This window comes from Phocoena phocoena, chromosome 6 (assembly GCF_963924675.1).
Source record: "Phocoena phocoena chromosome 6, mPhoPho1.1, whole genome shotgun sequence".
Taxonomy (NCBI): Eukaryota; Metazoa; Chordata; class Mammalia; order Artiodactyla; family Phocoenidae; genus Phocoena; species Phocoena phocoena.
The window spans coordinates 32858169-33002347 of record NC_089224.1 but is presented as its reverse complement, the minus strand read 5'-3'; the positions used below and the strand labels follow the sequence as shown (position 1 = coordinate 33002347).

The 144179-nt window shown below is 42.6% G+C and overlaps 1 protein-coding gene across 1 annotated transcript; it reads right to left on the bottom strand.

The window, feature by feature from the left end:
* Positions 1–23849: 23849 nt before the first annotated feature.
* On the bottom strand, positions 23850–81646 carry SLC28A3 (solute carrier family 28 member 3). Its single transcript, XM_065879137.1, has 18 exons — positions 81444–81646; positions 53859–53957; positions 50562–50641; positions 47250–47341; positions 45650–45839; positions 44465–44609; positions 43098–43211; positions 42410–42487; positions 39488–39568; positions 38013–38093; positions 35695–35820; positions 33969–34099; positions 32238–32406; positions 31640–31837; positions 25926–26007; positions 25174–25272; positions 24843–24963; positions 23850–23993 (listed from the first exon to the last, which is right to left on the bottom strand). Exons 1-18 carry the CDS (start codon positions 81519–81521, stop codon positions 23873–23875), a joined length of 2085 nt encoding a protein of 694 aa, XP_065735209.1. The 5' UTR covers positions 81522–81646; the 3' UTR covers positions 23850–23872.
* Between the last annotated feature and the right edge of the window lie 62533 nt (positions 81647–144179).

Here is a 144179-nt window from a genome sequence, read left to right as displayed (position 1 = left end):
TAGGTTCAATGGTGGTAAAATCCACAGCTGAAAGCTCTAGTCCTTTTCTAACATTAGTGGGTTGCTGCAAGGCAAGGTATGAGCTGACACTGGATGTCGTATTCTGAGGTATAGTGTATGAGGCTCCTGGCTGAACTGCAGGGCTGAGGGATCCTTGCAGAGAAGAGCTTAGTAGACTTTCTTCCCACCTCCTTGGGCAAATGCCCAGGGCCACCATGTTACTACATGCTTGGGGCAGCTTGGGACTACTTGCAAATCTGCTCGCAGTTCACTCCTTTGCCAGGGATACCTCAAGATCTTACTTGTAACCAAGTCATTGTACTTGGCATTCAAAGCCCTTCAGGATTGGCCACAACTCTCTTCTATAAGCTCGACTGGATTGCTTCTATGCCCCTTCCTGCACCCTGTGCTCCAAGCCCGTTAAATGACTCCTTCTTCCCCACACAGGTCCTCACACTTCCCCACACAGTGCTGTTGCTTCCGCCTATTGTGTTTCAGAATGCCTCCTCTTTTTTACCTCCATGTGCCCAAATACTACACATTCTTTCAGACTTAATGCCTATGTCACCTCTCCATAAAGCCATGCCCCATCCCTCTCCAGCTCAAAGTTACTCTTCCTCTTCTGAACTCTGTTCCTTTTTCATGACAAATCTCTCACTCCCTTTGAGTAGATACTTATGTTCATGTCTCAGTTTTTCCTGCTAGACTGTAAGTTTCTTGAGGGTAGGGCCCAAGTGAAATTTATCTGCCCCTGAATGACAGCCTACACATAGCAGGTCACTGTTTGCTGGGTAAATGAATGAACACAGCATTGATCAAAAGCCATTGAGATGAGCTCTCTTGGAGCAGTGTTTGTCAAAGTAAGTTCCAAGGACCATTTACTTGAGGTGGCGACAGGAGTTTGTTGAAAAATGCAGATTCATGGACCCCACTAAGACCTACTGAATCAGAGTCTGTGGGAGGTGATGCCTGGGAATCTGAGTTTTAAGTAAGATCTTTGAGAAGTCTGATCTTTGAGAGCCTCTAGGGAGTTACAAGGTATGTTCAGCCTGGTTGGGTCTAGGTTCCCTAAAATAAGGACCTAGAGAGTGAGGACTGGGGAGCTAGTAAAGTTCTATTCCACTCATGTGCCAGAGAGGGCATTTGTATTGGCTTTAAAGCTGGGAAAGGCAAGCTGCAGTGACTTGGTTATGATTTGTAGGGAGCCCAGCATCTAAAGCAGGGAATCCTTCTAAGTTGGGGAGAAAAATATATCTCAGGGCAGACAGTTTAATCTTTGTGTGCCTATCAACCAAAGCGTTGTCAACAGTTGGCTCCAGCTTTGGAGAACTGTGTTAGAAAACTCAAAGGTCACTGGTTTAATGAACAGAATTGGTGTTTACTTATTGGGAAAAAAATTATTTTAAGTGAGTAAAGCCACTGAGGAAAATCAGCCAGACTTTAGACCTCAGGCTGGAAAAGAAACTCAGTTGGGATGCAAAAGAAAACACGATGCACCCAAGTGAATATCTTAAATGCTTATAAAATTTTAATAGGAAATGGGAAATGGATTTCTGTGGACTTCAGTAACTACGGCCAATGGGTAACTAAGGAAATACTCTCCTCTTCCCTACTGATTTTTTCCAGGTGATTTTAACCAAGTATAAAAGCCATCAAGAAAAAATGTAGCACGCCTAGCTACATAGGGAGAAAAGCAAATAAAAAGGCAATTCACTCTTTACATAAAAAGCTTTTTCCTGAAGAAAAGTAGTGTGGTGGTTGATGTGGTCAAAGAAGGCAAAAAAGGGACAAGTACTTTTAAAACTATGGCATAACGGGGCTGCTGCTAATATTTAGAAAGAGAATTATCGGAGTTGAGCTGCAGAGAGAATGGCTCAAGGTTGTATTTTCAGCTTTTCAACAGGTCAGAGGTAGCTAACGAGGGGCTGCTGGCAGGACGGATGGCACGCTTCCAGCTGAACTGGTTGTCCAAGCTTCTTGTACTAAAAGAAGAGACCAGAGGTGCCTTCTTGGAGTTGAAGCAGCAGGTAGAACAGCCTCTAGGACCCATTTTTCTAAATACTGTGTTCTTCTTTTTCCTTTTAATTTTCAACTTGATGTCCATTAGGAGGAAAATTTACCTGATTGGATCATTTAGTCAGAAGTTATTGAGCTTCCACTTGGCCAAAGGCTGTGTATCTACCAGCTATGCAAGAACCCCCCTTTTAACTCTGAGCACTCAGAAGACCACTGCAGTGGTCCCAGGAGCCCTTTCAGATTTTCTTTCTACATAGTAGGAAAGACAGGAAAACTTATTGGAGCTGCCCCAAGAGTTTCACTTGAACTAGTCTAAATCTATTATATTTGCTTGAGGCCAAATTCTGGTAGTCTGTGTTGGGGGGGGCGGGGGTTGTGGAATGTGGTATTTATTTTCTCTCCCTCTTACATCCTGGGCTAATTTGCCTTATCCAGGTTAATTGCACATTTTTGTTATTATTCTGGAAATAGGCCATTCTGGCAGTCAGACAGAGCCACCTCAGCTCTGAGTCATCACTTGAATGTTTTGCTCAGGGGCACAGAGGTAAACATATTCAGAGCCATCTTCCTTCTGAGGCTTTCCAGTTGTACTTGCTTAAAGGATTGACAAATTCTGGTTTTTCCTGCTGTCTTAAATACTGTGCCACTCTCATCTTGAAAAAGCAAGCAGCAAAGCAGTACAACCTGTACCGTACATGGCTAACAAGAGTACCAGGTCATCCCTGTTCCTGGTGGGGGGGGGGGGTGCCTGACGCTACCTGTACCTGAGAGGGTCCCATTTGATGTCCCCTGTCTAGCAGTGAACTCAGCAACCATGGATCAACAAACAACCTCAGTGCATGGGGTCATTGTCACAAAATTATGGCCCCCACGATGGAGAGTGGGACTAAAGTGGGTAGGTGGGGAGATGGGATCCTATCCTGCCCATTGCCTAGTTGCTGTGATGGTACCCAGCTCACAGGATTACAGCTGAAGCAGGTACTTATATCAGGCTCCTCTGGGGAGGATTAAATCCAGTTCTTGTTTCTGAAGAACTTGCGTGTGTGAGCCTGGCGTTGTAACTTTGACTAATGAGTGTTAAAAGAGAAATCAGAGTCCTCGATCTCCTGTAAGAGCTCTTCCGGAAAAAAAACTGCGCGATCCCACTGCTGACTTTATCAGTTGTTTAGTCTCACCCAAGTCCCTGGGACTCGTGGGTTTACAGCAAGCTGTATTAATGTCCATCAATTACTTTGGCAAGTGGAGGGCACTATGAATGCCCTAATATTCACTTCTTCCAGCTTCGATCACTAATCAAAAGTCTTGGCATTACCTTCCCCACTCACTCTAACCCTGCTCTTAGTCTCAGACTTGTGCAGTCTGTACTTCCCTATTTGCTTATGGTATGGTTTTGGGATCAGGTTATTAGCTACAAAGGTTTAGAGTCCCAAAAATAACTTGCCAGTGTAACACCCCACAGATTACTTCCTGGTTGGATGAATTAAGTTCTTGTCTCCCTTAATCCAGAGGGCAATCCCAGCAACACTGATGGTAGGCAACTAAGTGTTACCTGTCCCCTGATGTGGTGGAATATGCAATATATCACAGGTCCTCTGATGGATGCTAGCCAGGAAGTGTTTGTATCTAATCCTTTGGATCTAATTTCCAGTTTACAGGGAATATGGAGATGGGAGAACAAGCTTAATGGCAGATGGCCTAAGGAAGCAACAAGGCAAATAAATCCAAAGGATAGGACTTCAGCTAGATAACTGGCCTGCTGTCTTCAAGGACTCAGTGATGTGTAACAAGAGATGAGTGTCCCAGATTAAAAGAAAATTAAAGAGCATAATAATCTGATATAATGCATGGTCCTGGATTGGATGCTTGGTTAGCTAAACTAGCAGGAATGCATTTTGGGTACAGTGTGGTGGTGGAGGGAGGTGGTTGAAAGGTATTAGCTTAGAATAAAATTTATGAACATGGAAAGATGAATTATTATATATATATGTGATATATATGCATAGAAAGAAAGTGTGGCACAATGTAGATATAGGTGTTAATTGTGGTAACCTTGGGGAATAAGAATATGATGTTTTAATTTTCCCATTTTTTCCTTATTGACATTTTCCATTTTTTCCAGCTTTATTGAGGTATAATTGACACATAATATTGTGTAAGTTTAAGATGTACAATGTGATGACTCATACATATATATGTTGCAAAATGATCTAATTTTTTAATAGTGAAAAGATATTGCTTTTGTAATCACAAAAGGTTGTTAAAAAGAAAACAAACCAAGAACTGCATTTCTGGGCAGTGATAATAAAAAGGGTCGGGTCGGGGAAGCCGGGTCAGCCAAGCTGCTTGTGGGCTAACACAAAGGATGTGCGAATAGTCCCGGCCAGCCTGGGGCTTATCAGGAAGTCCCCGGCAGAGATCATAACTCTACAGTCACGTAGCCCCACTTTTCCCATTTTGAGGCGCAGGTGAACAATTTAAAATTTGTTACAATATAATTGAATGTGCCGAGTGACTTCCCACCGACGATGAATTTTGAGGGCTGGGGACAGTTGGGATAGAGGCGCAGGGCGGGAGCCTCATGGGAGGGGCTGGGCTGTGATGCCAGCCTGTGTCCGCTGGCCATGCCTTGATCTTGATGGGATTGATCTTGATGGGAAGCATCTCTTCAACATGCAGTCTTTATAGCTTTGCATATCATCTGGTTAATTCCTCAAGGCCAGCTTTTACCAGTGACACTTTCCCTCGTCAAAGCTTTTCCTGAGAGAATTCTGTAGGAGGCAGATGGATGACACAGTTTTCCACCCAAACAGTAAATGACATGTTAGCTGAAATAACATCCAGAAGTTCTCTGCTTTACCTAATGAGTCTTTTCTCCCAGGCAGGTTAGTGATATTGAATGACACTTTCTGAATATTCAAATGAAGGGATGGTGGAACAGCTTCTCTAATCGTTTTGATGGTAAATACAGGACAAGGAAAAACAAAACTAAAAATGAATTGAAGAAGAACCAGAGGGTTATATCTCAATAAAACTGGGGCAAAAAATTTACTCTTAAAACGAAGCCAAATACCTAAAAAAAAAAAAAAAAAAAAAAAAAAAATTACTCTTGCAATAAATTACCGTAAAGAAACAGAAAAAGAACGAACCAGAAGGGAAAGATAGCTCACAGAACAATGACTTCAATCATAATTTGCAAGGTCACATCTGCCCTGAGCGAGGGAGGTGGAAAGGCCAAGTGTACACTCCATTCCTTAGTGAAATCAGTTAAGTTAAAATCGGATCATCTGGCCTATCTAGCGGAGTCCCAGGACCTAGAGGGACTAAGTTGGCAAATTTGCTTCCAAATGTGTGGAATATGGATGGCCATTATGTGCAGGCTATGACTTAGGGTGAGACCGATGTTTCTTACAGAATAGCCCTGTTTGTGAAAGGCTGTTTGCTGGTGTGCGTGGCTGGCTTTTTCACCCTCAAGATGTGCAGTTTAAATTAGATAATGAAAAGCAACCTAAATGCATAAAAAGTAGAACTATGGAGGGAGAAAACTGATGTTTACCTCTCGGGTTGTTTGGCATCGTTTTCTGGCGATTCAGTGTTGACACTCAGGATCGCCCACCTCAGCACGGTGACATCTCTTAATGCTGTTGAACTCCTTTTTGCCACTGGGCTAAATATTACGACTTCAAATGTGTTAGCTTGAATTATATGATTTTTGTAGGTCAAATATGTCCGAATGGCAGCAATTTCATGTAATTTAATCTAATAATTGGCCTTTTCCCTTAGAGGAGCTGAGACATGAGTTGGGAGACAGAAGAGTAACTTACCAGTGGATGCAAAATGATTAAGAACGGGAATTAAGAAGGCTTTATTTTGAAATCAGTAACGTACACATTAGTAATACCTTAAAGTTTTTCCTGACCGCCTCCAATAGGTGATTCTTTTCCTAGATGAGCCATCTGGTCGAATTTATAAACCACAGGGGAAATCGACCCAATGACTACATGCAACTCAGTTTTATCCCAAAATATTATTATCTGTCTTGACCACCCACCTTACTCCCAAGAGCTGACTCTGGAGGTTTTCCAGAAACAAGTCCACCCTCACACAACCCAGATTTACGCCCATGGTAGATATCTGGCAGAACATGGTGAAGCTCTGATGGCAAATCCCAAAGAAGAGTTAACGCTGGAGCCGCTGCAGCAACTCTGGCACAAATATGCAGCTTCCCAAGGTGACTGCTCACTTAGACGTGTAAGCGCTGGTTGTGCTTCTTTTAAAATCAGACCCATTACTTTATAGTCACACCTCCTGAGACAGGCTCAGGCTCTCCGGTGTCCCCGGAGAGGCATTTTGCTCCTTCTGCCTGAATTTTATGTAATCTCAAATCCCAGTGGAGTGGGTGTGACCTGGCAGTTTCTTTTTCAAGTTCTAGAAAGACTCACCCCTGGATCATCTGTTAGGGTTTTAACTTTTGGAGGGTGGGGGCATTACCATTGTGATCATGATGCTTCTCAGTTTTTGTCTTAACCGCTGCTGAATTTCTAATATGGATCCAGCTGAAGTGCTGGAATCACACAGCATGATACTGGACTGGTACTTTCTCCTCTTGCAAGTAGTTTTTCAATTCTGTTGGGTAAAGGACAATCATGACTTTCCTGACACAATTAAATGAAAGATCTAAATTAGTCCAAACTATCCTGAAAGTCAGATGACAAAAGTTCAGGTCTCAGTTCTGAACTGACTTGCTGTGTTATCTTAGGCGAGTTAATTAACTTCTGGCAGTACTACTTTCTTCACTGGGAGAATAAGGGCATTAAAGTAAATAATCTCCCAGTTACCATCCAACTCTAAAACAATCCAAGTCTGTGTAAAACCTTGTATATTGTTAAGCCATTAAATTATTCCATAGTCCTTACACATTCACTTTTGTAGAAAGTAAAAGGGAAGGTAGCTCAGAAACAGGTAGGTTAGTAGGAAAATCCAGGTTTTAAAATGTTTATGGTAATTTTGCATAATATGGAAATAATTTAATTTTAAAGATATTTTCATCTTTATAAGAAAATATTATATAAGAGAGCTCTGAGGGTTCTGGAGGATGGCTCCCAACACCTAAAGTTTCTCAATTATTTTATATGTTTGAAAATTGGGATTCATGTAAATAGAAGTAGTCATATATGTTAGAATAAGTTCATGGTCACCTTGAGGTTCCTTTTTGTAGGTGAAGATCGATGAGGTGCCCATTTTACTGTCTGGAATAAGAGCTGAGCATTTAGGCAGAAGAATGGCATTTGCAGAATATTTGTCACTAACTTAGGTTTAGGGCTGATGTTAACTGGATTATTTCATTTGTTGTCTTGGGTGTCAGCGACCTTCCCTGATTTGCTCCAGCGTGAAGTTTGGGCTTGAGCGTCCTTGCTGGTGACATTCTGCCACCTTGTGGCCAGCAGTGGACTTCAGCATTGTGCATTGTCCCCAAAGTGTACCAGGGCAGAGAAGCAGTATGTGACAGGTGTTTCTAGCCTTTGGGATTCCAAGCACAATTCTGTGAGTTCTGTTCGTTATTTACAGACTCTTCTATTGATCATCAAATGTTTGTGTTTCATCCCAGCCTTAAAGGAGAGTCAGTAATCCTTTAACTCTTCAAGCTTACATCAGCTCACATAGCTGATGGGATGGCAGAAATAAAGAGAGGTTTAAGTGTTGGAAATGTCTGATCTGACCTTAGTTTTGCCCCTAAATAGATTCTTTTTTTTTTTTTTTTTTTTTTCAGTACGCGGGCCTCTAACCGCTGCGGCCTCTCCCGCTGCGGAACACAGGCTCCGGACGCGCAGGCCCAGCGGCCATGGCTGACGGGCCCAGCCGCTCCGCGGCACGTGGGATCTTCCCGGACCGGGGCACGCACCCGTATCCCCAGCATTGGCAGGCGGACTCTCAACCACTGCTCCACCAGGGAAGCCCCTCCCCTAAATAGATTCTTGCTTCAAGGAAGCCCCAAGTCTGGAGTTGAGAGGCCAGGTTCTTCCTGGTTCTGCAGATTAAAAACTGTTCATCCTTGGGAAGACCAACTCACCCCTCCGTGCTCAACCAACAATTACAAGGCTTTACCAGGGTTGCCGCATGTCTGTTACTGCACATCACAGCACCAGTCTGTGGTAGGTACTAGTTTTATCCTCATTTTATAGATTTACTGAGGTTCAGAGACATTGAGTAACTTGTCCAAGGTCGATCAGACAAACCTTAGTAACACGAGTCCCCACAGGGAACCCCTCAGCCTTATGCCTGTGAAATGAAGTAAAAACACCTACTTTAGTATACACAAAGCAGAAGTAAGATCAAGTGAGATGATAATGCAAATGAAAGCTTTTTTATTTTTATTTATTTATTTATTTTGGCCCTGATGTGCGGCATGGGGGCTCCTAGCTACCTGACTGGGGACCGAACCCGTGACCCTGAATTGGGAGTGCAGAGTCTCAACCACAGGACCACCAGGGAAGTCTCCTGGAAGCTTTTTTAAATGAGAAGGATCTACCCAGTTGTTGGCTGGCATTTTAACACATGATCATTATTGCTATTATTATGCATGATGTTGAGATTGTTGCTAATGGCAAGCAAAAATTGTTTCCTCAATGGAAGAGAAGAGTAACTTCTTGGGGAGGAATACCTAGATCGATTAAAAAGTTATTTGCAGTTGCTATTAATGATGTTCTGTAATGCTCTCATTTTCCTGTCTGCTACACAGTTTCAAATGAAGTTGATCCTAATTAGAGATTCCGTTTGTGGGAAATGAATTTGTTTGTGAATTCCATATATAAGTGAAAAGGTGGCTTTGGGCCGCTGGAGGATAACTAGACTGGTGTGATAAAATTTTGAGGTGTTTGCCTGTAGCTGCCTAGGGGAGTTGGACAGTTAATTAAATCGGGGAAAATAGATGTTCCATCATCCTCTCTGAGGGATCAAAAGGAATTCATTTTGTGTTCTGTTTCTGTGGGACTTGGGTTACTTGCAATGACCGCAGATATACTCTCATATCTCTACTTTACCAAATTTAAGTGCAGTATTTGCATCATGAAAACAAGTAATGCTCAGGGTAAAAACCACCAAACAAAAAACAATGTATCCTTCTATTCTCAAATCCAATGTTGGGTAATAGGAAAGCATACCTTAACAAAACCTAGCCAGAAAGTATAAAGGTACCACACTGGATGTGAAGTATGTAACCATCTGGTTCAGGTAGCACATGTTCACTACTCATTTCCCACACTGTCTCACAAATTATTCCTTCAACAGGATAGAGCCAGAAAGGAACCCAGGCTGGAGAGCAAGATCCTGCTTGAAATGCTGTAGAATCAATGGAGCAGGCATGAGGCTCCATCAGGAAGCATCTCACTAGAAATTTTGAAAACGTGTCTCTGTGACTTTGGCGGTGTCTGCCCTGCTGCCCCTAGCAAAAGAATGTTGTGTTGGAAACCATTTTAGTTTCCTTTGCGGGATACAAACTGCTGACATTTGCCACTTTGTATTCACAGTTGGGACACATGACCCATAAGTTAAATATTTACATTTTTTGTCCTTGTGTTTTTCTTTTAGTAAATGACTGCTTTACTTGGCTGTATTTTATTCATTATCTACTTGTATCACGCAATTCAGAGATATGTAGGGACTGCAGATGGAAAAATCACATACAAGTGCACACAGACACACAAAAATTTTAACAGATTTGAAATAATCTATAAAATGTAAGTTAAAATAACTTCAAGGGTGTTTTAAGGAGAAAATATCATAACAAGAAAGGTTGGGGTACATGGAAGGGAGGACATATCAATCCTGCCCATTTCTCACAGGTGATGGTGATGCTGGTGGTAGACAACTTGGATATGGGGGGAGTTTGGTTTTTTAAACCACCTTCTTATCCTCGCACCTGTTATCTCTCCAAGTCCTACCTAGAGAGTGTTTGTGAGGGATGGGAAAAAGAGCATTCAATCTAGCATACTACATAAATGAGTAGACAGGGCACTTTCAAGTCAAATTACCTACACTGGGATTCTCCTGGCCTGTATGGAAGAACGTCATGAAACAACCGTTTCTACCGTCAGAACGTTGTGGCAGTTGTTGTTATTATATTACGTGATGGATGCCCTCTTTATGGAGACTCTTACGATGAATTAATTTGTTCTTAGCATCAGGAACAGTTGTGTTTCTCCTGAGCAATTAAAAAAATAAACGTCATGACACTGAGATGTGTCTTTAAAAGACTTATTGTCACACTGACCATTAGAAAGCGTGAAGCTAAAGTTGCAACTTATTCACAGCGAATATATAAGACTATATGGTATTTATTTTTGTGCTAAGTTTATTTCTGGCTTTATTGTATGTTTTTATCTTTTTTCCCCTCATTTATGGTAGTAGTAAGGATTAGGTTTGGCTGTGTGGAATGAAAAACCCCAAACACCAGTGACTTAAACAAGAAAGAAGCTTCAATTTTCTCAGGAAAAAGGTGGGGTAGGGCTTCCCTGGTGGTGCAGTGGTTGAGAGTCCGCCTGCCAATGCAGGGGACGTGGGTTCATGCCCCTGTCCGGGAAGATCCCACATGCCGTGGAGCGGCTGGGCCCGTGAGCCATGGCCGCTGAGCCTGTGCTCCACAACGGGAGAGGCCACAACAGTGAGAGGCCCGTGTACCGCAAAAAAAAAAAAAAAAGTTTGGGTAGGTTGTCCAAGTTTGGAATGGCAGCTCCACCATCATCAGGAGACCGGACTTCTAATGTGTTGCTCTGTCATTCTCAACACACAGCTTCCAACTCATGGTCCAAGATGGCTACTCTCCCCATTATGTCTGTGGCCAGTCAGCAGGAAGAGACACAACCAATCCTCCCTTTTGAGAATACTTCCTAGAAGTTGCATAAACAACTTCCATGTACATCCCATTGACCAGACCTTAGTCATATGGGTACACCTAGCTATAAGGACAGCTGGGAAATGTGGGTAGCCATGTGTCCTAGCTAAAAATGAGGACTATTAATACTGCAGAGGAAAGGGAGATGGGCTAATAGGGAACAAGTAGAAGGCTGTGCTAATTTACGTTATTTTATGAATCGTTGTGAATTACTTTAAATTCTATCCATACTGGGACAGGGGTAGTTATAAGTAATGAAGGAATAAATAAGTTTACATTCCTTAGAAGGAGGATGGATCTTGTTATTGCTTATGTTTAACATCTCAGAACCGGTCTTTGATGCCGTGGAGTTCTTCAATAGTTTCTGTAATCCCAATTTGGGATGCTCAGATCACTAAGCGTTGGCAAAAGTAGGACTGGGGAACTTGAGCTATTGTTTTTAATCTCTGAAAGCCTAATGAGCTATATACATTTCACCTGAGCTGAGGGGGACTATATACGTCTTTGATTAAAAGGGGGAAAATCATTATTCAATATAGCTATCCCTTGGTATCCTCAGAGATTGGTTCCAGGACCCCCAGCGGATACCCAAATCTGCGGATGCACAAGTCCCTTATAGAAAATGACTGGTACTGTCGGCAGCGTATCCGTGGGTTCTGCGTCCGCAGATTCAACAGCCTGCGACTGGCATTGGTTGAATCCGTGGATGCGGAATCCCAGGATACGGAGGGCTGACTGTACATGCAATTTGTTTGGTAGACAAATATCTTTCAAAGAGTGCGGCTCTTAGGGAGCCATGGTGATGTAAGAACATGACAAAAAGGAACAAGAATGGTGAAATGTTTTGGTGCTACTGACCGGAATTGTTTTTGTATTGAGACTTTAAAGTTATATAGGTACACTAGGGCAGTAGTTTAAAAACTTCAGTGTGCCTAGGACCTTAGGGACATGGTTAAAACTGCTGGTACCTGGGCCCCACCCCCAGAGATTCTGATTTGTTACCTTGGGAACAGCATTTTGACAAATATTGGACTTAAGGTTGTTAATTGCCCAAGGTTAAACATTTCTAAATGGAGTTAATTAAACTTTCCTTTGAAAAAGAACATGAACAAGTCACTAAAAAAACCACAGAATTTGCTTTGAATACTTTATTTTCCAGGTTTCTGAAGGGTCCAGCGTTTCTTCTCCCTGTGACAATCTCTTTCGTGAAGCTTGACCCTCAGACCAATTGAGCACAATTGAATTCCTGCCTAAAAGTTAATGATTTGATGAGGGCTTTTAGCACTCTCTTGCAGCTCTGGACACCTGACATGCTGGGCACCAATGGGCATGGAGAAAGCATCCTTAGGTTTTTCCTCACCATGGCAACCAGTGCACACTGATCTATGTCTGTCAGTTTCCAGGCTGGTGACTCTACAGAGTCACCTGTGCCACAGCAACAGGAGAAAGCTGCAGCTGACTTTGGCGTTTCAAATGCTCTGGATACAGCATTTCAATCCCAGGTCCCAACTTCTTCCTCTTTGTAGTTTCCTAGTGAGAAACTGTTTGACTCCGGGACTTGGGGGCCTGAGAACAACAGGGTGGGAGGGGGGGTTCTGGGATGTGAGTGATATTGGCTGCTGATGTGGAGCTGTCAGAATTGGACAGCTGTCAAATTGGAGCTGTCAGCTGAACCAGCAGGAAATAAAAAGTATGAATTTTAGGGGAAGGGAGGGAATCACATACATAACAACAGCTTGTAATTTTGGCCAGGAAGTGAATTACAAGTTCTTCACTCCATGCAAAATATCAAGACACAAGGAAAATCAATCATCCTTGCCTTTGAGTGTTTGTGGGGGGTTACAGTAAAATTAGGATGGGAAGGAGAGAGGGATGGTAGCCTTGAATTTTTCCAAACATTTTACTATAAATTTTTTTTCAAACATACAGCAAACTTGAAATAATTTTGCACTACTTAGATTCTACTATTAATATTTTATTTTACCTAGTTTAATCACATTATTCACACACATCCCTCTGTTCTCCATCAATATATCCTACTTAAAATTTTTTAAAATATTCTGATTATTATGTCCTTTCTTTCCTTCCAATACTGGTGTTTATTACTGTAAGGTTGGATCTTAACAAACGGCACTGCGAAACAGAGGAAAGCTTCAAGTGAGCTTTATTAGGGAGCGCTCCCGGGCGAGGTTCACTGGTCCGAGAGAAGGGGGCCAGAGAAGTCGCACCCGGCCGAGGGTTGGGCAAGATTTTATAGGGGAAGAAGGGAAAGGGGTGTGGTGAGTCTGGGAGGGCGCAGGGTATTCCTTATTTGGTGGTCTGTTCGGGTATCGTGGCAATATCTGGTGCCGGTTGCATCAGTCTTGGGACCGTTAGTCCCGCCCCTCGAAAGGCGGGAAGGCTGGGCCGGGTGGGAAGTCCCCAGGTCAGTTCCTGGAACTGGGTGGTCCGGAAAGTCTCCAGGTCAGTTTCTGGAGCTGGGTGGTCCGGAGAGTTTCGGTCTGATGCAACCTGTGAATCTGATTGCGTTCCCCTGCCTCGGGCCAGTTGGCCTTACAATTACCCTCCTTTTTTTGTCCTCATTCACCCAAAGCCATAATCTTTAATGATTATGACGAAGGACATGATGATGATAAAACAAAAATAGCCACCATGGGATTGAACATACGCTAAATGACAAACACAGTGCTAGCCAATTATCTTACTATCTCATTTGTCAGAATGAGAAGGAAGTATAGTTATCTCTCTTCTAATGATAAGGAAACATTCTCAGAGATGAGTGGCTAAACTAGAATTCAAACCTGGTCTTGCCTGCCAAATTTGCCTTGGCAGTCCAGTTTCAGGAGAATAACAGTCCTAGAGATTCCCTTTCAAACTGGGTTAGTGAGAAATTCACTAAAATTACTATCAGGATCATTGCTAATGTCACTTTTTGCATGTAGAGAAATCTTTAGTTCAGAGTATAATGAAAAGGCTAATCTGGGAACCAGGATTATCTGTGAACCCTCTGGGTATCTGCATTTCTTTGCACAGGAGTGAGGTAGGCAATATTTTCCTTCTCTTCATCATCATTGGTGAAATTTATTGAATTCCTCTATGGGCCAAACACCCCACGTTCACTTGATTCTCTAATCTAATTCTTCGGGGTAGATATTATAACCTCCATTTTAGAGATGGTGGGGGAAGGAAAGGATCCTTTCTTATACCCTCTTGGGTTCAGTGCCTGGGGGCCATGAATTAAACACATAAAAGACAGGTTAACAGAAGAAGAAATCTACTTTGCATATATATGGGGGCTTCAAAAGAAAGAAGAAGAAACCCAAAGAAGTGGTTAGACCCGGGGGCATGTATACCATCTTAACAAAGAGTGATAAACTGTGAAGTTACTAGACAAAGGAAGTGGAGTAAATTGTAGGAAGTAAATTAGCAATAAATTGTGCTTCCCAGGGCAGTAAATTGTGGGAAGGTAAATATATAGGGGCAACTAGTGGAAGAGAAGAATTATAAATTTATTATGCAAACTCAAATTGGTATTTTCTCCATTGATAAGAGTTGTCTCCAGTGATTAAGGGTTGTCATCATCTTCCTGGTGTAGGAGGAGACACTTTTACAAATGGAAATTTATGCCTTGCTTTTAGACAGAAAAGAGGAGGGCAGAGAGCTAATTGCTTTCAGCTCAAAACAATCCTTACACAAAAGTGGCATCTTTTAGGGTAGCATACCTTGATCCTCTTCAAAATCAAACAATTGATCCTTATTGGAGATAGATCAAGGGAATAGAACGGAGTCTATATAAACCCCAATACGTGGAATGTTATTATGTGTTAAAAGTGATATCTTAAATAAATGGCGAAAATAGAAACTACCAGTATTCAGTAAATGAAGTTGGGACAACCATCTAGCAAAAATGAAGTTAGAGCCATATATCACACCACTTACCAGGACAAAATTTAAATGGATCAAAGATTTAAATATGCAAAGTGAAACCATAAAAAATTTACAAGGAAATTACTTTTTTTTTTTTGACCACACAGCGTGGCTTGTGGGATCTTAGTTCTCCAACCAGGGATTGAACCCAGGCCCTCACCAGTGAAAGTGCTGAGTCCTAACCACTGGACTACCAGGGAATTCCCAGGAAATTATTATTATTATTATTTTTTGCGATACGCGGGCCTCTCACTGTTGTGGCCTCTCCCGTTGCAGAGCCCAGGCTCCGGATGCGCAGCCTCAGCGGCCATGGCTCACGGGCCCAGCCGCTCCTCTGCATGTGGGATCTTCCCGGACCAGGGCACGAACCCGTGTACCCTGCATCGGCAGGCGGACTCTCAACCACTGCGCCACCAGGGAAGCCCGGAAATTACTTTTTGACTTTGAAATGAAGATGGATTTTTTTATGACACAAAACCTAGAAGCCATAATTAATCAATACATTTAAACATGGAGGGGAAAAATGTATGCATGGCAAAAAAGCACCATAAAAAAGTAAAAATACAGGGCTTCCCTGGTGGTGCAGTGGTTGAGAGTCCGCCTGCCGATGCAGGGGACATGGGTTCGTGCCCCGGTCCGGGAGGATCCCACATGCCGTGGAGCGGCTAGGCCCATGAGCCATGGCCGCTGAGCCTGTGCGTCCGGAGCCTGTGCTCCACAACGGGAGACGCCACAACAGTGAGAGGCCTGCGTACTGCAAAAAAAAAAAAAAAAAAAAAAGTAAAAGTACAAATGACAATATGGGGAAAATATTTACAGTTCTTATTGCAGATAAAGGCTTATTCTCCCTCATAGATAAATAGCACCTACAAATGTCTGAGGAAGAGACAACTTACCCAATAGAGAAACTAATAAAGGGTAGGAATAAAGTATTCACAGTAGAAATGCAAATGGTTCCTAAACATACAGAAAGATTCTCAGCTTCATTAAGCAAGAGAAATATACATTAAAAAACACTGAGGTACCATTTTCTTTGCATTTTGCAAAAATTCATAAGTTTACTAAAGCACTGCACTGTGTTTGGCTGGTGAGAATATCAATCAGTCAAATCTTTATGGAAGGTAATTTGTCAATGTCTTTGAAAATTACAAATGTACATGACCTAAGTTTCAGCAATTCCATTTCTAGAAAAGCGACATATGTGGAGGCTATTTACTGCAGCATTTTGGGGATGCAAAATGTGGGATATAACATAAATAGAAAACTACTAAATAAATCATAGTAGATCCATATGATATGTACAAACGAATGAAGTTTTTATATAGTGATTTAGAAGGAGTCCTAGGATATATCATTAAGTGACAAAGAGCTAGATACAGAACAGGTGTATAGTATGCGGCTATTTGTGAACCATCGGTAGGTACAGGGAGTTGACTCTACTCCGTCTCCCTGCAAAGGAGAACCCATGGCTGCTCTCCTGGGCAACCTGAGGAGATAGGACACACAATTCTGGATCCTGCTTTTGCTGGAAATTGCTGGCCCTCCCCTAACTGGGTGAACAGACCCAGGCCCAAGTACCTATGCAATGCTCTCCCATGCCCTGCCGTCAGCTTGCCCTATATCCAGCGGAACTGGCAGGAACCCTACTTTTTTTTTTTTTTTTTTTTTTGCGGTACGCGGGCCTCTCACTGTTGTGGCCTCTCCCGTTGCGGAGCACAGGCTCCGGACCCGCAGGCTCAGCGGCCATGGCTCACGGGCCCAGCCGCTCCGCGGCATGTGGGATCTTCCCGGACCAGGGCACGAACCCGCGTCCCCTGCATTGGCAGGTGGACTCTCAACCGCTGCGCCACCAGGGAAGCCCAGGAACCATACTTCTTGATTTTCCATGGACTAGGACTTTCTTCTTGCTGGACTGGGTCTAAGTGGGGTTGGGAGTTGGCATTCAAACTTACTTTTGTTTTATTCGTACCCAGTTAATCTGTGTTGGCAGTACAAAAGCCCACTCAAGACATAGAGAAATCACTTTCAGTTTCAAGTATGGAACTAGAAAACTCATCTTTAATCAGATGAAGATAACCTGGTGTGTCATTTGCCCAGAGTTTTTACAAAGCTGATGTCACTGTTTAGTGTATAAAATCCCACACAAGCCCAAGTTCACTGTCGTTTCATTTACCTTCTTGATTGCCAGCAGAATCTAGCAGGTGGACAAGCTTTATACTGTAAATATGTCGTTCATTCAAAGTTTGATCATTTGGCTTTGCCCTGAGACTTAGCATTTATGTTGGGAGATAAAATCTCTATGTGTCTCTAGCATTTTTGTATGTCTTACAAGGAATTAATCATGAATTTGTGCAAAGATTTGACTACAAGAATATGTATTGTCGATGTGTTGGTAATCATGAAAAATGGGAAACGTCTGTAATAGCCAACCATAAGAGATTGGGTAAATTCTGGTACAGTGATACAGTGGGATGCACAACAGCCATTTACAAATGATGATGTAGGAGAATACTTAACAACATGCAAAAGTGTTCATGATATATTAAGAGGGAAAAGCTGGCCTCAAAGTAAATCACAATAGTGATCTCATTTTGAAAGTCTTAAGCAAACACACACATTGAATGACTATATAGCACAGATTATTAGCACTTGTTATATTTTGTGATGGGATATGGATAAAGTTTTTATTTTCTTCTTCGGATTTTGAATATTTTTCTACAAAAATGAGGCTGATTACTTTTGCAATAAAGCATCTTATAAAAGGTATTATGAGAAGGGGTAGAGACAAAAACACCTCTGAGCACCTCTCCCTATACAGTTGTAGCAGGCCAACATAGGGAGCCACCTCTGGAGCCCCAAATCTCTGCCTTATCCCCTCAGGACCCCCCAGGCTCTGGCCAGCTGCTGGGAAAATTCTCTGGATCTCTGACCCGTTTCTCACTATTGATGTCTGGACAGTGTCTGTCCTATCTGACCAGAGGCACTTGTAAAAAACTGTAACCTGAATAAAATTCTCCCCAAACGTTTTCCTGGTAATAATGGGAAGAGGGAGGAGAGAGTATTTAAGAAATTAATTTTATTTTCAGGTCATCTGGAAGACCACCCTCCTGCTAATTTTAGATGGAATTTTGATCGAATTTTTTGGGAATACTTCTGTAACTTTTGAGAAAAGAAACTTTCTTCAGTGTCCAGCTGCAGCCTCCTGTGAGCACCTGACCCTTGTTTGAGAACGCTGGTGTCTGTTGCTATGGAAATGTACTCAAGTCAGACTGCAACAGGAGGACCTCTGGTGAGTCCCCAAGAACATATTGTTTCCTTCTGTTTGGTTCTTTTTGGTTTAAGTATACACAGAAACCCTCACTTTCTGGATAACCCGTTTTACATGGCCAGACATTGATGAATGGATGGTCAAAAAGAGCAAATAATTCTCAACCCTTTGAGATGTCCATCTCAGAAAGGGCACGTTGAATTTTGATGGGTGAATTCTAATGAGAATTTGAGTCTTTGTTTTGTGCAAGTGCTTTTAAGAACTGGCCAATCTTTCCCACAAATGGGATTAAGTTTATCATGGCTCCTAAGTAACAAAATTGTTAGTTGCTGGATGCTTCTGTACCTTGCAAGCTATTGGAGCCAAAATCTGTCATGGTATGATCAAAGCTCACCTCAAGTATGTGTTGGGCTTTCCTACAATACTTGCAAACTACAAAATGTTTTTTACATTTCTTGTCTATTTTTAACTCATGTTCTTGTCCTACAGTTAATGTTAAGGTAATTTACTTTTACTGGAGACTTAGAAAAGCCCCGTGATTTTTCTCAGAATGTGGTACAGTGAAAGTGCCATCATGCGGTATGTAGCAGCAGGCTAATCAACATTCTATTCAACCAAGAGTGACCTCACGGTGCTCTAGTCTCTCAGTTATTCCCCACTGAGGCTCAGTCATCACTGGTCTTCCAGTTTGTGGCCTGAAGCCCGCCATCTTGAAAATCCCTGTGAAGAGCAACATATAGTAAAAAGATTCAGCAAGATTATGAGGGAGAGGAAGGGTGATAAGGAGCAAGCCCCCATGTGGCAAACGATGCCTTCTTCACATTCCAATTTATATTTCTGAAGCTTAAGATATTCCGATACTCCTAAAGAGTGTGTGGCAAATAGAAATCTCTCTCAAAAGCAAATATTCTACAAAAACTAAAGACAACCTAAATGTCAATCAAGAGTAGACGTGATATATAAATGGTGGTGTAGTCATACAATGGAATAATACTCGGCAATAAAAGCAGAATGACCTACTGGATAAAACTTAAATTCATTATGCTGAATGAGAAAAGCAAGAGACAAAAAAGCATGTGCTGTCAGGATCCATTTACATGACGTTCTAGCTGAATCGTTTATTTGAACTAATCTCTAGGGGAAAGAAAATCAATCAGGCTTGCCTGGGAGTATGGAAGCGTGGGGGAGAGATTGACCGGGGAGGGGTACCGGGGAGCTTTCTGAAATGATGGAAGTGTGCTCCATCTTGATTGGGGCGATGGTCACATGGATGTATGTATTTGTCAAAACTCATCAAAATGTACACTTAAAATCTGTACATTTATTGTATATAAATGATACCTTAATGAAGAAAAAGTGTCTTTTATAGCCTTTCTCTGTGAGGCATTTTTCTAAGTGCTTTATATGATTTAACTTACTTAATTCTCACAAAAATATGAGGGAGGAGATGTGTTTGTTTGCACTTTATAGATGGGGAAACTGAGGCACAGAGCAGTTACATAAATATCTAAGGTAATGGAGCTAGTGGCTGCGGCCAGGATTTGGACCTGAGAGTTCAGGTCCAGAGATGGACGCTTAGCTGCTGAATCATATTTCATACCTGCCAGCAGTTGCAACCAGCTTGTGGTTTCCCGTTTCCTATAAGAGCTTTTCCAAATATGATAGCAGAACAATTGCTCATACAAGCAGAAAGAATCTGGTTACTTAAGTACACCTCTTTATGTTGGGTATTGAGATGCTTTTAATGATTCCATTTAGCTTCAAGGTAGATAACACTACTGAATTGCCAACTGGCCTTGCAGAGATTATCAGGAAGACTAGTTGCTTGAACTTCATTTGCTAATCATTGTTCAGGACAGTTAATGCTGTAAGACAAGCAAAATCATGTGCATGGTGTTGCCAAGAAATAGAAGGTGAAAGTAATTCTGGTATTGGGCTTGAAAGAAGATTCATTCACTCCAGTTTGACAGTTATAACTTACTGTATAGTTTATTATATACTGAGAAAAATTAACAGTGATACCAGGGTTCACTGTGGCTAACTATGGGGAATGAGATTGAGGTGGGAGGAAGATTTCCAATTTCTCCATTATACACACTGGCATATCATTTGCAATTTTTATTCTGAGTATGCATTTTTGGATGATATTTTTACAAAGTTTTTAACAGTGATCCAGTTAACTATTGTTGCTTATGTGAAGGTTAGTCATTTTGCAATATTCATTCATTCATTCATCGAATAAACATTTACTGAATGTCTACTAGATGTCAGGCACTAGTACTGGAGATACATAGGAATTAGTAGTCTGTCTAGTGGGTCAGACAGACATATGGGTTAACAATTATGAAATGAGGTAGGTACTCTGCAGTTGAAGGAACTCAGATTAGACCAGGGAATATTGCCCTAATTCTCCTTTTAGCTACAGTAATCTATAGATTTGGTGGCTTTACATGACTTAAAGTGGGTTGGGGGGAGTGTGGAAGGAGATGAGGCATTTCTGAGTGACTTAGGATTCTACTGTCCTCTTATTTTATGAGTGTTACTGGAAGCATGCCCAGTGCATGGAAGATACAGGTCTGATTCTTCCTGTAAACATGACTTGTAATACATCAGTTTTTTCCTAATCTTGGTTTCTCATACTAAAGTGATTGGGGAATTCCTTGGCGGTCCAGTGGTTAGGACTCCGGAAGCGGCCAAAAAAAAAGAAAAAAGAAAAGAAAAGAAAAAAGAAAGAAAGAAAGAAAGAAAAAATAAAGTGGTTGGTTTTCAGTTGCCAGAGGACTAAATCTCAAGATTGTCATTTGAGTGCTTTTTTCTATTCCATGGCTATAGGCTGTACCCCTTGTATCAGTCACTGTCTTCCTATTTTGCAAAAGGCATAGTGAGTAGAGGAACTGACTTGGTGCAGATCCATCATTTACTTTCTAGAGTCTCTTGAAATAGAAATGCCAAGTAGTCTACTAAAGACCAGAGTAGAAAGAACTCCCTCTACATCCAGGGGCAGTCACATGGCCTTTGTAATAAAAAGGGAAACACATTCATCATCATAAGCTTGTGATCCAGAAAAAGAATGGACAAGTGTACACTTTTCTTCCTGCTTCAGCTTAAAACAAAGTTGCTTTTATTAAGTAACAGGCTGTAAAAAAGGTAGCTTTTCTTAGGACCATGTGGTTCATTAGCCCCATATGGTGCACATGTACCAAGGATTTCTTTAATCCTGTGCTCCTGCCTGTATAAAATGTGAATGATCGCCTCTGCTGCCCCTGCTCCAGTACATTCAGAGTAGTTTAATCCTTCCTGGCACACTGTGTCCTTCAATACCTTCTTTATAAGCATGCCTGATTTTGGAATTGTTCTGTAATTGGAAGTCAGCCTCACTGGGCAGGTGCACATCTTAAGCTCTTCACAATGGCCTACCAGCCTAACTAAACCACAGAAACATGAAAGCAATTAGGGTGGGAGCATTTTCAAAATGATGCATGTTAGTAATCTGTGTAGTTACAGAGACCTTCTCACTCAGACCTAATTGCTTGGATGTTCTATTTTACCAGTGGAAAGAAAAATCAAAGAAAAATGTCCATATTCTATGACTCCAACTATTTTTGGCTGAGACCCTAAGTCTTCTGTAAGGTCAGAGAATTTGTTTATAACTGTAGCTTCTGGATTGGAGAGAGAAATGCCATTTCTGACCCCCCCCCCCCTTTTGCAAGCCAATGGAAAATAACAAGGAGAATAAAAAGCCGGAAAGCAAACTTCCATCTTCATTGAAATTAGGAAACATTCATAACTGGATTCATAACTGTATTTAAAAAAGGGCTTTCAAAAAATGATTCTGAAGAACATAGGGGCAGGACAGGAATAAAGATGCAGATGTAGAGAATGGACTTGAGGACACAGGGAGGGGGAAGGGTAAGCTGGGATGAAGTGAGAGAGTGGCATGGACTGATACATACTACCAAATGTAAAATAGATAGCTAGTGGGAAGCAGCCACATAGCACAGGGAGATCACCTCAGTGCTTTGTGACCACCTAGAGGGGTGGGATAGGGAGGGTGGGGAGGGAGACGCAAGAGGGAGGAGATATGGGGACATATGTATATGTATAGCTGATTCACTTTGTTATAAAGCAGAAATTAACACACCATTGTACAGCACTTATACTGCAATAAAGATGTTTAAAAAATAAAATAAAATAAAAAAGGGCTTTCAGATTAGTGTCAGTGTGAAAGATAGACTCAGAAAGACGGCTAGGGACTTCGGATTTCATGGACAGACAAGACAGTGCAGAATTCTTCAAAGTAGATTTCACAGCCTTGGCTTGAAACAAGGTCAGGGTGCACAGACTGACAGCAACATGCTGTCAGCACTAAGTGACCTCAGGCGACAACCGAGGAAACACACAGACACTCCATCTTTGACATCTTAGAAGACTATGGCTGGGTGAAGGATAAACTGTGAGGAACAAAGAGCCCTCCAGCTTCTATGTCTGCCAAAGAAGAGTGAAGACATCACCGTCCACCAAAACTCTCCATCGACTGGCTTCACTGGGAAAACGGAAACTTCCAGCCAGCCCAGAGACACTCACAATGTTCCCAGGGGATTGATAAGGTTTCTGGAGGCAACGAGCCTCAAGTGCTCACCAGCTGATTTACCTGATCCTACCCTTACTATCCTTTCCCATAATATGGCTCAGGAATAATATCTCCCTCCCTCAAACATTAAAAAAGAAACAACAGGGCTTCCCTGGTGGCGCAGTGGTTGGGAGTCCGCCTGCCGATCCAGGGGACGCGGGTTCGTGCCCCGATCCGGAAGGATCCCACGTGCCGCGGAGCGGCTGGGCCCGTGAGCCATGGCCGCTGAGCCTGCGCGTCCGGAGCCTGTGCTCCGCAATGGGAGAGGCCACAGCGGTGAGAGGCCTGCGTACCGCAAAAAAAAAAAAAAAAAAAAAAAAAGAAAGAAACAACATTAAAAAAGAAATCAGCATGCAACTTAGGTGAACATATAATATTTAAAAGGAAATATCACACATACTCACAGAAGTAGATGAATAAAACACATCAGAAAATTTATATTGCAAAGCAGATGAAAATTAAGACAACGTATTTCTCTAAGAAGCAGTCTGGCAACATATATTAATACCAAATATATACACACACTTCAATTCATGTAGGAAATCATCCTGTAAAATTTCATTGTCCGTTATGTTAATCATGAATATTTGAAATATGGAGCTATTTCATATATGGAACTGAGGAACTAAAATTTAAAAACTGATACTAATTTCAGTTATTGGAAAACTTTTAGGTATTATCTGGAACAACCTGGGTATGTAAATTTATTTTTCAGTTGTAAATTTTATGAGATCTAATTACAGATTGCCTTGCCAATGAAAATTTAGCTTCTCAAGATAAGCTCTAAGTATAAAATATACACTAGATTTTTTAAAGATTTAATGCAATTTTATTTCTAAAATAAAGTCTAAATACTGAAAGGGCACAGTAAGTTCCAAGAAAAATATGATACAAATGATCAATAATAAGAAGTATCCTAGTATATTGTACTTCGGAGATAAAGAGTCCTTTGGGCATTTAGGTCCCTACTTCATCATCACCACCACCATCACCACACACACACACACACAAACACAAGTCAACTATTTACACATGGATTTAAAAAAATTACTCTTGTGCATGAACAAGAATGAAAACACAAATAAATTACTCAAGGTATTCCAAAACCTTTTTCACATTTTTTCTGTTGGAGAAGTGGCTGAACTCAAAAAGGAATCCACCTGCAGTTTAGTGTTGGTGGATTCAACAAATTGCAGCAGTGCTTCAAAGAATATAGGCTATGGTTTCCTGCTGGGATGACCTCACCGGAACCGTTGACAACAGTGCTGGTGAAAAGTAGAATAAAACAGTTAGTTGAACCTCAGAAAACAGAAACAGTAGATGAACAGAAGATGACATATTAGAGATTGCATAGGGCGAGAAGCTGATATCCTGCCTCACATTCCAGCTAGGGTGGGTTAAGGACAGAGGCACCAGAGAAGTAGTTTTGACTCTTAAATCCTGTTTGGCCTGAAAGACTCACCTTATTTCCTCTAGAGTAAAAGAATAAAGGATAGAAGCAATCCTTATAAAAACACGTGCACATTAAGAAGGGCAGATGGAGTGGTGATACTGCTTCTGAAGATAGAGACTGTACAGAATGGGGGTGGCTGGCATGGGTCACTGATGGCCCCTCATCCATTGTAGCGTCACCATCACCATGTTGTCAGGGAAGCCTGCATTGCTTGATACCCTTGAACGGGAGGCAGTACCTAGTGACTACTAGGGCATGGGCTCTATGGGCAGAAAGACCCAAATTTTCTTGGGTCTTTCTATCTTGATCTTGCTTGCACTCATTTTGCTTGGGTAAGTGACGTTGCCTCCCCAAACCCAGATTTTATCTAATGCTTAAAAAAGCAGTAGTGCCTAACTTATACAGCGGCTGCAAGGTTTAAGTGAGCTAATTCATACAAAGCACCTAATACACAGCTGGGGGCATATTAAAATGTTTGAGCAGCGCTGGTTAGTGCTATGGTTTCTAGTCTTAGTTAGTCAAGATGAAAGGTGGTTAGAACTGCCAGACAAGTTCTTATATTAAGAGTTATGAAGTTACAAAACTAAGTGGTTGGGGTCTTTCGGTCTATTTTTTTTTATTAATGATGGATATAAAGAAGTTATCATCAAGAATACAATACCTGTTCAGTAGACTCTGGCAACAAGATACTACATCGGTTGTGTTTCTAACCGAGCTGGAGTTGAAGGCATTCTCCAAAATGTGATGACAGTTGCTGTCCACAGGAGTGCTGGTAAGCATGCCTGGAAGTGGAACAGAGTACTGTTTATTTAATTAATGAAGTCACTGAACTCTCCTTCTATTGTTGGCTTCTCCACCATGCTCCACACTTTTCACTTCACAATCTGCTTAATGGCAGCTGTGCCTCTCAGCTCTCTGCAGAGGCACCGTCCCCCCAAAGCTGCCATCCTCTGAGCACAGGGAGACCGGACACAGAGGATGCAATGCAGTACCTGCGATGCAGGCTGTCATGAAGCAGGCGACGGTCCCCGCAATCAGAGCTCTCACTGCTCCTGTGGCGATGTCATGCTTTCTGGAAGGAGCTATGGATGCTGGGAAATGTGGAAGCAAGCATGGTAGATTAATGTTGAGCCTATTGATTAGAATTCCAAACTCCCAGCCTTTGAGAATTGTTCTGGGGCTGGAGTCTCAGGTCCGTTGACTTTTCTTTTTTTAAACTGAGCTGGAGAATTCAAGATTCAAGAGCTTAGTGATGAGCTCCACGTCCAGAGAAGTTTCTCTGGTGTAGGAGAACTCACAGTATGTTCATGAGGGCATGACAAGGCAAATGGGTTTCAAGGAAGGATTCCAAATATCTGCAACTCATCTGTCACCATCTCCTTCTTTGCCCGTGGTGGCATAGAATTAATTAATCATGGCATTTTCCCATTGAATTTCCACTGGCCCTCAGAATCCTTCTCTAGCTGGTCATTATAAATTTATTGGAATTGGCAGACAAAGTGTAATCTATTTGTCATCTTTGAGTGGAGTAACACCTGTACATTTGAGCAGATTTTTCCCGACATTAGCTTGAATAGACATGGGAAAAACTACATTGCAGAGCAGGGATAAAAAATAGACCCAAAAGAATTTATTGCTGTTGCAGGGCTCTTTTTTTCGGACACAAATAATGTTACAGAGCAACATGGAGATTGGAAGAATGTTTATATCATATCTGTTGTTGGAGAATATTCTTTTCACTTACTGAGTCCGCCGATCACTATTCCTAGGGAACCAAAATTGGCAAAGCCACAGAGAGCATAAGTGGCAATTGTCTCAGCACGAATCTAGAAATAAGCATAAACACACAGATGTATACATGATGTGACCCAGCTGAGTATATCTGGTATCCTAACTGGGCTTCCTATTCCGACTATGGTCAATATTGACAAATAAATGTACAGTGTATGGTGTCAAACACCTGTTGCTTCCTGGTCTCTTTTTTCCATCTCCCCTTGAATTTTTTTTTTTTTTTTTTTTTTGGCTGTGAGGGGTCTTCGTTGCTGCCTGTGGGCTTTCTCTAGTTGTAGCAAGTGGGGGCTACTCTTCGTTGCGGTGCGTGGGCTTCTCATTGCAGTGGCTTCTCTTGTCTTGGAGCATGGGCTCTAGGTGCACGGGCTTCAGTAGTTGCGGCACGCAGGCTCAGTAGTTGTGGTGCACGGGCTTAGTTGCTCTGCGGCATGTGGGATCTTGCTGGACCAGGGATTGAACCCGTGTTCCCTGCATTGGCAGGCAGATTCTTAACCACTGCGCCACCAGGGAAGTCCTCTCCTTGAATTTTCAGGGAGGGAAAGGGGCTGTGTGGATTCAGAGACTCTCCATGAAGTCCTTGGAGTTGGTACTGTTGGCCTCTACAAATGCTATTTTCTGCTCGATGATAACTCTGATATTCCGTATGACCTGACCACTCGCTATACTGTGTCAGGCACAGTACTAGCTGCTGACAATACAAAACTGGTCCCAGAAATACTCACATTACATTTATTTGACAAAGGACTTATTCAGAATGTATAAAGAACTGTTATAACTCATTAAGAAGACAAGCACCCAATAAAAAACATAAAGAGATTTCACAAAAGATATGCAAATGGCCAAAATAAGCACATGAGAAGATGTTTGACGTCATTAATCACCAGGAAAATGCAAATTAAATTAAAACAATGAGCTCACTACACATCCACTAAAATGGCTAAAAAAGGACAACACCCCGTGTTGGCAAGGATGTTGAGCAATTGGAACTCTTGTACATTGTTGGTGGGAATGTAAACTGACACGGCCTGTTTGTAAAATACAAACATACTTGGCAGTTTCTTATCAAATTAACATAACAGCCTGTATGACCCAGTAATGCCACTCCTAGGAATGTTCCCAGGAGAAATAAAAACATGTGTCTTCAAGAAGACTGCGTGAATATTTATAACAGCTTTATTCATAATAGCCCCAAGCTGGAAACAACTCAAATGCCATTCAGTTGGCGAATTCATAAATAAGGTGTGGATATGCATTAAAAAAGGATACTACTCTGCAGTAGAAAGGAAAAAACTAATACATGCAACAACATGAATCCTAAGTGAGTCCATTTATATGAAATTCTAGAACAAGCAAAAGTGATCTATAGTAAGAGAAAGATCACTGGTTTCCTGGGACTGGGTTGGGGTGGGATGGGGTGTTGTTGACAACTGGCCATGAGGGAAGTTTTCTAGGTGTGGTGGAAATGTATAGTATCTTGATTGTTTGTGGTCATGGTTACACAGGTGACAGATTTATCAAAACATACGTACACCAAAAATAGGCCTTTTTTGTATGCAAATTATACTTCAGTGAAAAGGAATTACCTTAGTAAAAACGAAGCTCACAGATACCAGAGGGGCTCCTTTCAGCTGACTGTGGTGTGTGCTTGCCTTTCTTTGTTCCTCAGCTCTGACCAGACCATAGGAATGTTAGGTAGTGGGAGAGTGAATAGTCCTTTCACAGGGCAGTAAGAAGATGGCAGGTGAATTCTTGGAAGCGTGAGCATGACCCTCCTTCTCTATTCCAATAGGCAAGAGGTGCTGCTCAGGCCAGACAACCTTCCTCAGGTTGAGGGGCTGATTATGGGAGGCTTGGAAGATTCAATAGGCTCAGTTGTTCACCAGAGGCACAGCCAATCTGGCAAAGGCACCCACACAACCGAGGCAATAATTTTCTTTTCCAAAATCCTGAGGAAAATCTATGATTTGGTTCAAAGAACAAACCTTTTCTTTTTTCTTTCACTAACTGGATTTTTAAAAGCTCACATTCAAGACTCAAGTGCTCATGGTTAAGTTTCTTTTTTTCATGGTAAGTTGTTTGTTGATTATAAGGCTCCTCTTTTCTTTCATAATTTCTGAGAACTCCTTTGTTGATATTCTCAATCAGTGTGCATATAGTGGGCAGGAAAAAAATATTTCAAGTATTTGAGCAGTCCGCTGTTTCTGGAAAAGCTCATCATCTTTGTCCCCTGCTCTGTCTAGTGCTTTTCATTTAGTTCAGTTGGCTTCACAAATAGGCAAGCTTGTTAAGAGACCGTGAGGAGGGAGATGGCATAAAGTGCTTGAGATTCCTCTTTCTCCTTCTGGGGATCTGTGGGAAAGGGATACGCAGACGTGGCCATGTAGGGTTTTATGATAAGAGGAAAAGGAGGCTGGGATGATTCCACTTTGCCTTTGCCCATAAATGTGCAGGATTATGTGATGGAAAGACAAATACCGTATGATATCACTTATATCTAAGTGGAATCTAATCCATCCATAATACATCTTCCAGCTCTCCTTGCACAGGAGCAAAGGTGCCACAAGGACAGTCATTGAAGCATTACTTCTAATAGCAAAAAATTGGTAACTGTGTTCATCAACAAGGGACTGGTTAAAATAAGTTATGATGTGCTCATACTGTGTCACAGGCATTGATATGGCGTGGCATCCGAGATATGTTACCAAGAGCAAAGAGCAACACTAACGACAGTGAGCATAATGTGGAACAGGGAGAGGAGGTGAATGGCAAAGAAATAGGGAGGATGACTTCCTTTTCCCTCCACATCTCTTGTACCTTTTGAATTCTGTACCATGGTATGTTTTATGTGTAAACAAACAAACATGCAAAGTATTATATTTAAGAAGGAGAAAATGATGAAAATGGTGGAGTGATAAAGAGCTCATTCTGGGGACAACGTGCTACATACACATTTCTCTTATTCTTTTAATTGAAGTATAGTTGATGTACAACATTGTGTTAGTTTCTGCTGTACAGCAAAGTGATTCAGTTTTATATATATATATATTTATATATACATACACACACACACACACACACATATATATTCTTTTCCATTATGGTTTATTACAGGGTATTAAATATAGTTTAATTAATTAAACCAATTAATTAACCAAATTAATTAACCAAATTTAATTAACCAAATTAAACCATAATATGGTTTATTACAGGGTATTAAATATAGTTTATTACAGGGTATTAAATATGTGCTGTACAGTAGGACCTTGTTGTTTATCAATTTTATATATTGATAGCAGTGGTTTGTATCTGCTAATTCTAAACTCCTAATTTATCCCTTCCCCCTCCTCCTTTCCCCGTTGGTAACCATAAGTTTGTTTTCTGTCTGTGAGTCTGTTTCTATTTCGTAAATAAGTTCATCTGTGTCATATTTTAGATTCCACTTAGATATAAGTGATATCATATGGTATTTGTCTTTCTCTTTCTGACTTACTTCACTTAGTATGATAATCTCTAGGTCTACCCATGTCACTGCAAATGGCATCATTTCATTCTTTTTTATGGCTGAATAGTATTACATTATGTATACCGACCATACCTTCTTTATCCATTCATCTGTCGATGGATATTTAGGTTGCATCCATGTCTTGGCTATTGTAAATAGTGCTGCTATGAACACTGGGGTGCATGTATCTTTTCATATTATAGTTTTGTCCAGATATATGCCCAGGAGTGGGATTGCTGGATCATGTGGAAACTCTATTTTCAGTTTTTTGAGGAACCTCCATACTGTTTTCCATAGTGGCTGCACTAATGTACATTCCCACCAACAGTGTAGGAGGGTTACCCTTTCTACACAGCCTCTCCAGTATTTATTATTTGTAGACTTTTTAATGATGGCCATTCTGACTGGTGTGAGGTGATACCTCATAGTTTTGATTTGCATTTCTCTAATAATTAGTGACGTTGAGCATCTTTCCATGTGCCTGTTGGCCATCTGCACCTACACATTCTGACCACTTAGATGGAGGTCGTCGGTGGGCATAATGCAATGGATTACACTGGGTTTTTGCCTCATGGACCCAGATCAAATGTTTTAGTCATGTGGTACTTTTTCCAGTAGATGGTGGGACACTCCCACCACTTGTTGGTTGGTAAACAGAAATTGTAGCAACTCATCCCCATTTGGTTGATTGGAAATAACAAATTGGGAAAAACAAAATGTTTTCCCCTTTGTGACTCAACAATAGCAGAAGCCACTGAGCTCATATCTCCAAATATCTTCTGTGGGTCTGCCTCTGGTTGGGCTCACTCCCAACCTAAATCAGCTCTACTGTCCTATTTCTGTCCTCTTAATAACCTGTTGACAAACCTGCTTAGCACAACCAGAACTGAGAGCTTCCTTTTAGCAAAACTACGTTCTCCAGGCAACTGCCAGTTGGGGATGGAAAACATTTCACTTAATTTAGCCTATTCTTTACTTTTGGCAGAGAAGCAAGCTAGTTTGTGGTGGCCTCCAAACAATGAGGACATTTGGCCAAGCTCCACTGCGTGGTCAGTTGAAGAATGAACATTTGAGACGCAGGAGACCTACTGTCCTAGAGCTCTTGTTCATATCAGATGTGTGGGTCAAAATGCCGCTGACCGTAAAATACAAATCAGTACTCTCCTGGAGTTTGCTGTGGTATTTGTGTGACAGGTGGGAGGAAAATTTGCATGTTTGGTGTTTGGGAGGCTGGGTGAGATGGTGGTGGTGGTCAGAGGCGGGCAGTCTCAGTTAGAACCTTGGGCAGCATGCTTTCCCTCCCCGTTCCTTTTAAAGCCAAATACCTGCCCAGGACATTCATTCCAAATGGATTGTTCTAATGAGTCATGGTGGTGGTCGGAAATGTTCACCATTTCCCTAAGAGTTTCCACGTGTGACAATTCTGTTCTTCTGGAAAGTAGAAGTTAGAGACTCAGCTGCAAATATGGCTTAAATAATGGCCTCCTCCAAGTTCCCTCATCCCATTCAAGGCCAAGCAGACATGAGCATCTCCTTGCACGCTACGGACCAGAAATCCTGACGTAATTATAGGGTGCTTGTCTGAAAGGCCCTGAGCTTTTTCTCTTCCCTCATCCACTTGGAGAGTAGTTACTGTGTCTCACTGTTTCTTTCGATATCCAGGTGCTATGCGGCACTTAGGTAGTTTCTCAGAGTTCGAAAAATTTCTTAAATAGGAAGGAAGAGTCCTTCCTGGTCATTAGACTATGAGCCCCATGAGAGCAGAGGCCTTATCACTCATTCAACACCGTGGCCTCCGTACATAGCACAGTGCTCACAGAAGACATTCCATAAATATCTGTTGATTGATTCCAATCCCAGCTCATATGACTCTGGGTTTGTATTGATAGTGCTCAGAGGTAAATGATCACAGTGGTAAGGATTAGCTGCGTTTCTTTCTGTACACACACACACGCGCACGTGCGTGCGCACAGACACTGATTAACTCAACACAACTGACAATTATGAGTCACTATGTACATTACGATGTCAGAGATTTGGGGCCTGTTTCCTTCTGACGTACCCCAAATGCCTGGCATGGTGCCTGACACACAGAGGCAACAGCAGCTATTTGATGAATGTATGTGTGTGACAAAGAAGTATATTGGGGGGAAAAATTTACTCACCGACATATATTGCTGCACACCATCCACAAATTTGGGTCCACTCTCTTGCCTTAAATGGATCAATTCTGAGAGTTTCTGATAAGCCACAAATTCATTGAAGAATGTCTTATAACCTATGAGTTTGGCAACCATAAAGCTGTCTTGCCAGTCCACTCCCATCATGAAGGAAAAGGGCATGAAGATGTAGGAGCATATTACCTACAAAAACCAAAAATGGATACTTTATTAGAGTAGTGATTTGCTTCCGGTTCTTCGGCCTCACGCTCATGACCAGATTGTTCCCGCCCCCTCTGTGTGTCTTTTAGGCACAGAGATCCCTGTGCATTCTCTAGCCTGTCTATATCCATTAGGAGTCAAGGTTGAAATTGGGTCATTTGAAGTAACCTGGATTTTGGGGAACGGGGTCAGGACAGAATGGTTCTGTGTTGGGGTAAGGAGGGTGATAGGAGACAGCAAAAGGGGTGTGGGATTCATGATAAGTTTGTACATTGTATAAGAGTGCACTATACACGTTAGGAAAGGCTGTTCACAAACCTATTTTATTTTTAAACAAAGATTGGCAGAAACAAAAAGGAGGAAAAGCATGATAGAATCATACCTCGAAACTCAGTTGTGGGTAGTCAAACATGTTTCCAAACCAGGACAGGGCTGAATTCACAAAAGACAACAGGGCCAGGAAGGCAATCAAATTCGCAGCGATGTTTGCCACCAGGGGAATGGATGAGGATGCTCCCTGTGCTGCGGCTTCTAGGAGATTCTTTGAATCACTTTATCAAAAAATAGCAATTCCAGAATTACCAAGGGATTATCAGTGGATGGACATCACAGGTGTAGAAATGGCATAATCAGAGCTCATTCAAATGGAGAGACAAACTCTCAGACCCATGTCCTGGCTGAAATACCTGAATTCTGTGAAATCATGATGGGATTTATAATCGTTGAGTGTAGGTGATGGGCATATGAGTGTCTAAATGTTATACTACTCTTTTAATTTGGAGGCGTTTATAATAAAAAATTGGGATAAAAATATTACAGGTTTTAACAATGATGTTTAATTAAAAGTAGCTTTCAGAGAATATTTATAAAATATTCACAGTAAAAGAACTAGCAATTCAAGGAAGGCCTGTGTATCCACCACCTCGTTTAAGAAATGGAGAGTCACATCAGCTTTGAGCACCCCCTACTTCATCTCATCTTCTTCTCTCTAATATCAGAGGTACTTGGCCCATTGGAATTTGCTTATGATTCCCTTTCTTTTCAATTTTCTTTATCCCTACATAATACATTGTGTCAGTTTACATACTTGCTAACTATATAAGTGAAATCCACATATTCCATATATATTCTTTGGCAACTTGCTTTTTCACTCATGGTTATGACTCTCTCTACATACAAACAAGGGATGAATCTCAGAAACATATTGGTTGATGAATTCTGTTACTTAATGACATACTTTTGAATACCCTAAATCCCTTAGTTTTTTCCACCCTCTTCTCTTTCTTTTGAACAGGGCAAAAAGTAAATGAACCTAAGAGGGGTTAGAAATACCTATATCGGGACTTCCCTGGTGGTCCAATGGTTAAGAATCCGCCTTCCAATGCAGGGGACGTGGGTTCGATCTCTGGTCGGGGAACTAAGATCCCACATGCCGTGGGACAACTAAGCTTGCGGGCTCTAGAGCCCATGCATCACAACTAGAGAGACTGTGTGCCACAACTAGAGAGCCTGTGTGCCTCAACTACTGAGCCCACACACCACAACTAGAGAGAAGCTGGCCTGCTGTAATGAAGAGCTCTCACATCGTAACTAAGACTTAATGCAGCCAAATAAAGAAAGAAATATTTTAATAAATATATAAATAAATAAATTTTAATAAAAAGGAATACCGATACCACACTTTTCTTCCCTATTATATAAGAAACTTCCAGAAACAGTGATCCTATGGCTTTCTAACAGTCATAAATCATGGCCCAATGAACCCTATGCTATATTTAAAATTAAATATCTCTTCACCTAAAACTAATATAATATTGAAAATGAACTATACTTCAATCTAAAAAAGTTAATTAAATGAAATATCTACACTGAACAGTCAAGGAAATGTATTGACATTTAGGTATTGATATTTAGAAAAGATCTCCTTGAGTACTGAAACAAGATACTTTGGGTGAAGCCTACATAGTCATGGGAAATTAAATTCACTTTAATTCACTGTGTTCTCTGATAATCAAATTCTTGCTGCACTTTGGACTGGAGCAAACCTCCCCTCCCACCAACCTCCTGCTTGTATAGTCAGTAACTAATAACTAGGTGAATGTGTCTCACTTACCCATTTTCCATTTTCATGGCATTCTTGAGGGTTATTTTAGGTGTTTCTGTCTCAGGCCAAAAAAGTTTAGAAATAGCCAATGCCGCAGGTGCAGACATAACTGAAGCAGTTAACAAGTGAGAGGACGAAACCTGTGATTTCAGGAGAAAGAAGACCAACTTAGGTTTAGCTTTTCTGTTGTGTTCTGAATGAATGGCTCAAATGCCTTACAAGGCAGGCATTGATTATGTGCCAGAAATCAATGTTTCTTTGGAGGCTTGGAAGAGCCACACGCTGGGTATCACCTTGAGAGGAGGGAGGAAGTTATACCACTTGACCACATCCTCGGGGAGAAGCACAAAACCACAATCTGAGCATTCAGAAGAGAATTAATCCTGTGTTGTAGAAATTTTCAAGGAAGATAACTCTACCTCTCTGTTGTTCCTCTGAATGTTCATATAGTCCCTAAAGCTATTTCATTACATCATCAGTTTAGATGGTGGGTATCTGGGGTGCAGGCATGGGTACACCCCTCTCCATTTTCCTTTTGCTTTCCTGATGTCCTTTGTGCCCCTACATAATATGTGTTTATCCAGAGTCCCTTTAATCTGTAAGCGATTTGTTTTCCTCTTTGCAGGTCTACTTAAACTCTTCCCCCTTCCCTTCCCACATCCTTGTCTTGTTTCTGGATTCTCTTCCCTGTATTTTCAGAATTATAGAATCTGCACCTGCCTCCCCACTCCCATTCCACACAGCACAGTTTTGTATGTAGAATTCCTACAGCAATCCATCTGGAGAGTCAGTCAAACTGGTATTCCTGAGGTCTCCTTCACCCTTTTTTTCTTCCCTCTTCCTACTGATTCGCTCTGTGAGGCTCAGATGAAGTCCTGGAATGAAACTTGCCTATCTTGTAAGAATTCCTCATCACCTGGACCACACAGCTGCTGTGTTATTCCATTTCTCCACCAGGGGTTGTAAATAAGCCCTGTGCTCAGGGCATGTGCACCAGTTACCATAACGTTCTTCAGCGCCATCGCATAGACACACTGCTTTCAAACTGGGCTATACATTGAAACCTGAGGATTGAAAGGGAACACTGATGCCTGGGTCTCGTCCCAAGAGATTCTGTTGAATTACTCTGGGGTAGGGGCCTGGGCATTAGGGCCTTTAAAAGCTCCCAGGTGATTCTAACGTGAAGTAAGTTTTGAGAATCAGTGCTGTAAGCCAGGAGTCAGAAAATGTTTTCTGTAGAGGATGAATAGTTCTGGCTTTTAGGGCCACAACTACTCAAGTCTGTATCATATAAGCTGCTTAGATAATGAACAGGATAGCTGGTTTCCAATCAAACTTTAGTTTACTTTAGTTACAAAAAAAGGAAGTGATCTAAATTTGGCCCATGGGCCATAGTTTGCTGACCACTGAACTAGATGGCCTTTAGTGTCAGTAATAGGTTGTTTTTTTTCTTTTTTTTAACTTATTCAAATTTTCAGCCAAATTAACCTCATAATATGATTTCATTCTGCTATGGGTGGATATAGTTCACATTTAGGTGGCAGAGATATGAGAGTGAAACACCAAAGCTCCTTGGGGTCACTCCATTCAAATGTCAAAGAAACTGTGACCAACTAGACAGCAAAAAGAACACTCTTTTGCCCTCCTTATCTGGCAGCAATAGTAAAGGAAAAAGCAGAAATGACAATAGCAAACGAAGAAGAGGTTTTATAAATTAATCCCCAAACATTCTTACCCCAAAAGAAATGTATGCGCCTAAGACACTTCCAGCAATAGTAGAGAAGCCAGCGGTCATGATTGCGTGGAGTTCAGACTTGGTGACGCTCGGTAAATATGGTCGGACCAGCAGTGGAGACTCTGTCTGGAAACAAAAAGTGATCAGATTAAACGTTCCCTTACGAGGACATGCTAATTTACTCAAAATTCCATTCTCTACAGCAGTATTTCTAAGAGTGGACTTCAGATCAACTCTATCAGCTTGACTCAGGAACTTGTTTGACATGCAAATTCTCAAATTTCCTGAATCAGAAACTCTGGGGCTGGATCCAGCAGTGGTGTTTTAACAAGGCTTCCTGGTGGTTCCGATGCGTGCTCACGTTTGAGAACCCACACCATCATTGTCTGGGTCTTTTGGACTCCAGGGCAGTGCGCATACAGAGCCACGTGTGAAGTTTGCAAGGCCAATTCACATAAGGCTCTCACCTAGCCTAGGATTGGACTGTGATGGCTTAGTACTCTTTTCTAAGGTTGGAGCACCATGGGCCAAGTAACTGCCCAGTGGCCTGGCCTTGGGAACTGTGATTCCCAAACCTCTGTGACTTCCTGTCTTCCAGCTTCATCTCAACAGACCCTAAACCTCTTTGCTGATACTATAGGGAAACAAGACACAAGTATGAAAAAATACCAGCAATAACATATACCGGTTCCCACAGGCCTATTTCTAATTGAGAATCAGAGACCCCCTTCTTCCCCTTGCATGGAAAGGAATCAATTAGAGTGTAGTTGTAAAGGCTTGAGTCCCATTAAGGAGGGCAGGTGGCCTGCAGCATGGGCTCTCCATAAATAATAGCTGTACTTTTAGCATATTAAGTATCAGATTGAGCACCACAGAAGCATGTGTGCAATTTTACAATTTTCCCCTCATTATTTCTAATTGTGCTATGAGATTGAGTGTGCTGAGCTTCAATTTATGGACCAAATAGAAACTCAGTACATGAGCCCTCTTACCCTGCAGGTAGGAGTAATCAACTCAAGATGGTGCCCTCATTAGTCCTGAGAGATTTTATGACTATAATTATAACAATTTCAACTCCTGGGCAAAGAAGTATGGGCCCCACTCTAAAGACTTTGCTCCAGGCTAGTAAGCTGGGCTTACCAATCAGAAGGCTCAGCCTGCCTGGAGCAGTTGTATAAGTCTACTGATCTGGAGCCATGTGTTTTTCTGGGTGACTTGATTTTTGCTTCGAGTTCAATTTCTTTGCACAGCCGTGCTAGCAAGTATTCACACTTGGTTTCCTTGGTGTGTGATTCCATTCTGCCTGAAGCCATATATCCTGAATGATGAGGATGATTATTACCATTTCTTACTTATCTACCCCTTAGGAATGCTGCCATTTTGAGGGACAGAACTTGGCAACATACTTCTTTGCTTAAATGGACTTCGGGCAAAAGAGCATCTATCGGGACTTCCCTGGTGGCGCAGTGGATAAGACTCCACACTCCCAATGCACGGGGCCCAGGCTCAATCCTTGGTCAGGGAACTAGATCCCACATGCGTGCTGCAACTAAGAGTTTGCATGCCACAACTAAGAAGCCCATGTGTCACAACTAAGGAGCTGGTGAGCCGCAACTAAGGAGGCCTCCTGCAGCAACTAAGACCCGGTGCAACCAAATAAATAAGTAAATAAATAAATATTTTTTTTAAAAAAGAGCATTTATCCACGTGATGGATAAGGAAGGTGAAAATACTTTTGCTCATCAGCATTTTTCTTCAGACTCAGCAAAGAGACTGCTCAGATAAGTTGAGAATGAGCTTAAGTATTTATATGGCTGCACGGTGTTGGTGGAAAGCCTTTTTGGTCTCTTTTGTTGCCACAAGCATTATACTACAGAGTGTGAGGCTGTCTGTTACATGTTTGCAGCTTCAAGATAAATGGTGAACTCCATTTGAGTAGATGAGCTGCTAGCCTCTGATGGGTGGGCCAGAAACCTCAACAATTCAGTTAATTCAGAAAGGACTTATTGAGAATCTATACATGAGAAGCCTTATGCTTTGATAAAATGATTCAATCTTTCTTCCTCTCCATAAATTCTCAAGGACCCAAATTCCACACTAGTGCATTGATACTCTTAGAAGGGCGCTCTCTCTCTCTCTCTCTCTCTCTCTCTCTTTCTCTCTCCTTGGAATCTGGACATTGTCAATATTGAGGGTTCATTATCTTGGCACCCTTCCCCCTACACTAAAAGAAATAACACCGTCATATTTTTAAATTTCTCTTTCTGGAAAGAGTATCCATTTTAGCAAGTGTTTTGTTTTTTGATATTACAACTTACCTGTCCAACAAATATATTGCCAGAAGCAACTACAGATTCAACAGGAGATGTTCCCATAGTCACTAGCATTACCCATCCAACCTAAAAGGCAAAAAAGGATAAAGTCAGTAAAGAACTATTTGTATACACAGAACTTCAAAGTAGGGATAAAAATCTTTAAACTGGAGGAAAATACTGAGGCCTTCAACAATTGTACTAAACTTGAGTATACCTTATATAGTCCGTAGTGTAGTCTGATCAAATCCTATTTGAGTGGTAAGTCTGAGTCATTGTATATACTTTGAACACTATACAATGTCTATTGAAATGTCTATTTCATACAAGTAAAGTTTTTTGAATGTCTATTGTGTACAAGTAATAAGTTGTAATAATTGCTAACAGTCATAGCAGTCTTCACAGCATTCCAGGCACTGTTTTAAGCCATTGTTCTAAGTAATGCATTTAATCCTCACAATAAGCCTTTGAGGGAGGTCCTATAATTAGGCCCATTTTACAGAAGAGGAAACCAAGGCACAGAACAGTTTAGCTGTTCTGTCAAAGTTTGCCTAGCTAATAAGTAATGGGATGTAGTTGAGGTTTGGCCTTTTCTACTTAACTCTCAAACAAACATGGTTGATGGTCCCAATTTGTAGTGGTCCTTCCAACCAGGGACTGTGGTGCCCACCTCAGAATGAGGACTTCCTGTTGCATCCTCTCTCCTTCCTTCCTGCTTCGATGTGGACACAGGAATGCTGAATGTTTAAACTGACAATTAGAAAACTATGCGCCCTGGTGCTCTTGCTGAAACTTTTAATTCTGCTGGTATTCTGGCTCTCTCTCTCTTTTTCTTTTTTAAAGTAAATAAATTTTATTTCTTTACAGGGATCAAAAGAGGGCTGTGTCTGTGCCCAAGCCCTGTATACACTGCCTTGCTCTCATGTGCATTCAAACTAGCTTACAAATTTCTGAGTTTGTGATCTAACATAATGTATGACTGACAGCTGCTGGGGCAGCAGAACTGAGGTTAACTTTTCAGACCTAAAAAAAAAAATTTGTGTGCTTACAAAAATCCCTCAGGAGAAAAGATCAGCTTCCCCTTCTTCTTTGATTCTCTAGCAACTCCTAGACCAGGAGGGTCCACTTTCGTTATCACCTGAGGATAAGCAGTGACTGTGTAAGCCTTGGGCAGATAGCCAAGATGAAGGGACAATCAGGTCCCCATCCCTTGGAGTCAGTTCTTTGGCTAACGGAATAACTGCTTCATGAAGATGCTCAGTGTGTTGCAAGTCACAGCCCTATTAGAAGTCCTGGAGATAAAATTCCCTCTGTGGACCCATGTAGGATTTTTGGGTTTAAATCTAATAACTTGAGGTGGGTGTGGATCTTGGTACAAAGGGAAAGGTACTTTGGAAAAACCCAGATAAAAGGCATTCAAGAATTTGTCCCTGCGATAATCAGCTCTACACCGGTCACCCACTGCCTTCTAGTCCTGGTACCTTTTTAATGATCCACTGCATCAATCCAAGGTAGTACAACATGGACATCACAGTGCTGAAGAAAATCACGATGGGCAGGACCTGGGGGTGGTGGTGGGGAAGAGTGGTCATGGGTTAACATTGGCCCCAGCAGTATTAGTAGCTTTCAGATCAGTCTCCTTTCTGCCTCCTTTTCCCCCTCTGAAATGTCATCAAAATACTGGAAACTCCTCTTGAACTAAACAATGTTTTTAACAGGCAACTTCCCCATCTACAGTCTCTTACTCTAATTTGTTCTGGATAAGCTTGGGTCTATTTCATAGGAAACTTGACTTAAAAAAAAAAAATCCTGCTATGATGAGCTTTTCTTACTTTAGTTTCTAAGAGAAGGAATGACGTTTTGGGGGGAATTTGTAATAATTAGATCAAGAAACTGAAAGCCACTGGCAGATATTCTTGTTGTTCTGATATTAAACAGACATGGGCTTCACTACTTATTAGCAAAGTAACCTGGGTCACGATTAAGTGTGAGCTACCTCAGATCCTTATTCACAGTAGTGACACAGTAGGTGCTTAAACAATGCCTTGTATAAAGCAAGCATTCGTGGATTTAGCTTTTAGAATAATAACTATTTTACCTATAGATTTTTGAATCACTTTACAAAGATTAAACTCTGGAAACTAGTTTACTTCTGTGTTAACAAAGGTTGTCTTTTTCTAGATCTGATTTTCCTGATGCTCTTTGGATGCCTTCAATGCAGCTTGTGTGTCTACAGGGAACAGTTTCTTCCCTGCATAGACCACACAGAGCTGTGGTCTGGGTCCCTCCCCACCCCTAGTCCATTGTTCCCCTTCCCCTCTGTTCCCAGCTAAATGGCCAGGGACAAGCTGCCACCAGAGACACAGAATGGCCAAGGACAATTTGTACGGGATCTAATTTAGAAAAATCTATTAATAATATATATTAAAAGACTTTTTGTGCCATTATTCAGAGCTCGCTCACTTATGTGATTTTATTGGCTTTAATGGGCAGGCAGAGCCTTCCTGAAAGCTTCAAGGAGTTAAAGGGGCTCATCTCCCCAATGTTCCCACAGGAATCTGCTTTGGCAGAAAGGATGGAGACTACTGCCCTGGGGGCAGAGGGTTGGGGGAGGTCTGAAGACACTGGTGCAGTCTGGGCAGCAAGTTCCTCCTTCTCCGTGATATTATTTTTTGTAATTCTGGATTCAGTTCATGACAGGAGCATATTTCTATCTCAATTTGTAAACATTTGACCTTTCAGGGATGGCTTAGTTATCTCAGCACCAAAGTATCAAGTCAGCAGTTTAAAAAAAGATTCAGCATAGCAGTTGGCCTAACCGATGCCGAGGTAATTTGGAGGTAAATTTGGAGTCCCCGAGTGAGAAGACAATGGAGAAGTGTAGGAACAGTAGCACACCACAAAAAAGAAATCTGAAGGAAAAGCCAAATGCATCTTTCTGACTAATTGACAAGGATTTGCAGGGACTTCCCAGAGGAAGATGGGCTTCCTGGGGATGGGGGAGGCCTGGGAGAGAATCGATTAGGCCTGAGCATGGGGCCAAGTTGCCAAGTTGCCTTTCGCCTGTAAAATAACATCCCTCCTTTGGTTGGGAGGAGGCCCAGCTTGCAGGCCTGCCGAGGTCAAGGCTGTGCTGAAAGAGAGAGGGGAAAGGTTAAGCAAGGGGATGGCTCTGGAAGAACAAAGCTTGATGTGAGTGACCAGCTGTCCCGGTTTGTCTGGGATTAAGGAGTTTCCTGACTGCAGGGCTGTCACTGAGCTTGGACTGGGGAGGCATTAGCAGCCATATGTCTATTCATTGCCAGGGACCTAATGTTCTTTTCCCTGAAATCTCAGATACTATTACCCCGTATGATCTTTTTTAAGAAAATTAATTAATTAGTTAATTTTTGGCTGCGTTGGGTCCTGTTGCTGTGCGCGGGCTTTCTCTAGTTGCAGGGAGAGGGGGCTACTCTTCGTTGTGGTGTGTGGGCTTCTCATTGCGGTGGCTTCTCTTGTTGCAGAGCACGGGCTCCAGGTGTGTGGGCTTCAGTAGTTGTGGCGCACAGGCTTCGTTGCTCCGCGGCATGTGGGATCTTCCCGGACAAGGGCTCGAACCCGTGTCCCCTGCATCGGCAGGCGGATTCTTAACCACTGCGCCACCAGGGAAGTCCCCCCTACATGATCTTTCATAACTATCTCAGCAAATGCTTCGAGACATCCAAAAGTACAGGCATACCTTGTTTTATTGTGCTTTGCTTTATTGCACTTCTTGGAGGTTGTGTTTTTTACAAACTGAACGATTTTGGTAAACCTTGGGTGAGCAAGTCTGTAGGCACCATTTTTCCAACAGCGTTTGCTCACTTTGTGTCTCTGGGTCACATTTCGGTAATTCTCACAATATTTCAAACTTCATTATTATTATATTTGTTATGGTGATCAGTGATCTTTGATGTTACTATTGTAATTGTTTTGGCATTTTTTTTAGCAGTAAAGTATTTTTTAATTAAGGTGTGTACTTTTTTTAGACATACTGCTATTGCACACTTACTAGACTACAGTAGGGTATAAACATAACTTATATGAGCTGGGAAACCAAAAAATTTTTGACTGGCTTTACCGCGGTATTAATTTTATTGCGGTGGTCTGGAACCGAACCGGCAAAATCTCTGAGGTATGCCTGTGTTTCAGTATTCCTGACTTCCTCTACATGTTTCCCTGAATGTTACTGTCAAAAAATTAAATGTTTTCAGTCCACCGACTTCAGGTAAAGGAGAAAGCCCAGTGATGGGCTGTGTCCCTATGACATGCCTGGCAGGTATGTGCCTGGGTTCTGATCAGTTAGGTGCTATCTGAACATCTACAAAGACTGAGAAGTTACTGAAAAGGGAGCGTCTACATAGAAAGAAAGTGTTTGGCTTTACCTTAAATGCAAAAAAGTGGTCTTCGTATTTCTCACCAAAGACAAACGAGGCACCAGCATTAGTGTACTCCAGGAATGTCTGAGTTAAAGATGGGAAAAGAGCAGATCATTACAAGCACTGAAGAGGTAGTTACCATCCGCAGGACCTACGGCTCTGCAGAGGGTGGGGACTCAGAAAACTCGTGGGATAGACTTGGAGAGTTAATTTTGTCAACTTTCCCCCTCCAGTGGATGGCCTGGAAGTATATCTTAGACCTATAACTGCATACAGTTTCCTGGTGTTTCTGACATTCACTCTGACTCTAGGGTGCTAACGAATAAGCTGGGTGTGGTAACTTGCTCCAGAAGCCACAGATGGTACATGGGAGGTACTGGTTGCCACTGGATGTAAAGAAGCCTGTTTCTCTGTTGGGGGAAACATCTTAGAAGAGTGACACCCCTCAGGCAGGATGAAGGGGTCAAATGGGATTGAGGAGTGATGTAGTGGATGGTATGGGTAAGAGACAACCAGAATATTAATAAATGACATGGATTAACATAAACAAAGTTATTTGTCTAATTCATGCTATGGAATTAAAATTTGGGTCAACTAATGCAGACAAATAAAGCTATTTCTGACATGGCTTGAGGGTTATATTCAAATGTTAAAAGCACTATAAAAGCAAGGCATTGTTTTGAACCAAATTTACCTGAACTTGTTTCCCCAGCCAATCAAAAGCCATAAATCCAGGTTCTGTCCTTAGTATCAAAAGCCCAAGAAGAAACTGTAACCCAACACCCCAAAAGACAGGCCTCCAGTAAACCTATACAGAAATAGGAAGAGATATAGGTTATTAGAATATGAATGCTGAACTCAGCATAAATGCCCAGAGGATCACTATTTCCTTGGAAGCTTCTCAGATGTGGCCTGTGATCCACCTTCTTTTGGAGGCCAAAGCAGTTGTGAGCAGAGAATCCCTCCATAGAATCATACCTAAAAATCTCAGGGTTGTGCTCCCTCTTCATAAACCTGAGATTAAGCCTTCAGTCCCAGCAGTGTATGTAACCATTTTGTCAAGATAAAATCACTTAGACACGAAGAGTAGTCTTAGAAGGGCCATTAAAAGAGGAAGAATCTGGCCTTCCTGGTCATGCTGTAAATGTTAGATACATATAATTATTTCCCCATTTGGAAAATGGAAAGGCCGAACATGACTTCTCTGTGTGTCCAAGGTTTGTTGATTTGACAATTTGTAAGTGAATTAAGTGAAATTCCACCCTGTTGAGGGGCTCTCATTTCACAGTAAAAGGAACCAATTAACTCTAATGCAGACCCAGGGAGTGCAGTGGTAATGGACAATCAAGTGCTTTCATTTTTGGAGTAGAGATGAGTGGCCTGCAAAGAACTATGGGATTGGAGGCACAGAAAATAGCAGAGATGGTCACCCGCACAGGGCAAAGAATTTGGATTGTATCAGGTGGCTTTGGTTTTGATTAATGCTCTTTTCTTGGATCAGCCTTTCAGCCAGTAAAGTCTTCCAGACTTTGCCATTATGAAGCATATGTGAAAGTTTTGATATCTCAGAATTCTTGCCCATTTATTGGGTTACAGGCTGACAGAACAAGGGTGAGAATGGAATTCTATGTGAACAAAACTGCTTAAGTACAAATTTTTGGAGTAAAATAGCCTCAATGGCAAATACAAATTTGATAACTGCAGAATCTAATGGTAGAATATTAGATTATTTGTTGGTCTGGGGAAATCTGAATAAAAATGGATGAGTTTTCTTTGTATGTGTGTTTGATTGGGGGGAAGGGGTACATGAGTAGAAATCGGACTTGACAGGAGAGAGTATCTCACTGGTTGAGCAACTGGAAAATTACTGAGAATGAAAAATGAGAGCAACAGTACTATTAACGTTCAGGAAAAGGGCACCTTAGCCACTGAAATATCATAGCAAGGTAAGAAAAATATTGAATAACAGTTCAACTCTCTCATACTCATTATTTTGAGCAATTTACACATGAGGGAAAAAAAGAGGGAAAAAGACCAAGAAATGATCGATTTCATGCTTACTTTGGTTGGGTGCTTGGAAAATAGAAATGTCAGGGTAATGTACATTATGAGTCCACCAAAGGACACCAGCTGCTGTTGGCCCAATTTGGCGGTGTCAAAGACCAGCCAGAAAATAACTCCCAGGATCAGGCAGCCCCAAATCACCCTAAGGGAACAAAGAAGGAGGCTTTGGCATCATTTGCTGTGCTAACTTTAAAATCTTAAACAGGCTTCAACTAACAAACAAAAAATGAGTAACACACCCTGGCACCAGGAAATTACGCTTCTAGAAATTGCAAGAGACTCTTTTTGGGTGTAGCTATAAAGGCACATAGTCAAAAAATGAAACAATGTGTCCACAACACTTGGGCCCTTTGGATATGTAAAGGGGTCAGAGAGGAGAAACGATGCTTGGAGAGGAAGTCCGGTGATTTCTTTGCGAGAGCTGCTGGGCGTCTTCATTTTGGGAGATGGGGGAAGCGTTCCCTTCTTCCCTTCAAGGGAGAGCTTGAAATGTGTCCTCTGCATTGGAGACCTCACCCAAGCCTCAGAGAACTAAGTCAGGCTTTAGCCTGGGTTCTGACTCCTTGGGGAATCTAGTGGGCATACGATAGCACTGAATCAGTGGATGGCAGAGCCAGGGAGGGTTGCTCTGTTGGGATTGTACAACCCTGGTTTATTAGGCAAAGAATGTGTGAACTTTCCTGGTAGATTCCATGTGGGCCACACTGGGGAGAATGGGTTCTGGGTCCTACCCTGTAGGGCCACCTGGAAAGAGAGGAGGTCCCACAGAGAGAGAGGCTGAAAGAAAAGCCCTGAATGGTCATTTGCAGGACAGGGGGTCCTATAAGAGAGAGTTGGCTTTACTAATTCACAGACCTTTCCTCCCCAAGAGTCCAGATTCGTGCCCAGAGCAGAAAGCTACCTGTCTAAGTCAGAACCGTCCCAACTTTTGGACAACATTTTATCACTTAGTGGCACTTGAAATTAAGACAGTTTGTAGGGACATTTGAGCACATCTTGCCTTATCTAGGCCTTGATGTCCTGCTTGTAAAATGAAGGCATTTTTTAACAGATTATTCCCTAGGTTGTTTCTAGCTTCAATATCCCATAAATGAGGAAGCAATTTCAGAACAAATCTATGGAACAGTGTTAGAAAAGACTAACATCACTCTCAACCTCAGTAAGAGAACTAAGAGCATTTACCACTTCAGCCAGAACCAGTGGCTGTCCAGAAGCCTTTGGCCAGGAGAGAGGAAATGAGCGATTTGAGAGTCATATTTGGCCATGAAGTGATCCCAGATCACAAAGAAGATGGCAACCACCGTGATCACGAAAAGAGGAAGGGCTCTGTGAAAGTTCAGCACGCAGGCCGCAATCACCAGAGCCAGGTAACCTGTTGGAAGCAACGCAGACAGTGAACATCACCAAATCAGCTGGAGACCAGCCTCCAGCATTTATCTGGCTCAGCCAAGGGCAGGTTCAATCAGGAAACCATTGAATGCAGGGGTACTCTTGATATAGCTATAGGTGCCTCTGATTATAAGGACTATATTTTGGGTTCTTAAACAAATTTTAAAGTCTCACTAAGAATGCTAGGAGGACAGGGTGCTAGGTCTTTTTTCTCAAAGAACCTTCTGAATTCTTGAATCTTGTTGCCTGATCAGTGGGACTCTTGCTTAGTACTACGTTTTCTGATATTCAGACTTAGCAGGTGAGCTTCCATCAGAGAAAGGCCAGGCACTAAAGCAACTACTGGCAAAAAGATATTGAGTCTTCTAGTTTGTAGCCCAGATTTGCCTAAGCTTGAGTAGGAAAGTCTCTGAGTGTCACAACAACAATCCCTAAGTGCCACAGCATCTCTAAAGGAACGAGGTAGGGCGATGACCGAAGTGATGGCTTTTGAAGATGCTATTCTAGGGTAAGAACAACACGGTTTTCCATTAAAGGTCAGCAAACAAGTCTTTGTTTCCAAGTTAAGTTTGGCCCACCACTTGTTTTTGTAGGTGGCAAGGACAGTTGTATTTGTATATTTGTATTTTAATTCTACAAATAAAGTCGCCCTGGCATGTAGCCACACCATCTGCTTACTTTGTACTACAATGGCATAGCTGTGTGGTTTTGAGTATGGTCTGCAAAATACTCTCTGAGCTGGTACAAAGAAAGCTTTCAATCCTGCTTACTCCCTGTTCTAGCTGTGTGAGCACCGGGAAACTACGGACCTTCTGGGGCGGCAGCAGTCTTGCATACATGTCTGTGGGCTTGGGTGGGAGGGTTCACATTTTATAGACAGGAATGTTCTTTCAAATGGGCCCTGGAGCCCTTTGTTTGGAGGGAGTCAAAACAGGACACCTGCTCATCTGTGAAGACAGTCTAGTCCTGCTTTCAGGTAAGAGGAGTGGGCTACATGACCCTAGGCTCCTTCTTGTGTTGTGTTCGTATAAAGCATTGATTGATTACTTATATCACCCCTTCAATTAGGTTTCTGCCTTGTGATTATCACCATGTTTTCCAGTTACCTGAATTTGCAATATCCAACCCTCAAATCCATACCACAATAACAAAGTGAGAGTAGGTGACCTAAAAAATGAGCTGCTGGCTGCATAAACAGGACAGGGAAGCTATCTACATGGGCTTCTCAAGTTGAGACCCACCACTCAGGGGCATCCTGGTTAAATTCTCTCCTCTCTGGATGATTCAGGGAAGTCAAGGGGAAGGGAAAGATTTATTTGTTTTCTACAGAAAACAAATATTTGAGGGATCCTGAAAAAGAGACATTGGTATTCCATCCCCTTTTGTTATTTACCTGCTATTAAAATGCCCCAGGTCGTGGACTTAAGGATTGTTTGGTGTTCCCTAAAAAAATCATAAACTGTACCACACTTCCTTTCCAGGCACCTGTAACAACACAAAAGCAAGAAGGCAGACAGAGGTAAACACCACATACACGACATAACCTGGCATGCTAAAGCTAGATAAGGCTTTGTAAATCAAGCAGGCAAACACATTCATGAAGTATGTGTCCTACAAAATAGAAATAAGAAACTCATTTCATTTTAGACTAAAATCAGCCATGGCTTGCTAACCTTTGCTGAATGGATGTGCCAAAGCCCTGAGGAATTACAGAGATGCAGAAAACATGCTCCTGGAAATAAAGCAGGGGACAGGATAACTAACCAAAAGCTGAGAATAAACCATAGGACGAGAGTGTTTCTCACTGTGCCAGGAGGGCCTCCATTAGCTTGTAAGCTCTCATGTAAATGTTGACTTAAAAAAGAAAATTCCAATGGGGACTTCCTTGGTGGTGCAGTGGTTAAGAATCCGCCTGCTGGGCTTCCCTGGTGGCGTAGTGGTTGAGAGTCCGCCTGCCGATGCAGGGGACGCGGGTTCGTGCCCCGGACCGGGAGGATCCCGCATGCCGCGGAGCGGCTGGGCCCGTGAGCCATGGCCGCTGGGCCTGCGCGTCCGGAGCCTGTGCCCCGCAACGGGAGAGGCCACAACAGTGAGAGGCCCGCATACCGCAAAAAAAAAAAAAAAAAAAAAAAAGAATCCGCCTGCCAATGCAGGGGACACGGGTTTGAGCCCTAGTCCGGGAAAATCCCACATGCTTCGGAGCAACTAAGTCCATGCACCACAACTACTGAGCCTGCACTCTAGAGCCCGCGAGCCACAACTACTGAGCCCGCATACCACAACTACTGAAGCCCTCGCTCCTAGAGCCCATGCTCCGCAACAAAAGAAGCCACCGCAACGAAGAGTAGCCCCTGCACGCTGCAACTAGAGAAAGCCCACGTGCAGCATTGAAGACCCAACGCATCCCCCCCTCCCAAAAAAAATCCAATGAACCCTCTCCCTTCTGGTTCTCCCTTCTGGTTCCCAAAGTGTGAACAAGCTGGAGATTCCCTGTCCTCAGTCACCACCCTGTTTAGAAGGAGGCTGACGGACTTCACAGGATGCTTACGCGTAAAGTAGAATTTCGCGGATTTGAGGGCCGTTAACCAATGGGTTGTCATATAGCTTTTTCAGAACGTTCTGGAATTGTTGGTGTATTTGTTTCTGCCCAGAGCTTTGTTACAGGGCAGTGTGTGGTGTGTGAGCCACGTGTGCATCTGATCACTTCTTCTGGGGAGGATGTTGTCCACCAGTGAGGGAGTCTGGAGAGGCCACAGGCCTGTACCCATAGCAACTGTCCTTCCTTCTCCTGGGTGCTCCCGGTTGCCCCCCCAGGCCCTCCACTTACTCTGAAACCTGGCTTCCCTGCACATGTCTCTTTGCTCAATGTGCCTTCATTCTCCCACCTGAGGCCAAATGGAAGGAATTTACTCACACATTTAATCATGACCACTTCCAGGCCACTAGACAGGATTTCTAAAACAACCCCTTCTCCTATATAGAAGATTCTCAATCCCCAGGATCTCAAAGGACTCAGCCCCCGCTGGGAGCTCCCGTCCCCTTGGTGAACACCTCCAGTTCCCTTCCCTCCAGCAGTCATGCCCCTGTGTCCAAATCTCAGCCCCCTTCACGTTTCAGGGCACAGCTCAAGCCCTTTGCTTCTACAAAGCCTTCTTGCATTTCGTCAAACAGAGGCATTCCCCTGCGACTTACTCCTACTGTCTCCTTTGATTGTATTTCGTTGTGAAGCCTCAACTGACTGTAACTTCTTGGAGAATAGATGTCTGTGAGCCCAACACCAGCACCATGGGCATTAAGAGTGATTGGCAGGCCTTTGTCGAATTCTTAGCTAAATGAAGTGGTAGTGCGTATTGTTTTTCTGGAACAATAGTTTATAGCTGTGAGTTGGGACCCATTAGTGGGTTGCGGAGTCAGTCACACTGTACATGATGATCATCCTTAAACAAAAGCATAGGACATCTCAGAGCGTATCATACGTAGTGACGACAGGCATTATTTCATGAAAATTTTGTCTTATGTATGTGTGTGAATATGCGTACTGAGAATTAGAAACACTGTTCTGGAACATATTGAGGGAATATAAGTATAGTAAAGACTTAAATTTTTCATGGTCTAATTTAGGAAAGGCTGCTGATGCATTGTCCTCAGCTGTGGATATAGTGTTATAAAGTAGCAGCATTGGAGGGCAGCATGTAATAGGGCACGTCCATCTACTTTAAGTTGCATTGATCAGATTTTTTAATGGCAAGGAATGTATATAGTGCAACTTGACACTTCATAAAAGGAAGTACTGTAGCTAGAAATAGTTGCTTTGGCCATTTGGTTATCTAGGCTGAACAACTCCCAATCTCCTGGTGGTTGTTTTCCATCCATTAACACGGATGAAACCTGAGTACCTCTGACCACCCAAGAGAAGCTCTCAGCCCCCAGGATTAGAGATTCATGAAGTAAAACAAAGGATGAAACTAAGTTCAGGTTTCCAAGGTGGCAAATATTCTTGATGATGTATATGTGACAAGAGTTTTTGATCCTAATTCTGGCCGAGTCTATCTTCTGATACATAAAAATAAAGTCCCTCAGAGACTTAGGAATTTATACCAAATTTAAATAGAATTTAGAACATTTACAAATACTTTCATGTTATGATAGAGTACCAGACAATCTTGGACTGGGAATCAGAAGCTGAAATTTAAATTAGCTTTGTTCCACTAACCTTGGCTAAGTCACTTCTCTGAGCTTCATTTTTCTGATCCAAAAAATAAAAATAATAATTTGTCTCTCCTGCTAATGGGAGATAAGGACTTGCAACATTATGATATGATAAGGTAAGAGCAAATTTGTTGGGATTTAAAGTGAATTGGATTTTGAGAAATCAATTGCTTATTGATTGAACATTGTGAAGATGAATTAACTACTTTTGTATAGACTGGAGCAATTAGTTGGCAATTCACAGCTTTAATTAGAAGATTGTCCTGGATATTGGGTTCCCAGGACATTAGCAGTTTGAATTTACCACGTTGATTATTCTAGACCTCCATTACTTTTTCTGAAAATGGTGTTGGGTGGGTCGTAGGGAGGGGAGATTGGTGGTGACCATCTCTGATAAATCATAATTAATGTTAAAAATTAGATGAGAATTTAAAAAGTGTCAAAACCACTGTGTTGAGGAGGTAAGTGTGGTTATTTCTATGGTATAAACCTGTACCCTTTTTGATGTGTCTCTTGGTCATCCTCATCTTCATCATTTCTTGGAGAATCCTGCTCGATGGTCACTTGTTCTTCGCCCTCAAAATCAAACATTGGAACAGAGATGGAATGATGAGAATCCTGAGCACGATGGACTCTGATCTCTTTTGCTCAGAATTTTGGCTAGGAAATTTTTCCAAAAGGTCCTTTTAAATTATTTTGCAAGATGATGGCTCCGATTATCTATGCACAGACATTTTCCCCCTTGTCACAAAATATCCAGGTTCATACATTTCTCCCTTTACTTCAGAAGGAGCCATTGGTATTTTCTCCATTTCTTCAGGGAGAGGGCTAATATCTCTGCTTTTAGTTCCTGTCTCTACATTCAACTCCCGCTCTGTTTTCAGGCAAGTGCTAAATGAAGTTAATACCAGAGGCTGCACAAATCTTCCTTAATACTCTGCCAGCCCCACTTTCCAAAGGACTGAGACTAAGGCTGGTTTTATTTTCCTGGCAGCCCAAGGCTTGGTCTGCAGATATGAACAGTAGCTCAGCATCTTCAAAAGCTGTTAAACTACACTTGGGAACTAGGGTTCTTCTATCAGTTGGGTTAAAGGAAATATTTCCCTTACTCAGCTAGTACTTGCTCTAACTGACTGAGTGAAGTATATACCTGGGCTATCTTTTATGGACAATCTTTCTAGGTACTGTTTAGCTTTGAAATATCCATGACCCATCCTATTCTTGTGATGGTGGAGAGGATTTCCTGCATCTCATCATTTTGCAATAATGCCTCAAACTGGTCCAGCTATTGTAAGCAAAGGCAAGGGAAGGTTGGGAGGAAGCTGGTAGATGTGGAGCAGTTTTGAACATGCCCTAAGAGGTATAATGCCAAATCTCAGCTCTAGCTTTTTGTCAGATCCCATGAGACCTTCAATTCTCTTTACTTTAACCCCCCCCACGCCCCCCAAGCAAAGAAATTAGTTATTAGCATGTCTCTGAGCTGAAAGGATCCTCAAAGATCATATAGTCCTTTGATACCAAACTCCCGTTGTACTCCTGACTTAGGCTGCCTTCCTGTTTTAGGCTGGGCCTCAGGTACAAGGAAGGTGATGGGATGATTGTAATAGAGACCAGCTGAATCCAAGCTGTAGCTGCAAAGGTCAGGAGTACAGAGAAGCCTTTCTCATTTTTTCCCACCTAACACCAAGCTTGGCCAATAGTCAAAGTTTGGTAAATTTTTGATTTAAATGATCATAATTGTTATTTTCTGAGAGTGAAATTGTCCCAAGTTACCTACTATATGGAATGTCTAGCATTCCTATTGTTTTCTTTTTTGGTTTTTAACCCTTTCTCATCTTTAAAACAAAACAAAACAACAACAAAACCTTCTTGACCCTACAACCATGGGACATCTAACCTCCCTCCTTCCCTTCACAGCCAAACCACTTGAAAGAATTGCCCTTACTTTTGGTGACATTCCTTCACATCCTGCTCACTTTTCAAGCCACTGTGACCAGACGTCTACGTCTGAGATGGCTTCTGCTAAGGTCACCTGCCAAGGTCACCTAAGGACCATTGTTGCCAAATCTAGTGGCTACTCCTCAGTCTTCATATTTCTATTTACAATAATACCTAATTTTTTGTTTTTGACTTTTTTTGGTGAAACAATTAAAAAAAAAGACTTTTAAGAGCAGTTTTATTTAGGTTCATAGCAAAATTGAGAGGAAGGTACAGAGATTTCCCATACTTTTCCGCCCGCCCCCAACCCCATGCAGCCTTCCCTATTATTGACTTGCCCACCAGAGTGGTACGTTTGTTACAAATGATGAACCGACAAAGTCTATAGTTTACATTAGGGCTCACTCTTGGTGTCCTATATTCTGTGGGTTTGGACAAGTATTTAATAACATGCATCAACTGTCATAGTATCATACAGAGTGTTTTCACTGCCCTAAAACTCCTCTATGCCTATCCACCCCTCCCTCCCATCTTGGCAGCCAGTGATCTTTTTACTGTCTCCACAGTTTGCCTTTTCCAAAACATCATCTGGGACCATACAGTATGCAGCCTTTTCAGATTGCTTCTGTGACTTAGTAATACACATGTAATGCTCCCCCATGTCTTTTCATGTCTTGATAGCTCATTTGTTTTCAGTGCTGAATAATATTTCATTGCCTGGATGGACCACAGTTTATTTATCCATTCGCCTACTGAAGGACATCTTGGTTGCTTCCAGGTTTTGGCAATTATGAATCAAGCTGCTATAAGCACCCATGTTCAGGTTTTTGTGTGAAAAGAAGTATTGTTTTCTCTTTTTTTGGTTGAAGACTACTTAGTGATATGAACACTTTTTACAATATATTAAATGAAATAGGCAATGACCCAATAATATGAAAGCATGATCCTAATATATGTGACATATGTCTATTGATGTATATGTACTTATATTAAAGTGAGCTATATTCTAATATGTTAGGCACTGATTGTTTGTTTGCTGGAACTACAGTTCATTAGGTCATTTTTTGTCTTCCAAATTTTGCTGCAATAATATTTCAAATTTTTTACTTCAAATAAGTTATTCTTTTATCATGAGCAAACTCCCCCCAGAATATGCACCCAAAATTACTTTTTTAAGAGTGATATAGATGGGCAATTTGCTCCCTTTTTAGCAGAAGGCTGTCTTCAAATGAGATCCTTACACCTGTAACTTATGTAATATTGTACACCAACTCTACTTCATTAAAATTTTTTTAAATTAAAAATAAATCTATACTCAGTGAAAATATCCATCAAAAGGGAACACATAATAAAGATATTTTCAGGCAAAGAACAAAAAAATGAGATCCTACCCAGAATTCAATATATAAAAGAAATAAGAGGTGGCATTGTCACAGAGCACCTCGGCTTGCTGTGTACACTTAGATGTCGCTGAGGAACCGTAGGGTGTGATGCACACAGTTTTAGAACCATGTCTTAGAACCTTACTCTTTTCTGCCTCATTTACTTTAAAATTGAGATGTTATCTGCTGAAGCCAGTGCTTTCTGCCTTGGGATGGAGTTTGGAATCTAATAGTAATAGTGAAGTGTCAGAGCAAGCCTGGGTACTCTCCCCATCAGAGAACTCTGAGCACAGTTGTATAAACACAAAATCTTTGTTTGGGCATGTGTGTTTTCCTCATGACTGCCTTACACACTCAAATTACCATTTAACTCATTCCTCTGAGTGCCAGCTGAGTGCCATGCTTTCTGTCCCCATAGCTGTGGCACAGTAGTTAACGTGGTGATAGATTCACTCACTGCTTTCCAGCCGTACCTGTTTGCCATTTTCTTGCTCTCTGTTTTGCACAACTCTGCTCCTTAGTGAGTTGTCATTTCCTGATGTGTTCTGGTTTTCAAAGCAGTCGTCATCATACTAGGAAAAAATACAGATTGCAAAAATAACATTTCAGAGCCACAAAACAAATGTTCTTTCAATGAATGATAGCCAAAGACTTTTGAGGGACGGGATGGCAAAGATGAGGTGTTTAGATGAGTCAGCTGATTAAAGAAAGAAACAGGGAAGCTTGGCACATAAAGAAACACAGATGATTTTGAAAATTTTTGACAATTTACTGTCTGTAGAAGCCACATAAGGAAGAAGGAAATTATCTCAATCTAGAAATGTAGATCCTTTTGTGTTCTTTTTTTGGGCCGCGTGGCTTGTGAGATCTTAGTTCCCTGACCAGGGATTTAACCTGTGCCCCTTGCAACAGCGACATGGAGTCCTAACCACTAGACCACCAGGGAAATCCCTAAATCTTTCTGTTTTCTAATATGATCTTACAGTACATATGGTGGTTGATACCAAAAATAAGTTTTAGTTGAAAATTTGGATCACATATTTCGCTTATATTTTTTTCCTTAAAGATATGAATGCTTTAAGTACAAGACTAACAAATGCCTAAATGTTTTGCATTATTTCACTTCTTTGATTAAACATGTTCTTGATCAGTTTTCTGCTTCTGATCTTTCTTTCCTCCGGATCTGTCTATATTCCTTCTTCGTTACTCTTCCTCCATAATAAAGTGAGTCTCCTGGCCTGCGGAGTCCGTTGCACACTCCTTGGCATGGTTCAGGGCTGCACGATCCAGCTCATTTATCTCACTCTGCTCCCCTTGCAGGAACCATGAAGGAACACCCAGCCAAACAGAACTACGTGACTTTCTCCAAGCCCAGGCTAAGTTCTCCTGCCCTGAGCTTGCCATATTCTCTCTGCTATCCTGCAAAATTATAAAATATTAGCAGTTCCTTATATGACAAGATTTAAAGATAAAGCATGGTTCAGCCAGTACCGTGATGACCTGAAAAATGCATGTGTTGTACTGAAGGTCATTGTTTATATCTGAAACATGGATGATTTTGGTTTGTGTTGTTATGATAGATAAGATTGGTGTAGTCCAACTTGAGGAAGACAGAACGGAACAAAGTTGCTGGGTCTAGGCCATGTAACTTTCTAATAAGCAGAGCTGAGATAAGCATGTTGGTTTCCAACCTCCTTTCCAACACATCACACAGACTTTCAAATTATAAAACAAAACAAAATATAGTAAACCATGGGCCGGATCATTGATCATTTTATTCTTAGATGTTGGATCTATGAGATGTTAAAATGTGTTTTGTTCGGTTGAAAGCATTCTCTGGTAGTAATGAGCATAAGAAAAAAAATGGCTTCTTTTGTGAGACCAATTTTATTTTTACTTTTTTTGATTTTACTTTAATAAACTGAGTAGGGTTTGCTCTTGGATGGGTATCCTGACCCCCTACCGCTTTTTCCAAATGTGACAAATACCTGGTTCATTTATCTTTTACCTATTTTGGGTGGGTCCAATCTTTCTCCCATCTCAGCCCAACTAGACATTTTATATGGTACTTCATTCCAAGTAAGGCAACAGATAGATAAACAGTGTCGGGTAGGTGTCTATATCTTTTCAGGACATATTCCCTGCTAGCCCTGTCGGCTGTGACCATGTCTTTGAAAAAGGAACAAGTGTATGAGTTTGATTTTAAATTTAAATCTCCGGCTGGCCCCACAGATCTAGGGAAAAAAACGCAATTCTGACTTGTATTACGTGTTCCATTTACTGAAACACAAGAGTGTATAAATGTGAATAAAGTCTAACTTCCGGCACACATATGATTTATGCATAAAAGTTTTGTGGCCAAACAGCTTTATTGTGTTATAAGTGCTCATACCTTACTTTAGCCCAGTTCCTTGCACATAGCAGATACTAACGATTGTTTGTTGAATTAGTGAACCAAGGTGACTTTAACATTGCATTATCTAGTGCAGTGTAGTACCTCTGGATACTTGGTATCAAAATATAGTGGTATGGGGTTTCCCTGGTGGTGCAGTGGTTAAGAATCTGCCTGCCAATGCAGGGGGTACAGGTTCGAGCCCTGGTCCAGGGAAGATCCTACGTGCCACGGAGCAGCTAAGCCCGTGCGCCACAACTACTGAGTCTGCACTCTAAAGCCCGCGAGCCACAACTACTGAAGCCCATGGGCCTAGAGCCCATGCTCCGCAACAAGAGAAGCTACCGCAATGAGAAGCCCGCGCACGGAAACGAAGAGTAGCCCCCGCTCGCCGCAACTAGAGAAAGCCCGTGCGCAGCAATGAAGACCCAACGCAGCCAAAAATAAATAAGTAAATAAATAAATTAAAAAAAACCCCAAAAATCAAAATATAGAGGTATGTGGGGGACAATACATATAGTGTGGAAAGATGACAAAGTGTTACTAATTGCTGAAGCTGGCTGATGGGCACTTAGGGACTCCCTTTACTATTCCTACTTTCATGGGTGCTGAAAATTTGCTTAATAAAAAGTTAAAAATAAAACCCAGCAAGAGTTGGTGGAAAAACAGGACACAGGTAACAGAGGGGGCTTGGTCCTTTAGGTCCCTAATTACACGTGACCCTGGGCAGGTCATATCTTCCTACCCCTCCGTCCACCCATCTAGACAACATACTTTCGACTTGTTCTCATGGTCCCTTCCAGAATCCTGACATTTTCTGGTTCCAAGAGCTTCAGCTTCTTGGTGCTGATTATTCCTGCCACCTGGTGGCAGAATCTGAGACTTCCTTGTGGAACAAGAGGGTGGAGCTGTCTTTTTTAAAGTTAATGAAAGAGGAAGGGGGGGGGAGGGTTGGCGTGGGGGTGGGAGGGTTGGCGTGGGGGTGGGCATAAGCGGCAACAAGAGCACCTATGGATGTATTTGTAACATTAATGGGATTGTTTTACCTCTGTTAGATTACATGCTTTGGCTTTTTTTTTTTGATTGATTGATTTTTATTTTTGGCTGCACTGTGTCTTCCTTGCGGTGCGTTGGGTCTTCGTTGTGGTGTGCGGGTTTCCCATTGCGGTGGCTTCTCTTGTTGCGGAGCACGGGCTCTAGGCGCGCGGGCTTCAGTAGTTGCGGCACACGGGCTTCAGTAGTTGTGGCTCGGGGGCTCTAGAGCGCAGGATCAGTAGTTGTGGCACACGGGCTTAGTTGCTCTGTGGCATGTGGGATCTTCCTGGACCAGGGCTCAAACCCATGTCCCTTGCATTGGCAGGCGGGTTCTTAACCACTGTGCCACCAGGGAAGCCCCCATGCTTGGGCTTTTTAGTGTTTTCAGAAGAACAATATCTCCCGGCTGAGGATTTCCAATAGAAACAATTGGGGTGTTTGTGGGTGTTAATTGGTGCCTGAAAAATGACCCTTAAAACACCTATATCTCTGCTTCTTTTTAAACTGGAGTCGTGGGAGCTATATAACAGGTGGCCCATAATTACTTCTTAGCTCATTGTTTCTTTCCATCTATTTAGCAATTCAGATTAATAGATACCTTAGTACACCGGACTCCTATAACCATGACTGTATTCTGAGGGCACACCTGTCCACCGAATGGGTAACAACACTGTGGGTGTCGTGTATGAGTATTTCTAAGCAATTTACAGCACACCACTTTTAATTTCTCTACTTAGTGTTAGTGGCTGAGTGTCCTAAGGGTATGATCTTGCACTGGGCTCCCTCTGGAGGCAGATCCTTGAGCCAGGAGTACACGGTGCCTGGGTTTTTTCCCCTGCCTGTCTTTTTTTAAAAATAAATTTATTTATTTATGTGTTTATTTCTGGCTGTGTTGGGTCTTCGTTGCTGGGTGTGGGCTTTCTCTGGTTGCGGCGAGTGGGGGCTACTCTTCTTTGCGGTGCACGGGCTTCTCATTGTGGTGGCTTCTCTTGTCGCGGAACAGGGTCTCTAAGTGCGTGGGTTTCCCTAGCTGTGGGTCGTGGGCTCTAGAGCACGGGCTCAGTTGTTGTGGCGCATGGGCTTAGTTGTTCGGCAGCATGTGGGATCTTCCCGGACCGGGGCTTGAACCTGTGTCCCCTTCACTGGCAGGCGGATTCTTAACCACTGTGCCACCAGGGAAGCCCCCTACCTGTCTTTCTGATCTTGCATTTCCATGCTGTTCGAGCAACTATAGATCTACAGTGGCTGTTCCAGGGGATACAGGTGGACAGAGGCCTTTTTAATTAATTTCTTCCTTTCATTCAGTTTCTAAACCATATAACTTCTAGAACATAGAAGTTCTGAAAACTGAAATCACCCTCCCCCGCCATCTATTTGTGGAGGGGGTCCCCTTCTATAGAGTTTTAGCTGAACACATCGCCACCCAGAATGAAGGCTATGATTCTAGGCTTCCCTTTTAACTAGGTTCTGGCCAATGAAATGTAAATAGAAGTGGAGCCCTGAGTGGGGCAGCTTGGGGTCGCTCCTTAAGAGATGGCTGGCAGGTCCTCTTTGTCCCTTCTATCTTCTTGTCTGTCCTGCTGCCTGGTGTGTGGATGGTTCCAGCTGGGACATGAACACCCGGGCCCCATCCTGGTGATGTCAAAATGGTGAACCGGAGGGCGGGGGGTTTGAGCCCCTGAAAACCTTGAGCTGTGCTACCACCTCCTGACTTACCTGCAGGAAGCAAACTTCTCCCTTATTACTTTTGGTTTTCGCTTTTATGTGCACCTAAACTTACATAATATTTAGTAGGTACAAGACACATCATGAAACCCTTTGCAATGTTTTGTATCAGTATTTGATCCTGGACTTCCCTGGTGGCGCAGTGGTTAAGAATCCGCCTGCCAATGCAGGGGACACAGGTTCGATCCCTGGTCTGGGAAGATCCCACATGCCGTGGAGCAACTAAGCCTGTGCGCCACAACTACTGAGCCCGCCCACCCTAGAGTCTGTGTGCTGCAGCTACTGAGTCCACGTGCCATAACTACTGAAGCCCACGTGCTCTAGGGCCTGAGTGCTGCAACTACTGAAGCCCGCGAGCCTAGAGCCCGTGCTCCGCAACAAGAGAAGCCACTGCAATGAGAAGCCCACGCACCACAATGAAGAGTAGCCCCTGCTCGCTGCAACTAGAGAAAGCCTGCGTGCAGCAATGAAGACCCCTCACAGCCAAAAAAAAAAAAAAAGAAAAAAGAAAAAATGAAGTCTGATCCTAAGAGTCCTGTGAGGTGGGTACCAGGATCCCTCTTTTTATAGATGAAGAAACTAAGGCAAAGAGAAGATTACTTGACTCAGGTTGCACAACCAGAAGTAGATGAGATGGAATCTGAACTCACACTGTCCAACTGCAGGCCATATTGTACTCATAGAGTTGGACCCTTGGGCCAAGACCCTTTGGCCTTGGGAATGTCTAAAGACATAGTAGTGTACCTACAGATTGAATTCCCTTTCAATTAAGAAAGCCTGATTTGGACTCTAGACAAGAGTAGAAATGACAGAGGTGTTGAAGATTCCAGAAAGGCTTGTGGCAACTTTTAAACTCTATTTAGGTTCTGGTGGTCATTTCTCATGCCAGCACGGTGGCCTTCTGACCCCGTAGACTGGTTCTAAGTCAACTGTGCCCTTTAAATAACACGAATGGACACTCCTGCATTTGTGGGCTGGTCATGTCTCCATGAGTTTGACATTCTTTCTTCTTCTAACTGTGCCTGCTCCACTCACTTGGTCTCTCCCTCCCATTGTGGCCCTGATTGAACAACGTGGCTTCCATTTCTCGGCTGCGGTTTCTCTGCCGAGACTCAGCATCACCGTGCCAGGGGGGCCTTTCTTTCCACCTTCCTTATAGAAGCTGCTCTGGCCCCGTGTGTTCTGACTGGGTGACTGACCTTGCTGAGGGGGCACAGCTGGGCTTTGAGACCTGGGGCAAGGACGGAAACCTTCACTCAAGTAGACTTTGACCCTAACCTTTGGTTGGACGTGGAGCATATAGGTTTATGAAAGATGGACATTTCCCAGCTGGCAAGGGGATGTTGACAAGGATCCCGGGAAGTCGCTGTGAAGTTCTTTAATTCGTTCTAGGGCTTAGCATTACCTGGCGAGTTCTAGGGGGATAATATACCTTGGGTGGAGGGCTTTATGCCAGCATAGATTAGATTGGTGATAAAAGTTGTTTATTTAATTTTCTACATATGTATGTGTGTGTGTATCTATTTTCACATCTTTGTACACCTTTAGTGCAAACTTCCTGGAAGTGTCATCCATGCTATGCAGCCCAGGCCCCAGGGGTAGAAACTGGTTTTTAGCCATGCAGGCTAGTTGTGTTTTATCAACAGGTTGCCACAAAGGCCCACAGTAAAACCAGATAGTGGACAAAGTAGACTAAGGGTCACCACTTTCCTTGCCTTGATTTATCTCTGTGTTTCCATACCAGCTCCTGAGAGCTGAAGGACACTTGCCTGATCTATCTCTGTGTTTGTTTCAAAAGTACCTGGTGTTTGGCAGAGGTGCTTTGCAGCTGTCCTGTGAGAGATACATGCTTTGAGAGATATGCAGTGGTCAACCCCCCAGAGTGGGCTCTGACTTGACCACAGGAAGGCGCCTGCACAGATGAAACCTGGAGGTATCAAGAGTTACCTTTGCTCCATTACCGTGCTAAGATCTCCGCCGGAAGGCGGGATTTGTACTCTGCTAGGCACAATTCGTGCCGTGTGCAAAGGAGTGTGGAAGACTGCGCATGCCCCAGCTGCCCTTGGACATCTCCATCCTTTCCTAGAGCCTGATGACCTGTCTGCCTCCTAACCCTTGGAATTCCCTTACTCACTCCCTCCAGGGAGAAGGTGCCTTTAGAGCATGAGTTCCCCTTCTCTATTCTCTGGCTATAGAATAAAAGCCCATCTGGCTTGCACCAAGCTCAGTTTCATTATTGGCAGCATGAGCCCAGGTGGGAAAGAACTCCCTCACTGAACCAAGGGGGCTTTGGTTTGGCTACCCCGAGACGGAGGCCTTGTGTTTAATTCAGTAACAGAAGCAATCAATGTGGTGCATTCTGAGAGCAAGGCAGGCCTTAAATGTTGCCATGGATGTCAAAGTCCCAAGGCCAGCAACAAAACTGGGAATGTGATGTCATTTGGACTGGGGACTGTGTAAACCTGTATTTTACCCCCTGGACTCTAAGCTGAGAAGGCAGATACTTTGTTCTCTGTTCCCTGCTGAATACTGTGTGCTCAGCACCGTGCCAGGCATGGAAGTGCTCAATGACTGTTTCTGAATGAATGGAAAAAGGGCTCTCAAACTTAAAGTAACAGATAAAGCTGTGTCTCTACAAGTGGTACAGGACTAGCACAGAACTACTTTCTCTATTTCTTTAAGAAGGTTATCTTATGTTTTAATATTCTAAGCCTTAAATGTCTAAGTGAAGGTGTTAGTAATACATCTCCAGTTTCAGTTGCTTTTCTGAGCTTCTGCAAGTGATCTAACCTTTCTGTATCCATTTCTCTGAACATGGAATGGGACTAGACTAGGACAACAGCCTCAAACAATAACTTAAAATTCCAAAATGCGATATAAAGAGATCACAGGCAGTGACTCAACATAAATCTTAGATAACTGCTTCTTGGAATATTGGTAAATTATCTATATGAATTGGTGTTGCATTATGATAAAACTCTTGGGTTCCGTGGTCATACCTGGGTTCAAATCCAGCCTTACTTTCTTTTTTGTTTTTGTTTTTTTAAAATTTTATTTATTTATTTATTTTTGGCTGTGTTGGGTCTTCGTTTCTGTGCGTGGGCTTTCTCTAGCTGCGGCGAGCTGGGGCCACTCTTCATCGCGGTGCGCGGGCCTCTCACTGTCGCGGCCTCTCTTGTCGTGGAGCACAAGCTCCAGACGCGCAGGCTCAGTAGTTGTAGCTCACGGGCCTAGTTGCTCCGCGGCATGTGGGATCTTCCCAGACCAGGGCTCGAACCCATGTCCCCTGCATTGGCAGGCAGATTCTCAGCCACTGCGCCACCAGGGAAGCCCCAGCCTTACTTTCTTGAGGCCTCATACCCTATTACATGGGAACATAGCTTTCTTTACCTACCTAGCGGGGCTGTGTGATCAGTCTGGTGCCACACACAGTAAGTACTCATTGACTTTTAGGTTAATTTTATGGTTTAGTTTGCTACTTGCTTGCTTGCTCTGGGGCATTTAGTCAATTTGTCCTTTTTTTTTTTATTCATGTAATATTTTATTTACCGATCTCTCTGAAACATGCCAAGATTCATATGGCTAACGGAACTTTCCATGTTAAAACGTTGGTTAACACACAAATTCCTAACAAAAAATATTTTAATGAAGGAATCAACATGTGAACATTATATTTAGGTGGTAAAATTCAAGTTATAAATATAAGATAAATATCAAATAATATCATATTTTTGGTTTAATGGAGAACAGTTGTGACAGTCATGCTTAACACCTTGATTAAGTAATGAGAGAAATGGGTTGGGGTGTCGTAGAGGTATGCAAAAATTTAACAGTTCAAATAATCCTTAGCCCTTCTGAGAAAATACAGATGGCAACTATGTGGCATATATTTCTGTAATATGGTTGTTTCAATCCATTAGTGAGCATTCTGTTCATGCATTTAAAGTATGGCAGATGTTTCTGAGCACTGAAAATTAGATTCAGAGTAAGTCTTTGCTCAACAAGTTAATGATATGATGAATCCCTTATATTTAAAAATAGAGTTTATGGAATCTAAAAAAAAAAAGAATGATTCTGAAGAACCTAGGGGCAGGACAGGAATAAAGATGCAGATGTAGTGGCATGGATATATATACACTACCAAATGTAAAATAGATAGCTAGTGGGAAGCAGCCACATAGCACAGGGAGATCAGCTCGGTGCTTCGTGTCCACCTAGAGGGGTGGGATAGGGAGGGTGGGAGGGAGATGCAAGAGGGAGGAGATATAGGGATATATGTATATGTATAGCTGATTCACTTCGTTATACAGCAGAAACTAACACACCATTGTAAAGCAATTATACCCCAATAAAGATGTTAAAAAAAAAACCCAGGGACTTCCCTGGTGGCGCAGTGGTTAAGAATCTGCCTGCCAATGCAGGGGACACAGGTTTGAACCCTGGTCCTCGAAGATCCCACATGCCGTGGACCGACTAAGCCCACGCACCACAACTACTGAGCCTGAGCTCTAGAGCCCGCGAGCCACAACTACTGAGCCTGCGTGCCACAGCTACTGAAGCCCACGCGCCTAGACCCCATGCTCCGCTACAAGAGAAGCAACCGCAATGAGAAGCCCTTGCACAGCAACGAAGAATAGACCCTGCTTGCTGCAACTAGAGAAAGCCTGCACGCAGCAACGAAGACCCAATGCAGCCAAAAATAATTAAATAAATTTATAAAAATAAAACAAAACATAATATATAGTTTAACTTTGTAAAGTTTAAGGTAAAGCATACTTGTTTTCAGTTATTTTTAGATATAGAGACTACACTACCATACATAATCAGCTATACTGCTGTGCACAGTTAATTCCAGTTAAATATTTTGTATTTGCTGGTCATCAACAGCACAAAATTTATGCTCCAAAAGAAATATATCAATCTGGCAAAACGGTTAACATTTAATTTTCTTTTAAAGACAGATTAACTAAATTTAAGGAAGAATTGGCTTTTCTTGATATCTCATTTTCAAATTACTGTTACAAACTTACCAGAGAGTAAGTTTTTATTTTGCCTAACATCAAACAATCTTCAAAAAGTTTCCAAGATAGCGGCATTCCTTGTTCCATTTCCAAAACTAAATAAAGGCTTTCTAACTGAAAGCATTTACATTCCTAGCCCTCTAAAGTAAACGTTAAGAAAATGATCTCTTGGCTTCTGAATAGCCCACTTAGTTACATAAAGTGTTTTCTGTCCGAACACTTTCTCAAATTCAAAAGATATTTACTTCCTAAGAACATGACAAACAGTCTTCATTTCAAAACATTCAGTCCGTTTCCATGGCAACACTGATGGGATTCCTTGGCCACCATAAGTCACATTAGTTGACTGTGGAATTTCTCAATCTTCTTTACATCTTGAGCTTGGTCTGTTCTATACACAAAACAAACTAAATCATCTGTTACTTTAATACCCAAACTCCCATCAGAATGCCTATATTTGAGAACCACACGTGCCTTCATAGGGTCTGCGAGGTAGAGTTTCTCCACTGCGTGACTGAATTCCTCCTGTGTCTGGTACTGCGGCATCATGGGCCCGCGGCAGAACAGGAGAGGGAGGCAAAGCTACGGACCAGAGGTGGCGTGACGCGGCCCACCTACTGCGGCAGGGGCCCAGCCGCTCAAAGTGGTGGCGCCTCTTCGCCACTTTGTCCTCTTGTTGAAAGTTGGCATGTAAAAGTCAACATCTGTTTTGTGAATCTAATCTCTTCAAATTGCAATCATTCCTCCCCCCTCTTAACTATCATCCGTCTATCTATCTGTCTATTTTAAAACTCTACAAATGTCAAATATTTTAAGGCCAGTTCTATCTAAAATTTTCTTTCAAGTTGCATGAGCATTACCTTGGAACGGTTGCATTTTCAAAGGCAGTATTCCAGAAGCCTCTGATCTTTCTGACCCTCTTGGTTCTGGTAACCTCTGGCTCAAGTCTTGGGTTTACGTAACCCATAATGTGAGGTGATGGGCACTGGCTAGACTGCTTCTCTGTGAGATGTGCCTGTTTTTCTTGCCAGGCTGTGTGGGTTCACAGACCGGGTGCCGAGGAAACCACCTGACCAGCCTGGGACTCGTTATCACACTGCCCTGGAACAATTCTCTGTCACCTCTGAATGCTCTGAACAGAGCTTTGAGTTGGCTGCAAGGAGTCAGGGCTACAGAACACTGATGACGTTCTCCCCTCGTGATCTTTGTGAGCCATAGGCAAAAGGAAGCTCTAAGGATAGAGACATAAGGAGAAGTGGAAAGAGTCAGAGTTCTGTACCTGAAGGAGAAAAATTAGAGGAAGGTTTCTATTTATTGGATTTAGAAAAAAATACATTTAAACATGCAAGTATTCATGGAATATGACTTCTGTGAGCTTTCTTGAAGAAACACCTTGAGGAAGAACCAGCGAAACAAATGATAAATGGAGAAATTTTGGCAAAAGAAGTGATAGCATGTTTTGAATCTTTTTAATGAATCGAAATCCAAAACAACTCCAGGGAGTAAGTTTACAGAACAAATTATAAACATCACAGCCTCTGATAATGTAGAAAAGATTATCAGAGCACCACCTGAAGGAGAAGGAAACAAAAATTTTGATGGTAGGATAAATATGCCAGTTTCCTCAACTTTTAATTTCTGGGAGCTGGAAGAGATTATAAGTAGCAGTGTTTAAGATAGAAAGGTAAACACTAAAAGATATATAGTCAGTTAAAATTAAGTGATGGAAGAGAAGGAAATAAAAGAATGGAAAGTAGAAAATATAGAAATTTTGTGATTACTCACAATCTTAAGTTGGTTATAAAAGGAGCCATTAAAACAAACAAACAAACAAACAAACAAAATATGTCTTCAGAAGAAACCAAACAAAAATAAACCAAACCAATGAAAATTTTAAAAAAAAATCACATCAAATATGATGAGAGAAGCTAAGGGCAAGCAAATCTATTTGATTGAGTCAGATGGAATAACAGAACACAACCATATACTGAAAATGACTCAGAAAGGTAAAACATGCAGTGGTCATCATCTTAATCAATCAAGGCTGAAGAGAGGACAAAAAATTCCATTACCACATCCAAAAAGAAGCCAGTGCTCGGGGTCCAATCTCACTCTCTGAAGGATGGCTATCTATGTACAAGTGGCATAGATTAACAACAGAAACTGGGAGAAAAATCTAGAGACACATTTAGAAAGAGGTTGAGAGAACTCTTTCAGTCTATGACAAATCAAGTGGGAGAGTAAGGTTAAAGGAAAACCAAAATGACAACAAAAAATAGGAATCTAATTAACAGCTCTTGGACTCGAATAAAAAATATAATATTATGGCCAAGACTTCTAGTTGTCCCCAACATCTATTCTTCCCCATTTCCTTTAGAAATACAGCTCTGAATTTTAGCAGGGCCTACGGTTTCCCAGAAAAAGGCATATTTCCTAAACTCCCAGTGGTTATGATGAAGTTCTGCCACTGTGATGGAAGCTATGTGCAACTTCTGGGAACTGTCCTAAAGCAGGGCAGTTGGTGGAGCTGATGCACCCGTTTCAGAGTGTTTTAAAATACATAAAATTAAATATATAGGATTAAAAGGAAGCCAATTATATTGAAATACAATTATTAAAATATTAAAATTAATTTGTGATAGAATAACATATATGCATCTTTATTAACATAACATATATGCATCTTTATTAACACTTTAAAAAACAAGGAAAAAAAACCCCAGCAAGGTCCAGTGGCAAGTTCCAATAACCACTTTAATTTCAATGCCATGGATGTAAATTATGCAATAGATACGAATTCTTTTTTCTACTTGTACTTAGTAACTCAATGTAGTGAGGGCCCTTTAGCATCTGTCACATACATTTCAAACATGGAGTTCAATCTCCTCTTGGTCTGTGGAGTAGAATGTGCCCCTTTCTCCTCAGGCTCATGGGAAAGGTTTCCCTGCCCACTCCCCACCTGATGTATCTCTTATTTATGAAGCCACCATAAATGGATACATCTGAGAGAATATGGACCTTTTTTTTTTCTTGTTTGTCATTGGAGGTCCTGGTTTTACTTCTGGTTCTGTCCATATTATCATCCTGTAAATCTACTAGTCAGATAAGTCCAAAAATGCCCAAGAATAAAGGAATTAGCATCTGGTTCATATAGATTCTTGAAGTAAAGAGAAAATGAGTGATGGTTAAGCTTCCTGCTTAATTGTCCCAGGCTGATGTCATACAATTTTTCTAAAAGAGGTTGTATTTTACTATCAGAAATGATTAGAGTCCTGGGTTATATTTAAAAGATGAAATGCAGATTAGCTTCCAATGTAATTCTGGTGCCAGACCAGACTAGCTCAGGTAGGCTGGAGATTGGTTGCTGCATGCAATGTCCACTTGTTTGGGCCATTCCACTAATGCGGCAAGATAGAGGTGCCATGAAGGCCAACCCTCAGCCCCACTCCTGATTCTGGTAGTCTGGAAGCAGGAACCTGGTAAAAACCATTAACATGACCTCATTTTTATATACTCTGATCACTGGCCAAATTTGGGACAAATTGAGTACCAAAAAGTAAAAAATGTGAATAATAACTGCAACTTATGTCAAAAAATACGACGGAATGATGGATGGATAGAGGGCAGCATAGATGAAGAAATCTGTGATAAAGGATAGTAAAATGTAACTTGTAGAATGTGGGTGATGTTCACTATGAAATTCTTTCAACTTTTCTGTTTGTTTGAAAAATTTCATAAAAAGTGTTAGAAGAAACAAATAATGTTGGTAATTGATTATAAAACATTGAATAAAAGGGAACGTTAGTCTACAACGATACTCAAAAAAGAGAGAAAGACAAAAAAAGGGAAGTTCATTCTTTTCAAAACAATGTGGGGTAAGGAATACTGAAGAAATGAAAGTTACCATTTTGCAACTCCCGAACTAATCATTGATCCAGGAAAGGGTCATCAATGGATGCAAAAACCATGCGGTGAAATGTGCTGGGGAACTGGATATTCACATAGCCTGAAGAATCACTGCTCAGATCACTTACTAATTAGAAAGAGAGAAATGTAACTTTATAATGGGATGGTCGACCTGTCACCACACTAACCAACTCATCACCAATAGTGGAGTTAAATTTCTCCAAAAACACATATGTATATGTTTTCCTTTTTTCACATGTGGTTTCCAGATCCTGGAACTAGCTAAAAGTCGTATAAATGTAGAATTGTACACTCCGAGACATCACTGCCCTTCTCCTGCTGGGTTGTCTTTCACTCTTATCTTAGTTTTTCATACTTGTACTTGATAATGTGTGATTATTTCAGCCTGGTTCCAATTTCCTGTTATTGTTTCTTTTGCTTTTCTTTGACTTAGGCTGTTGTTTGAATACTTGAAGACCCTCCCACAGGAACTTCTACTATACATTTTTTGAGAGGGAGAGGTCTCAAGACACGCATGGAGAAGCTAATCCTAACAGCAATAATATGACAACATCTGGACTTCTTACACAGTGCTCTGTGCTTTCCCATGCACTGCCTTACTCAACCCTCTTTTCCCTTGATTTTCTAATAGTTGCATGTTTATCAGTTTTTTAATATGTGAAGCCAAGAATTCTTCTCCCATTAAAAACCAGTTTTCTGGGCTTCCCTGGTGGCGCAGTGGTTGAGAATCCGCCTGCCAGTGCAGGGGATACGGGTTCGATCCCTGGTCCGGGAAGATCCTGCATGCCGCGGAACAGCTAAGCCCGTGTGCCACAACTACAGAGCCTGCGCTCTAGAGCCCGAGAGCCACAACCACTGAGCCCACATGCCACAACTACTGAAGCCTGCGCATCTAAAGCCCGTGCTCTGCAACAAGAGAAGCCACTGCAATGAGAAGCCGGTGAACCACAATGAAGAGTAGCACCCGCTCACCGCAACCAAAGAAAAGCCCGCACGCAGCAACAAAGACCCAACACAGCCAGAAACAATAAATAAACAAAATTTAAAAAACCAAAGAAACCCCACCAGTTTTCTATCTGCACTTACTGGTTGCTACTGTCTGAATGTTTGTGTCGCCTCAAAATTCATTATGTTGGGGCTTCCCTGGTGGCGCAGCGGTTGAGAGTCCGCCTGCCGATGCAGGGGACACGGGTATGTGCCCCGGTCCGGGAAGATCCCACATGCCACGGAAAGGCTGGGCCTGTGAGCCATGGCCGCTGAGCCTGCGCGTCCGGAGCCTGTGCTCCGCAACGGGAGAGGCCACAACAGTGAGAGGCCCGTGTACCACACACACACACACACACACACACACAAAATCATTATGTTGAAACTCTAACCCCCCAAAATGATGGTATTAGGAAGTAGGGCCTTTGAGAGTTGCTTAAGTCTTGAGGGTGGAACACTCATGAATGGGAATAATTAGTGCCCTTATAAAAGTTAGCCCACAGAGATACCGAGCCTCTTCTACCATGTGACGACATGGTAGTTTCAAAGGTGCTGGCTCTAAACCAGGAAGAGGGCTCACACTAGAACACTGACCATGCTAACACCTTGATCTTAGACTTCCAGTCTCCAGAAATAAATTTCTGTTGTCTTTAAGCTACTGAGTCTGTAGTATTTTGTTATAGCAGCCTGATCAGACAAGACACTGGTTCCATTTTTTGCCTCATATTCACTCTTGAACCCATGCCAAAATGGCTTGGGTTCAAGAGTGAATATGAAATGGAAATCACCCTTGCTAAAGTAATCAATGGTTTCCATTTCCCTAAGTCCAGTTTTCATCATATATAGTGGACCATTTACTCCTTAAAATATTCTTGTCCCTGACTTCTGTGATCACATTTTGCTAGTTCTTTCCTACCATCTGTACTTCTCCTTCTCCTTTTCCTGTACCGTATAAGCCTTTTCACTCAACCCTTAATGTTACATATAGTTCCTTGGGGCTCCATCCCAAGCATTCTCATTCATTCCTTTAATAAAACTTACTGTGCACCTACTATGGCATAGACACTGTATTAGTTACAAGGCATTGCATTACAGTCCCTGTTCTCACGGAGTTTAGAGGAAAAGCTGTCAATCATAAATTATTTAATTGATCATTAATTATAGTCGGTATAAGGACTATTAAAAAGTTCAAGGTACTACTTCTACGGGTTAACTGGAATAAACTTGGCTGTGTCTGACATTCCAAAGATGCAACCCATTTAGTCCCAGGGGAACCGGAGGTGCTCTTATAAGGAAAACATCTTCCTACAGTTGAGAAAAAAATTAATAAACAAGGATAAAATCCCTTTGAATTTCTCAGTCGAAATTAAGATTCTTCTTACTCTCATTTCCTTCTCTGATTTGTTTTAGTAGGCAAATCTCCAGTCTGTCTGAAGGGATCAAAATTCAGATGGTGAGGGCTTCCCTGGTGGCACAGTGGTTGAGAATCCGCCTGCTGATGCAGGGGACACAGGTTCGTGCCCCGGTCCGGGAAGATCCCACATGCCGCGGAGCGGCTGGGCCCGTGAGCCACGGCCGCTGAGCCTGCGCGTCCAGAGCCTGTGCTCCGCAGCAGGAGGGGCCCCGGCAGTGAGAGACCCGCGTGCCGCAAAAAAAATAAAAAAAAAAGAAAAAAAAAATTCAGATGGTGAGGTGAATGTGGATTGTGTTTTGTTTATAAAAATGCTTTCACCATAGGCCACAAGGCTGGTGGTGGTCTTCTTTCTGTAGGCCTCCTGTCAGCCAAAGATCAAAAGATTAAGAAATTTACGCTGTCTAATATTTATAATATACAAAAGCTATGAAGGATGTAATAACACTTATCTGTGAAGCAATTTAGTCAGATTAGTCACTGAAAGACTTATTTCTAATACTTAAATTTATTTCTTAATTTTATTTCTAAAATTAAGAGCAGAAAACATGGCTTCAGCTTTTATTAAAGTCTATTATTGGAGTACTACAGAATAAGAAGGAAGAAAAGGGAAATAGGGAAGGAGAGATACAGGTGGTGTCAAGAGACATCAGATATCATTAATGACACCTTCATCTTGTAACTTCATCTTGTATTATCTTGAATAGCCCCTAAGCTATTCAAAATCCTGCTTTGCGTTTGCAACCACTGGTTTATACAGTGGGTATTACAACTTGGGACCTTCCTGCAAGTTCAGTGAAATCGACTCCAAGTCTACTTTTGGTTCCTGCTTCAGCTACTCTCCAGCCCTCTTTATGTAAAGGAGTGTTTTAGGGAATCCCCTGGTGGTCCAGGACTCTGAGCTGCCACTACAGGGGGCCCAGGTTCGATCCCTGGTCCGGGAACTAAGATCCCTCAAGCCACGAGGTGCGGGAGTGGGGAAGAAAGGTGTGTTTTATGCCAAAGCCTGAATCACCTGCAGGATAAAGCCTGAGTCAGTAGTGCCTATCTGATTCTTATTTTATTGTGGGGCTTTACGGTCATTTATTTCTAAGTATTATCCTTACTTAGAACTGGAGTATTTTATACAAGTCAGTTGCACATCGTTATGTCATAGGCATTTGAATTTGCTCACAGTTGGAAAAAATTTGCTTTTTGGTGATTTCTAAAGTCACCTTAGCCATCAAGCACTTCTTTCCAGGGAGTACTAATTAAGTAATTAAGTGCTAGAAACACATCAAATAAACTTAACAGTGTATAAAAATTTTAAAAGAAATTCATTTGATTAAATAGAACATGAATCAAAATGAACCAGAATATCTGTAAATAACTTTCTACAGTGCTTTGAAGAGAGACAGATGTTGAGGGCCGAGCTCTCCAGCGTGCTGGAGACCTCAGGGACATGAGGTTTTACGTTCAGTTGACATGGTAACAATTCAGATCTGCATGTTGGCATCTCTCACAGTTTTTCTATCAGTGGATTCCAGTATTTGCTATGAGAAGAGACAGACTTCACACCTGGAGTTGAAAATTTGGTTTGGCCTGCACCAAAACAGCCTCCCCACGTAAATGGTTTAAATAATAGTTGCTGATACTTGAGCATTTGCTAGGTACTAGTGCTTTACATTAATCTCCCAAAAGTCTTATGTTGCAGGGTGTTAGTACCTATTTTGGGATGAAGAAATAGGCATAGAGGTTAGGTCACTTGCCTAAATGGCGGACCTGGCAGCCTGGCTCTGAAGGCTCAACCCAAGGGGTTTTTTGCCCTCCTCGTAATGACTTAGTATGTAGCTTTCAGTCTCAGTGTCTGTGCCCTGCTGTCACTCTCACTTTCCCACCCACCCACCAACTGTCTGGCTTTTTTCAGGAGCTCACCCCTTTCCTCCCTCTCCCACTTCCTCCTTAACAAGAGGCCCCTTGCCATCTGCAGCCAAGGTCAGAACCACATACGCTATGGTCAGTACTTGGAGCACAGTACTTACTCCCACGTGTGCTTTTCTAAATTCTTCCTTTCCCACTTCTTTCTTCCCTCTTCCCTGACCTCAAGACCTCATGCTCTGCAGGGGAACAAGGAAGCGGCTGTGTGGGTCAACAGAAAGCCTCACATTTGCTGACTCCCAGAAATATCTTCTCTTGACTTTATGCCCTGCCTTGCTGACTCCAACATAACCTGTGCCTAAACCTTTGCTCCCCAGCTGCTTCATCTCCCTGGGTCTGACCTCAGTCCTCAATTAAGCAATTAAGTAATTAAGCAATTACTTTGTTTCAAACCTCCCTGGCTGCACAAGTCAGACCAGTGTTCTCTAAGCAACTTCCTCCTTGTAAGTGTTCCTGAACCGAAGGACTTGACTGGATGAGAAACTCAGAATGCAGTAATGAGAATTAGAAAAATAAACATTCTTGGGGCTTCCCTGGTGGTGCAGTGGTTAAGACTCTGTGCTCCTAGTGCAGGGGGCCCGGGTTTGATCCCTGGTCCGGGAATTAGATCCTGCATGCATGCCGCAACTAAGATTTCGCATGCCACTACTAAGGAGCTTGCGAGCAGCAACTAAGGAGCTGGTGCGCTGCAACTAAGGAGCCCTTGAGCCGCAAGTAAGGAGCCCGCCTGCCGCAACTAAGACCTGATGCAACCAAATAAATAAATACTTAAAAAAAATTATTTAAAAGCTAGCAAACTTATAAAGTGATGTGACTGACAGGGTAAAATGATTGGTACATTTCCAAAGCTGAGCATGTCAGCAAAATAAGGCAACTGGGTGGTCCAGAAGGGGAGCTGTTATGCCTCTCTTGGCCCCTTTTGGACTGTGACACTTTTTCATGGTGCAGAGAGCCTTGTCTCATATTAATGGGTAAATAATGAAGCAAAATGGGGTTGTCACTCTCCCAAAGTCCAATTCCAAGATAACTGCCATTATTTGACCTGTCTTGCAGTTCCTCAGAAAATCCCACTCACAAGGCATGTCTTTATTTAATCTGAGTTAGAGTTCACCCAGTGCTATTTTCCTGCGGGCAATGGTTTAAGGTAGGCGGCTGCCTGAGGTGGTGATAACAGTTGGAGAAAACAAGATAAACAAAAATTTAAAGGAAAAGCTGGGGAATGAGATATCCATAAGGGACTTTGAAACGCTCTGATATTCCTGGGAAATTAGAAGCCCAGGGACATGCCCAGAGTCATGTTCATGCTTGAGAAAGACCTGAGAAAAATCAAAGTTCTCATCTCTGGCTGATGTTGAAACTCAACAGAAGCAGGGAGTAAAGTAAACATAGAACTGTAGCCAGCTTGCCTGAGCACTGAAGGCAATCTCCCCAGCAGGCACACAGAGCCCTCAGCAAAGTCTGGGAGATTTATTGGTTCCAGCCACTTGGGAATTTATATCAGATCCTTAAACTAACTGAGCAGAGACTTTAGTGGCCACACATGACAATAAATGCAGACTACATAAAATTATTTCAGTTAATTCACTAAAGAAACAAATAGTAACAATAATGACAACAGCAACAAACAGCAACAACCATAAAGCCTGGAGAAACGGGGATGTATCTGTTTTCCAGAATTGCCACATTATTTTTTGTTTTTTTATTAAAGTATTGTTGATTTACAATGTTTTGTTAGTTTCAGGTGTACAGCAGAGTGATTCAGTTCTATACATATATTCTTTTTCAGATTATTTTGTTATACGTAATTAAAATATATTGAATATAATTCCCCATGCTATACAGTAGGTCCTTATCATTTATCTATTTTATATATAGTAGTCTGTATCTGTTAATCCCAAACTCCTAATTTATCCCTCCCTCCCCGCCCTTTTCCCCTTTGGTAGCCATAAGTTTTTTGTTTTTTTTTTTTAACATCTTTATTGGCGTATAATTGCTTTACAATGGTGTGTTTGTTAGTTTCTGCTTTATAACAAAGTGAATCAGCTATACATATACATATGTTCCCATATGTCTTCCCTCTTGCGTCTCCCTCCCTCCCACCCTCCCTATCCCACCCCTCTAGGTGGACACAAATCACCAAGCTGATCTTCCTGTGCTATGCGGCTGCTTCCCACTAGCTATCCATCTATTTTTTTTTTTTTAGCTATCTAGTTTACATTTGGTCGTGTATATATGTCCATGCCACTCTCTCACTTTGTCCCAGCTTACCCTTCCTCCTCCCTGTGTCCTCAAGTCCATTCTCTATGTCTGCCTTTTTATTCCTGTCCTGCCCCTAGGTTCTTCATAATCTTTTTTTTTTTTTGGATTCCATATATATGTGTCAGCATACGGTATTTGTTTTTCTCTTTCTGACTTACTTCACTCTGTATGACAGACTCTAGGTCCATCCACCTCACTACAAATAACTCAATTTCATTTCTTCATTAGTTTGTATTTTATGTCTGAGTCTATTTCTGTTTTGTAAATAAGTTCATTTGTATCGTTTGTTTTAGATTCCACATATAAGTGATATCATATATTTGTCTTTCTCTGTCTGATTTACTTCACTTAGGATGATAATCTCTAGGTCCATCTATGTTGCTACAAATGGCATTATTTCCTTCTTTTTTGTGGCTGAGTAATATTCCATTGTATATATGTACCACATCATTTTTTACCATTCATCTGTTGATGGACATTTAGACTGCTTCCCTGTCTTGCTATTGTAAATAGTGCTGCTATGAACATAGAGGTACATATATCTTTCTGAATTATACTTATGTCCAGATATACGCCCAGGAGTGGGATTGCAGGGTCATATGGCAACTCTATTATCATGTATTTTCTGTGTCTTAATTTACTTGTGGGGAAAAAAAAGCGTCTAGATAGCTCTAGCCAAGCTTGTCCTGAGCTACGTGAAAACATACTCAGTTATCTGAGTGTGATTCATGCTGATCTCCCTGATTAATGTGTTGAAGAAACAGCACTCTTCCAACCTCAGAACTTATATATTCAAAGAATCTGGGTTCAAAGTCTATGCCAACATTCCAGCATTTATATGACCTCCCAAATTTTGAGCTCCATTTAACAATCTCTCCAAACCTGACTGGCTCACCAGGTGAATCATGGAGTGAGCTGGCTTTCCTCCGTGTATGTGTAGAGTAGAGGCACAATTCCAGTCTAGGGCTGTCTCAGGACATTCATAAGTGGGTCCTACCCAACCGATGTCAGAGCAAGGATGGGCCCTGTGCCTCCAACGGCCACTCATGGCAAGATCAATGTTTACTCATGGGCAGGAGAACACTTGTGCTGGGATTCTAAGGGACATGCTTTAGGACAGAGGTTCGTTCAAAAACTTGCCTGGGGGCTTCCCTGGTGGCGCAGTGGTTGAGAGTCCGCCTGCTGATGCAGGGGACACGGGTTCCTGGCCTGGTCTGGGAGGAGGCTGGGCCCGTGAGCCATGGCCGCTGAGCCTGCGCGTCCGGAGCCTGTGCTCCGCAACGGGAGAGCCCGCAACAGAGAGAGGCCCGCGTACCGAAAAACAAAAAAACAAAAAAACAAAAAAAAAACTTGCCTGGATTTTCACCGTTAGAAGTTCTGAGTTTTATCCCACCTCTCCTGTTGTCAATTTGATCTCTTCCTTTTCTCTGGATCCTTTCCCCTTCTTTGAGTTTGAAAAAAATCTTTCAGTTGTCCTATTCTAAAAAAACTTACCCCAAAGATAGACTCTTGGGATTTGTGGTATTTGTCAAGTGAAGAAAAGATTTTTCTTTTTAAAGTGATGGTGAAATAATTGAATGTCCATGTAGAAACACAGAAAACTTGACTCTCATCTTACACTATACATAAAAATCAGTTTCAGAGGGACTAGAGGCCTCAATGTAGAAAGCAAGAACAAGTTTATAGAAAATATGAGAGGGTATCTTCATGATCTTGCAGGGTAGAAAGTGATTTCTTAAACAGGATATATAAAACAAACAACTGATAAGTGGGGCCACAATATAATTAACTTTTGTTTATCAAAATGTTAAAGAGCGAAAGACAGCTTCAGAGTGATAGAAGACTTTCATTTTGAAAGAGAACTCTTTCGAATCAATAGGGAAAAGACAAAATCCAGTAGAGAAAATAGACAAGAGACTTGAGCAAGTATTTCATAAAGTAGGAATCTAATGGCCAATAACACAAGAAAATTAAAATCAAACCTCCCTAATATATGACTATACACCTACCAGAATCACTGAAATTAACAAACCCGATAAATGTTGTTGAGGCTATGAAGTAATAGGAACTCACACTCTGTGGATGGGAGTATAAACTGGTAAAACCACTTAGGAAACCAGTCTGGAATTATTATCAAAGTTGAAAGTGTATATGTATTCCCAATGACCTAGTAATTCCACTCCTACGTATAACCCCAAAATACGAGCGTTATTCACCAGGAGACACGTACAAGAATATTCATAGCTGCCTTTGTTATTTTGAAGTTCCCCAAAGCTCCAGACTTAACGAGGCAAAGTCCACTGACAGTAAAATAGATAAATTGTGTAGTATTGACAGAGAATACTGTGTATCAAGGAAATTGGATGAACTCTGGTTACACACAGTACTATGGCTGAATCTTAGAAATATAAAACTGAGCAAAAGAAGCCAGATACAAAATGATTCATCTTACCTAATTCCATATAAATGTTCTAAAAGAAGCAAATAATTTTTTTTGAGGTTTTCTACTTATATAAAGTTCAAAAACAGGTAAAGGCAGTGTTTAAGGATTCATAATTAGAAGTTAAGGCATAAGGCAAAACGGCGAAGTAGTTACCACAAAGTTGGGAACCTTGTTATGCCTGAGTGGGGGGGGGCAGTTGAACAGAATGTGCAGGGCAGGGGTGTCCGAGCTAAGGGATGGCAATGTCCTATTTCTTGACCTGGGTCGCACTTTATAATATGTTGTCTATTTGGTTTTATGTGTTTTTCTGCATATCATAATTTACAATGATAAGAAAAACCCTGCCTGCAATTTCCATCTTGCCTCTCCCGAGCCTGTCCCTCTTCTCTCCTCTCCTCTCTGCCAGGGGAATGTCCTTTCTGTCCTCCTTTTCTCCAGTCTCTTAACTCCCACTTATAACACAGACTGTCCCGGCCCTCAGCCCCGGTCACCAGTAATATCCTAATTAGCAAATCAGATGAACGTGTCTCTTCCATACCGTGGAGGGGTCTTTGCTGTTCACCTTGTGGTTCTCTTTCCCCTCTGCTTCCCCAGACCTTCCCTCCTCTGGTTCCGTCCTCTCTCTCCCTCTGGCTTCTCTGTTTCATCCTCTGACTTCTCTGACTTTGCTGCTCCTGAAACACTGGCACTTCCCAGGTTTCCCTCCCAGTGGTCTCGTCCACACCCTGGCCACCTCTGTGCTAACAGCCCGCAAACGTACAATGTCCCCTTCCAGGCTCCAGGTGCAGGTGTGCCTAGAGCTTCCTGCTCCATTTATACCTGTATCTGGATGTTCAGAATCATAATTTCAACCAGCCTCAAAATGAAGTCATTCTTTTCCTTGCTCCAACCCGATTCCTAGATTTCCTATCTACGTAAGGGGAATCACTTCCAAGTGGATATCTCAAGCTCGAAATGTGGACTTTAACCTGTCCTGGCACCAAGAGCTACTGTTACTATGTTCACACTGTGCTAGGCACTTGCTACGGTCTGAACGTTTGTGTCCACACACCACGCCCCCCGCCAAATTCCTGTTTTGAAAATGTCATGCCCCGCATGGTGTATTAGGAGGTGGGGCCTTTGGGAGGTGATTAGGTCATGAGGGAAGGGCCTTCATGAATGGGTTTAGTGCCTTTATATAAAAGACCCCAGAGGACTTCCCTGGTGGTCCCAGGGAAGTGGTTAGGACTCCATGGTTAGTCCCAGTGCTTAGGACTCCATGCTTTCACTGCTGAGGGCACGGGTTTAATTCCTGGTCGGGGAACTAAGATCCAAAGCTGTGCAGACAAAAGCCCAGAGAGCTCCCTTGCATTTTTGGCCATGTGAGGACGGGAGGACGGGGCCCTCACCAGACATAGAATTTGCTGATGCCATGATCTTGGACCTCCCAGCCTCCAGAACTGTGAAAAATATGTTTCTGTCTATAAGCCACCCAGTCCGAGATATTTTGTTACAGCAGCCTGAGTGAACTAAGACAGCATTTTAAAAACATATATTACATGTATTTTTTGCATATATTACAGAGGAGGACGTGGGAATATTCGCAGGCAGAGCAGCTCTGACTCCTCACCCTGACTTCTGCCCAATTCCACGCAGTGGCCTCTTAGGAGCACAAGTACTTTCCCCCTGCGTCAGTTTCCACCGCCTCTAACCTACTTCTGATCATCACACTAACCTCCTAACTGGTGTCCCAACCACACACAAATCTCTTTCCATTTTTTGTCCTTCTTTAACAGGGCTAGTAGAGTCCTTTAATGATTTGATAGTGTAGATTTTTTTTTTTTTTGGCTGCTCTGCGTGGCTTGCGGGATCTTAGTTCCCCCACCAGGGATTGAACTTGGGCCCTCAGCAGTGAAAGTGTGGAGTCCTAACCACTGGACCTCCAGGAAATTCCCGAGAGTGTAGACGTTGATTGCTTTCTTCTCAAATGCCTAGGCCACGTGACCTGACGCCAGCCTGCCCCCTTTCCCTACTCCCCAGCCCCAGGTCCGCATCTTCTCTACCCCAAGCACACAGGCTGTTTCAGGCCCCTGGGCCTGGGTACAGACAGTTCTCTTTATTTGTGATGCTCTGCTGACACCCCTCCCTGTTCAACTGGGAAATCCCTGCCCACCCTTAAGCTCTAACTGATGTTCTCCGAACATCTGTGATGCAAGATTAGCATACTATTCCTTCTTGAACTCGTCTCCCTCTCTAGCAGTGGCCACATCCAGGGGGCAGTTAACAATCTTGCTGAGTAAATACGTGTCTCTGGAAATTCTCGTTGAAGGAGAAGCCCTGGACGAATAACCTGGTCAACGCTTGCTGGTGCTGGTGTGTGGTACTCTGCGGGGTTTGAGAGGCACTGCTCTGCACCCTGAGGCCTGGAGATGCTCTGCTGTGGGAGAAGAGTGTGAGGGATAGAAAACAGGGCGGCTTTCAGGGGCTCTGTGTCTTGCTCACTGACCATGGGCAGCCAGCTGCTGGCAACAGGCACCCTTCTCCACTGCAGATGCCTTTCTCTTGCTGCCATATTCACTTTGACCCTTTATCCCACTCCAACCCTTCCATTCTTTTGAATCAGAAAAGGCTCCCTGCTTTATGCTTTTTTCTCACTTATGATGGCGATCAGGATATGCCACTCCAAATATGCCACTTTGGCTTAAATATGCCATATTTAAGCAGATAGAGGAAGAGCCGAGAGCTCTTTCTGTGTCTGCCTTCAGTTCAAAATAATTCTTAGAAGATATCTTTTCTCTTCCTCTATCTGCTTAAAAACAGGGCATAATTTTCCCTCGTGCGAGTGTTGCCCTCTCCCATAACAGACAAAGAACAACCATAGTCACTGGAGACAGAAATGGCGAGGAGATACCTCATGGTCAAACCTTATCTTCCAGTAGTTACCTCCATATATTTCCTCAACACTTTCCCACAATTTATTTGCCCTAAGAGCCCAACCACTCTTTCCTTTGTCTAGTCACTTCTCCACAATTTATCTCCTTTTTTTTTTTTTTTTTTTTTTTTTCCGGTACGCGGGCCTCTCACTGTCGTGGCCTCTCCCGTTGTGGAGCACAGGCTCAGCGGCCATGGCTCACGGGCCCAGCTGCTCCGCGGCATGTGGGATCTTCCCAAACCGGGGAACGAACCCGTGTCCCCTGTATCGGCAGGCGGACTCTCAACCATTGCGCCACCAGGGAAGCCCTTATCTCCTTTTTAAAATAGTATATAAGCCTCTGAGTCTTACTGCTTCTTTGGGATGTTCCCTTCTTTCCTGTGAAGCCTTCTTTTCTGTCACTTTTATGTGTACAAAAAATTAAAAATATTAATAAATATTTTTATTAATATGCCTTTGCTCCTGTTTATCTGCCATTTGTCAGTTTAATTCACAGACCTCAGGAACTGAACATTAGAGGGTAGAGGGTAAGATTTTTCATCCCCTATACTTATAATCTATGAGATAAGCATGACTGTGACACATGCACAGATAACTAAACCGAAGATCAAGGAAGTTACAATAACTTGTGAGTAGAAGACTCAGGACTTGAGTCAACTTCAGTCAAAGCCCTTTTACCTTCCTTGTTCCTTTCTTTGTTAGTGCCTAAACATTTGTTTTGCCTGTTTATTGAAGCTGAAGCCCAAGAGATTGCTGACACCTGCTCATGTGAGCTTCCCATGTTGAGTGTCAGGTTAGGAAAAGAAGTATACTTGGGGGCTTCCCTGGTGGCGCAGTGGTTGAGAGTCTGCCTACCAATGCTAGGGGACACGGGTTCGAGCCCTGGTCTGGGAAGATCCCACATGCCGCGGAGCAACTAGGCCCGTGAGCCACAATTACTGAGCCTGCGCGTCTGGAGCCTGTGCTCCGCAGCAGGCAAGGCCGCGATAGTGAGAGGCCCATGCACCACGATGAAGAGTGGCCCCCACTTGCCACAGCTGGAGAAAGCCCTCGCACAGAAACGAAGACCCAACACAGCAAAAATAGATAAATAAATAAAAATTTTAAAATATATATTTCATTCTAATTCGAGGCAGGGAAGTAAGCTACTTCAGTGCTTAAAAAAAAAAAAGAAGTATACTTGGGTACAGCCCCGAAAAATCCCCATCCCAGACCCAGTCAGATAAAAGCCTGGTGATTTATGGTGACAGGACTTCTGTGGTACCTAGCCCTGGGCCAAGCAGTGTTAATCACTCAGCGAGTTTTGGATGATGACATGAGATGATTTGGGTACCTGCCCCCTGCAGCAGGGCAGGTACCCAGGCCACCATCTGACAGGGGCTCTGAGACCTGGTTTAAGAGAAAGGGACCCTGAGGTCCTAACTACATCCAGGATCTGGATTCTTCCCCATTCTTCCCCTCTCACCAGTTCTTTGGGAAAATGTCTGTAGGTAAATACTATATCTGTGGACTTCCCTGGTGGCGCAGTGGTTAAGAATCCGCCTGCCAACGCAGGGGACACGGGTTCAAGCCCTGGTCCGGGAAGATCCCACATGCCGCGGAGCAACTAAGCCCGTGCGCCACAACTACCGAGCCTGCGCTCTAGAGCCTGTGCCCTACAACAAGAGAAGCCAACATAAGGAGAAGCCCACGCACCTCAGTGAAGACCCAACACAGCCAAAAATAAATAAATAAATACATAAAAAAAACAAAACAAAACTATATCTGTGCCATATGAGCCCTAAACACAAGTAGGAGAGGACAATCTTGTCTTTAAGTGGCAGGGACCAAAACAGTTTCGGTTAAGAGACTTTTCAGGTTTGTCAACCTGAGAAGAACCCAAGAAGGAAAAATAATAGGCTTAAAGAGTGCCACTAAAAATCTTATTGCGTTCCAAGAAGCCCTCTGCTGTAGTTAAGAAACTTGCCAGAAAGTCAAGGAAAGAGCATTACTTCCATTTACTTGGTCTTAAACAAGAGGAAAGGTCTGCTCACCTGAAAGCCAGTGTTGCTGCAGCCCTCAGCTGTGAGTGCTGCCGTCCTCTGCAGCTCCAAAGAGTTTTTGCTGCTCATGGATTTGGCTGGGCTCCGAATTCTTTTCAGATGTTTGGGCTGGAGATCCCCTGTACCTGTGAAATAGAACACTGCCTCTTCTTTAGGTCAGGATGCCACCTGCTATTGTAGGAACGTGGACACTGCTTCAGCTTGGAAACTTTGACCAAAGTCTCCTGGTTGGGTTGAGGCAGGAGTGGCAAGGGGCGGGGTGGGCACTTCCAGATCAGGTCCACCCACCTCATTAATCCTTCTTCTTATCCTCATTCCCGCCGGCCCATTTACACTCCAGGAAGAAGACTCCTGTGCCGCTCAAAACAGAAAAGGACATTTTCTCTACAGTGTTGAGGGAAGGAATCTATTTCCTGGGCTGGTGCTGGGCACTGGGAGTGGTTGGTGGCAGGGAACATAAGTACTGGCTGCTACCAAGTGAGCAGACTTCTGCGCTCGGTCCCTGCTTGGGACATTATATATAGTGGTCTTGGTTTCTCTTCGGAACAAGGGAAAACTGAGGTGTCCCTGAACATCACCTCAGTTAACACCTCAGATTAACAAAAACTGACAGTTTGCCCAGGGTCATTTGGCCAATCAAGGGTCAGTGAGAAGTCAAATTCAGGTCTGGTGGATTCCAAAGCCTTTTTACTGCTGTCTGCAATCAAGGTTGCTTTTTAAAAATCCAACTCCTAGAAATGCAAAGATGTGGCAGGTAAATGAAAAGTGACCAACTTAATCAAAAGATTCTTTGCTTTATGAAATTATTAGCTGTAGGATTTTTTTCAAAATAGCAATTTCCCCTAGTACATTTAAAATGAACTCTCACGTATCCATTAATTATTATAATTGTGTGGCCTGTGTGGAAATGTGAAAAATGTTTATAAGTGAAAAACTAAAATTTATGAACTGAATACTGCATATAGTAGACAAAAGAATGGAAAGAAAACATCAAATATTACTAGTGGTTATTTCTGGGTTGTGGTTTTGTGGGTGATTGCTATTTTCTCTTTCATCCTTTGCTAGATTTTCTATAAAGAGCGTGATTTACTATCATTATCATCATATTGAATATATATATATGTTAACATATATGTATTACATATAATATAATATATAATATATATGTTAAGAGCTCACTGGACCCATACTGCCTGGGTTCAAATCCTGACTCTGCCACGTACTGTAGCAAACTACAACTCAGCTCAAGAGCTAAACCCAGCCTGCTGCCTGTTTTTATGCAGCCCCAGAACTAAGAATGGTTTCTAGCTTTTAAAATGGTTGAAAAAAATGGAAAGGATGACTATTTCATGATACAAATAAACCCTATGAAATTCAAATTTCAGTGTCCATAAATGAAATTTTGTGGGAACACAAACATGCCCATTCATTTATGTATTGTCTATGGCTGCTCAAGACTCAATCTAGTTTAAGGTTAGGGAGGATCCTTATTCTCCAGAGAAAAAGAAAAACCTTCATTCTTGTACTTATGGTTGTAATTGCAGAAACGTAACTCAAATGTCTGACATTCTTGCAGATATTGTTATATGAACCTTTTAAAATGCAACAATCCTATGTTTTCTCTGCCCCTAGGCTACAGACAGTATGTTTGAAAAGATACAAGCATGTTTGAGAGCAGGTCATGGTGCAAGCAAGATCACACTACAGCGTTGATTAAAAGACACAATGACCTGCCCATTTCATTCTCCAGCAATAACAGCTAATAGGAAAAATTGAGACCTAATTAGAGCAAATTGCACATACAACTTGAATGCTAAAATGCAAAAAAAAAGATGGTCATTTCCAGAGAAGTCTTAACTTAAAATGCTACCTATCTGAAACCTATGGTTAAGAGCTTTTAGAACTAATGAAAATTCCGACTTTCCTGGCAGCACAAGAATTAACTTGATTCATGGGACTATCACTAGAAATGATGGTACCTTGGTAGAAGCGATGGCTCATTTTGCCCTATTTGGAAATAGAAATTGTGACCAGAAAAATCACCGTTCAACTTTCCAAGACTGCATATTAAATCATTTCCTAGTCATGCAGAATCGTTATTTGTAAGGAATAACTGAGCCAAGGCCTGAGAAACTGTCTCTTAACTCCTCTGTGTCTGAGCTATTTTCATTGCAGGGTCCCTCAAACTCAGTTTTAAACTTTGCAACCATTGCGTAGCAACCGAATCACTAGACTTTTTAATCAAACGATTTCTATGTCCTATTCCATTTCCTAAGAGTTGGCTTTTAGACCAAAGACCCATGGGCTGTATATATACCAACCCATTAATGAAAAACCTCCCTACCCCCTTCAAATTTATTAAAAATGTGAAAGTAAAAAAAATTATAAATACATGATAGTAGGTCTTGCTTCATACATGTAGTTCTATAGTGAGGTCATTCTTTTCCTTTTGGTGACAGTGTTTCCAAAAAGAGTAAAATTAATTTAAAAAAATTGTCCCACGTTGAGAACAATGTATTATATGTTTCATAATTTTTCTCTGCTCCCACTGTCCTCCCTGGAAGGACATTTCATGTACTACAGAATAACATTTTTTTAATATATCTTTTTTTTTTTAATACATCTTGAAGTAGTTTAATAAACCAAAAATGTAATCCTGGGATGGCTGCAAAGCTTAATCTGATTAACCAACTTGAATTTTTCAGATCATCCAGGAAAGAAAAAAAGTAATAATGTGTATTTGAAATAGAAAATACTTTGGGATGTTTTTCCAACAAAATCACCTTTGTAGTTAGATTTTGCTTTTCAACACCCCCACTATACAGTTGGTACTAGGAAAGGCCAGGCACAGCATCTGCTGCCTGGGTAATGGCACCTGTGATTTAAGATTACTTGGCGTCTGTATCACTTTACTTAGAATCCTGGGAAAGATGATCTTGGCACATTGGTGGACCAATGAAACACTTGAGTCTCAGGGGACAAACTGACTTTTCCAAGAACATAAGTACGAAGTGGCAACGTTGTAATTTGAGCCCATGCTTCTGAAACCTGGTCCTGTCAAGAGCTAAGTTCTGAAAGGAAATAAAGCCCAAGGGAAGCACAACTGAGTTAATACCCCGAAGTATTCATTCTGTTAGTGGGGAAAGCAAACCATAACCAAGATAGATGCAAAAAGGTTAATGAAAAGGGAAAACAATGAGGTTGTCAAGACAGCAGAGTTTAATCCACTTGTGTACTTTGAAATCCTCAAAAAATGTGCCAATGCACATTGAAGTGATTTTTTTTTTTTTTTGCGGTACGCGGGCCTCTCACTGTTGTGGCCTCTCCCGTCGTGGAGCACAGGCTCCGGACGCACAGGCTCAGCGGCCATGGCTCACGGGCCCAGCCGCTCCGCGGCATGTGGGATCTTCCAGGACCGGGGCACGAACCCGTGTCCCCTGCATCGGCAGGCGGACTCTCAACCACTGCGCCACCAGTGAAGCCCAAGGTGATTCTTAAGAAGGCCCAAGTGTTGACCTGTCATATTGATTCCCCTGGAAGTGAATACTTAGACCTGCAAGCTATAGGAGGGCAGGGATGGTACTCATCGTAGTCTCTGTGCTTAGCATTGCTTAGAACAGATCAGGCTCAAGGCTGAATAGTTTGTCCATTGACCAAAGGGAGAAACTGGAAATCCCTACCTTCCTGGGTATCCCAGGAATATATGTGAGCTGTACAATGAACTGTGACGGAGGCCAATTCCCACTGTCCCGCCCTCCCCAAGAACCAGGGCTTGGAGGAGGGCGAAGTGAGACTAGGGTGCACATTTTAAGGGGACACTCACTCTCAGTATTATGCGGGCACAGGGTCAGGACCTGAGAGTGAGAGCCTTCTTAAATTTTGCACCCCAGGCACCTTGCCCAGCTCATCCTACTCTTGTCCCTGCCACGAGCAAGCCATGAGTCTGCTTTGGATGAGTATAAGGTAGCAGTTAAGCACGTAGGCTCTGGACTCAGTCTAGCTGCCAACCCAGGCTCTGCCTTTTACTAAAGCTAACTAGCTGGAACCTCAGGCAAGTTACTCACAGGTATCCTCTCTAAACATGTGTTGTTACCTGCAAAACGAGGTTCATAGTTGTGCCTACCTTATAACAGGCCTGCTGGGTGGGTTTGATATGGTATCGCATGATAAGTGCCTGGTGCTGTGTAGGAAGAACGCATACACTCAAGATTCCAGGGCAAACCTGCCAGCAGCTGCTCCAAAAGGCAACCTAGGGGAAACATTCTTTGTCCCTTTTCACAGATGAGAAAACAAGACACAGTTTGTGAGGGAATGGTGGGTGGGATGGTCAGCTAAATAAGGCTGCTACTGGAAAAAAATATTGCAATCTCTGGAAAAGAGAAATCTGAGAAAGAGAGAAGTGAGAAAGAAAAAACTCAAATATGTTTTCTTCACCATTTTGCTACCATGATGGCAAGAATCATGAATGGATGCTAAAGCTAGTGGCTGGCAGAATTTGATGAGAAGGACATTTACATGTCTCTTAGTGTCTCCCCACAAATTACATATTAATCAAAGAAAAACAATACGAGAACTTTATAATGGTGAAAACTGGAAGACACCACCTTACCCAAACGGTCAGCAAAAATGGGGAAAAGTGACATTCTGTGCCTCCTGATAAGATGCACTGAGCAGGACACAACATCATTTCTGTGGTATTACTATCCCAAATGTATAATCTGAGTCTAATCAGAAAGACATTAGGGCCAAGTGAGGGACGTTTTATAAAATAACTGCCCTGTATTCCTCAAAATTGTTATGGTCAAAAAAGACAAACAAACCAGACGACCATTCCAGATTACAGAATACCAAAGATATTTGACAGATAAATGCAACACATCATCCTGGAGTGAGTCCTGGACCAAGGGAAAGGTTTGTTATAATTTATAGGACAATGTAGGGACAATTGACCAAATTTGAATTTTGGTCATAGTAATGTATCAATCTTAAATTTCCTCATCTTGATAATGAAACTGTTGTTATGCAAGAGAACGTCCTCACGAAATAGACATTGGAGTATGTAGGAATAAAGGAGTATGATGTCTGTATTTATTCCCAAATGGTTCAGAAACAAAGCAGCATGTAAATGTATATGAGATGAGAGAGAATAAATAAAGCAAATGCATTATGTTAATGGTGAATCTGATTAAATGATGAGAGTTTTTGTTATTCTTGAAAGTTTTCTATAAGTTTGAAATTATATCAAAGTAAAAAAGATACAAAAAGACGTTTCGTGAATTATTATATATACAAATTATAAACTTAACCTCCTTGTCAGTTATGTGTGTGGGCAAGGAAATTGTTAATTTTTATATATATATATATATATATATATATATATATATTCTCTTTTTATTTTGCACTGTAAAAAAGAACAACCAATAGCATACTGCTTTTCTTCACCTCCGTATGGATTTTAAGAAATTTCCTTTTCTCCAGGAGAAATGGCTTATAGACAGAAAAAATAGTATCAAATTGTGAAATCTGTGAACCTCAGAAGTCAATATCTTGAAGACTACTCCCAGGGGCAGGGAAGAAAACAAGTGTCACAGAGATGAGACAGGCACATATAAGGAGAGCAAGCTGGGGAAATGACCGTTTTCAATGCCACTGACCCAGAATACACAGTAGGTGCAATCTTCCTCCTGGCATCTCCTGCCACCAAGGTTGAGGAATAGAAGGATTGCAACAGGGCTGCCCTGCTCAGAAGCTGGCCTATAGCTGAAGTGAGCACTGGTTTCTCACTCGGTCTAATGAGGGCACTCTTAGTCTCAGACTTCTCTTGTGAAATGGGTTTTATGTCCACGCAACACTCAGGATATTCCAGTTAGAAGGTCTCATATCCCCCTTTGAGGAAGTAGAGCTGTGGGGCTGCGGCCAGCAGACAGAGCCAGGTGTCATCCTAACACTCAGCACCCACCCCCCCAACCCCAGCCTGCCCACTCACTGCCCCAGAAACCCTAATTTATTTCTTTATTTCTTTATTTGGCCGTGCCACGTGGCTTGCGGGATCTTAGCTCCTTGACCAGGATTGAACCTGCACCCTCGGCAGTGAAAGCATGGAGTCCTAACCACTGGACTGCCAGGGAATTCCCCAGAAACCCTAATGTATATTTTTTTACATCTCTGAAACTATATATTATCCCACATATTTCCCCCTATGTTGTTAAGTACAGATTCCATACACATTTTATTATTTGTGTTCAGAGTTGGGATGGATTTATTAATAGCAACAGCAAAGATTCTGCTACCTAAAAAGGTTAAGGTTTTTGGTATAGGGGTTTCCTCTTATATAACATATCCCTAAAACTGTAAGATTTGTCATTACTAGGTCAAGCTACGTGACTCAGAATAATAGAGATGCCAAGTAATTGTCAGTGACATTGAATTTAAAAAACTTAAGGACGTACCCCCAAAGTTGTAAGTTGTCCTTAAAAGTTGCTCTAAGTCTAAAAGTAAATGTTTAAACCACATCTTGAGCTCTTATTTTCAGCCTCACCCATCACTATCTAGTTATTTCACGTATTGGCAGAAGCTTGAGATAGTGTCAAGGTTCTTACATCAGTTGGTAGAACATCTGGAAGCTGCAGTATTATTTGTGAATGCTGGGAAATATTGATATTGAATTCCACTCGATCTACTGCGCTGGAAACAATCTGAGCAGGAAAAGACTATGTCCTACTTATGCAGTGTAACAATCCCAGACACACAACTATGTAAAAGTAAGCAAGGGAACCTTGGATTCTGAGTTTTTCTGTTCAATGTGGTTTGTTACTTATCATTTGCTTTGTTAGCGTTCATTAGCATTATTTCACACTCATCAAAATAATCATTCTGGGTAACTTCCATTCATTCACTCAATACAAATTTTAGTTACTAAAAGCAAAAAAAGAAATCCTATTCCCAGCGTCCTCTTGTGAGGATTGCACGTACTGAGATATTGTTTGTCATTGTCCTGTTACAGGAGGACCCAGGCAGACAGACCTCCTGGGCTTCCCCTCATTTTGTTCTACTCTCTTTCTTGCTCACAAATCTTCCAGGACCTCGGGACTCTGTTCTGGCCTCAGAGCATTTTCACTTGAACTTGGTGTAGCCCCTAGACTGGTTCATTCTCATTGTTCAGCTCTCAGCTGCTCAGGGTTGCTGCCCCAGACCACCCAGTCTTCTTGCCAGACCTCCTCTAGTTGAGCTCACTGACTGTCTTGTGTGCCACAGAATCCCCTGTGCCAGCACAGGGCCTGGCCTGGAGGCAGCACAGAGACAGCACAGCTATACAGGGGCTCTAAAGGCCTGGTTCTCAGCTTCTAAATACTGTCCCCCTCAAAGGAACCAGACAGGTGCACCTATGACTTCTTCCAAAAAGGAAATTTTTAAACCGGAGGTTGTATCTAAAAGAATACTCTGAAAAGGGCTTCAAAAGTAGTCAAAGTCAAGATGATTTTAACATCAAAAAGAACAATGTTTATAGCGGAAATACATTAAGTCTATGAAAAGTCATACGTCCATAACCATTCTTAAAATAGAAAACTCTAGAAAAAACCCCTCATATTTATCACCACTTAAGCAGGTTTAATCCCTTACTGTGAAAGTTAAGGAGAAAAGTAAGCATTTCCATCATCCAGCAAGAACTGCATTTCAAGGTAACCAAATAGCTCCAGCTGATGAGAAGCTGTTTTATATAATGCCAAGAGCAAATATAAAAGGAATGACGGGATTTGAAAAGCATGATTTGGAGACCTCTTGAGCAAAGATGATCAGCTTGTCTTAAATAACTGAGTGGACAGTTGGTGGGGTGCTGGATATTGTATGGAACCAAGGTCATGGCACACAGGTGACATACTGGCATGGGGGACAGTGAAATAACAGAAGAAAGAGATCAGGCCAGTTTCAATGCATACGGGCAATTTGTTTTCAGTGGGTCCACCAGATATTATGAGCGTCTGATGTGGGACAACGTGAAGTACACATCACTTCTGTTTTTGCATGTGGAAGTCTTTGTGTCTTTTCTCTCAAGAGCTCTGAAGTTAGACTGCCTGTTCTAACCCGTTATTTCCCCTCTTCAAGGTTGGGTTCTTGAGCAGGGTATGCAATCTCTCAGAGCCTCAGTTTCCTAGAGCTCTTAGGCTTTTGTGAGGACCAAATAAGAATATCTGTGAAATTGTTGGACCAGGGCCTGGCACTTTCAAGACTCAATAAATTAGCTATTGTTGTTGTTACTGTTGTTGTAGTAGTGAATACTACAGCTGTAATTGCTGTGTATAATCTCCCCTCTCCTGTCCTCATCCCAGTCCAGCCCATGAGATTCTAGACTTCCAGCAGGCTAAGTATGAGAACCCTGACATCAAGGTGTCAGGAACCAGGTTCCAGACTCTCCCATTGTTAAGCCACCTGCAGGACCTGAGTGAGTCAGTCACTCAAGGGCTCTGACCTCCAGTTTCCTCACCATGAGCCTGGAAGAGAGGTGGGCATGGTGGAGGGGACCTTAAATGTGTGCCATATGGGGAAGAAAGATGATACGAAACAGGGTATTAAGGTGTCATTCAGCATGACTGTGTTCTAAAACCCGGGACACAATGCACGTAAGATAAAATGTGATGTTTCCCCCAGTCGGCGGGCAGGACACTGGCCTATTTTTCTTAACATCTTCCAAAGTAAAACTGAGGGCTGCCCTGATTCTACTCCTTCCAAATACTTGTTCACTAAATCCTTTAAATTTGTTATGATCATAATTCTTAGTCCAGAATAAAAATTCCATAGCCCTGTCCCCTAATAAAACAGTACAATGTACTTATTGACTACACTGATTGCCTGCTTGCCTGTTAGACCATAAGCTCCATGACAGCAGAGACCTTTGTTTTGTTCATTGATGCATTCCCAGCACCTACAACAGTGCCTCACACATCGTCAATGTTTGGCAAATAGTAATTTAATCGTTCAAGAATCCTTACAAAGTTATCAGCTTGGTATAGTGATTGTTTTTGTAAAATATGGGGCTCAGGTCCTGTAAAATGGCTATATTCATTTGTCTCCATCCAAGACTGTTTTGAGTCAGGGAAACGTCAAGGCTGAGTAAGAGCTTCGTAAGTACGTGCAGTGTGTGCAACTCTCTGTTGCAGTCTGGGTTTTCCCCATAACTCTCCCTGTGCTGTGTAGTCACAGGAAGTGAGTAGGAATTCAGATTCCAAGCCCTGCCTCTCTTTGTTCCTCCTAAGTGAGGGCAGCTGACCACAAAGGAGCCTGTCAGCGCTGAAGTCTTGGTCTTCCGGAGTGTGGTGAGGCGGACATCAGGGAGTGGAGACTTAGCACAGCCTTGGCAGACAGCACAGACAGGGCAAGGGGTGCCCCAGGCAGAATTGCCTGGTAAAAGGCTTTGTCCCCCCAGTGAACCACGATGGAGCGCCCTCCCTGTCCAGACCCATAAAAGCAGATGAGCCTCAGAAGTTAAGCACCGTGCCCTGGGTCACACAGCTGGATCCTGCTGGAGCCAGACAACCCAATCTAGGCTGTCTGCCTTGAAGACTTGAGTTTTCCCCACTGTTCCCCTTCTGCTTTTGGCATCTTCGGCTCCCAAACGAATATTTACTGAGAGCCTATCATGAACCAGGCACTATTCTAGGCGCTTGGGAGTCATCAGTGAACAAAACAAAGATCCACGTCTTGCTCTATGGGACTTGGAAGGCAAGAGAAAGACCCGGAGACCAAGCCAAGAATTTTGCCTTGAGCTCTTGCCTTGGGAGCAGAGACAGAAGGCCAGCTCTTTAAATTCCTGTAAAGGCACGCTTTGCTTCTCTCCTGTCCTATCTGAATGTTCTGCACACAGCCCAGCCTCAGCATTAAAACTTCTCCAGATGGAGCCTTATCGGTCCTTGTAGTTCTGTGTAGTCTTTATCTCAATCCCTGGTTCAAGAATGGTAATTCAAGCAAAAGTAAACAAGTGTAGGATGTTTTTGGTGGGAGGTTTTGTAGCCTAGAATTCCTTAAACAGGAGACGGGTAGCAATCAGGTAATAATAGAGGGAACTGGTTTGCCAGAAAGTGCCTGTGACATCACTACAGATCAGATTAGAAGAATAGGAATTAAATTTGTGACAGTGATTGCCTCTTCAGAGTAAGACAAGGAAGCCTGGTTCAGTGGCCAACGGGGGCCTTGGTGAAAGAATTGTTTATCTGTGTGCACTATTTGGATTCTTTAACAAAGAAGTGTCGTAGAGCAAATTGGATTGAAAGTTAGTTGTCAATTCTGGCTGGTGGGAACATGGTTGTTTATTATTCTACTCCTGTGCTTCCTGTGTGGTGACTATATTGATTAGAACAAGGTGGTAGTGGTTAAGAGCAGATTACCTGGGCTCATTTCCAGCTCTGTCACTTATTACCTGTGCGATCCTGGACAACAACTCAGCCACCCTCTCTTTATTCATATGTTCATAAGATTGAGTGAGTTGGTATGGAAAGCATTTCGACTAATGGTTGACACATAGGACTATCGAAGCATTAGCTGTTACTGTTATTATAACTAAGAATGTAGTTATAAATAACTGTAAATTAATCAACAAAAAAGATGGATAGGATTTTCTAAATGCAGAGAAACTTTGCAATCTTGATCCAGGAAGTTCTGCTAAGCCCGGAAGACTTCCGCGAAGTGGGCCTGATGTGTGGAGCGCATCAGGGGACCCAGATCATGAGCGAGAAGTGAAGAGAAGCTCTGAAGTATGGATGCTCAGGGCATTTGCTTGAGTCCACTCAGTGACATCCAGCAAAAAAGGGCCCTTCCATGTTGCTCCAAGAAGAATTAGTAATTTATCTACAGGAAGCATTAATTCCAAGAAGCAAGGCACAAGGCTGTTTTCACACCCTTCTATACAATAAGGTTTTTTCTTTTTTTAAAAAAATTGTTTCCTGCTGCTCTTTTCATCCATTTTCCGGTTATAGCCTACATGTACAGCAGATGAGCCTCACTGCAGATGTGGGTTATTTAAATGCATGTATATTTTTAAAGTTGAGCAATGATGTTTTTTACTCCTTTAGTTTATACACCAAACACATTTCTGCTATCTTTGCTGAGAGAAAATTATATCTTATTTGTATATTGCCTGTAAGTGAAATGACTTTTCCCAAGTTTATTAATTTCTGACTTTGCATGTAGAATAGAAAAATGACTCAAAATTTAGTCTTTAAAGGAAAAAAAAATGTGAACCCATGTATGGCTGTTAACACAACTGATGCCATCTTGGGCCCATACAGTTCTTCCTGTCCTTCTGCTGACCCTACCCAGGCCTGTACTGTGCCGTAAATCACTTCTCTGTCGTCAGTGGCTTGGTAGATAATAGATATTGTTTACTAATTATCAGGGCCAGGTGGCTTCTATGCGCTATTAGTCCCCAAACAATGATGAAGACCTTCTCGGACGTATTCCCGGTGCCCAGGAGACTAGTTACCCAATCAGTCATCTTGACTCAGGAACGCACATCCTGTTTCCAAGCACGTACCCCCATACCTGGGGTTAACTATAAAATTGTCCCAGCGGCCCCTTGGTGGTGTGGAGTGCACCTGTGAATGCTTCCGGATCATTGTCTGCCCGATCCCACCCTGGGAATAAGTTAAACTGTAATAAACTGATCTGTTGATTAAATGGTCTCAAGATACCTTCCCAGTTGGGTGGGTACTTTTCATTCCCTCCATCCTCCAACAATCCACATAGACCAACTCAACCAATTCTCTTTGTAACTCGCATCTCTTCGTACATTCTATTTTTCTTCTCCACTCACTGCCTTCTCAGATCTCCTCACTCTTTCTTCAAAGTGTTCTATTCTTAAACCTGACTTTCATTTCTCAAGAGACTAAATCCACTTCCTCTGCAGGTCACTTCTCCGCATCATGTGCTTGATCACACTACAGGATCCTCATGCATTGAGGTCACTAGCGACTCCTTCTTGCTGCAAATCCCTAAACCCTGGGCGGTCCTTATTCTTTTTTTTTTTTTTTTTTTTTTTGGCTGTACGCGGGCCTCTCCCGTTGCGGAGCACAGGCTCCGGACGCGCAGGCTCAGTGGCCATGGCTCACGGGCCCAGCCGCTCTGCGGCATGTGGGATCTTCCCAGACCGGGGCACGAACCTGCGTCCCCTGCATCGGCAGGTGGACTCTCAACCACTGCGCCACCAGGGAAGCCCGCGGTCCTTATTCTGATGCTGAATCTCGGCCCTCCTTGGTTGCAGTTACCCTAGACTTCCGCTGCCCTTTCCTGGTACCCCTCTTCCCTCGGTCACTTCCTCTTAGTTGCCTTTGTCACTCCTTTTCCTCCACCCATCCGTGGGGTGTTTGTTAGTGTCCCTAGGGCTTCCTCCTACTCTAACACAGGGATGCGATTTACAGAGTTTCTCAGATAAGGTCTATGAATGGAATCTCCCAAAGGCATCCAAGCATTTTTGCATGCATGTTGTGATATGATTTATAATAAGACATACGTATTTGGTCTTCCTTCCCCTTTCCTGGCACAGAGCTCCTGAAACTCTTGTAAATTCCTAAGCACTAAGAGAGTCTTTTGTTCTATGGAGGCAACTCTGGGTGGGCTCCTTGATGGCTTCTGGATGGAGGCCGGTCACAAGAAAGACCAAGCCATGGAGAATCTTGGGATTTTCAAATTAATCCAACCTGATGAAAATGCTGTTGGAACCTGTGCTGGTCAGAAGCACAGGTGACAACCTGGACTTGTGATTGGCATCTGAAATGGGAGTGGGGGTGGTCTTGTGGGACTGAGCCCTTAACCTGTGGGATTTGATGCTATCTCCAGGTAGATAGTGTCAGAATTGAGTTAAATTGTAGGACACACAGCTGGTATCTGACATCTGGTGTCAGAACTCTTATGAGTGTGGTACTAGTGTGAGAATCAAGGAGAAACACAGAAGGATTTTTCTTATGCACATGTACTTTTCTGGAGAAAGCGTCTTGAGCTTTCATCATCATTCTTAAAGATCCATGACTCCATAAGAACCAGTGGAGAGAGAGTAGGAGGATATGAGGAAAAGACGCCAATGAAGTCCAAGTTTGCAGAAGGCAGATGCTCCATACCCACATTTGGGAACATCTCCACTTGGCTATCTCACAGGTACTTCCAACTCAGTGTGACCAACCTTGAAATCAACCCCCAAACAGGTTCCCATTCCTGTTTTCTTTCATCTGTATGTGGCATTGCCATTCACCCTGCTTCCCATGTCGGAAACTTGGGGGAGAGTTTAGGTTGTTAATTTATTCTAACGTCTTACACTCAATCACCTTCGATACCTGCCCACTTCAGACACTCACCTCCTCTCACTTAAACCATAGCCATAGTTTTCTTGCCAACTTCTTACCTATAGTTTTTATTCTAGTTTATCTTCACATGACTGCCCAAGAAGTATTTCACATGTGGACATTTCATCATGTCACTCCCCTGCTCACTAGCTCACTATTCTTCCGTGGTTCCCCATTGCTCACAGGAAAAAAAAAAACCTAAGCCAGGCAGGTAAAGTCTTGGTCCTCGCCCACCAGATGGCATTATCTTTTATCCCCCAACAACAATATGATCAGCCATGCTGAACTCCTTGAGGTCACGCTAAAGATCCCTTGAGATCAGGCTACACTTTCCCACAGTGCTTTGCACATGTGATTTCTCTGTATAGAACATCACCCCCAGAGCCTCACCTCCCCCTTTATTGTCCACTTGCAATCCACCAAGCAAAGCTCACCCCACCTTTTAAGCCTCTCCCCTCAAGGGCCTCCTCCTTGGTGATGCCTTCCTGGCTGCTCCAGGTGACATGGACCAGGCTCCTGGGATCCACCTACCTTCCAGGTACACCTACCTAGGTACACACCTCCAACTTTCACACCCCTCTTATACTGCATTTTCATTTTATACTGCATTGAGTTTCTGCATCCTTAAATGATTTGCACAAGGCAGCATACTCTCTCCATGCATACAGAACCAAAGCAAAATCAATGGAAGGAGCAAAAGAAAGTTTTGACACAGAGATCTGGGCAACCAAATCATTCTAAGCTAAAAGGGAGTGAAGGGGCTATATAGAGAATTTTAAAACTCACATGTGGAGTTCACTCCACTTAATTTCATTTGTATCATTGATTCCTCTGGTATATGTTGAGATTTATTTGTGGCTGTGAGGATTAAACAAGATTAGCAAAGTGGTATTTTACCCAGAGCTAAATGCACTTTGTAGTGATTATCTACTTTGCTTATTTCCTCTGCCAGTCTCTGCAATCCTTAGACGCATAGGCTGTGTCTTTTCAAATGTTTCTCCTCAGATCCTAGCAGTAGGCAGAGACCTCTGTAAGTTCTCCATCAGTGGGAGGTGGTACTGTCTCTTGCTGTTAAGAATTCAGTGAGTTTTTTGAATGAATGTGCAAAATAATGAACCAGAAAGAAGTCATTTTCTAATAATTCTTATAGAGGTCATTCATCACGCCTTTGAGTAAGCAGGGTGCCTACCAGGCACTAGACGCAAGCGAGTAAAGCAGTTAGGGGCTCTAGGTGAGCCTGACTCACAGGTCTGCTGGAGGCTGTGGGTGTGGTCCAGAGCGGGTGTGGTTCAGAGTGGGCGTGTCCCGACGGGCGTGGTCTGGCAGGGTGGGTGGGGCTTGGGTGTTAAGTGAGGCCACCCCATAGGCTTTGGGGGCTCAAAACGGGGGGGTGGGGGGCGGAGGACTTGCCGACTCAACCCGTTTGAACTTCAGATCATAGGAACTGGTTCAGAAGAGACATGCAGTTTCCTGCGTTGCAGGAGGCAAGGGGAAACCCTGCGGGGTAGAAACAGGCTTCAAGCCCTCACGGGCTGTGTGACCCGCGGGGCTCATCCTCTGTCTCGGGTGGCTTAGGGGGCTTTATGAGTACACAGGCAATAAACGGTACTTGTTTCTGTGTTGACAATTTCAAACACATCATTGATAAGTATTTAGGTCAGATCCCTCTACCAGAAACCCTCCTGGCCAAATCCCTAGGTCTCATTCTCCTTAACTTCTCTGGGCCCTGGCTCTGCTAATGATGTCGCTCTTTCCTTGACCCTCTCTCTAGCCTGATTGTCTTCATTCCAAGTGCTCCTGTCCCACTCCCACCCCCGGGGGGGAGGTGGCTGCTTCTCTAGATGTCACCTTTCTCTCCCGTTTCCCAGCCCACTCCCCACCTCTCCCCACCTCCCCCGTCACCTTTTGAGCCACTTTCCAGATCAGTATCCCTAGCCCTGTGCTCTCATCCTAACACTGTTCTAATCTCTATTTGTCACCTTTTGGTTTCAAGATTCCTTCCCTGTTATAAAGCATGATGGACCACATGCCCTCTAATACTTCTTCCAGCTCTAGACTTTGGTTTGGGGCAGGCAGATGGAACAGATAAACATTTAAAAAGGCACATTTCATATGATCCAACATTCCACTTGTAAGAATCTATCTTACAGAAATACACAAATCCTCAGGGACATATGGTCAAAGATATTCATGGTGGCTTAATAAAAGAAAAACATTAGAACAGCTTATAGGGGAAATGGTGAATTATGGTACGTTCATACCGTGAGAGAATAAATAGAAGTTAGAATAAGCCACGTCTGTAAGAACTGACATAAAAGATTCTGCAGAGTGTGTAAAAAAAAAAAAAAAGTGAGTTGCAGAACAATATTTGTACTATTATCCCATTTGGCGGTGTGTTTGGGAGGAAGCATGTATATGAATACACATTTTAAACCATGTATTCAAGGTTTAAACCAGGGCACCTGAATTAAAATGTCTTTGGGACTAAGCTGAAAGCTACAACATATAATAGAGCCTAGGAATAAATAAAAAGGCCTCATTATAATGTATTAAATTGCAAAAAACTTAAAGACTAATCTCATGCTAAATCTCTAGTGGGGGAGGAGATAAAGTTCCTAGATTGGGAAGGAATCTAGAACTGCAAGGTCTTTGAGGCTAGAGTGGCAGAAGACAAAGCAAAAGTCTTGGAGGTGTCCCCTTTAGGCCTCTGCCTTCTATTCTAAGAGCTATGGAAGCCACTGGGAGATTTTCAGTAAAGGAGAAGGTATGGGTAGTGGCAATTCGAAAAAAATATAGAGCCTTAAAGATGATTTCTCTGTCATTTACTGGGATAGACAATCGTAGAGTTTAATGGTTTGGGGGGGCTGGGATGGGCAGGAGAGTCTTGGAAATATTTGAGATTCTTCATGGGGCATCTAAACATGTAGATCCGGAGAAGTGGTGAAGGAAGTTTGAGTGAGTTCAGATCATGGCCCTCAGAAGTCAAGCTGGAGATAGAAATGTGAGTTGACTACGTATAGACATGTAGAGTGAAAAGGATGAAAATGGTCCAAGGTTAATCCCAAGAGCTCTGACATATCATTATGAGGATTAAATGGAAGACACACTTAAAACCCCCAACACAGTGCCTGGAACAGAGTAGACACTCAGTAAATGTTAGTTTCCTTCTCCTCAAGAAACACTTGTTAAATGAGCTGATTGTCAACAACTAATCCCAAACAAGACCGACCTTTAAGAATAAACCTGGGGCTTCCCTGGTGGCGCAGTGGTTGAGAGGCCGCCTGCCGATGCAGGGGACGCGGGTTCGTGCCCCGGTCCGGGAAGATCCCACATGCCGCGGAGCGGCTGGGCCCGTGAGCCATGGCCGCTGAGCCTGCGCGTCTGGAGCCTGTGCTCCGCAGCGGGAGAGGCCACAACGGTGAGAGGCCCGCGTAACGCATAAAAAAAAAAAAAAAACAAACAAACAAGAATAAACCTGCAGGGAATTCCCTGGCAGTCCAGTGGTTAGGACTCTGCTTCCACTGCAGGGTACTCGGGTTTGATCTCTGATTGAGGAAATAAGATCCCGCATGCCGCAAGGCACGGGCCAAAAAAAAAAAGAATAAACCTGCAAATAGGGTCACAGGGCTAATTCAGATTACTGGCCATTGCACACTTTTTGAGTTACACAAATAAAAGCATTTCAGGAAAGGAAATTCTGTTCTCTGTACCCACCATGGGAACCACAAATGATCTCCGGTGCCTCTTCCCTGGTGTGTTGGATGGAGGGCCAGACGCCATGTTCACTCCCCAGCTCGCCAAGGAGAATGCCTTGTGAGTCCGCTGGCTGGGCGTGGATAAACCCGTTTTAAAGGACCTGTTTCTGTCTTCCACTCTACCCCACCCTGATCTGTCCCACCCTAGGTCCCAGGGTAGACCTCAAAAGGAGAGACAATAGAAGCATCTAAATTTTCAGCTCCGGGGGGAAAAAAAAATTAATCTCTCTTGTAATTACTAAGGGAAATTTCTGGTTTGGAAATTTGCTGAAGAGGCTCACACTAGCCATTCCAATCCTATTATGCCCCTTTCTTCAATTACAAGAGTCCATTTGCCTTTTTCTGGGGGAGATCCGGATTATTACTGCTTTTTGTATTACTAAAGCTTATTGACTAGAGAATTTCAGATGCTGTTCTGAAGGTGAGTGAAAGTAGAGTACACTAACTTGGTGTTAGAATTTGGTCTTTAGGGGAATTCCCTGGCGGTCTAGTGGTTAGGACTAAGTGCTTTCGGTTTATCCCTGGTCGGGAACTGAGATCCCACAAGGCCAAAAAAGAAAGAAAATTGGGGCTTTAACAAGTGGGAGGAGACCTGAGGAGACTGGGAGAGGAGAAAGTGTGAAGCCACAGAGCTGTTTCTGTATTGTTCATATTGAGAGGCCTACTTGACACCCACGTGGAACTGAATTTATGAGGCTGGAGCTAGAGCAAAGTCAAAGGTGAAGGTAGAAATTCAGGACTTATCTTCATTTAAATCGGGTGTGATTAACTTTTTTTTTTTTAATTAATTAATTTATTTATTTATTTTTGGCTACATTGGGTCTGCATTGCTGTGCATAGGTTTTCTCCAGTTGCGACGAGCAGGGGCCACTCCTCGCCGCAGTGCACGGGCTTCTCATCGCGGTGGCTTGTCCTTGCTGCTGAACACTGGCACGTGGGCTGTGTGGCTCACGGGCTCAGCTGCTCCGCGGCATGTGGGATCCTCCCGGACCAGGGCCCGAACCCCCGTCCCCCGCATTGGCAGGCAGACTCCCAACCACTGCACCACCGGAGAAGTCTCGGGTGTGATTAACTTTTCATGCCGTGCGTCCCTTTGACAGTCTGGTAAAACCACTAGCATAATATAATATGCTCCTATATTAATACAGTAAATAACCGATCTAGAAGGTAAATCTGTTAAATTAATTATCTGAGATCTGAGAAATTAACAACCATAATCTCAAAGTAATAAAAAAGGAATTGACATCTTTAGGTATGTGGAAAAATAGTAATGTAATATGAAAATGTTTCTGATTTCTGTTGGTGACAAAGTCACAGGTACTGCAGTACTATTGTACTCAGACCCCCTTTATTCATGAATGAAATACTCAATTTCAGTTAGCGATTAGTGAAAATAGGATATTTTCCCCCAGCCAAGTTCATGGATCCTTTGAATGGTATTTAAAGCCACAGAACACAGTGAAATCAACTAGTATAAAGACAAAGAAGAAAAGGTTCCTAGGACAAATTGCTGAGATATTCTGAACTTAAGAGGTTGAGCAAAGCCTCCATTACTCAAGAGACTGAGAAGGTGCAGGCAGTGAGGTAGGAGAGGAGCCTGGAGAGGGCGGACTCAAGAAACCAAGAGAAGGAAAAGTCTTTGGGGGAGGACCCATGGATCTGCACTGCTTATTATCTCTCCAGGGACTTGCTATGTACAACATACAGATTCCTCTCTACTGTACTGGACCATTCCCGCCGTTCATTTGTTCATTCATTCATTCATTTTTTTCAACGCCAACAAGATACTAAGCAAGGTTTCTAAGTATGGGGATACAGAAATAATGACCACTTACTCTATGACAGGCATTCAGTATTATGAATTTAATTCTCACAACAACTTTTTTAAAATTATTACTCAGTAGATGACTTCAAGGCAGGAGAGGTTAAATAACTTATCAAAAGGAAGAGATGACACTTAGGTGGTTTCCATGCCTTGACTATTGTGCATAATGCTGAAATGAACATGGATGGAAGGTGTCTACAGCCCCTTTCACAGCTCAACTTCCCCCCAAAATTTGTCTGTTGTCACTCTGCTTCCTCCATCTCCCCTCATTCTCCTTCTTCGTCCCATGCCAAACACATTCTGACGCCCTCACTTATCTGAAGCTGCTCTTGTCAGCATGCCCACGACCTGAACGTTGCCAACGGCTACTTCTCTGTATCTCTTTTTCACCTCCCAACCTCCGTTCCACTTTCTGAAGCACCTTCTTCTGGCTTCCATGACTCATCAGTCTCCTGGATTCCCTCCTACCTTACTAGTCTTTCTCAGTCCCCTATGCCGTGTATGAATAATAATTCTCAAACTGTGGGCTACATTAGAATTGTGTGTTAAGAAGAAAAAAAAAAGATGACTGGGCCCCGCCCCAGACATTCTGAGTCAGAATTGGTGGTCAGGGTACCCATGCCCCACCGTGTTTTAAATAAATGGCACAAATGGGAATTCCCTGGTGGTCCAGTAGTTAGGACTCCATGTTTTCACTGCTGAGGTCATGGGTCAGGGAACTAAGATCCCTCAAGCTGCATGGCTTGGGCAAAAATAAATAAATAAATAAATAAGTAAATGGCACAAGTGATTGGCACACATCAAAGTTTGAAAACTACCACCATCCAGGATTTTAAAAAATTACTTTTTCATGGTTTAATTATAATAGAATCAACACAGTACTCCTTTCATACTTTGTATGTCACCATAATCCCATTTATAAAATGTCATAATTGGATGTTATGTCTCATTTTAGATTTCTGTGATTTCAGTTGAGTTATCATGGATGCAGGAAAGTACACATTCCATAAAACCAATCATAAAGCCAAATTCCCTTATTTCCATCCTACGCCTGAAAATAGAAGCAGCCACTACCCTGGGTCTGGGGTCAGAAGACCCAGTTCAAGTCCATTTTACAGATGTGCTTTTCCAGTTCTGGACAAGTTGTGTAACCTTTTTAGACCTCATTTTGTCTCATCCGCATTATGAGGATTGCCATAATCCCTGTCTAGACATGATTCATTGTTCTATTGGCCTGCTTCCCTCTCTGCCTGAGAACCATTTGTTGTTTCAAAGTTCCAGGACAACAGCTGGAAATGTACCCATTCATCAGTTTCTATCTCTGGAGGAGTCAGACTCTTTATCGAAGACACTGTTTTGATACCTATGTTTGTCTGGCACAATTATTTGAATATATTATTGAAAGATTATTTTGATAAAAGATGAGAGGCTAGATCATAGTTTCATTGCTTTGGAGCACAGACTTTTTGTAAGACTAGATAAAACAAGATTTAGGTCCATCTCTAAGTAAAAGGTCTGACAAATCTCAAAAAAGTCTATGTTCATCTTTTGTTCCATTTTGTGTGTGCGTGTGTGTAAGAAATAATCTGCAGGATTCTGATTACGGTGTGGGGAGTGACTGGACGAACGAGTGCTAAAATAGTAAGCCCATTTCTGGACTTCCCTGATGGTTCAGTGGCTAAGACTGCGCTCCCAGTGCCTGGGGCCCAGGTTCGATCCCTGGTTGGGGAACTAGATCCCACATCCCACATTCCACAACTAAGAGTTCTCATGCTGCAACTGAAGATCCTGCAGGCGGCAACGAAGATCCCACATGCTGCAACTAAGACCCGGAGCAGCCGAATAAACTAAAAAAAAGAAAGACAACCATTAAAAAAAGAAAAAAAAAAAGTAAGCCCATTTCTTAAAAAGGTGAAAGAAAACTGCTCTGAACAGATCCATTTGAAGTTTTTTTGTTTTTTCTCCCTTCCTCTCAATCTATAAAATGAGCAGTTGTTAGCAAGCTGCCATAAGCACAGTTCATACAACCTGTTTTGGCATCTTGATGAAGTCCCAGCTCTCTCCTTTTAGGTGATCTGACCACCATCTTCCATGAAGGGTGTGCTCAAGGCGGGTATGATAATAATCCAGAGCTGTGCTGTCCAGTGTGGTAGCCTTTAGTCACATGTGGCTATTTAGATTTAAACTTAAATTAATGATGGGACTTCCCTGGTTGTCCAGTGGTTAAGACTCTGCGCTACCAGTGCCGGGGGCCTGGGTTCGATCCCTGGTTAGGGAACTAGATCCCACATGCCACAGCTAAGACCCGGCACAGACAAACAAATAAATAAATAATAGATAAACATTTAAAAAAACACTTAAATTAATGAAAATGAAATAGAATTAAAAACTCACTTCCTCGGGCAAGTTAATCGCGTTTTAAGGGTCAGTAAGACACAGGTGGCTAGAGGCTACTGTGTAGGAAAAGCATGTAGTCAAGCACCAAAAGATTACTGCTTATTACAAAAAAACAGACATCTCAAGTTAGTCATTTTAGTGCTTTTCTATGTATGGGAAGATGCAAGAAACTGGGCTCATTTGAAACTTTCCCTTAGATATGCATCTTAACTATCTAGGTACTAGTATATTTAAAGCACAGAATTCTTCCTGGTTTTTTTTTTTTTCCATTCTGAATTCCCCCTCAGAGCGCACTCCCCTGGGCGACTGCAGTGGCTAATGGCTTGATCCTTGTAGAACTGGAATGGCAAGTAACATTTTTTTTCAATACTAACTTCATTCTGCTTGGCTTTCTCTTGTCCTCTACTGCTTTTGCAGACTGATCTCAGAAAGCAGTGCACACTGTTTAGATACCATCGAATTCCCCTAACTGGCCTCAGTACTGTCCCCAAATTGTAGCCTTTACCTGAATTCTAAGCCTCCAATTTTGTGAAACCTATTTGTTCTGAAAGGCCAAAGATGTAATGAATGGTCCCTTCAGTGGACTCCTATAGCTCTTGGAAATAAGAACAGTTCACTTATCGAGTGCCCACCGTGCACCAGGCATTGTAGCATACTCTCTACATGAATGTTTCATTTATTTCTGCCATTGAGAGAAATGTTCTCATACTTATATGAGATCGATACGGGTTTTAGTCTGTTTTTCTGATGAGAAAAGGGAGACCCAGAAAGACTAAGTCCCATGCTCAAGTTGATATAGAAAGACTCACCAGCCAAGCTCCCCACCCTTGCAAGAATTGTTCTGATCACGTTATGACTTGTACTATTGCTATTTGTTTACCCAGTGGGCTATAGTCTCCTTTAGGAATGGGACAGGGTCACACTTGTCTTTATATTCTTTATAATTCCTGGCTCAACCCCTTTTACACAGCAGGGGTGCACTAACTGGGTGATGGAGTGATACTCAGAATGCCTAACCTTCGCACTTAGAATTCTCAAGGCTATTCACATCCTTCAACAGAGAAGAAGAACATTTTAATTAGAAATGTGAGAGAAGTGAACTGAAAGCAAAACTTGCCAAGAAAATCGGAAAATTGTTTTCAGATTGGCTCTGAGGTTAGGGAAGAAGGAAATGCTGCCGTGGGTGGAGGTGCCTTAGGAAAGGGTCCTGTTACATGGGGTTCAAAGCCAAGTTCTTTGCTGCCTGAAGTCCTGTTCTCATGGAGTTGAGATCGAAATCCCCATTTACAGATGAAAATGTTGCTCGCCCTGGCAAACTGCAGCAAATTGGCTGCCTGAAGATGATGTGCTTTGTTAATCCATCATCAGGCTGCTGTCGGGTAGGGGGAAATTTCCCCCTCTACCCCCTTCTGGTCATCTCCTGGCTGGACTAATCATAAAATTGGCACAAGACAGATTAACAGGAGGAAAACAAATTTTAACTCATTTGCATGGAGGTATCATGGAAATGGGACCTAAGAAGTGGCCAAAGCAGGCAGCTTTTGTACTTTTTAGACAAAGAAACAATAAATTTGTGAGGAATTGACAGGATAAAGACACTTTGGCTTTGGGTGCTTAATTAGTGAAAAATCTAAACAGAGTTTGATTTTGGGGGTAGTAAATTAAATAAAATTAATTTTATTTAATAAATAAAATTACTAAATTAAATAAGTAAATTAAATAAGTAGTAAATTAAATAAGTAGCTAGGTTTGTTTATACAGCTTCCCAGTCTGAATTTCCCATCTCTGGGGATAAGGGTGTCCTCTACCTCCAGATGCAGGGAGGACACCTTTCACATGGAGATTTATTTCCTGCTTTCAGGGGGGCAGAGAGGAGAGTCAAAGTGTCTCTCTTGCATCAGCTCTTTCTTAAGTAACTTTATTTTTGTTATTTTATTTTTATTTTTTTTACAGTTATTACAAAATATTGGCTGTATTCCCCGCATTGTACAATACATCCTTGAGCCTGTCCCAATAGTTTGTACCTCCCAGTACCCCCCAACCCACCCCAGTATTGCCCCCCTCTCCCTCCCCACTGGTAACCACTAGTTTGTTCTCTATATCTGTGAGTCTGCTTCTTTCTTGTTATATCCACTAGTTTGTTTTATCTTTTAGATTCCACATACAAGTGATATCATACGGTATTTGTCTTTGTCTGACTTACTTCACTTAGCATAATGCCCCCCAAGTCCATCCATGTTGCTGCAAATGGCAAAATTCCATTCTTTTTTATGATTGAGTAGTATTCCATGTATATTTATACCAATCTTTTAAGTAACTTTAATTGAAAATAATCAATATGTCATTGAGACATATTTTGGGGTGGCCTAACCTGGGCCCCAACACTGTGCTGGACATTATTGAAACCCAAACTGAAAAGGGCTTTCTGATCTTCATGGACCATCATTAGGTGGACATGTACATGACAAACACTTCTAAACTAGCTGTCTTAGCCAGTTGTAACTAGTTGTCTTAGCAAAGCTGTGAAGGAGCTAACGAAGAATAAAGTGGGCAGATTTTTTTGCTTTGTGCTCCAAAGCTACAGGTTGCCTTTGACCACAGATTAGAATGAATGGATTCATCAGACCCGGATACAAAGAGGCATTTATTACACAAAAAGGTGGCATATCAAATCAGTGGGGAAAATTTTGTTGATTTAGTGCACAGTGCTGGAAAAACACATGACCTTCTACGAAGGTGACCTTGCCTGAAACAATTTACTCTTTGGGGAGTAGCTTCCTTATCCTGCTCCCGTCTGCGTAGCAAAGCACAGACTCTGGACGCGCAGGCTCAGCGGCCATGGCTCACGGGCTCACCCGTTCCGCGGCATTTGGGAACTCTCCAAGCCGGGGCATGAACCCACGTCCCCTGCGTCGGCAGGCGGACTCGCAACCACTGCGCCACCACGGAGGCCTATTTTGGGAGCTTTTTGAAGCTCCTTTCTATCTGCTAGATGAGGTGCTGCCTGATTCATGAACTGTTAGGGTATATCTATTTAGGAAAGAGATTGATACGTGTTCAATTCGTCAAGATAGTGCATCTTTTCATATGCTTGTTGGAAATTCTGAAAAATGCCTGTTCATGACTCTTGCCCCTTTTTCTTTTGGGTTGTTAGTCATTTTATTAATTAGTAGGAATTCTACAGTTAGTTGTAACAAGCTGTCAAAATCCTATTGCATTTTTGGAATTTTGTGCATTGCAAGAATATTAACTATTAAAAAAAATCAAAAATAGCTTACTAGCAGTCTTAAATGTTGGTGTGCTTGAGAATTGTAGGGGATGAAAAGGTTTTCCTCAAGCCTCTTAGGGTTCCTGGCTGGGTCTGAAAATTAAACCGACAAAGATTAACAGGAGAAAAGCATACAAATCTTATTGAATTTTTACAAGTTCATAAAAGAATGAAGACATACAGAAGTGATCAGAGCAGGAAGCTTTTATACCTTTCAGAGAGGAAACAATACATTTGTGAAGAATTGACAAGACAGTGGGGTTTGGGCTAGAGAGTAGTCCAGCTAGGGTAAGTTAGTCCTTCTCTTGCTTAACTAGGAAGATAAATGTTATTTAACAGGGTTTGTTTGCAGATCCTTCTGGTTGGTCTCTGGGCTGATAAGTGTTTGTCTCCAGTCAAAGGAGAATTTATTTCTTGCCTTTAGGCAGAAAAGGGGAAGGCTTTCTGCATTTACTGTTTCTTAGTTGCTATCAGCTCAAAATAATTTTTATGTCAAAGGGGGATATTTTAGGGTGACATATCCTGGTTTCCTTCAGAATTATCTGGAACGTTAAAAATGCATATTTCCAGACCTCACCTCCAGAGAGACAAATCTACTAGATCTGAGGTGGACACAGCAATGTGTATTTCTAACAATTGATCAACTTGGGTCTGGCTATTCCTAGAGAAGTATTGTCTCAGAGGGCGTACAGGGGAGAACTGGGGAGGTAAAACTGGACAAGAGTGGAGGAGAGAGGAAGTGAGCCACTTCAGAGAAATTGTGCGGTGAACAAGAGAGAAGTTTGGGGAGCTGAGGTTAGAGGGCATCTCCTTTCCCGTCCAATATGAGGACAGTTGAATGTTGAACGTGAGCATGTCTTGATTACAAGTTTGGGAAGGGAGAGGATGTAAATCAATGCCAAGGAGGCATCATTCAGGAAGTGACTTTGTGAGAATTAAAAGTTGGCTCAATAAGAAGTAAAACCTCAACTGAGACGTATTCATTCATTCATTCATTATACACATGCTTGTTGAACACTTACTGGCTGTCAGATACTGAGCAAGATGTTGGGCATGCAAAGATAAATAAGAAAATGGTTCCTTTGCCGAAAAAGAATGGGAAAGACTGATACACAAAAGAGATACCCAATAACGTACACTATATGCTACCACAATGGTTAACAGTGCAATGAAAGTAGTAGTTGTTGGAGTGGGATCATCAGAGACATTTTTGCAAACACCTCCTCCACCCTCGCATAATTTTATTTTATTCACTCAACGATCTTTTACTCATTCACACCTATTACGGGTCAGGTACTGTAAGGAATAAGACAGGCAATTCCTGGTCTTGGAGAGGCAACTTTTTAATAGGAAGAGATAGAAAATGTGATGATCAACCAATAAATGAGTAAGAAAAATAGCAGGTGGTGATCTTTTTAGGTATAAAATTAAAACAGGAAGGGACATCTTCTCTGAGTCGGTGACATTGCAGCTCAGATCAGAATTGAGTCCTCAGGCAAATGTGGAGGGTGTGGGGTGGGCTGGTGGGGGAAGGAATGAGGTGGAGGTTAGTCAGGGCAGGGAGAGCCTTGTAGGAAGAGGAAACAGCTAGGTGCGGACCCTCTTGGTGGAAGACAGAAAGGCTGGAGCACAGCGGGGGAGGAGAAATCGGCCAGATCCTAAAGCCAGGGTAAAGAATTTTATTGTATTCAGTGCGATGGGAACCTACTGGAGGATTTTAAGGTGGCGAGTGGATGAGATTTGATTTACATTGATGACTGCTTTATAGAGAATGGATTGGAGTTGGAAGCAGGAAAAGTGCTGGGAGCCTATTATAACAAGTCCAGGACTAGGGACTGAGCAGTGTAGGATGGCAGTAGGAGCAGCAGAGGTTAGAGAGGGGAGGCTCTGGTTACTCTGTGGTGGAGAAGGTAAGACCTGCTGTTGGAGCAGATGTTGGCTGTGAAGGGGAGATAAGAGTCAAGGCTAGCTGCCCCTGCTATCTCAGATCTTCTCTCTCACCCTGAGAAGCTACCAGACACTGTCAGCTCACTTCCCGGCGCCTCAAGCCTGCCCTCTCCTCCTCCATCCATCCATATCCACATTGCCTACTAAATGATTTTTTTAAATCAGTGATACTTCTAAACCAAGCTAATCACATCACTCCCCTCCTTAAAATTGTTCTGAGACCAAAGCCCAAACTCCTTAGGGAAACGGAAAGGAATTATAGGTTAAGTACTTTTTCTACATAGAATCCTCATTTAATCCCTCCCAGGATTCCATAAGGTAGTGATTTATGAGTAATACATTAAAACCAGAGGTGAAGGAATTTGCCTGAGATTACAGGGTCACAGAGCCATTAAATGGAAGGTGCTGGTTCGCAAGAAGCCAGTGGTTTCCAAACATGGCTGTAACAGGGGCCCTTGTTGAGGGGTGGGGGAACCCCTAGGGCAACAATTTCTGAATATCCTGGGGAGGAGGTGACTTTTTTTTTTAAATAGATATTATTTTTTAGAGCGGTTTTACATTCATAGCAAAATTGAGTGGAAAATAACAGAGATTTCCCATACATCTCCTGCCTTGACATAAGCACAGCCTCTCCCATTATCAACATCCCCCAATAGAGTGGTGCATTTATCACAGTTGATGAACCCACAGTGACACAGCATTATCACCAAGAGTCCACAGTTTACATTAGGGTTCAATCTTGGTGATGTACATTCTATGGGCTTGGACAAATGTATATTGACATGCATCCATCATTATAGTATCATACAGAGTAGTTTCAGTGTCCTCAAATTCCTCTGTGCTCTGTCTGTTCATTCCTTCCTCCCCACTTGCCCCTGGCAACCACCGATCTTTTTCTCCTCCATAGTTTTGCCTCTTCTAGAGTTCATATAATTGTATTCATGCAGTATGGAGTCTTCTCAGATTGGCTTCTTTCACTTAGTAATATACATTTAAGGTTCCTTCATGTCTTTTCATGGCTTGATATCTCATTTCTTCTCAGTGTTGAATAATATTCCATTTTCTGAATGTACTAAAATTTATTTCTTCATTCACCTAGTAAAGTACATCTTGGCTGTATCCAAGTTTTGGCAGTTAAGAATAAAGCTGCTATAGGGACTTCCCTGGTGGCGCAGTGGATAAGACTGCGATCCCTGGTCAGGAAACTAGATCCCACAGGCACGCCGCAACTAAGAGTTCGCATGCTGCCACTAAGGAGCCCGCCTGCCTCAACCAAGTCCTGGTGCAACCAAAACGAGAAAAGAAAAAAGAAAGAATAAAGCTGCTATAAACATCCATGTGCAGGTTTTTACGTCAACATAAGTTTGCAGCCCCATTGAATCAATACCAAGGAGCGTGATTACTTGATCATTTGGTAAGAATATGTTTAGTTTTGTAAGAAATCGCCAAAGTGGCTGTATCATTTTGCATTTCCTCTTGTTCCACATCTAACCAATATTTGATGTTTTCAGTGTTCTGAATTTTTACCATTTTAATAGGTGTCTCGTGGTATCTCATTGTTTTAATATGCATTTCTCTGATGACCTATGATATGGAGCATCATTTCATATGCTTATTTGCCATCTATATATCCTCTTTGGTGAGTTGTCTGTTAAGGTCTTTGGCCCATTTTTTAATCAGTTGTTTCCTTATTGTTGAGTTCTTTGAATAGTTTAGATAATAGTCCTTTATCAGATGTGTCTTTTGCAAATATTATCTTCCAGTCTGTGGCTTATCTTTTCATTCTTTTCACAGAGTCTGTCACAGTGCAGAAAAATGTAATTTTAATGAAGTCCGACTTATCAATTCTTTCTTTCATAGATCATGCCTTTGGTGTTGTATCTAAAAAGTCATTGCCAAACCCAAGGTCATCTAGATTTTCTCCTATGTTATCTTGCAGGAGTTTTATAGTATTGTGTTTTACATTTAGGTCTGTGATCTATTGTGAGTTAATTTTTGTGAAGACTATATTCCTTATTTTTGTATGTGGATGTTCAGGTGTTCAAGCACCATATGCTGGGTATATTTTTTGTTGTTTTGACCACAGTCAGGCACATCTATAGCTGTGACAAAAAGATCAGCCACAGCATTTCTGTAGAGGTTTCTTGAAGGAGTATGTGGTCTTAAAGCAGACTTTGTGTCTGCTCCGGCACCTTCCAGCTCTCCAGAAGTGGATAAAAAATACTGTAGAGTGTCAAGAGAGCACCTACCCAGGGAGGAAGCCCAAGGGGGCTTTGAGGTCATGGGAATGTTCAGTCCCTTGATCTGGGTGGTGATGACCTGTAAAAATTTGTGTACTGTATGGATGTTATGTATCAATTACAAAAATAATGGGAGGCGGGCAGTACAGTGTACAGGTTAAGAGACCGGGCTCTGGGCTCAGGTAGATCTGGGTCTGAATCCCCGGGTATGTGACTTGGACAGGTCACTACCCTGTCTCCAGACCTCAGTTTTCTCACTTGTAAAATGGGTAATATAGCTTCTACCCTCATGGTTATATGTAAGGTTTAGCAAATCTTAAGATTAAGAATTCAATAACTTGTAAAATAATTAGTTCTTCTTTGCCCATATTATCACTGAAGACAGGACATTACCATTAGATACCATCAGAAATGTTTTTGTTAGTGAAAAGGAGGTACAATTCTTTCTTGGAAGTTTGTGAGATTCTCTCAGTTTACATCTCCAAGCCAGGAGAGGGGGACCTTGCTCTAGTGCCGCACTCATCACGTGACCTCTTGGGCCAAGGTACTGAAATTTTTACTTCAATTTTCCATTTCTGTAAGATAAGGGCAATAATCTTTGCAGCTGCTACTGATGAGATGATCAGTTCAAAATGGAAAGCGTGATCCAAAATTGTGATACCAGGGCTGTTAGCCGAGGTCTAGGAAAGGAATTAAGGTGCTCTGTTGTCACACCCTCCTGAGAAATTGATGGAGTTATTCCACCTGGAGGGACACTGGAATCGCCTCTCCTTTTTTTCTAATTGCACAAGATTCTGCCTGGACAGGAAGAGCTCACCTAACAGCGAGACTATTTCACACACCCTTGGTGTAGAATCTCTTCCCCTTGAGGGATTTCCTGATGGGTTTAAGCGCTTTGCTGAAGCAGTGAGTGACGTCTGAGAGCGAACGCTGTCGTTTGTTGTTGCTCTGTGTGGGGCGTTAAGGGACTGTGTTCCCTGGAAGTTGGTCAAAAACAGTCCAGGAAATAGTTTTAGAGCACGTCGTGATTCTGGTAAAGTCCTGAAGAATAGCAGGCTTAGGGAGTAGAAAAAAGGCAATCAGCTGAAAAGAATTCTGAAAGCATCATTAGGTGTGTATGTTCTGCTTTCTCCAAAGTCAGAATGAGTAAGTGCGATGGAGTGAGAATCTGTTAATCATAGTTTAAAGCCTCTCCAGCCACCAACATTCCCATCCCCCCAGCAGCTGCTAATTCTTTATCAGGAAAAAGTCATCCCATGTGAAAAGTTCCACTGAGGTCGAAGGTCTGTAATTTAACCAAATCCACAAAGTGTTTCTAGTTTTAAGTTTTAAAAATAGCTTAATCAGATCTTATCAATGCACTAGGAAAAAGTCAGGCCATTGGAACATAGATTTAGGGCAGGATTAAGCAGTGTGTGGGGTTTCAAGTAGCCAATAATGCTGCAGATCATATGCTCTCAGCATTGGCAGGAAATCACAGGTCATGACCAGAACACCATGCAAAGCAGGTAGTCCCTTTACACCCACATCCCTGGATCTCAATGCCAAGGGCAATTAAATCATCCGTGGGAATTGTGCTTTAAGAGAAACCAGACTTTCTCAACCTTAGCACTAGTGAGTTTTGGGCTGGGTAATTCTGTGGTGTGAGGGTTGTCCTGAGCCTTGTAGAATGTGGGCAGCATCCCTGGCCTCTCCTTTCTAGAAGCCAGTTGCACCTCCCCTGTCCCACTTTGTGACAATCAGAAATGTCTCCAGACATTGCCGTATGTCTCCTCAGAGGCAGAATTGCCCCTGGCTGAAAATCAGGGGCAATTCAGGGTACAATATCATCTTATGAAATTTTGTTTTTAATTTTGTTATTGGGAAGACTGTTTTAACTGGAGCACCTTAGAGAGACTGGGGTAAGAGAAGGAAAAAAGTTGCCCTAAGTCAGGCTGGGCTGCAACATTACTGTTCTGGATTGCTCCTTGGAGATCATTGGTTAAACCTCCACTTTACAGATGAGGAAACCGAGGAAACTTCATTTTACAGGGAGGCAGATCATTTGTCAAGGCAAAGCTTGTGATCTGGAAAAATGCTGGAGAACCCCCATGGAACTTTTGCTTTTTCCCTTTTCTGAGATTAAATCCACTAGAAGAGTTAAAGAGGGAATCCTTCTTTTAAGGACACTTTTATTTTCTCTCTCATGGTGTTGGCAATGAAGCTCACAGCTTTGAAAAATATAAGAAAGTAGTGTTTCACGCATGGCCTTCTGTGTGACTATGATGGGAAATGTGTTCTGTTCAACTCAATACAATACTCACTGATCACTGACGACTATCGAACATGCCAGGCATGGAGCTAAGCGCTTTAAACGTAAGTGTATCATTTAAGTGTTGCAGCAACCCAATAGGTAGATACTCCTACCGTCCCCATTTTAAAGATAAGGAAATTAGGGATTAGTGAGGTTGAGTTGCCAAAGGACAAGCCTTTATAAATGATGGGCCTGGGGTACAAAATCAGATGGCAGGCTTGAGAGTCCACTTCTTTTAACCACTAGGCTCAGTGGCCTACCAGGGGAGGGAGTTTTTCTTTTTTAAATTTATTTTTAGCTGCATTGGGTCTTTGTTGCTGTGCAGGCTTTCTCTAGTTGTGACGAGCAAGGGCTACTCTTCGTTGCGGTGCGTGGGCTTCTCGTTGCGGTGGCTTCTCTTGTTGTGGAGCACGGGCTCCAGGTGAGCGGGCTTCAGTAGTTGCAGCATGTGGGCTCAGTAGTTGCAGCCCGCGGGCTCTAGAGCGCAGCCTCAGTAGTTACGGCGCATGGGCTTAGCTGCTCCGTGGCATTGGGATCATCCCAGACCAGGGATCGAATCTGTGTCCCCTGCATCGGCAGGTGGATTCTTAACCACTGCATCACCAAGGAGGTCCCGGGAGGAAGATTTTTATTGTAGGTAAGACTGGCTGCCAAGAGGAGGACTGGATTCCTGCACGCAGAAAGTCAGAATGGAATTGAAGGGCTTCTCATATTTGGTGTAAGTTCTGTTTGTATATATTTGGAGGACTCCCCAAACTCAGCTCTGATAATCTACGCAATAGGTGCTAAAGAGTTGATTCTCATTACTCAGATTCTGTATTTGCGAGTTCATCTACTTGTTAAAAATTATTTGTAATCCCCAAATCAGTACTCTTTGTGCCTTTGCAGTCATTTGTGGATGTGTGTGAACTGGAGAAGAATTTCAACTGCACGTTCCCCGCTGAGGTCAGACAAGATGACACAGCTCTCATAATGTAAGCAAGCGTTCTTTTCCCAATCTTTTTGGGGCCACTTATTTTTGCATATTTATGCAAAAATATTTTTTCCCCCATATTTGTTGGTGACTTTGCTATTTAAAATAGGCCTCAAGCGTAGTGCTGAAATGCTGTCTAGCATTCCCAAGGGCAAAGAAGGCTGTGACATGTCTTACAGAGAAAAGATGTGCTGCCTTAGATAAGCTGCTTTCAGGCATGAGTTATAGTGCTTTTGGCTGTAAATTCAGCATTAATGAAACAACGGTATATATTAAATAGGAATCTTTAAGCACAAACACATATAAAACAAAGTTGTGTATTGTTGGTTGATGAAACTGTGACCAGAGTTTCTCAGGAGCTGACCTGTGGGTTTCCCCTAGGAACAGTGGTTCAGTACTTGCTAATTCAGTTTTTGCCATGAATTTACAGAACACAGCTATCACAAGTAAAAAGAATTGCCTGTACTGAGCCTTAAACTGAAAAATATACATTTTCAGTGGCAGTAGGTGGAGGCTTACAAAATGTGCTGACAAATTTGGTGCATCGTTGTGAGTATAATAAATATGCAGGAATAACTTTACTTTTTTACATTAGATGGCTTAGAAAATATTCCTTTCTAGGATGTCAGGAAGGTTTTATTTCATTTGACCCCAGGCAGTCGTTGTAATTTTTCCCTTGTCTATTTTCTTTTGCTTGTAGAACATTTCTACTAATTGTAGGAAATCCAATTTCAATTCCCATTTTGTGCTGGAAATGCATTACAGGTGGGCTTAGTAGATGCTCAAGAATATGCCGTGTATTAAGGTGATCTGATTCAAATTGAATCTCATAGAGGACACACAAAGCATTTGGAAGACGCCTGGGTGTGAAGGACTAAAGAAGTAGTAAGAGGGCTTCCCTGGTGGCACAGTGGTTGAGAGTCCGCCTGCCGATGCAGGGGACACGGGTTCGTGCCCCGGTCCGGGAAGACCCCACATGCCGCGGAGCGGCTGGGCCCGTGAGCCATGGCCGCTGAGCCTGTGCCTCCGGAGCCTGTGCTCTGCGACGGGAGAGGCCACAACAGTGAGAGGCCCACATACCGCAAAAAAAAAAAAAAAAGAAGTAGTAAGAAAGCAAATGGGCTGGTCTGAGGAAACTGGGATTGCCTTCTTGGTCTTTTATTCCTTGAGTTAGCTTGTAACTTTCCCAAGTGCCTCAGTGTCACTCAATCCACCCTGCTGGCTGTACTAGTCGTGCTCTTGCTCCTTTCTGGTTAAATAATTGATTGATTCATGGTCTGTTTGAAACTTGTGCCCTCTGTTCTTGACCAAACTTCTGAGGTTTGGTCTCTAGTTAAGGGAAAGGGCAATTTTTTCATGATGTGGGGATAAGAAAGGAGTTCCCACCTGCATCCCTTCCTGTTTTTTTTTTTTTTTTCCAACATCTTTATTGGAGTATAATTGCTTTACAATGGTGTGTTAGTTTCTGCTTTATAATAAAGTGAATCAGTTATACATATACACATGTTCCCATTTCTCTTCCCTCTTGCGTCTCCCTCCCTCCCACCCTCCCTATCCCACCCCTCTAGGTGGTTACAAACCACCTAGCTGATCTCCCTGTGCTATGTGGCTGCTTCCCACTAGCTACCTATTTTATGTTTGGTAGTGTATATATGTCCATGCCACCCTCTCACCTCGTCACAGCCTACCCATCCCCCCCCCATATCCTCAAGTCCATGCTCTAGTAGGTCTGTGTCTTTATTCCCGTCTTACCCCTAGGTTCTTCATGACCTTTTTTTTTCTTAGATTCCATATATATGTGTTAGCATACGGTATTTGTTTTTCTCTTTCTGATTTACTTCTTGAGAACGAAAAATGGAGCTGGAGGAATCAGGCATCCCTTCCTTTGTTCTGCAGATGCTGCCCTGGGCTCGTTTCCCAGTCTTGCCCCCACCCCGCCCCCCCATTTCCTAGCAAAGGGCCTTCCCTGAGATGGTATTGCCTTCAAGTCTCATCCCTAAGAGGGTCTCCACCTAGCGGTGGGCCTGAGTCTAGCAGGCCATCCTGTTCTTTGCTGCCATGTGAAGCCTGGCCCTCTCTGAATCTGAAGTGAGAAAACATTTTAAATTTCAATGACAAAATCACAGAACTTTTAAATAAATTTGACTAAGTTCTATGAGCATTATCTTTGAAGCTATGACCACATCACTACCGTTATCATTTTAGTTGAAGGATTTAGTAAAAGTATTGTTTTAGTAGAAGGTCTTCTAGTCTTTCTAGTGTGTTCCTTTGTGGGCTAGAAATGGTGTCCCTCACAGAAGTTATCGCTCACAGCCGGGTAAAGGGAGGAGCACACCCAGAAGCCTGGTGACCAGAGAGGTCTGCTTGGGTCAGCTATCCGTGCTTCACGTTTGCAAGCAGCATAGAAGTAAGTTGAAATGAACAACAGACAATGTAGAGTTAGCAATACTTTTTTTTTTTTTTTTTTTTTTTTTTTTTTTTTTTTTTTTTTTTTTGCGGTATGCGGGCCTCTCACTGCTGTGGCCTCTCCCGTTGCGGAGCACAGGCTCCAGACGCGCAGGCTCAGTGGCCATGGCTCACAGGCCCAGCAGCTCCGCGGCATGTGGGATCTTCCTGGACCGGGGCACGAACCCGTGTCCCCTGCATCGGCAGGCGGACTCTCAACCACTGCGCCACCAGGGAAGCCCCAGCAATACTTTTAATAGAAAAAAAAAATAGCAATATGCTTAATAGGAAAAAAATTGCCCTGAGAGCTTCAAGGCAGTGTGACCTGAAGGCTCAAAAAACCAACCAACCAGCCAAACAAACAAACAAACAAAAACCCCAAACCAAAAAACCCCCAAACCCTAAAGCAGGATGGGTGTGTCTATGCGTAGAGGGGTGGGGTGATGATGTGGGGAAGGGGATTACAGTCTAACTACTCTGCCCAAACAGACAGATTTAGGAAGAGTGATCCTCTCCCCTCCCCAACCCCTGCATCCCACAATTGTTCTATGAGAAAGGAAGTCACCTCCCCAAGATCAAATGGGTAGTAGGCCAGAGCTTAAAGTTCCCCTTTCGGAGCCATATTACCATATTGAGAACACATGAGCTCTTGGATGGGGTGTGAAAAAATATTAGCTATTACAACGGCTTGTGGTCCTCCAAAGGAGCACATTATATCAACAAATATACAGTAGATCTGTTAAACTAAAGTTTCACAGGCGGGGGATGATCAGGGGAAAAATGTCTCAAAAGGCTCCTTAAGGGGGACATTAATACTAAACAAGGTTGAGAAGCACTGTGTCAACCACATTTCGTGGGCAGCAGTTTTTCTTTCATGAAAACATTATTTCAAACATCTCATAAGAGATCATGAACGCTTGGGTGCAGATGTGGCACCCTCTGTGGTGCTATAAACATATAAATAGGTAGTGACCAGGAAGCAAGGTTTGATTTAATTCTTTAATGAGGGAGTCAGCAGGTAGACCAAAGTGCTGCTTCAGGGCATTTGAAGGAAAGGGGTTCGGGGAGTCCTTAGGGAAATGGGAGCCCGATCAGAGGCCAGGTTGGATGCATGACTTTAACTTTCTACAGTGCAGAGAAACTACGACAGCTTTGGGGTTCACGTTTCTACCAGGTCATATAGTCAAAGTGACTTACCAATTTATGCAGGCTAACTTCTAACCTTATAATCCCTGGGGGTGTCAGGTGAGGGTCAGGCAGACTTATTGGGAGGTGCTCCAGCATGACATAGAACATGAAGCAATTACGCCTCAACTTTTCATAAGCTTGGTGCACGGTTTTCTTTAATAGGAGTATGGATTTATGATCACTGTTCTTCTGATTATTGCTAATTGAACACTTCTGGAGTGTGGATTCCTGATTATGGGTCTTTATATGATAACCAACCTTCCTAGATGAAGAATAATCTTTACACACATATCTATAATACCCCTTCAGACTTAGTATGTGCTAGGCATTGTTCTAAGTGCCTTGCAGGTATAATGTATGTTAGTCAGGGTTTTGCAGAGAAACAGAACCAATAGGATGTGTGTGTGTGTGTATATATATATATATATATATATATATATATATATATATACACATATATATATAGAAAGAGATTTATTATGAGGGATCGGTTCATGTGATTATGGAGGCTGGCAAGTCCAAATCTGCAGTGTGGGCCAGTGGGCTTGACACCCAAGAGAGCTTATGGTGTAGATGAGGTCCAAAGGCAGTCTGCTGGAGAATGCCTTTTTACTCAGGTGAGGGTTGGTCTTTTTGTTCTATTCAGGCCTTCAACTGATTGGCTGAGGCCCACCCACATTAGGGAGAGCAGTGTGCTTTACTCTTCCTATTAAAATGTAAGTCTCAACCACAAACACTGTAGCAGAAACACACAGAATGATGTTTGACCAAATGTTTGGGCACCCTGTGGCCCAGTCAAGTTGACATATAAAATTCACCATCACAGTACGGATGATTGTAATTTCAGTTTTTCTGTGGAGTACGTGGAGGCTCAGAGTAGGGAAGCAACAAGCCCAAGGTCACACAGCCAGCCAGGCGGTGCTCTTAACCACTCCCGTGTCAGTCTCTAAAGTGACACTACAATTCTCCTATGTGCTCAAATCCTCCCAGTTTTGAGGGCTTTGAGATGCTCCCCCTTCTCAGGTTGAATCAGCCTCCAAAGCTAATAGCCTTTCTTGCAAAATGCCTCTCACCACCCACCCACCATTCCTTCCATCCCCTCATCACTGCCTGAGTTCTACCCACTGGCTGGAACTACTTTTCTGAGCCTGGTGCTGCAGGCCTTGCACACTGTGCCCCCACCTCCTGCTCTGTCTTCCTTATTCCTCCTTTCACCCCCTGTGTCCTCTGAGCTGAAGCCACTGCCTTTGCTCCCCTTTCCTTTCCTGCTTCCGGCTTCTCCTCATTGGGATGGCCTTTTCCCTGTGGGTCTATATGGAAATCCCACCCATCCTCAAGGTCCAACACAGATGTGCCTTCCTACACGAAGACTTCTTGCTTCCCCCATCTTTGGAACAAGTATATCCTTCCTGGAAATGGGTCAGGATGCTGAGTGTAGTTCAGAAACAGGGATTTGGTCCTCTGGGATGAATTTTATCAAGGATGGACAGAGGGGAGAAGGGTCAAGGAAGATGGATGGGCTGGAAAGGGCACAGATAAGGAGGTTAAAGTATTTCACTGGGAGAGAGTAGAAGGCATGAGGGGTTGAGGGTGGGAGGAGGGTAGGGTTCTGCACTGTGTCAGTGTGCCGGGTTTAGTCACACAGAGCCCTAAGGGGTCCAGGTAGGGCACCAACATTGCCCACTGCTGTTCTGCCCACCTTGTGCTCTAATCAGAATTGTCCAGCTGTGCAATTAGGAGAGTATAACTGGGACCAACCCTGCAGAACTCATCAGACTGTAAGCTCCCTGAGGGCAGAAGTTGGTCTGTTTTGTTCACTGTTGAATCCTCAGTTCTTAGACATGTGCCTGGCACGTTGCAGGGACTCTAAATGTGTATGTTGGATGAATGAATGAAAGAGATGGGCAGAGCAGGAGGCAGCATCATTTTCACATGCTACACTCCTAGGAGAGTTTTTAAGAATTCGAAAAGCACAGGTAAGATTGTATTGATTTTTCCTGGAGTCCTGGAAACTTCAAATATTGGATACTTCTTGCCAGGTAGAACTTCTCTCCAGGAACTGTAGGTCTGTAAACAGCAGGGTTTTCTTGGGGACCCTCTGCCTCCCCCTCTTCCCACCCATATCTTTCTTCTTATATTGAAACATGACCTTTTGTGTGGTCATGCACAGGGATTAGATTCTTTTTTTGGTAGATCACAGTAGCCACCAGTAGGTAGAGGTGGATAATACTAGATGGACTCAGATCAAATTTTGCCCCACATAGACATGTATTAAACACACACTGATTGGCAAGTAGGCCCAAATCAGTTCATACAACATGATCATGAGCTCAATGAAGCCCCAGCTCTCTGAGGCTAGGTTTAGAGGCACAGATGCAATAATAGTGAGGAGGTTGGATGCGGCTAACTTTACATGCATCATGCAGATAGAATCCTCTCAATGGCTGGATATAGGACCATTTATGGAACAAGCCTCAGGTACCATTCCTAAAGAGAAGGGGCTACTGTACCCTTAGCTGGTTCAGGCAGCAGGGGTAGGTGGGAGGCAGGTGGCATTTGTACTGTAGTGAATCCACTTCTTTTGAACATCAAAGTTGGACATAATCAGATTTGTGCTTTAGAAAATCTGGTTCTGGCTGCTGTGTGTGGAAGGAACTGGAGGAGACCCAAGTGCACGGATGGACTAGTTGGGAGACGGCTGCAGGTTTCTTTTTTTTTTTTAATTTGTGTTGCATTTATTAATATTGCAGCTCAACAAATCCTTGGTATTTTTTCCCTTTTTTATTAACAGATCTTTATTGGAGTGTAATTACTTCACAATACTGTGTTAGCTCTTGTTGTACATCAAAGTGAATCAGCCACATGCATACACATGTCCCCATATCGCCTCCCTCCCACCCTCCCTATCCTACCCCTCCAGGTCATGGCAAAGTCCCAAGCTGATCTCCCTGTGCTATGCTGCTGCTACCCACTAGCTAACTATTTTACATTCTGTAGTGTACATATGTTGATGCTACTCTCACTTTGCCCCAGTTTCTGCTGCCCCCCCACCTCCCATCCTCAAGTCCATTCTCTATGTCTACGTCTTTATTCCTGCCCTGCTGCTAAGTTCATCAGTAGGTTTTTGTTTTTGTTTTTTTTAGATTCTATATATATGCATTAGCATACGGTATTTGTTTTTCTCTTTCTGACTTACTTCACTCTGTATGAAGACTCTAGGTCCATCCGTCTCACTACAAATAACTCAATTTCGTTTCTTCTATGGCTGAGTAATACTCCACTATATCTATGTGCCACATCTTCTTTATCCATTCATCTGTTGATGGACATTTAGGTTGGTTCCATGTCCTGGCTACTGTAAATAGTGCTGCAATGAACATTGTGGTACATGACTTGTTCTGAATTATGGTTTTCTCAAGGTATATGCCCAGTAGGGGGATTGCTGGGTCATATGGTAGTTCTATTTTTAGTTTTTTAAGGAACCTCCAAACTGTTCTCCATAGTGGCTGTATCAATTTATATTCCCACCAACAGTGCAGGAGGGTTCCCTTTTCACCACACCCTTTCCAGCATTTATTGTTTCTAGATTTTTTGACAACGGCCACTCTGACTGGTGTGAGGTGACACCTCATTGTGGTTTTGATTTGCATTTCTCTAATAATTAGTGATGTTGAGCATCTTTTCATCTGCTTCTCGGCCATCTGTATGTCTTCTTTGCAGAAATGTCTATTTAGGTCTGCTGCCCATTTTTGGATTGGGTTGTTTGTTTCTTCAATATTGAGCTGCATGAGCTGTTTATATATTTTGGAGATTAATCCTTTGTCCGTTGATTCATTTGTGAATATTTTCTCCCATTCTGAGGGTTGTCTTTTCGTCTTGTTTATGGTTTCCTTTGCTGTGCAAAAGCTTTGAAGTTTCATTAGGTCCCATTTGTTTATTTTTGTTTTTATTTCCATTACTCTAGGAGGTGGGTCAAAAAAGATCTTGCTGTGATTTATGTCAAAGAGTGTTCTTCCTATGTTTTCCTCTAAGAGTTTTATAGTGTCTGGTCTTACATTTAGGTCTGTAATCCATTTTGAGTTTATTTTTGTGTATGGTGTTAGGCAGTGTTCTAATTTCATTCTTTTACATGTAGCTCTCCAGTTTTCCCAGCACCAGTTAATGGAGAGACTGTCTTTTCTCCATTGTATATCCTTGCCGCCTTTGTCATAGATTAGTTGACCATAGGTGCGTGGGTTTATCTCTGGGCTTTCTATCTTGTTCCATTGATCTATGTTTCTGTTTTTGTGCCAGTACCATATTGTCTTGATTACTGTATCTTTGTAGTATAGTCTGAAGTCAGGGAGTCTGATTCCTCAAGCTCCGTTTTTTTCCCTCAACGGCTTTGGCTATTCGGAGTCTTTTATGTCTCCATACAAATCTTAAGATTTTTTGTTCTAGTTCCATAAAAAATGCCATTGGTAATTTGATAGGGATTGCATTGAATCTGAAGAATGCTTTGGGTAGTATAATCATTTTCACAATATTGATTCTTCCAATCCAAGAACATGGTATATCTCTCCAACTGTTGGTATCATCTTTAATTTCTTTCATCAGTGTCTTATAGTTTTCTGCATACAGGTTTTTTGTGTCCCTAGGTAGGTTTATTCCTAGGTATTTATTCTTTTTGTTGCAATGGTAAATGGAAGAGTTTCCTTAATTTCTCTTTCAGATTTTTCATCATTAGTGTATAGGAATGCAAAAGATTTCTGTGCATTAATTTTGTATCCTGCAGTGTTACCAAATTCATTGATTAGCTCTAGTAGTTTTCTGGTAGCATCTTTAGGATTCTCTATGTTTACTATCATGTCATCTGCAAACAGTGACAGTTTTACTTCTTCTTTTCCAATTTGTATTCCTTTTATTTCTTTTTCTTCTCTGATTGCCATGGCTAGGACTTCCAAAACTATGTTGAATAATAGTGGCAAGAGTGGACATCCTAGTCTTGTTCCTAATCTTAGAGGAAATGCTTTCAGTTTTTCACCATTGAGAATGATGTTTGCTGTGGGTTTGTCATATATGGCCTTTATTATGTTGAGGTAGCTTCCCTTTATGCCCACTTTCTGGAGAGTTTTCATCATAAATGGGTGTTGAATTTTGTCAAAAGCTTTTTCTGCATCTATTGAGATGATCATATGGCTTTGCTTCTTCAGTTTGTTAATATGGTGTATCACATTGATTGATTTGCATATATTGAAGAATCCTTGCATCCCTGGGATAAATCCCACTTGATCATGGTGTATGATCCTTTTAATGTGTTGTTAGATTCTGTTTGCTAGTATTTTGTTGAGGATTTTTGCATCTATATTCATCAGTGATATTGGTCTGTAATTTTCTTTCTTTGTAGTATCTTTGTCTGGTTTTGGTATCAGGGTGATGGTGGCCTCATAGAATGAGTTTGGGAGTGTTCCTTCCTCCACAATTTTTGGGAAGAGTTTGAGAAGGATGGGTGTTAGCTTTTCTCTGAACGTTTGATAGAATTCACCTGTGAAGCCATCTGGTCCTGGAATTTTGTTTGTTGGAAGATTTTTTTTTTTTTTTTTTTGTGGCACGCGGGCCTCTCACTGTTGTGGTCTCTCCTATTGCAGAGCACAGGCTCCAGACGCGCAGGCTCAGCGGCCATGGCTCATGGGCCCAGCCGCTCTGCAACATGTGGGATCTTCCCGGACCGGGGAATGAACCCGTGTCCCCTGCATCGGCAGGTGGACTCCCAACCACTTCGCCACCAGGGAAGCCCTGTGTGACATATCTTTTGCCATCTTATTTATTTTTTTGTGAGTCGGATTGTGTTCCTGTCATACTGGTTGTTTGGCCTGAGTGTTCCAACACTGGAGTTTGTACGCTGTTGGGCAGAGTTGGGTCTTGGTGCTGAGATGAGGACCTCCGGGAGACCTCACTCCAATGAATATTCCCTGGGGTCTGAGGTTCTCTATTAGTTCAGTGGTTCGGACTCAGAGCTCCCACCTCAGGAGCTTCGGCCGGACCCCCGGCTCGTGAACCAACATCCTGCAAGCCACAGGGGGTGGCAAAAAATTTTAAAAAAGGAGAACAATAACAAAGTAAAAAATAAAATTAGACTAGGAAACTACAGATATGTTAGAAAGAATATAAAAATAAAAATATAGGTGAAACAACAAGCAGAAGGTAAAACAGAACCACAATAGTAAAAAAGAGGAGGAGAAAAAAAAAAAGGTGGAAAAGGCCTTGGCTGTGGAGGGCGGGGCTAAGCAGGGAGGAGGTCTGGGTGGTGGGTGGGGCCTATGCTTAGGACCCACAGGGCTGGAAAAGGCCCTGGGAGGTATGGGGGGTGGGGCTTAGGCTCAACGGAACAAAAGGGGCCTAGGCGTGCCTCCCACCTCTGGTCTCAGAGGGTGGGAGATCCCACCTGGGAGCCCAGCAGGCTTCCTGGCTCCGAGTGGGTGGGTAAATGCCCTCCACTCCTCTCCTGCTCCTCCAGTCAGGAGACCCCCTCCTGCCTGCCTCTCCTGATCTCCCCAGCCTCCCTCCTATGCCCTCAGGACCCACGTGGCCTGGAGGGGGCTTTGGAGGGTGGGAGACAGGCCTGGAAGCTCAGCAGGCTCCCCGGGCCGAGTTGGTGGGGCAAACACCCTCCACTCCCCTCCCCTGCCTCTCCTGTTCTCTCCGGGCCTCACTCATATGCCCTCAGGACAAACCGGGTCAGGAGGGGATCTCTGAGGGTGTAGAACCCAGCCCAAGAGCTGGGCAGACTTCCCCAGCGATTGGGCAAGGGAAACGCTGGGCATGCTCCCCCACTGATCCGAGCCCCCGAGGGTCCCTCCAGGCGTGGGAACCCCTCCCCCCTCTCAGCCACTCCTCAGGGCGCCGGTCCTGTCCAGCCTCCACTTCTCCTCCCCCCTCAGTCCCCCAACATCCTACTGGTTCGCTTGGGATTTCCTCCCATCTCCTTGGGTGTTGGGGTCCCCCACCAGCATCCAGCAGGCACCATAGTTCTGGGGAGATGCGAACTCTGCATCTTCCCACCTTATTTCCCTTTTAAATTGAAAGAACATTTTTGAGCACATAGAATGTGCCAGGCATTGGGATAGGTATTTTCCCATATACTATTGCGTTGGCCAAAAGGTTTGTTTGTTCATTTCCATAAGATAGCTCTAGTAGCACTTAGCTGTCCTTAACTTCATTCGAAGCAATTTTGTTAGATTGTATTGTGACAGCTGTCATATCAGTGTGCATTAGAAAACTTATCAGACTTCCCTGGTGGTGCAGTGGTTTAGAATCTGCCTGTCAATGCAGGGGATGTGGGTTCGAGCCCTGGTCCGGGAAGATCCCACATGCCATGAAGCAACTAAGCCCGTGTGCCACAACTACTGAGCCTGTGCTCTAGAGCCCATGAGCCACAACTATTGAGCCCGCATGCCACAACTACTGAAGCTCACACACCTAGAGCCTGTGCTCCACAACAAGAGAAGCCACCACAATGAGAAGCCCGCGCACCGCAACGAAGAGTAGCCCCCACTCGCCTCAACTAGAGAAAGCCCACGCACAGCAACAAATACCCAACACAGCCAAAGATAAATAAATAACTGAATAAATTTATTAAAAAATAAAAACATCAAAATTGGTGAATTTTTGTGTAGCTATTTTAATATTGAAGATGGAAGAAAAAGAGCAGCATTTTTGGCATATTATGCTTTATTATTTCAATAAAGGTAAAAATGCAACTGAAACGCAAAAGAACGATTTGTGCAGTGTATGGAGAAGGTGCTGTGATTGATTGAACTTCTCAAAAGTGGTTTGCGAAGTTTTGTGCTGAAGATTTCTTGCTGGACAATGCCCCATGGTCAGGTAGACCAGTTGAAGTTGATAGCGATCAAGTTGAGACATTAATTGAGAACAGTCAACGTTATACCATGTGGGAGATAGCTGACACACTCAAAATAGCCAAATCAAGCGCTGAAAATCATTTGCACCAGCTTGGTTATATGAATCGCTTTGATGTTTGTGTTCCACATAAGGTAAGTGAAAAAAACCTTCTTGACCCTATTTCTGCATATGATTCTCTACTGAAATGTAATGAAAACGTTCCGTTTTTAAAACAAATGGTGATGGGCAATGAAAAATGGATACTGTACAACAATGTGGAATGGAAGAAATCGTGGGGCAAGCGAACTGAACCACCACCAACCACACCAAAGGCCAGTCTCCATCCAAAGAAGGTGATGTTGTGTCTTTGGTGGGATTGGAAGGGAGATCTCTATTATGAGCTCCTTCCGGAAAACCAAACGATTAATTCCAACAAGTACTGCTCCCTATTAGACCAACTGAAAGCAGCACTCGAAGAAAAACGTCTAGAATTAGTCAACAGAAAACGCATAATTTTCCATCAGGATAACGCAAGACCACATGTTTCTTTGATGACCAGGCAAAAACTGTTACAGCTTGGCTGGGAAGGTCTGATTCATCCACTGTATTCACCAGACATTGCACCTTCGGATTTCCATTTATTTTAGTCTTTACAAAATTCTCTTAATGGAAGAAGTTTCAATTCCCTAGGAGACTGTAAAAGGCACCTGGAACAGTTCTTTGCTCAAAAAGATAAAAAGTTTTGGGAAGATGGAATTATGAAGTTGCCTAAAAAATGGCCGAAGGTAGTGGAACAAAAGGGTGAATATGTTGTTCAATAAAGTTCTTGGTAAAAATGAAAAATGTGTCTTTTATTTTTACTTAAAAACTGAAGGAACTTTTTAGCCAATCCAATATTTCATTTCACCTTCACTGTGACTCTGTGAGGCAACCAGAACACGTGTAATTTTTTATACATATTTGACTTCTGAAGAGGCCGCTGCAGTTTTTCAAGCAAGAGATGTTGGTAGCTTTGACCGTGGCAGTGGAGGTGGATAGATACCATCCACAGGCAGTGGATGATACCATCAGCAGACTGTGGGGATGGGATAAAAATGCGGAGCAAGGCCAGACACCTCCACCTCTCTCGCATTTCCAACCCACAGCATGTCTGCAAAGCAGATCTCACAGCCCTCCTGGGGACATCACATTATGTCAGGAAGTCCTGTTGGAGGAGCAGAGGATGGAAGGTATGGAGGTAAAAACCTTGAGTTCAAGTCTCACTACAACCACCTGCGTTTGTGGCCTGGGAGTGCTCGCTGACCCACCCCTGGGCTCAGTCCTGGGTGTTGAAGCCTGAGAGCAGGGCAATCAGCCCCGCCTGGCTCACCTCACAGATCAAGGTGATGACATATGGTCCATCTGGGTGCTGTAAGGCTTCCCTAGGTCACGGCTGTGCACCGTGCACTTTCCCACTCGGCTCCTGTCCTGTCTTGGCAAGAAGGTCGGGGAGCCACCCTCTCACCCTGCACAGCCGGTCCTGGAACGTGCTCCCCACAGGGCCTTCAGGGAGGACAGAGTGGGGCCCCTGCTGGCGTCTGTGTGTAAATTTTGGGAGAAAGTGTCTCTTCCTGGAAGACAAATTTAGAAAGGGAGACTGCAGCCCTCGGATGCGCAACTTTGGAGCAGAAGTCACTTTTGTGCAGGGAAGAGTCGCAGTCTCCCGGGAAGGTGTGTTCTGGCCAGAGCACAGGGCTCGGAGCAGACCCTCATGCTCTGCTGGCCCGTGCTCAGCGGTACGCTTTTCTCTCTGCTTTCTCCCGATTTCCACCTCCCGGCTGGCCGTCCCACTCATGGCAAGAGTCTTCGGGCAGCTGGGATCTGCTCCCTGAGATCAGCGGATCTCAGGTGCACTCAGCTGCCATTCTGGGCCCTTGGGGAGGACTTAGTACCTTTAAGTACCTGTTCCTCCAGGGAAAGCGGGGGCCTTGGCTAACTCTGGCTCTGGGGACAGAAAGCATGCCCCATCTTTGCCAGTTGCTTCCCTAAACCTATGCATGTCATGCAGGCACTGATTAGAAGCAGCTGGCATTTAAGACGCTCAATTATTCACAGTGATGCAAAAAAACTGCCAGGAGAGGGGGCTGGTGGTCAAAGCTGGGAGGTAGGTGGGGTGGGGGCAGGTGGGAGAAGCTGGGAGGAAGGTCACTTCAAATGTCCAGAGAAGGAACAGGCTCTCCCTCAGTGTTGCCCTAGGGGTGTTTGCTTATACATAGGAGGCCAGGAAGCTGGTAAAACAAGCCCCTGTTTTGAACTGGGAGCTAGCTTACCAGGTACCCATGTCACAGCCAGACTGGCCTAGGCAGAGGTTGAACTTCCCCCAAAATCTCTCTGGCTGTCACTGTACCTCAGTTCCCCCATCTTGCTAGGGTTCCATCTCTCAGATACCAGCTCTAACCTTCCATGATCCTAGATTCCTTCCTGCATGCATTTGGGCTTTTCCATATTTAAAACACAATTATTGATTGAGTCCTTAAAATCAAATGCTGCCAACTAGCATTACTTCTATTTGCAGATCATTAAAAATAAGGATAGTTCCTTGGTCGATTCCAAAATGATCCATTATATAACGAGCCAAAAATTTAAAACTTGCAATGCACTCAATTAATTATGAAACTACCAATTAAGGGGAAAACAACACTTGGGTTCCTTTCCTCATGAAATAGAAATGCAAATATTTTGCCTGATAATCTTCAAGTTACCATCATGGTAATGGCAGTGTAAAGTGTGGCACATATAGTTCACCTAAATAGGTGTGTAATATACACACCTTATATGAATTAAAAAATTAAATATTAATAAATATTGACTATGCAAAATGCATACAGTCAGTGCATGTTGGAAAGAAAATTTCAAATGCAAGGCAGTCCTCCGGCTCTTTAATTAGGTTTTATCTGGTGTTTTATGGTATTATAGATTCATTATTATACACATCATTTTTTAAAAACTTAATCCATCTGTAAAGTTCTCCAGAAAAGATTCTGTTAGTTTCCTTGGCCACTCATTTCTGGATTGTAACAATCTTGCCCATTTAGAAAGTCTTCTTTGGGTCTGTCCAGCCTAAATTTCTCACGCTGCACCTGGGCTCTAAGGGCAGCTGAGGCCCATTCTGTTTGGCTCACCCCATGGGCTGGTGCTCAGGGCTGTTCAGGACCAGGGAGGGTCCTTGGAGTTGCCGAATTTAGCAGCAGGTCTCAGGTGGAATGAGCCCAGATTTCTGGTAAACGCTGGGAGGAAGGTCAGCTCTGGGCACTCAGGATCAGGGCCCCTTAGGACAGGGGGCAGGAGGCAAAGCTGGAGAGCTGGCAGGCATGGGGTTAAAGACAAGGTACAGACCCCCTAACTAAACAAACGTTCAGCTCAATCTACATGAGCCCAGGACATCTTCCCCTCTCTGTCTTATCATCTGTAAAATAGAAGGTTGAACTGGGGGTTTCTAAGACTTATTCCGCTGTGAGTGTTCTGGGTTGATTTTGTGTGGGCAGGCAGGACCACTTTGCCAAAATCATGTCTCTTATCAACTATCTCTGATTTCTCCTACTGTATTTGTGAAAGAAGGGATTTTGAAATTTGCAAGAGAAAGGGACTGTGCATGAGATAAAGTAGGTGAAAAGATCAAGGCACAGACTGGTTGTGTCAGCCACGCACCAGGGATACAGCAGTGAACACCATAGGCGAGCGTCCTCGCACTGGTGCAGATACGAGAGTACCTGCGTGTGTGCTTAGAGCGCCTCCTGCCGGCTACGCAAGAAATGCTCAGTTAAATAATGCCTCTGGGTCCAAGGGTGGGGGAATTGCCTTTACATTGTAGAGCTTTTGTACCTTATGAGTTCTGTGCCATGTGAGTGTATTTCTATTACTATACACGAAATAGTTTTTAAAGAGAAGAAGGGAAGTGATGTGAGCGCCCACCTGTTTTTTCATGCCGTTTGGGTCCCACTCCGGTGGAGGCGGCGCTGGGAAAGCCGGCGGCAGCCTGTGATGACCCGCAGTGGCCACGTGGTGACAGTGTTTCCCTTGGATCGGCCCAAGGTAACACGTCCCCGTTTTAATAAACTCCCCACTGCGCACTGGGGGAGGGGCGGGGAGGTTCCCTCTAGGTTCAATTTATGGCCCTCAAGTAAAGATGCTAAATAAGATCCTGAGTGGAAAATAATGGCTGTAACAGATATCCTCTGGTTCCTCCCTGTCTTCTTTCCTATTAGAACTTCTGGCTAAGAGCCCCTTAGCTGCAGGCAGGGGGTGTATTGCACGAAAGAATCCGAGGAAGAAGCTGGGTTGATTTAGGCAGACCAGGATGTGAGTGAGGGTGGAGAGGCAAAGAGCAAGGTTGTGTCCATCAGGCAAGGGTGTCCGGGGAAGGGGCGAGAGCCCAGAACCTAAGAAAGGGATTGGATTTAATGGAGAGCTTGTCATTTTCTTTCACTTACCAGCTGGACCCCCCAGGGCCTTTCTTTCTGAGGGGTTGGGGGTGGGGCAGGGAACGGGGAGCTTCTTCCACCCAAGACTTGCAGAGGGCGAGGCGGTGAAGTGAGGGGAAGCTGCAGCGTTGAAGCCCTTGGGCAGTTTCAGCAACCTCCTAGGCCAAGCTCCTCTTAGGTGAGATTACGGGGCTGGTCCACCTTTGAGGTTCCAGGGTCCTCAGTTCATGGCTTCCCCTGGATCACTGGAGAAATGAATCAAATACCCAGATTCTGGGGTCCTGCCATTGCTTTGTCTGTTCTGGGGTGAATTGATAAGAAACTGGCTTCCCCTGCCCAGCTTTATTGAGATAGAATTGACAAATAACATTGTGTAAGTTTAAGGTGTACACGTGATGATTTCATATATGCATATATTGTGAAGTGATTACCACAAAATCTAGTTAACATACATCACCTCACATGGTTACACTTTTATTTTTTTTTTTATGGTGAGAACTTTTAAGGTCTACTCTCTTAACTTTCAAACATATAATAAGTATTGTTAACTATAGTCACCATGCTGTACATTACATCCCTGGAACGTATTCATCTTATAACTGGGAGTTCGTACCCTTCAGACCAACAGCTCCCCATTTCCCCCGCCCCAACCCCCTGGCAACCACTAACATACTCTCTGCGCCTGTGAGTTTGACTTTTTTAGATTCCACATGTAAGTGATATCATACAGTATTTCTTCCTCTGTCTGACTTATTTCATTTAGCATAAGATATGTATATGATATTTTCTTTATCTATTCATCTATCAATCGATACAGGTTGTGTCCATGTCTTGACTATTGCAAATAATGCTGCAATGAACCCGGGAGTTCAGAGATCTCTTCAAGATAGTGATTTTATTTCCTTTGGATGTATAACCAGGAGTAGAATTGCTAGATTCCAGTAGTAAAAACTGGCTTTTAAATTAGGTGTAGAGGAGATGGTATCAAGGTGTGGGGAGAACCTGGAAAAAGTCTCCAATTTAGATTGCTTCTTAAGAGCGTTTAAATTCTTGCTCCACTTTAAAGAAATAGAAACTGGAAATCATGATCACTACATATAGGTGGAGTTTATGAGAGAAAGACCATGTGGATCCAATCAGCAGATCTATCCCCAAAGAAAGGCCTTGGGTCACCACCAAAGCTGGGGAATGAAAGAACATTCATATGTATTAAGTCGAAATTGAATATTTGAGTTATGTATGTATCGTCTTTTATGATTCTGTGCTTTATTTTTATTTCCAATTAACCACCCATCTACAGGTGGGTAGTTTTGAATATAAGGATTCTATATCAATAATAAATGCTTATATCACAGGATGAATGTGGGGAAGAACTGAGATCACACAAATCTTCTAGTCCAGTGCCTGACACGCAGCACGTGCTCAGTAAATACAAATCTTCATTCTCTTCTCTTTTCTTTTAGTGACTGGGAATCACAACTTCCCAAGACAGCTAATTCCATTTCCAAACAGCTTTAGATTGTGAGAAGCTCTTCTAAAGCCTTGTAATTTCTATCTATTAGCCTTAGTTTTGTCTGTTGGGTGTACACAGAACCAAAGGCAGTTCTACTAGTATTAGAAAGCACAGACTTGTCCCTCCAGGAGCCTTTTCTTTTCTGCAACGAACCCTTGTTCTTGTTTTTAACTGTCCTCAGATGATACATTTTCAAGATTCCTCACTCATTATTTTATGCATTCCTCTCTGGGCCCACCCCATTGGACCCAAGTGATACCCCAGATGAATGTGACATTCTATACGTGACACCATAGAACTACTCCACCGCTTCACCATTATTCTTGACCCTCCCTTCCAACGAGGCCATCTGTCATGCATGAGTGTTGTGATAGTGTCAAATGTTGCTAATACAGGCCTTGTTGCTTAAGTACTTTCCTCTGAGACTTCTGTGAAGCCAGGCCTTCTCTGTCCTGAAATTGTACATTTGACTTTTTCAGCCTGTATGTGGAAATCTGTATGAATTACATTTCATCTTGTTGGTTTCAGCCCAGTTTTCTAGCTTGAGTCCTTTTTTTCCCAGTATTTTAATGCAAGTTATTCATCATAGTAACTATTTTTCCCAGCTTAATGTTGTCAGCTAATTTGGTAAGTGGGATTTCTAGGTCTTTTTTCAAGCTGCTGATAAATGTAACGGACAGTAAAGGGATCAGGACATAGTCGTTTGACACTTATAAGAAGTCCTGCCTTCCCTTCCATTTGTTTAACATGAAATTTAACAAATATTTGTTAATCTGTACATGTCAGGCATTGCTCTAAATGCTGTGGAACGAGCAGTGGACAAAGTGAGAAAAATTCTATCTTTACAAAGCTTATATTTTAGTGAACATCATTTTGACTAAGTCCTGCCTCCATCATATATATATATATATATATATATATATATATATATATATATATGCCTTTGTCCTTATGTAATTTAACTCACATTTGTTGATATTAAGAATTTGTTGAGTACCTGCCATGTGATGAGCCCTTTTTCTGGTCTGCATGCCTGTAATATGTAGGTAGGAGCTGATGCAGAACACATAGGCCCAGGTGTCCAGCCACTAGATTGGCAGAAAGCTGATGATCACAGCCGTGGGATTTCCTCTCCTTTTTGGGTCATCCATAAACTTCTTGAAACATTTGTGGTCTGAGAAGAAATTACTACAAACTTCCATTTTCGAGTGTGGGAAAAAAATCTTAGCGTTGGCCAGCTCTCTGTAGTGGCTACTTCTTGACACTTGGGGGCGCTGCTGAACACAGATTATCCCCATCCATTTGACCGTGTGGCCCCTGCCCCATCACCGAGTGCAGGTTGGTGCCCTTCAGAGGAAGGCTGGTTTTCCCCCCTCTGGCCCTCACTCGGTGGATTCTCTGGAGCAGCTCTCTGTCCTCAGTCCTCTTCCTCTAGGGCTGAACACCCCTGAATGGCTCATGGGACCTCCCCCGAGGATCTGAAACCCTGGCTCCCTGTAGTTCTGAGAATATTTTGGGCAGGTGATTAAAGACATTGAGGAGACCAGGTGCTGAGGTGGTTTTCCTTTGCAGTTCTCAAAATCTAAAAAATGTATTCCATTCCCTTCTGGAGATAATGTTCATTGATCAAAGCCTTCCCAATTGTTTTTCATCTAAAGTGAAAAAAACCAAATCTGATTCCTTCCTAAGGAAGGGTATAGGCAATGAGACACCACTTTGGGGGTGCTACTGACCACTGATTACTGCTCTCGCTCCCTCCATGCAGTGGTGGTGATAATGGCAGTCATGCAAGGGGGATGGTGCCGAAGGGCTGGTGGGGAAGGAATTTCAAAACTTAATGTATGAGTTGCAATTTTCCAGAGGTCTCTGTGCATCTTTAAATATCAGTAGGAAAAAAGTCTTCAGTGGGTTACCTCCAAACATATACATTAGCAGCTTAGCTCATTTGATCTCCAAAATAGCCCTGCAAGGTAGCATTATTCTGGCCATTTCATAGATGAAGAAGCAGGTTCAGAGAGGTGAAGTGACAGGACCTCTCTATATAGGAGCTTTGAAATTGGGTCTGTTGGGCTCTGAAGTCTGACTTGGTCCGCCACGCTCTGCTTGTAGCTTCCCACCCTCTGTGCTGACCTGGACCCCCGTGCACCATTGTTCAAGAATGGAGAGGACTGCTGGAGGGCTTGGAGGCCCAACAAATTTCTTATGGGCTAAGAGCTTCAGAAAGGACTTTTTCTTTGCAAAGAACTGCTGGTTTGATCCCCTGAAGTAGTGCATCTGATTAAGCCAGCATACATAGTAGAAGTAGAAGGGTCATAAAGTGCTAGGGCCAGAAGAGACATCAGTGATAGTGTAGCTTAGCTTATTTTACTGAGTTGAAAACTGAGATTCGGGGAGCTTAAATGACAACTAGGGAATGTAATAAGGGAAAAGAATCTGGAAAAAAAAATACGTATGTATAACTGAATCACTTTACAGCTGAAATTAATACAATATTGTAAATCAACTATACCTCAATTAAAAACAACAACAACAAAAACCTGATTGTTGGTGACTTCAACTTAGAGGTCTTTGTTATGCTTAGAACAATGAACATTACTGGCATGTTAACATACATCGAACTTCCCGTTCTTGCCAAGACAGAGTCATAGGTTTATTTTTTTTTTACTGTTAACAGCTATAAAATGGGGCAAAACATATGAGCAACTATTCTCAGGCAGTGAGTGTCAGAGGGCTGCAGCTCTTGAGAGGAGGGAAGTATGCAAGGTGAAGTCCTCTTTCACGCCAACTTTTCGCCTGAGGCATTTTCTATACTGTAAGGAGTCTGGCTGGGGGAAGGACGAAAAGTCAGAAGGTCAAAGTTGCTAAGGCCGAGGAACTTGCAGGTTTGGGTACCAGAGAGGAGGGAGCTGAAGAGAAACAGACCCAGAAATCTGTTTAGGGACTTCCTTCAAGTCCTTTGCCAAATCTTTAGCTGCATATGCACTGAATGAGACTCTACAAAGTCAATTGAGAACAGCTTCTAGAGGACTGAAAGGTGAACAGTGATTTTAGAAGTTGCACGTGTTAAGGAGATGTTGGTGTTCTGATCCAGCTAAAGTGGAGCTGAACACTTATTTGAGTCCCCAGAAAGGCTCATCTCAGGAGAAAGGACTGTGTCCTAGGAATAAGGGGCATGCATGCCATAGCATTGACACCAAAGATGAAATAGACCTGCCTTAAAAAGGCCCCAAACCAAGACCGAACAGGATCAATATGACCTCTTAGCATTTAACTGCTTGTCAGAACAAATTGTCACACTTCTTAGAGGAATACAACAAAATTCAGAGTCTCTACAACATATTCAAAATGTTCAGCACACAAAAGAAAGTGTCTAGACAGGCAAAGAGTAAAGTTAGATATGTAGACCTTGCTTCCTTAGGCTTGAAACCCCAAACATTTTCTCTCAGTTGGCTTTTTTCCTTTGGGAATGTTTTAGTTTGACTTAAATGATGAATGGACCATGGAATATCTGGGCTTTAGCAATGTGATTAGATTTCTTTTTTTTCTTTTTAAAATTGAGATATAATTGACATATAACATTATATTAGTTTCAGGTGTACAACATAATGATTCCATATTTGTATACATTGTGAAATGATCACCACAATGAGTCTAGTTGACATCTGTCATCTTATGTAGTCACAGATTTTTATTCTTGTGATGATAACTTTTAAAATCTACTCTCTTAACAACTTTCTAATATGCAACACAGTATTGTTAATTATAGTCACCATGCTGTACATTATATTTCTAGGACTTATTTACTTTATGACTGGAAGTTTGTATCTTTTGACCTCCTTCACCCATTTTTCTCATCCCCAGGATTGGATTTCTGATCCAGAATAATAAGTTGTTTGTTTTTGAATTGCTCTTAATATCTTGGCTGATTTGCAGAGCAATTGTCCTGCGTATTTATTCATGGAGAAATGTACCTCTGTAGATAGGCTGGCCTCCCTAACTGGACCTCAGCATTTTTGTGGTTCAGTTGAAGGATGACATTTTGAAACACATCTGCATTTCCTCTCTTTCTTCTTTAAAAAGATTGTCATGTTTGTCTTTTTCTTTTTTTTTTTTCAATAGGGGACTTTGGGGAATGGGGATGGGGTAGTGGAGGCAAGACAGGGTGGAGAATTTTACATATTTGGGAGAATATCCTAGATTTCATTGAGCATCTGGATGACTGATAATAAGATAAGGAGGAACTGTAAAATTTGAGAAAAAAATTGTAAATTCTCCAAAAGAAATACCTTCTAGTTTAAAAAAAATTTTTATTTATGTATTTATTTATTTATTTATGGCTGTGTTGGGTCTTAATTGCTGTGTGTGGTCTTTCTCTAGTTGTGGTGAGCGGGGGCTACTCTGTTGAGGTGCACGGACTTCTCATTATCGTGGTTTCTCTTGCTGCGGAGCACAGGCTCTAGGCATACAGGCTTCAGTAGTTGTGGCATGTAGGCTCAGTAGTTGTGGCTTGCAGGCTCTAGAGCTCATGCTCAGTAGTTGTGGTGCACGGGTTTAGTTGCTCCGTGGCATGTGAGATCTTCCCGGGCCAGGGCATGAACCCATGTCCCTTGCATTGGCAGGCAGATTCTTAACCATGGTGCCACCAAGGAAGCCCTCTTCTAGCTTTTTGTTTCATGACAAGAATTTATAAGCACTTTAAAAAAAATTTATTTATTTAAATTATTTTTGGCTGCGTTGGGTCTTCATTGTGGGTTTTCTCTAGTTGTGGTGAGTGGGGGCTACTCTTTGTTGCAGTGTGCGGGCTTCTCATTGTGGTGGCTTCTCTTGTTTGTGGAGCATGGGCTCTAGCCACGCAGGCTTCAGTAGTTGTGGTGCACGGGCTTCAGGAGCTGTGGCTCATGGGCTCTAGAGTGCAGGCTCAGTAGTTGTGGCGCATGGGCTTAGTTGCTCAGCGGCCTGTGGGATCTTCCCGGACCAGGGCTCGAACTCATGTCCCCTGAATTGGCAGGTGGATTCTTAACCACTGTGCCACCAGGGAAGCCCTATAAGCACTTTTCTTAGACAATTTCCACTTGTGTTGCATATCCAACTAATTCAGTTTTTACCTATAAAAAATGATTTTGAAACTTTCTGATTGTGTAAGAAACCTGAAGATGTACGAAGAAAAATTTTTGCAGTTTCTGATTTTAGATATAGTTGATCAGTTACCCTTTCTAGTAAAAATGATCCTTAATATAAATTTTTTTCTTTTCTTGAAAAAAATAAAGTTGCTTTCTAATCAGGAAGGAAGCAGAAGGTTTCTGTTGGAGACCTTTTTATTCTGGTTGCTGTTGGGGAGATTTACTGTTCTGGGAATATGCACATTTATTCAATGAGGGAATAAAATCAACATTAATGATTATTTTAAGACAGAAAACATCTTGAATCATGAAACCTGTAATTCATAGGTCTTAAATTTTCTCCTTGTTTCCAGTGGCTGAGAGCTCATCCTGCAGAATTAGGCCTCCATGCCCTTGGAATGCTCTGCAATTAATTAATAATTTATGCTGGGTGAACTGATATGCAGAACGGGGACAAGCCTACGTCCCGCACTGGGATTGCTTTGGCTGCTTAAATCATCAGGGAGGTTTGCCTGATGGAAAAGCTCTGTGCAGAGGGTGGCCCAGAGGCTGAAGGGCGAAGCTCAAAGTGATGGACACTTCTGGGCAGCTTTTTTTCTGCTCTCAGCTGTCGGTGTGACAACCTCTCTCTCTCACAAGTGAATCAGATGGTATTTCACAGGCTCTGACCATCCTTCTTTGGATTGTGCGGATTCTGAAACATTTTATAAGGTGAATCTTGAGAAAATGCCTTTATCTGGGCATGGGGAATTTAACATGCGGTTGAGAGAGAGATTTTTAAACACATGAGCAGGATTGATTAGCTTTTCTTCGGATTCTTGGGCCACTTCCATTTTAGTTTCAGTAAATGAGGAAATTTTTAATGAGCTATGTGATATTTGCTGAAGGCTGTGATTTTGGCAAATGCTAAATAGAAAAAAAATTTCTCTTCCCCTGCCTTCCCCTATCTATCTTCGTATTATTTGTACAGTGCTCTCAAATTATTTGCCAAAATCAGTGACACAACTGAAACCGCACAACTCAGATGGGATTCGAACCCAGACGAAACTCTGATTGGGACTTAAACCCATGACCTGGGGCTTGAACCCACTGTCTTTTTTTAATTTTTATTTTTTAACATCTTTATTGGAGTATAATTGCTTTACAATGGTGTGTTAGTTTATGCTTTATAACAAAGTGAATCAGCTATACATATACATATGTTCCCATATCTCTTCCCTCTTGCGTCTCCCTCCCTCCCACCCTCCCTATCCCTCGCCTCCAGGCGGTCACAAAGCACCAAACTGATCTCCCTGTGCTATGCGGCTGCTTCCCACTAGCTATCTACCTTACGTTTAGGTAGTGTATATATGTCCATGCCTCTCTCTCGCTTTGTCACAGCTTACCCTTCCCCCTCCGCATATGCTCAAGTCCATTCTCTAGTAGGTCTGTGTCTTTATTCCTGTCTTACCTCTAGGTTCTTCATGACATTTTTTTCCTTAAATTCCATATATATGTGTTAGCATACGGTATTTGTCTTTCTCTTTCTGACTTACTTCACTCTGTATGACAGACTCTAGGTCTATCCACCTCATTACAAATAGCTCAATTTCGTTTCTTTTTATGGCTGAGTAATATTCCATTGTATATATGTGCCACATCTTCTTTATCCATTCATCCGATGATGGACACTTAGGTTGTTTCCATTTCCGGGCTATTGTAAATAGAGCTGCAATGAACATTTTGGTACATGACTCTTTTTGAATTATGGTTTTCTCAGGGTATATGCCCAGTAGTGGGATTGCTGGGTCATATGGTAGTTCTATTTGTAGTTTTTTAAGGAACCTCCATACTGTTCCCCACAGTGGCTGTATCAATTTATATTCCCACCAACAGTGCAAGAGGGTTCCCTTTTCTCCACACCCTTTCCAGCATTTATTGTTTCTAGATTTTTTGATGATGGCCATTCTGACTGGTGTGAGATGATATCTCATTGTAGTTTTGACTTGCATTTCTCTAATGATTAATGATGTTGAGCATTCTTTCATGTGTTTGTTGGCAGTCTGTATATCTTCTTTGGAGAAATGTCTATTTAGGTCTTCTGCCCATTTTTGGATTGGGTTGATTGTTTTTTTGTTATTGAGCTGCATGAGCTTCTTATAAATTTTGGAGATTAATCCTTTGTCCGTTGCTTCATTTGCAAATATTTTCTCCCATTCTGAGGGTTGTGTTTTGGTCTTGTTTATAGTTTCCTTTGCTGTGCAAAAGCTTTGAAGTTTTATTAGGTCCCATTTGTTTATTTTTGTTTTTATTTCCAATTCCCTAGGAGGTGGGTCAAAAAAGATCTTGCTGTGATTTATGTCATAGAGTGTTCTGCCTATGTTTTCCTCTAAGAGTTTGATAGTTTCTGGCCTTACACTTAGGCCTTTAATCCATTTTGAGCTTATTTTTGTGTATGGTGTTAGGGAGTGATCTAATCTCATACTTTTACATGTACTTGTCCTGTTTTCCCAGCACCACTTACTGAAAAGGCTCTCTTTTCTCCACTGTACATTCCTGCCTCCTTTATCAAAAATAAGGTGACCATATGTGCATGGGTTTATCTCTGGGCTTTCTATCCTATACCATTGATCTATCGTTCTGTTTTTGTGCCAGTACCATACTGTCCTGATTACTATAGCTTAGTAGTATAGTCTGAAGTCAGGGAGCCTGATTCCTCCAGCTCCGTTTTTCGTTCTCAAGATTGCTTTGGCTATTCGGGGGTCTTTTGTGTTTCCATATAAATTGTGAAATTTTTTGTTCTAGTTCTGTGAAAAATGCCAGTGGTAGTTTGATAGGGATTGCATTGAATCTGTAGACTGCTTTGGGCAGTAGAGTCATTTTCACAAGGTTCATTCTTCCAATCCAAGAACATGGTATATCTCTCCATCTATTTGTATCATCTTTAATTTCTTTCATCAGTGTCTTATAATTTTCTGCATACAGGTCTTTTGTCTCCTTAGGTAGGTTTATTCCTAGATATTTTATTCTTTTTGTTGCAATGGTAAATGGGAGTGTTTTCTTGATTTCACTTTCAGATGTTTCATCATTAATGTATAGGAATGCCAGACATTTCTGTGCATTAATTTTGTATCCTGCTACTTTACCAAATTCATTGATTAGCTCTAGTAGTTTTCTGGTAGCAACTTTAGGATTCTCTATGTATAGTATCATGTCATCTGCAAACAGTGACAGCTTTACTTCTTCCTTTCCAATTTGGATTCCTTTCATTTCTCTTTCTTCTCTGATTGCTGTGGCTAAAACTTCCAAAGCTATGTTGAATAAGAGTGGTGAGAGTGGGCAACCTTGTCTTGTTCCTGATCTTAGTGGAAATGCTTTCAGTTTTTCACCATTGAGGATGATGTTGGCTGTGGGTTTGTCATATACGGCCTTTATTATGTTGAGGAAAGTTCCCTCTATGCCTCCTTTCTGCAAGATTTTTTTCAAAAACGGGTGTTGAATTTTTTCGAAAGGTTTCTCTGCATCTATTAAGATGATCATATGGTTTTTCTCCTTCCATTTGTTAATATGGTGTATCACGTTGATTGATTTGCGTATATTGAAGAATCCTTGCATTCCTGGAATAAACCCCACTTGATCATGATGTATGATCCGTTTAATGTGCTGTTGGATTCTGTTTGCTAGTATTTTGTCGAGGATTTTTGCATCTATGTTCATCAGTGATATTGGCCTATAGTTTTCTTTCTTTGTGACATCCTTGTCTGGTTTTGGTATCAGGGTGATGGTGGCCTTGTAGAATGAGTTTGGGAGTGTTCCTCCCTCTGCTGTATTTTGCAAGAGTTTGAGAAGGAGAGGTGTTAGCTCTTCTCTAAATGTTTGATAGAAGTCGTCTGTGAAGCCATCTGGTCCTGGGCTTTTGTTTGTTGGAAGATTTTTAATCACAGTTTCAATTTCAGTGCTTGTGATTGGTCTGTGCATATTTTCTATTTCTTCCTGATTCAGTCTTGGTAGGTGGTGCATTTCTAAGAATTTGTCCATTTCTTCCAGGTTGTCCATTTTATTGGCATAGAGTTGCTTGTAGTAATCTTTCATGATCTTTGGTATTTCTGCAGTGTCAGTTGTTACTTCTCCTTTTTCATTTCTAATTCTATTGATTTGAGTCTTCTCCCTTTTTTTCTTGATGAGTCTGGCTGATGGTTTATCAATTTTGTTTATCTTCTCAAAGAACCAGCTTTTCGTTTTATTGATCTTTGCTATCGTTTCCTTCATTCCTTTTTCATTTATTTCTGATCTGATCTTTATGATTTCTTTCTTTCTGCTAACTTTGGGTTTTATTTGTTCTTTCTCTAATTGCTTTAGGTGCAAGATGTTTCCTGTTTCTTAAGGTAGGATTGTATTGCTATAAACTTCCCTCTTAGAACTGCTTTTGCTGCATCCCATAGATTTTGGGTCATCGTGTCTCCATTGTCATTTGTTTCTAGGTATTTTTTAATTTCCTCTTTGATTTCTTCAGTGATCACTTCGTTATTAAGTAGTGTATTGTTTAGCCTCCATGTGTTTGTAGTTTTTACAGATCTTTTCCTGTAATTGATATCTAGTCTCATAGCGTTGTGGTCGGAAAGGATACTTGGTATAATTTCAATTTTCTTAAATTTACTAAGGCTTGATTTGTGACCCAAGATATGATCTATCCTGGAGACTGTTCCATGAGCACTTGAGAAAAATATGTATTCTGTTGTTTTTGGATGGAATGTCCTATAAATATCAATTAAGTCCATCTTGTTTATTGTATCGTTTAAAGCTTGTGTTTCCTTATTTACTTTCATTTTGGATGATCTGTTCATTGTTGAAAGTGGGCTGTCAAAGTCCCCTACTATGAATATGTTACTGTCGATTTCCCCATTTATGGCTGTTAGTATTTGCCTTATGTATTGAGGTGCTCCTATGTTTGGTGCATAAATATTTCCAGTTGTTATATCTTCTTCTTGGATCGATCCCTTGATCATTATGTAGTGTCCTTCTTTGTCTTTTCTAATAGTCTTTATTTTAAAGTCTATTTTGTCTGATATGAGAATTGCTACTCCAGCTTTCTTTTGGTTTCCATTTGCATGAAATATCTTTTTCCATCCCCTTACTTTCAGTCTGTATGTGTCTCTAGGTCTGAAGTGGGTCTCTTGTAGACAGCAAATATATGGGTCTTGTTTTTGTATCCATTCAGCCAATCTGTGTCTTTTGGTGGGAGCATTTAGTCCATTTACATTTAAGGTAATTATCGATATGTATGTTCCTATTCCCATTTTCTTAATTGTTTTGGGCTCGTTATTGTAGGTCTTTCCCTTCTCTTGTGTTTCTTGCCTAGATAAGTTCCTTTAGCAGTTGTTGTAAAGCTGGTTTGGTGGTGCTGAACTCTCTCAGCTTTTGTTTGTCTGTAAAGGTTTTAATTTCTCCATCAAATCTGAATGAGATCCTTGCTGGGTAGAGTAATCTTGGTTGTAGGTTTTTCTCCTTCATCACTTTAAATATGTCCTGTCAGTCCCTTCTGGCTTGCAGAGTTTCTGCTGAGAGATCAGCTGTTAACCTTATGGGGATTCCCTTGTGTGTTATTTGTTGTTTTTCCCTTGCTGCTTTTAATATGTTTTCTTTGTATTTAATTTTAGACAGTTTGATTAATATGTGTCTTGGTGTGTTACTCCTTGGATTTTTCCTGTATGGGACTCTCTGTGATTCCTGGACTTGATTAACTATTTCCTTTCCCATATTAGGGAAGTTTTCAACTATAATCTCTTCAAATATTTTTTCACTCCCTTTTTTTTTTCTCTTCTTCTTCTGGAACCCCTATAATTCGAATGTTGGTGCGTTTAATGTTGTCCCAGAGGTCTCTGAGACTGTCCTCAGTTCTTTTCATTCTTTTTTCTTTATTCTGCTCTGCAGTAGTTATTTCCATTATTTTATCTTCCAGGTCACTTACCGTTCTTCTGCCTCGGTTATTCTGCTATTGATTCCATCTAGTGTATTTTTCATTTCATTTATTGTGTTGCTCATCATTGTTTGTTTCATCTTTAGTTCTTCTAGGTCCTTGTTAAATGTTTCTTGCATTTTGTCTATTCTATTTCCAAGATTTTGGATCATCTTTACTGTCATTATTCTGAATTCTTTTTCACGTAGACTGCCTATTTCCTGTTCATTAATGTCTGGTTGGCTTTTATCTTCCTCCTTCATCTGCTGTGTGTTTTTCTGTCTTCTCATTTTGCTTATCTTACTGTGTTTGGGGTCTCCTTTTTTCAGGCTGCAGGTTCGTAGTTCCCGTTGTTTTTGGTGTCTGTCCCCAGTGGCTAAGGTTGGTTCAGTGGGTTGTGTAGGCTTCCTGGTGGAGGGGAGTAGTGCCTGTGTTCTGGTGGATGAGGCTGGATCTTGTCTTTCTGGTGGGCAGTTCCACGTGTGGTGGTGTGTTTTGGGGTGTCTGTGGACTTATTATGATTTTAGGCAGCCTCTCTGCTAATGGGTGGTGTTGTGTTCCTGTCTTGCTAGTTGTTTGGCATAGGATGTCTAGCACTGTAGCTTGCTGGTCGTTGAGTGAAGCTGGGTGCTGATGTTGAGATGGAGATCTCTGGGAGATTTTCGCCATTTGATATTATGTGGAGCTGGGAGGTCTCTTGTGGACCAGTGTCCTGAAGTTGGCTCTCCCACCTCAGAGGCACAGCACTGACTCCTGGCTGCAGCATCAAGAGCCTTTCATCCACACGGCTCAGCATAAAAGGGAGAAAAAGTAGAAAGAAAGAAGTAGTAGAAGTAGAAAGAAAGAAAGAAAGGAGGGCGGGAGGGAGGAAGGAAGGAAGGAAGGAAGGAAGGAAGGAGGGAAGGAAGGAAAAAAAGAAAGAAGATAAAGTAAAATAAAATAAAGTAAGATAAAATATAATAAAGTTATTAAAATAAAAATATTAAGAGAAAAAAAAGTAAAATAAGTAAGCGGACGGATAGAACCCTAGGACCAATGGTGGAAGCAAAGCTATACAGACAAAATCTCACACAGAAGCATACACATACACACTCACAAAAAGAGGAAAAGGGGAAGAAATAATCTTGCTCTCAAAGTCCACCTCCTTAATTTGGGATGATTGGTTGTCTATTCATGTATTCCACAGATGCAGGGTACACATCAAGTTGATTGTGGAGCTTTAATCCGCTGCTTCTGAGGCTGCTGGGAGAGATTTCCCTTTCTCTTCTTTGTTCTCACAGCTCCCAGGGGTTCAGCTTTGGATTTGGCCCCGCCTCTCCGTTTAGGTCGCCGGAGGGCGTCTGTTCTTCGCTCAGACAAGACAGGGTTAAAGGAGCCGCTGATTCGGGAGCTCTGGCTCACTCTGGCAGCGCGGGAGGGCGGGGCACGGAGTGCAGGACGAGCCTGCGGCGTCAGAGGCCGGCGTGACGTTGCACCAGCCTGAGGCGCGCCGTGCGTTCTTCCAGCGGAAGTTGTCCCTGGATGCCGGGACCCTGGCAGTGGCCGGCGGCACAGGCTCCCGGGAGGGAGGTGTGGATAGTGACCTGTGCTCGCACACAGGCTTCTTGGTGGCGGCAGCAGCAGCCTTAGCTTCTCATGCCCGTCTCTGGAGTCCGCGCTTTTAGCCGCGGCTCGCGCCCGTCTCTGGAGCTCCTTTAAGCAGCGCTCTTCATCCCCTCGCCTCGCGCGCCAGGAAACAAAGAGGCAAGAAAAAGTCTCTTGCCTCTTCGGCAGGTCCAGACTTTTCCCTGGACTCCTTCCCGGCTAGCCGTGGTGCACTAACCCCCTGCAGGCTGTGTTCACGCCGCCAACTCCAGTCCTTGCCTGGCGCTCCGACCGAAGCGGGAGCCTCAGCTCTAGGCCCCGCCCGCCCCGGCGGGGGAGCAGACAAGCCTCTCGGCCTGGTGAGTGCTGGTCGGCACCAATCCTCTGTGCGGGAATCTCTCTGCTTTGCCCTTCGCGGCGCTGTTGCTGTGCTCTCCTCTGCGGCTCCGAAGCTTTCCCCCTCCGCCACCCGCAGTCTCCGCCCGCGAAGGGGCTTCCTAGTGTGTGGAAACGTTTCCACCTTCACTCACTGTCTTTTAATTGAAATTGCCCACCTGGTCTCAGGACTTAATGAAGCT

Excerpts from the sequence above, each read along its gene's own strand:
- SLC28A3 (XM_065879137.1), bottom strand. The coding sequence starts at position 81,521 with ATGAGCAGCAAAAACTCTTTGGAGCTGCAGAGGACGGCAGCACTCACA. Across the intron at positions 50,642-53,858 it reads AGCAAGAAAATGGCAAACAG|GGCGAAGAACAAGTGACCAT; the intron begins GTACGGCTGGAA and ends TTTGATTTTGAG. Across the intron at positions 34,100-35,694 it reads GCGCATACATTTCTTTTGGG|GTTTCGTCCTCTCACTTGTT; the intron begins GTAAGAATGTTT and ends CTGAAATCACAG.